The sequence below is a fragment of the Brachyistius frenatus genome, unplaced genomic scaffold (genome assembly GCF_029030835.1).
Source record: "Brachyistius frenatus isolate BFR_SWC_R1_liver_20210118 unplaced genomic scaffold, ASM2903083v1 Contig_12, whole genome shotgun sequence".
In the NCBI taxonomy this organism is placed as follows: domain Eukaryota; kingdom Metazoa; phylum Chordata; class Actinopteri; family Embiotocidae; genus Brachyistius; species Brachyistius frenatus.
The window spans coordinates 3270934-3408505 of record NW_027210611.1 but is presented as its reverse complement, the minus strand read 5'-3'; the positions used below and the strand labels follow the sequence as shown (position 1 = coordinate 3408505).

The window sequence follows — 137572 nt, the reverse complement described above, 5'->3', positions numbered from 1 at the left end:
AAGCCCCTCGCTGCCGCTCAATCTCATCGGCAGAAAATGTGACACTCCGCCCAGAGCATCGATTGACATCTCGGCGAAAATCAATCGACTTATTTTTTTTTTTTGTTGCACGGGGGATTTGGTTTTGTCATAATCCTTTGTTGTAATCCTGTTTTCCAGGTTGCAATACATAAAGTTTTATTGTGAGCAATCAAAACGCTCCTGGAAGACACGCAGTGGACTTTTCCACAGATGGACACGAACAGGTCAAACATTTACAACAAAATCTTCTTGTGCTGCTCACAATATGGCCGCAAGTCGATCAGACAGGATTCTGGTTACTTCTTAATCCTTGGTGGCGGGTGAAGCATCTGCAAAGTCAAGAGTAACTATTACTGTCAAATAGCTTAAGTACGCTATTTAGAAATGTACTGCAGTAGAGTAAAAGTACAAAATGTCTTTCAGTGCAGGACTTGTGTGACTTTACTCAGTTACATTGCATCATTTTAAACCGTCACATTTTTGGTAACGTGCGTTGAACCTTATTTTTTAAATTGGAAATTTCCGTTCCTGTTTCTAATTACAGACACTGTGAAGGATACAGTAGGCTAACATTTTTGTAAACTTCAAACAATGCTGTAATTTTCCTTTTTGTGCTTCGACAATTAGTGTTCCATTGCTGAGCTGCAGTCGGAGGGAGAGTCGCACAAAGAGCTCCTAGAGGCGCTCTATCTCTGCAGGACGTCATCTTGATTTATCTAAATCAGTCTCCCGTGGTCTGATATTGAGTTTACAGTATAAGTTTTGTTTTTCACTGCATGGGGACAGTGAAAATTGGCAGGAAAAAACAATTACAGTGATCAGCAAAGTTTTCGGCGTGAGCATTTTATCAAGATAGACCTAAAAATGTTTTTATCCCTGCCTTTAATTGCGACACACTGTTTGAATATATTGTGGATAATTTCGAATACATTTTCAATATCAGCACACAAAAAAAAAAAAATCTCTGTTATTGAGCCTCTCACAGGATGCAACACATGATTCAACATCTTATTCACAGACTGTATGCGAGTGATGACGTGTTTGGCTTTGAGCTCCTGCTGGAAGACAGGAGGGTGCTGCAGGGAGGGAAACATGATTATTGAATTAGTAAGATGAAGCAGCGCTCCAGTCAATAATGCTACCAAGAATTGAGCAATTTGCAGCGTTGTTATAGAAGTGATTGTTTTTGTTGTTGCCACATTTGATTTTTAGAAGAACAAATGCAAAGTGCAGTATTTTAAGGTTGTTAGAATACAGTGAACCCTCGTTTTTCGCGGGGGTTACGTTCCAAATAGAAACCGTGATAGGCGAAATCCGTGAAGTAGTAACCTTTATTTTACAATTGAAATAGATAGAACTGGACATTAAATATATCTACGTTACATATAGTCGTAATGTGATTTCAATGCACGATGCAAATCCGTGAAGCAGCGAGACCGTGAAAGGTGAACCGCGTAATAGCGAGGGTTCACTGTATTTGTATTAAAGGAATTTGCATAGGGTGAAGATTTAATTTTTGTGAAAAAAGCCTCATTAATGGCATTATCTTGATAATGTCAGGCTCGCTATGATCACTTGGTGAGGGCAAAAATAGAAACAAAAGAATGGAAATGAATGAAAACTACTAAGATACCTGATGTCTGAATTTGCGTCTTCAAAGAGGAAACCTTAAAGAAGGTTACTCGTTTAGTACAAAGGAAAAAAAAGAATGTGATTTTGCAAAACAAATACATGAAACAAGGGGATTGTAATCAGGAACAAGTGGATGAGTAAAATATTCTCATACACTGGCATATTTTTAAGAAAAAAAAATGGATTTGGTGACTAAATTCTCTTACAAAAAACAGTGGAAAATGACATTTTGTACTTTACCATAAGGGAACGCAAGATCAACTTGTTTATGCATCTTTACTGGATGTTGTATACACTCCCCTATAATGGAATTTCCTTAACCTGTTTATGCTGTTAGCTTGTATTTCTTCCTATGCTGCCATCTTGCTAAAGAGCCAGCCCCTTGAGAGATTTTAAGATTTTACAGGCAAAAGAAATGCACACGTGAAAAGGAAGAGTGAATTTGCTCATGTTCTGTCTTAATAAAGATCATAAAGTGGTCTGTAGGAGGCACCAGACTATCTACAGCTGAGAGTTTCAACCTTCTATCCCCCTCTTCATGAACTCTATCTGAGCTCCCATCCAGGACTGCTTTTCTATGCTTTTCAGTCTCTACAAACGAGCCAAAATGTGTTCGAGGCTCTGAATAGTCTCACTGTTCTGTATTTATGTATCCCACTCATGGGAGGCATGAGCCTCAAATGTATTTTGAGACCTTCATCGATGATTTTAAACATCTACAAATCTGAATTCAGTGTGTTCTTTCATACAAGGACACCCCCCCCCTCCCCCCCAGAGTACACTAAGAACATTCCCTCCCTAAAGAAATCACACAAACACAATCCCACCTTGATTTTCACTTGAATGAGAGGCCCCGATCTTCCGTTTGCAGCCACAGTCCCACCTAGGACAATTGTTGATCACTTTTCCCATCTTAAATACAGTACAGGACCAGCTTTGAGTGGGTGATGTGGTAAAGCACTCTGTTATCCCCCCCTGCCGAGCTGAACCGTGGAGTCCAGCCTTTTTCACTGGCTTTTTATTTTTATTTTTTAATGTGGAAAAGTAAACAGGCAAGTTGTGAAAGAGCAGAATGTGAAAAGTACTAAGGGACACAGCTACCCTGCACACATGGTGTTTTAGCACTTGATAAACACTTGGGTGTCAGTGGTCACATAATATTTCTGTTTATATTCCTGGCTGGTTATGAGCGGCCCATTCAGTTTCCTTCCCATTCACCACGTAAATTCCTTGACAAACCTGTCTCGGCTTTGATTGTCATAACCACTTAGCCAATCAGGTCAGGCTACACAAAGGTCATACATATTTCATGGCGCATCACACTTATCTGACAACGTTTTTTTTGTGTTTTTTTTCTGTGTGAATTGAATTCACGCCTCATATTTCATTAGACACTCGGAAAGCCTCCAGTCTGTGGTCAGATGGGCCGTATGTTTTATTCATGTCCTCTGAACATCTGCTTGTCCGGGTGTCAAAAATCATCAGACTCCCAGAGGACTCTTGCCTGACTGGTTGTAAATGAACTCCGAAGCTGAGACTCAAAACAACCTGTCAGACCTCTCCACCGCCGCCAGAGGAATCTCTCAATGCAGCGGCCGAGGTGAGCTGCGCATTTATCTCGTGCAGAAAATCTACCGCGGACACACGGGAGGTCGTTCACTTAAATATAATATTTAGACTCTGATTCATCTGGTGTGATGCTGTGAAAAGCTTCTAATACAAGTTGAGTCTTCTTCCCACGGCTTTCGGTGGATTTTGACACTGCTGTTCGCTCTGGCTCCCGGTCGACAAGTGTCCCTGAGTCACTGGAGGCTCTTGCCAGCTGGAGAGAAAGAGCCTGACCACTAACAAGTGCTCACTGACTCATAGCCGCCACAGTATGTCCCGCTGTGTGTGTGTGCGTGTGCGGCTGTGCACGTGTGTTTTTATATGCTATTCAATTATATACTCTTCTATTTATCCCCTCGCACCCATCCCACAGAAAACGTGTTCTTTTTAGAAATGATTGTGTTAGCTCACATGCCAGCTCCCTCGAAAACTGACTGCCCTAACAATAAATAAAATGCAATGGAAATGAAACCAGGAAATACCAAGAGGAAAATAAAGATCACACCTCAAACAATAAAAAAAAAAAACACCAAAAAAACCATGATTTTTTTTGGTTTAAAAGAGAATTTGTGAGTATAATATAATGTTTACAGTATAATGTAGTCTGAGAATGAGGAGTCAATAAAACAGTTAGTGCTCCCATTGGTCCTTAAATGAGGGATGGAGGAAGAAAACATGACTACAGTTAACAAAGGAGTAATTTTAGGGAAATAAATAAAACTGTCAGTATGTTACTGGCTACATACGAGATACAGGACTGGGTAACAATATGGGCATTTTGGTAAAATTGTTGTCTCTTTATGGGTAATTAAAAAAAAAAAAAAAAAAAAAAAATGGGAGACATACCCTATTCTTACTGTATAATTAAACTAAAAGTTAGCAATTTACACATTAAAGCATAATTATGTTGGATTTTTTCCTATATCATCTACATCTTACATTATTACCTGACATTATTGTGTTGTGGTTTCCCTCCTTGGATGACAATTAAAACCCTCCTTACTCCAGACAAAGGTTTGTTTTCTTCTCCAGCCTGCCTGTTATGTGCTGCAGCAGCAGTCATGGACGAATGCTGATGGCAAGTTTTCTAAAGTTGAATTATTCAAATCATACATTTAAATACCATAACATTAAATTGCCAGAGTGAAGGTGTAGTCTCCCATAGGCACGCAGTTTTTGTTTTGTTTTTACCTACAGACTTTAAAAAAGGTTGTAACAAATTAAACTACAGCGTGTTGATGCCATTTCCCCCAGATGTCATTTTTCTGAACATACATTAAGTATTGAAGAATATGAGGAATTGTCTGCCTTAATTTTTGACATCCACTGTTGCAAGTGTAGTTGTCTTCTTTCAAGTGTTGCAATGTTTTCCTCATTAATTTCGACCTCTAAAGTACGTGTCTATAACCTTAAGTATTCATGACTTAACAATTATATTTAAAGTTGGAAGAAACTACAATTACTGCCTCCTGGTACAGTTCAGTCTCATATTTAATGAAGCATTTGGTGGGATTTATTAAAAGATAATAAGTGTATTTTAGGGAAGTCTAAATGAAATTGATTTGACTTCACTTTGTTACTTCTTGTTATTGTCCTGGTACATGTCGTTCGTATTTGTCTGTAAATTCACTGAGAGAATGAAAAAAACCAAAGTCCAATGCCTTTTGTGCGTTCACGTGCTCGGTTAATAAAGCTGACTGACAGTAGACAATGTTTCAAATATAAATTCTGACACATGGATGCTTTGCACACATCTTCAACTCAACAGCACAGAAGATCTCTACGATCAGCACGGTTTCATGGTGGACGATTAGTGTCACCAAGTCAGTATCTGACCAAATGTGAAATATTCTGTTCCTGAGTTATGGTGTTGAATAATAGCCAGAACAGATCTTTTGCAAAACATTAGAATGCCACATTGAAGTTGACCTCTGACATTGATTGATTTAAAATGTCATCACTTCATCATGTTATCCCATTAGACATTGGTGTGAAACGTTGTCATAATTAGTGAATTAATTCTTGAGTTATGGCCACAAATGTGTTTTGTGAGGTCGCAGTGACCTTTGACCTTTGACCACCAAAATCTCGTCAGTTCATCCTTGACTCCAAGTCAGAACAGACTGTGTGTTATACAGATACTTAGGGGTACTAAACAAAGGAATCTAATGTTAATACAAACAACAGGTAGTCAAACAACCACATAACAATCATGACCATGAAATGTTAACCAAATAAAATAACATAAGGTTAGAAAGTCTATTCTTTAACATGCAGTCGTTTCTCTCTTTGTTATGAACACAATTGTTTCGAGGTTAAAAGGTATCGAGTTGTTTAACTTCCCGAGTGTGTCTTGCTGCCTGCGCAGTGCAGAGATACAGTAGGTGTGGTTTATCGTAAGGTAATAAACTAGTGTATTTATGCCTACTCTTATCATGATGGCTCACTGGCAGATAAATACATAAAACACAATGTTTTCACTGAGCAAAACAAGAAAACTACTGATGTAAAACATGATCTCGTTTATTTTCAAGTCAAACGTCGAGCATTTTGGTGTGAGTGAAGTTGTTTTATCAACCAGTCTGATTCTTTATTTCAGGCTGATGCCAATATTTCATTTTAAAGCCTTTATTGGCCATTGTGCATCCCTATAACAAAACATGGTGAGAAGTCAGATGAGATCTAAAGCACTAAAGCAAATACACGTTGCATGAACACCTTTCAGCATTTCATCCCCAACAGAATAAGACTTTAAGTATTTGTAAAGGAATGCAACTCATTATTTGTTCATTTTTACAGCTTTAAACTACAACTTTTTAACAGTGTCAATGCTTTTTCAGACACTTTTTGAGATCATAACCCCACAAACAAAGTTTGCATTTGTGACTTTAATCAAATTTAATTTGATGCAATTGAAGCCTCACTCCTCCCAAACAAACAGGAGTATGTGTGGGGTTTTTCTTCCTGTGTGATCCATCTCTCCACCCGGCAGTAAGGTGCCATCGACAGTGACATCCTCTGCATTCATGAGCGCAGCATCATCTGCCCTCCTCACCAGGAATTAGCCCTTCATCGCTCAAATCTCCCAAAAACCCTCAGAACTGAAGTTTGATCTTCGCAGGATATTTTAATTGATGCCACTGTTTGGATCATTTTATTTAGGCTTCAGATTTTTTTTTTTTTTTTTTAACAAACAGCTCCCGATGGTGAATTCCCTTTGGTAATAATTAAGTGATTTCACCCTATTTTGCCTCTAAATGCCTCAGCATTCGTTTCATCTGTGTATCTGTGTGAAGTCATCCTTCACTGCCAGCTCCTAGTGACTCCCCTTTTCCTTTCAGTGGCTATATAGATTTTCTCCAAATGATAAATTGGCCACGGGGAGCCACTGAGGTGTGACCAGGTGCCAAAGAAGTATAGCTTTTTGTCTTCAATTGGCCTAATTATGCTCAAGACCTTTAGAGCTGTTTGGATAAGCACTAATAACATGTTGTGGGGTGTAACTTAATCACTAAGAAAAGTAATACAGCATTAAACCTTTTTAAGAAAGTAGCTCCACAAACAAAAACATCAAATAAAATAATCACGTACGTTTCAAAGCTTCAAAGTTGCATCAGTGTTTGTCTGTTGTTCACTTTCTCTCTTTTGATTGAAGAAACGCATGGATTGTATCCCATCCATCCATCACCTCCACCCCTCCCCTCACTCTCCAAACCCAGACACAAGGAACGGTTAATCTCGAGCCCATTCTCTTCCGTGGCACCGTGGTGGGCAGAAACTTATTTTGTGCTGCATGACTACATAACGAAGACTGTTGTTGTTCCTAGATCATTTCCTTTAGTTGTTGTTGTTGTTGTTTTTTGCGGTGAGAAAGTGAAGATGAACCGGTTGGACGGATTCTGCGACGCATAAAAAGTTGTGGATGATTACTTTTGCGCGTAAACATCTGAGGGACTATTCCATCGCCAAAAGTTGCAGTGCAATACGAGAGCGGATCAAATTCTTCCCTCTGCAAAAATATCGCCCGCAAGCAGGCTGGAAGACCATCCACTCGGGAGATCACCGCGAATCCGCAGAGCGCAGATGATCGCAACTGGTGTTTGTGGCGTCGCGCTGGTGCTGGTGCTGGTGGTTCTGATTCCGGTCGTGGTGAACTCCGCCGGAACTCCTGCCCGCTACGAGATGCTCGGGTCCTGTCAAATGGTGTGTGACTCCCACGGGACCGCAGCCACGGCCACAGCCAAGGCAACCAACCCGATCAAAGACAACCGCCTGGTTCAGTCGCTCCCCACGCTCATCCAGGGTCCCCAAGGGGAGCCGGGGCGCGCCGGGAGGATGGGTCCGAGGGGTCCGGTTGGCGAGCCCGGGCCACCTGGACCTGCTGGTTCGCCCGGGGAGAGAGGTGTGCCCGGTTCTCCGGGTCCCCCCGGGGCACCAGGAGCAAACGGGCCAACTGGTGCCATTAGTGCAGCCACTTACAACACCGTGCCAAAGATAGCGTTTTATGCAGGACTGAAGAAGCAGCACGAGGGATATGAAGTGTTGAAATTTGACGACGTTGTCACAAATCTTGGCAACCACTATGATCCCTCTACCGGGAAATTCACCTGTTCGATACCGGGGATTTACTTCTTTGTTTACCATGTGCTGATGCGAGGCGGGGATGGGACAAGTATGTGGGCTGACCTCTGTAAAAACAACCAGGTAGGTTGAATTATATCACCATAAAACAATCTTTTGATTATTTTTGGTTTTATACTTTAGACTTCAATTATAAAACACAATAAAAAAAAAAAAAAAAAAAAGACGTCAAATTGGTACTTTTTGCATTTTTACGCACAAGTTGTACCAAGATAGTCACTTCTTGGTCATTTTAAAACAACCAGTGGAGATTCAAGTGAAGTTGTCTGAGAGTTTAGGGGTAAAAAAAAAAAAAAAAATAACGTGCTGTCATTGATGGAGCTGTCCGTGGTCCTGGTTTCAAAAGCAAAGACACGTTTCACCACCAGAAATGTCTGATCTGCCTTCCAGGTGAGAGCCAGTGCCATCGCCCAAGACGCCGACCAGAACTACGACTACGCCAGCAACAGTGTCGTTCTTCATCTGGAGCCCGGGGACGAGATCTACATCAAGCTGGACGGCGGAAAGGCGCACGGGGGCAACAACAACAAGTACAGCACCTTCACCGGCTTCATGCTGTACGCTGATTGAAACGCGGAGGAGACCTACTGAGGAGGGGGGTGAGGTGGGGGGGGGGGGAAAGAAGAGCTGCTCTGCATATAGCTTGCTTCACTGCTCGTGCTCAGTTCAATGTCAGCTGGATTATTAGAGACAAGAGCTCAGCGTTTCTGTAATTGAAAAGAATCGAGAGAGATGTGGAGGATGTCATGCCAAAACAAACTGTACTTTTCAATAGCGAAGAGCTGACAGTGTTGTAATTACGAGGTAACTGTTTAATTTGTACAGCACTGAGTTGTACCCGTGTCACATTGATTAGTGTCGCTAGTGCGCCCTGAATGAACCTGTTAGGCTTTACAAATTAAGTTTGCTCATATGTCAAACAAACTGTAGCTGCTGTGGTAACATATACTGAGTGACTGTAGAGTGAAAGCTCAATGTACCGACTATTAGCACTCAATTATAGCTGCTAATATTATACACACATAATCACTACTGTTTACAGTGTTAATTCATTTGTGTGCTTTATTTTTCACCAAAAAAAAAAAAAATGTCATTGTTGTTGCATTTTGTGTGAAAATGTAAATAGCCAAAAGTAGTTATGCATGTATATAAACATTTTAAACACTGTGGAGCAAAAACAGACTTTAATGAGGAACATAAAATCTGTAAAAGGGCGATTCTGATGTTCATATTGAAGCACTATCACAAAACGATCATTGCAACTCATTTTTCTTGCTTGTCAACATGACATCTGGACGGGGCGACAGGGTGGTCTGGTGGTTAGTCACCGCCTCAAAGCAGGACACTCACACTGACAGATCTGATTACTCGAGCTCGACAACATTCATCAATCTGTTCACTGATTATTTAGCTCCTCCAGAGAAGACTGTCAATTAAAATGTAAAATATAATGTTAAATGAAACTCCCTTTGCAATCCTTTCAGAAGTGTCATCAAAGTTATATAGTTGTTCGTGGTGCACAGTCAGCTGAGGCGATCAAGCCATTGATCATGTGGTGAAGTCACCCTGTGAGGCCACCTGTTCCCAGACGAGAGGAGTCCTTCATGTCCTTCATCTGGGCCTGCCAGCCAGCCAGCCAGCCTCCCATAGACACAGACACCCACTGAGGGGCAACAGGACAACTCATCTAACACAGCCGCATTGTGTCAAGAGCAGACTAGCATACTGATTACTAACACGCTCATTATTTCCCCCTCCATTAAAATGTGTTTGCAGAAATGGCACTTACAAATATAAACAAAGCAGTGAAGACACTGACATTGAAATTAAAAAATCAATTAGCACCAAATCTGTGAGCACCTCTGCAGAGAACACCTCCGCAGAATGGAAATGTTTATCCTGGCTTGTAATCAAGCAAAAGATATTGTTTTGTGGCATAAATGGAGTTTAAACAAACCCACTACTGAGAGGCACTGTGATCCCGCAAGGCTCCTTTACGTAATTTGCTTACAAAGTGAATAATGTACAATCACAAATATAAAATTAGTTTTTAATTATAATTTTTAATTATAAAATTGCTTTCAGCTGAATGAAACAACAGCCTGTAATTATTTTGCATTGAAAAGTTATAAAACTTTGTTCAAAATGTGACATTTAAATGAAAGAAACATTTATACTCTAACCCTGTAAGCTCATTGTTTGAAGGCTCCAAAAGCAATAAATGGATTTGGATTGTGATTATTGCAAAGATCTCATGGTATTCATTGTGGAAGGGGGAGGGAGGGGTGGGGTGGGGAAATGGGGGTGGGGTGGGGGGCTACTTCACATCGCCTTCATCGTGTCTTCTTTTTTGGGACTTATTTGAAAGTTAACCAGCGTTTAGGATTGCCGATGAGGATCTTGTCCACCTGGTGCTGGGTGATGCCCCTCATCAGCATCTTGGGCACAATGTTCTTCAGGATGTGAGAGTAGCCGTGGCCGCCATACTTGGTCAGACGGTTCTTGGTGTGGATGTCGTGTGCGACCACGACCTTGTCCTCATAGCCCTCCTTCACCAGCAATGCCAAGCTGAAGACGAGAAAGGAAACGTGAAAAACGAGGGACCATAAACTCAACATAAACGACAAGGTAATTACCAGCCTCTCTTTAAGTCTGTCTTGTATGTAGACGTACATTTGGCCAAAATATTGCAGGCCACACAACTCATTGAGCGTTCAAATTGTTGACACGCTCCGCTCTTAACTGTGATGGAAGATCAGTGTCTCTGTTAGTCTTTAAGACTAATAACAGCAAGTTATTACCACCTGATGTGGAGTAAAGCTCCACTTACATTAGAAAACAAACTATATTCACGGGTTCTCTCAAAGATAAACAAAGATGGATCTGATCTCAGGTTTAAGATTTAAGAGTGGACACATAAACAATGGTGGCACTTTTGTTCAGAAACAGCTCATTTAAAGACAGTTTTAGTCCTGACTGGTGTTACTCACGCTTTCACTCTCTGGCTGTCACTGGGCATGTCCACGTCCAGGTTATACGGATAGTTCAGCATCTCCGTTCCAAACAGATCGTACTCCAGGTAACTCCCCAACTCGGCAAACTCGAGCAGCTCACCGTCATCGAATATAGTCCTGCAGGATAGCAACGGAATGCTGCCAGAGTTGAGGTGCTGTGTGTGCTTTTTAACTTCTTATAGGGTAAAACTGGCAAATTAAAGAAACGACGGCTCAAACAATGTAATTACACATCAACTTTCTTTGCGTCCTCTCAGGTAAAGTTTTGAGAGATGATGGTATCATCAGCAAGTGCACTGATAAAACAAAGTATTCAGGAAGTGGTTTCAACCTCAAATTAAATGCATATTGTAAACTTTTTGACAAAGTATTCACGCATGCATCTATTAGGCTCATAAAATACTCCATACAATACCAAGACATTTTTTAAAAGGATGCAATAAATTCAAAATAATTATTACCCATGCTTTATTTTCCAAATGAACCCTGATCTCCTGTGCAAAGTCCTTCTGCAATGAGGTGAGCTCAGAAAATGTTTTTTTGTCAGAGTGCAAATGAGTTTTTCAGTAAATACTCTCTCTTTTAATAAATGAAGAAAAACTATTAAAGGTTTTACTCCAAGTTATATTTTTTTCTAAATATAATTTGAATATTAAAATAGCATCGATGTATTTCCCCAAAAATTCTGAAAAGATCAAATTGAAAATAATGATGTTTTTGTCCAAGATGTCTGTCGTTCAGGTTTGATATCACGGAGGTGTGTTTAAAATAGGTTGTATTTCTGTCTAAAATGCAGGAAATGCATTCACATTTCAGCTCTTAGTGTGACTATACAACACAATAATTGTAAAACAGTTCTATGCTTATAGTAAACAGCATCATGATCGGTGAGAAAATCTTCAGCCTCCTCATTGCATTTCACACTTGTCTGACCAAACAAGGAAGAACATCTTGCACAACGAAATGAATGGATCATCATTTGGCATTTAGTTTAAGTAAGAGGAAATGTCAGGAAGGGAATGCGGGACAGGGAAGAGTGAGACTTCTAAGAAAGGTTGCATTCATTTTTAACGGATGGACTTCTCACCTGTCCAGGTGAGACATGACGGTTTTGCCGATGTCACCACCGGCCTCCTGGAGAATCCGAACGACTTCAGCCGGGGCGGTGGGGTTCCTGCCTGGATGGATGATGACCGGGCAGCCCAGCTGAGCCTGAGCGTGAGCCGTCGCCCTCAGCACCTTCGTCTCGCTCTCCGTGATGGGCCAGCCGGTGCCGATCTCGCCGATCACACCGCAGCGGATATCCGTGCCGTCGGCGCCGTGAAGCACCTCGCTGACGATGATGTCGGTGAGCTGATGGAGCAGAGAAGAGGAGTTCAAAGGAGGACAGCTGACATGTTAAGTGTATTCGAATGACATTCTCAGATTTTTCTGTTCCCTTTAAAAGACTTCATGCACATGAGCAGAGCACTTCTTAAGTTTGAACATCTAAATATCCACGAAGAGTACTCGCACGTTCTCAGTGCGTCACTAAAAAAAAAAAAAGATGAGACAGGGGAGGCAGAAATCCATTCAAATCAATCAAAAGATACAGAAGAAATCCTCACACATCAACACAGCTCTTGTTGAGAGAATACGTGATGGATGCAGCTGTCAGCACAACAAATATATGCTGTACATTCTCTCAATCTTATGACTGAGCCAGAAAGTACCGGTGGCTATTTGCAGACACACACGCTGAAAAAGTTCACACCATTCAGGTTAAACTGCTTCACACTTTCTGAACACTGGAGCACAGACTGGGCCACACCTTCTCCACACTCATTTTCTTGGTGGCCTCGGTGTGGGTGCAGTCCACATAGTACCCTGCTCCTGCGATGATGTGGACCCCGGTGTCCTTGGCCATCTGCCGGAGCATGGGCAGGTCTCGGTCGATGCCCGTGGTGGTGTTCTCCACAATCGTGCCCCCGCCGGCTTTCCTGTAGGCCACCAGCTCGTCCCGGACTGCGCCGGTCTCCTGCTGCAGCAGCAGGTTCTCGTGGCAGCTGTAGGGGTTCTGTCTCAGCCAGTGCATGTGCTGCATCTGGAACGGGTTCTCACTCACGGCCTCATCCCCTGCAGGAGGAGTGAAGTAGCAGCACTCGAAGCACATGGTCAGGTGCTCGTGGGTCATGGTGCGACCCAGCTGGTCTGGATCCACCAGCCCCAGGACAGTCTGGACCTTCCCGCTCGGCGCTGACATGATGCTCTGACTCAGGGTTTCCTGAAAGGACACAAAGCATTGATTTATTCACAACTGAGAGAAATGTCTGAACAAATACAGTGTCTGCAGTCTTGTGCAACATTATGACAGATCAGACAGGAGTGTGTGCATAAAAAAAAACAAAAAAAACAACGACGTCTGACAACCCATTGACCCGGCTGCTTTAACAGCGCATGCACGAGGGACCTTTGGACTGCAAACTACAAGCCCCCTTATCAAAAATGAGCCAGTCTAAAAGCTACATTATTTTCAAAAAGCCCTTGCTAAATGCTGTATTTCGCAACAACAACCACCAACTAACCACCTGCAATTGTAACTATGCTAAGACAACGTGAAACTCGTTAAAAACACCCGAAAACAAAGTGCAATAAGGTCAGAGCTGCAGCATTAGATGTAGGGGAGGCTTAAAGTTTCATCAAGTTAAATCCTGACATGTATAGAAACTGTCGAAGAACAGTTTGCTGACCTTGTTTCTGCGTACCGTGGTCCAATTCCACCACCAACCGAGCACAGACAGCTGCTCCTTTGGATTAGCTCAACAACACGTCCCGAGGAGTCAGCTATCGCGAGAGATCACGCGACTACAGTTCTGAAAGCAGAGCCTGACGTTAGCTGAGGATGAAATACAGTGGGCATTTTTCAATACTTGTCTCTGCAAAATAAAAATAAAAGAGAGAGAAAAAAGTTGTAATTTACTTTTAGAAGGGACCCATTGTAAAGCGCTTTTAAAGTTTTAACTTGTGGCTTTAAGCATTACTGAAAAGAAATGAATCATTAAAAAAAAAAAATTAATAAAAGGACACATATTTTATAAACCAAAAGCAAAATTTATAGATTCAACTGTATATATAAGCTAAATATTTCATTAATTAAGTCTTTTTTTTTTTTTTTTACCTTGTACAATAGCCCATCAATATATATTGTGGTTGTTTTTGATCCAGAGGCTCCGTGGCTCTTTCACAGAAGTTCGGAGGTCCACTTTCCAAGCTGGAGGAGAGTGAGCAGCAGCTACAACCTGGCAACCTTTAAAGTCAAATGATCTAAAGCATCATCAACTCATAAAGTAAATTTACAATTTATAAACCCCATGTAACAAGCTATGTGTCATTGTGGTATTCAGTTATTCAACTTGAAAGCACTAATGATTTATTAGATATATTCACATAATAGCTACAATAAGAGGCAGAACATGATGCAGGCTTCAGGAAACAGACTGCGACTCTTTCTGTTGGCTCTTTGCTCAGCAGATGGTCTCCACAGCAGCATTTGGTCTGCTGTTGCAGGGAACTGCCCTGTGAACACCCACCATAGCACTGACCATCCCTGCAAATGGCTGAGTAAATCCTCATATACAGCAGGGCCTATTTGTGAGCAAGATGACTATCATATAGAACAGAACAATAAACACACGGGATTGTTGTTCATTTTGCATGTTCAAAATGGATAAATGTTCTTCGTCTTTATCGTTTTACTGATTGTGTCTCAAAGATGTCAAAAACTATTCATGCTTTTATCCTATCTGGATTGCTGTAACTACCCTCGCACTTGTTTTATAAAGACATTTCAGAATTATTTATAGGTTATTCAGAACGCTGATGAAAAGCTATTGATAAGATCTCAAGGATAATTTTGAAGTCCAAGTGCTCCTGCTTTGAACTTAAGATCTGCAGACACCTCAAGGCCCGCTTTCTTTTATCAAGTTATATTTACATATATCTTCATATTGCATCCTTACTTTATGTCTTGGTTTTGCCTTTAATCTCTTTGACATCTGATTTACACATGTGCTAAATGAATAAATGCTAGTTTATTGTGCTGTGTTTGATTTTATTGAACACTATAGAAATATGTACAGTTTTATATAAAAAGGTTAAACATATACAACTCTGTAATTTTGTACAAAGCAGACCCTCAAAATTAGAAATGACAATACACAGGTCACAAAGATCTTTGAAATAAATCCGAAAGGAAAATACCGCCAACATATTAACAAGCAACATGACAGTCGGTGAGCTGAAAAACAAAATCAATACAGTCAGCCACTCTGACAGCGAGAAATTGAAGAGATAAAAAAACAAACAGGCACGGTAACAGAGATGCAAAATAAATGCACAGACTAAAAAAATTACACCGAGCTTTGGAGTGCTGTTACTGATACGGCCGGAGCACCATCCCACTCTGGGGTTCCTCATTAATGACAAGAGAAGATGTCACCATAATTCATCCACATGGCTGACATGTTGCAGATGGACACAACCATGGGGAGATTCTCAAAGAGAAGGATGACTAAAACCACCACTCCCATGTGGACAGACTTCCTGAGACACAGCTCAGTCGTTAATGAGAATGTCATAGTTTGATTTAGTGGCAATAATCAAGTGTTCAGTCCTGGTGTGAGAACCATTCGATCTAAAAGGGAAATATTTTGAAGCATGACCTATATTCTCTGAACTCATTGTTGAACAGCCTTAAACACCACATTGTATTTGTTCCTTTCCTATGTTGTATTTCACTGTAATTGATCTGTTTGCAACTAAATTAAAAAAAAAAAAAAAAAGTCTTAATATTTCTGTGACTGTTAGTTTGTGAGTGTTAGTTTGGTGCCCTCTGCAGACAGAAAGGAGGCACATAATCACCAGTTTTATGTGGTGATAAAACATCCATTTCTTTCAAATAACTCTCTGTTGCCCACCAATATAGTCAAAAGTAGAAAAGTACACCTGGTATTCTTGTCTGAGGAGAACAGTGGTGCTTTCAATCAGTTTAAAGGGCATGAATCACAATAAAAGCCAGTGGTTTACTGTGGTGTTCTGCTTGTTGTCTCTGGTCTTTATCTCATTTTCAGGTTGGCTGTCCAGAGCCGCAGGCCGTGAGAATCAATAGGCAAGTTTGTTTCAAGGAACAACGGAGAATTATGAGAACAATGAGCCGTAATCTATAGCAAACCTCGCTCTTAAATAACTTCAGTGTTTAAACAGGGGCACATGCTTCATGATAATGCACAAAAAAACTTGATTAACACAATGCTTCATTTCAAGAGTGGGTGGGAGCATCTAGAGCATCTTTTCTTCCCCGTGTCCTCTTTTTCTGGGACTCTGCTTTAAAATATGGAATCAGAAATACAGAAAATCACTTAAAGTACCTAAAAATATATATATTTACTGTACAATTATACAATTATACCGTAAAACAAAAATCTGGATAAGCAGAAAAAAATCAGCTACAATTAGGGAGGAATCTGCTTTCACTTACAGAGCAAACGTGAACACCCTTGAACACCTCCTTTCAAAGCCATGTGCATGAATAAACATGAAATATACAGTTTCCACTTCTTAAGAAGGCTTTCCACAAAATGTGGAAACCTGTCTGGGGATTTGCTTCAATTAAACCACAGAGAGAACGGCAGCGTCCATGCTGTCCGTGTGCAGGCTGTAATTTTACTTCTCTGACCCCTCTGTTTATAGCATGGCCCCCCTGAAGGTTAATGGACACTGAACTTCATCCAGCTCAATGTGCAGCCTCACTGCGTCTGCCCCGGTTACTAGAGTAGAGTCTGGGCTCTTGTTCTGCTTAGATTAAAGACCTCAGCTTGGACTATTGACACAACACTTATCAGAGGCTTCTATCTATAAACCTTGGAGGCACATGTGTTCAGATTCACACACAAAGTCACACACACAGTCACACAGTCATGCTGTTTACTCTTAGTTATTCAACTGATCTTTCTGGCCAAATTCTAACGGCTTTGAGCTCAAAATAAAGTGAACAGCCGAGTTGGTGTTTTATATGGTACACCAACCAAACTATCAGAGGAACAGACTGCATGGAGACAGAACATCATTATTGATTCTCTGGAAATAGAGATTTACATAAAATAAACTTTAAGGATAAGTAAACAGAGCTGACCTTCCAAATGACACACAAGGGAGGTGCATGTATTTACAGAAAGGCCAAGACAGACTGTGTGAGGGTATTTGCTCAAATAATAATACAGCTAATTACTATCCTTAACATAATTGCAAAGAACAGAATAAAATTCTAAAAGAAGATGTTGCACCAGTGTCTCCTTTCTCTCTTTCCAATGTTGGCCTCGTCCACTTCCTGTTTTCCAGTTTAAGGGGCAACCTTTCCCACCAATCAGGTTCCTTTGACTGTGAGGCGCTTGACGAGATAACAAAAAGGTAATTATTATTTCAAATTAAAGAAACACAAGACAGAATGTTAACTAAAATGTGTGTGACCAAATTAGAAAACAAACTGTCCTTAGTAAAGTATGTGATATAAGAAAACAAAATATTGTGTGGTGTTGCTTATTTGGAAATGTTTGTGAGTGTACTTATACCAAAAAAATACTGTAACTGATCGATAGCAGCTGGTGGGGCCGACACAAATTATAACGCATCTGTACACACAACGGCACCTCAGCATGTTGGCCAGGTTCCATAATATTAATAATTAGTTTGATAATTTGAAGTCCTTGCTTTGCCTATGAATACTAACTATGTTAGTGATCGATGCTCTTATCATCATAATATTTTGTAAATTTGTTTTGTGTGTACTTTGTGTTTGCTTGTTATCAGATCATGGCCTGCAGTAGTCACTTTTTATCATCACTTTTATCAACAATTATCGAGTAAATTTGGCTTTCCTAAGTGCCAGTGCCCAGCTGCAGGTATGAGTGTGTTTTTTTGAACGTTATTCCTTTCATAAATTGGTTTGTTCATCAAAGTTTACAACTTATTTTTTAAGGGCCAAAATCATGTACGCAAGAAGGGATGCACAACAATGTAAATCATGCAGCATACATGTTTAACAGGTCTAAAAGATGCACAATCTTAAGAAATCTTTATTCACCTGGAGAATAATGACAGAAAAAAAACAACCAAAAATAACAACAGAAAATATGTATGTTTTTAATAACCGCATGGTTTGGTGGTCATACATTTTATAAAGTGTAAAAATCCATTGTTTTCCTTCAGTCACACTCTACTGGTGTGAAAGATGCCATGCAGGTCTTGTGAAGTGTTACACAAATCACTTCACCGCGGCGCCACATGACAAGCCAACGGCCTCTCGGCAGCACCTCTTCCTGTAGTGTTGTATATAAACCCCATCTGTCCAACACGTTGACTCAGTTCTGCCTCTGGAACAAGAAACAAACTTCATCATGGCTCTGAGGACTTCGGTTGTGGCATGCGCTCTCGTCTTGGGAATGTGCATCATCACGAGTGGTGCACAAGATAAACCAATGCATGCCTTCTGCAAGATTGTGCATTGTACTTCGCTGTGGTCTGCTGGGGGAGCAGCATTGGGGCTGGCGTCACCAACAGACTTAACAAACTGGTTAAGAAGGCCGGCTCCATCATCGGCTGCAATCTGGACAGCCTGGAAAAGGTGGTGGAGAGGAGGACGCTGAGGAAACTATTATCCATATTGGATAATCCTGACCACCCTCTCCACCACCTGCTGCAGGGACAGAGGAGCACTTTCTCCAAAAGACTCATCCAGCTCCGCTGTCACAAGGACCGATACAGGAGATCATTCCTGCCCACTGCAATAAGACTGTACAATAACTCACCTCTGGCAAAATCCATCACACAACAACAACAACAACACCGTTGTCTGTTTTTCTTGTTTGTTTAAATATAAAACAAAACAAAACAAAAAAAACTTTGCACTATTGTTCAGTTAGTTTTAATTTAATTGGTGAAGATCACAAAAAATAACTGGTGCGGTCTTAATGACCATTCAAACTGTGGTTAATTTTTTTTTTTTTTTTTAAATACACACATAAAGAGAGCACGTTTACAGCTTTTTATTTGATTTATTATTTTTTTTATTAATAATTTCCCTGGGGAAACTGTGTTTCAAACTAAAGTAAAACAAATACATGCCATTATTTGATAGCAATGAAAACCCGTTATTACTACATGTTGTGAAGATCGGAGGAGGAGAGTGACAGTCTATTCTACTGGGAAAAAAAGACACCTAGACAGAAAATTGAGAAATTGCAACTTATAATTTGTCATTTTTCTCAGTTTATATGCTAGAAGTTATTCTATTAAATCTAATTCATGGTTTCCAATCAAACAATTTCCGTTCTGAATCTTGTTATGCTTTACAGGTGGCCAGGCCGAATCCCAGGCAGGCCCATTCGTTGGTCATCTCCATGAAGTCTGGTGTGGAGGTGAGTCCACTCGCTAGAATCAAAACAATGAGAGACAAAATTAGGTCATTCCACATTGATGCCTTATAAATAAATGGTGTATGTTTATTCTGGCTTGTTCTCTCACCTTTGACCAGGTTGTAGAGGTTGCAGTAATTGAGGCCATTATCAAGAAGCCTGGTGAATCCAAGAGAAGTGGACTGTCCCTGGGAAGTAAGTCAAGAAGTAAGTCAATAAGGAAGTCAGTAATTTTTGGTCTTTAATTTAGTCTATTAGCTGAAGGAAAAGAAAAGGTAGGTTGAACTACTATAAAGCAACAATACATATGAAAGTAAAAGGACATTTCTGAGGTTTTTTGGACAGAGATTAAAAGCCAACAATATATATAGATTTTGGCAATAAAAATATCTTATATTTTTTTCCAAACTGGTTTTTATCAAACACAACTGTATATGAACAATGTCTCTGTTAAAAGCAGAGCATTATTGACACTTACAGTGACACGGCAGCCTCCGATCAGAAGGGTGAGGCTCAATGTGAGGGTGATGTTCTCGGCCTGAAGGCCATCGAGGGAAGTGTGGTTGGCTGTGATAGTTGCAGCCGACACAAGCTGTAACAGAAACCATTACGTTACATTACGCTAAATATATGACCTTATTTACACTGATATTAGATTCAATTACTTTTCTGTTCTTCCCTTCATTGAAAAGAGTGTCTCTTACCATATACTGAGGACTGAAGGCTTGAATCTGTTGCACCATTGCGGTGCTGACTTCAGCACAAGGTGTTGCAAAGAGCCTGCGAACAAGAGGAGAGCTCAGTTTGGACTCATTCGTGGATAAAAGAAGAAAACGTGTTTCAGTATTAATGACATACAGTGTAATAACAAGTCAAATTCAAATCTTGTGAAACAGTGAAAAAAACAGCTCTTACTCACCAGAGTGTTCTGCAGAAGGCATGGTAAGGGACAGGGACAGGAACAGAGGCAGCAGCTACAGATGAAAACAGTCCTGCAAAAGAGAGCAGAGGTCAGCAGCAGAGTCGTCATGGTGAAGTGAAGCAGATTTCTTCTTCCTGTGGTGTAGTAACAGTGGTGAGAGCTGTTTTCTCTCAGTGGACTGTGAGTGAGAAACGACTACAAGTCAATTTATACACAATGTCAGGCCTGTCATGAGGCCCTGTAAATGTGCATGAAATTGATTGGTGTGACTTCTGTCTTGTGGTTATTGTCTGACTTGATGATGGTCTCGTGCTGTTCACACACACAATAATCGCCAACGTTCGGTGAGTGACCATCAGGCACTGTGATGTTCATTAACACATAAATATTTTCATGCACATCATTTGTCATTCATGTGGTTACTTTGGACAAAGAGCACTTGGATATATTGCAAACAGAGGTCCTCTGATCTGTGAATGAGTGACCATGGCCACTCAAATACCTACTGACAGAAACGGCAACATCATGAGCAGCGTAAATGATACTCGGACAACTTTCAAGTTTATGTAAATTTAAAAAAGTGCTCTAATTGATGTCTAAATCATCATGAAAGTATTTAGTAAAAAATAGAATTAACTTTTATAAAAGGGTTTGTAAGAAAGGGAAACCACGTTTATATTTTCAACTTTGATCACAGCCAAATTTACTGTAATGTACGGTGTTTTACAACTGGGGAACATGTCAAGATGATGCACGACTGTTGCCTGACAAGTAGAAGGTGAAGTCACTTCCACACGCACTGACTAATTGGATTTGTCTTTTAATTTGAAAAGGTGCCTCACTGATAAAAACAATGAACCTGCTTGAAAGGTCTGTGGAACAAAGTAACACCACCTGTACTCAGGCCTATTGTGTTTAAAAGTTTATAGGTGATTCTTCATGCTATATTTTATTCTTTCTGGATTAACCAGATGCTCTAAAATGCCTCAGTCCAGATGTGAGAGTAAACTTCTTTCAACTATAGTCTCTTCTGCTGTGAACACTTTTGAAAAGCATCTGAAGACCCAGGTGTATAGACTTACCTCTGTTAGTTGTATTTATTTATATCTCTACACCACTTTCTACTGACCTTCAGCTGGTGCTCAACCACCCTGACATTATCCCTTAAAATAGCTTTATAAATTTGAGAACTAGTTTTCCCTCAACGATGGCAGCAAAAAAACAAACAAATGCTGCTCTGTCAACTGTGTTTCACCTCAAGATGTAAAACCCAAACTTGATGTTGCTTGTTCTTGTCAAACAATTCAACCAAAGTGTCATTAATGAACAAAATACTTTCTCAGTGGCATTGCCTCTTTGTGCTTCTGGCATCATGTAGAGGAGGAAACCTGTCACTTGTTGTGATCTGGTGCCCCCTGCAGACGGAGAAGAGGGACATATTTGTATTGCCCATCATTACTTTCCACTACTTAAAAGTAGAAAAAAACGGTTCACACAGTGTTATCCTTACCTGGGTGGGGTCGGGGAGCTTTCAGTCAACTTAAATGCCAGTAATGCCAGTTAGCTGTGGTGTTCTGCTTGTTTCTGGTCTATCCTTCATTTTCAGGCTGGTTAGATATGGAGCCTCGGGCTTTGAAAATCAATGGGCAAGTTTGTGTCAAGAAATAACAGCGAGATAATGAATTATGGGAACAATGAACCGTGATGAATTGCCCAAAACTAACTTCAGCGTTTCAACAGAGGCGTGTGTTTTAATGCTGAGACACAGGAAATGTGATTAACTCTGAGCTTTAGTTCAAGTTTAATTTCTTCAGCGAGTGGGACCATTTAAAGTGATACTATTGTAGCTTCCTCAATACACTTTCTCAATATATATTACACTCATGTATGATTGTTTAATACCTCTTTTCAAAATCACAGCCATTAATAATCTGCTAACAGTCCTCAACTCTTCTGGAAAAGCTCCCCAGAAGATGTGGCTGCAGGAATTTACTTCCATTCAGTCACAAGGACTTCAGTAAGGTCAGCCTGATGTGGCCTGGCTCATTATTTGACAAACCATGTAGCATGTGTGTGTCAGGGTTGTCCACAATTCGACAACATCATACATATCAAGCTACGGTTTGCTGTTTAAGTACAGGGAGGTAAAAGCTTTGAAGGAAACGGATATTAATGTGTGATGTAAAACATTTGTTTTGGTTTGGAGGCAATGAATTAAAATGTCAAAAAAAGTAAAACTGCATACAGCAAAGCTGTTTGATTGAGATGTGCTAACCAACAGTTTGAGAGACATATGCGTGGAGCATCTTGTATTTTGTTCCTATTAAAGTATTCTTAAAATGTAGGAAAAAAAAAGAAGCTGCCTAGACTTCAATTCTTACTCTCGATTAAAAACTGACTAGAGGTGAAACCTGTGGTTGATTCATCAATTAGTCAGTCACACAGAAATTAAAACAACTGCACATCAGTACACCGATAACAAATTTGATCAATATGATCTGGTTTCAGTATTTCAAATAGTTGCGGGTTTATTATTCCTCTTTGTTAGTATGGCGAATATCTTTGAGTTTTGGACTGTTCAGTAAAAAACATCAAAATATCTATGAAAACATCACCTTGGGTATAAGATGCCCTTCAATCTGAGCAACCATATAAATAATTTTGTAGCTCTGAATAAGACTTATAGGACCTTGGTCTGCAGTGAAAATGTGATAATTTTTCTGTGTTTTGCAACATTATTTAGCCACAAAAAGGAATTGATTATTCAATAAAAAAAAATAAAAAAAATCACCAGATTATCCATTGAGTAAGAGTTATTTGTCACAATAAAGTAACAACAATAGCACTTTTTAATTGTCATCATCTATTAGTGGCAGAGGCAGCAATAATAGCTGTAATATGTTTAAAAGTTCAAACAGATTACAAAATGTCAACCCAGTGAGAAAACAATTACACTAAACAAATGAATAACAAAATAAAAACGTGTTCCGTTGTCATATTTTTTTTTTTTTTTAAAGGAAAGGAATAAATCGTTTTGCTTCTTAATCGCGGAGACCTCTGCTGAGTCCACACAGTAGAATCTGACCCGGCTTGGTATGAAAGATACTAGGCAGTTCACACCAAGTGTCACACAAATCATTTTATCACGGCTCCACATGACAGGCCAGTGGTCCTCATGTTGCTGCCTTTCACAAAGTGTTCAATATAAACTCCGACTGAAGAAAACATTCACCCAGACCTGCTTCAGGAGCAAGACACAAACTTCATCATGGCTCTGAGGACTGTGGCTGTGGCATGCGCTCTCTTTTCGGGAATGTGTATCATCACAAGCGGCCAACCAACTGAACCAACACACGCCTTCTGCAGGATTATCTGGTAAGAGTTGACTCATATTTTGAAACCTGTATATAATAATAGATAGATCCATTTCACTCTTTCTGTTCCCAGGTCTATTGGAGTCCCATGTGACCAAGTTACTGTGGCCATTGTGAGTCAGATTAAAGCCATGGGCTCGTACAAGGTTGGAAAAGTTGTTATGCTGACATATATTTACTTTAGTTGCTCAAAAGGACTACCATGTCGTTAAAACTGATTTACAAACTGCTTTTCTGCATTTCCACGGTAGCTCAACTCAGTGTCTCCAACTCAAATTCAAGCCAACCACACTTCTGCAGTTGGGCAGGTCGAGAGCGTTAACTTCACCATGATCCCCACAACTATGAGCCTGGGCTGCCACGTAGAAGTAAGAGATGCTGCATGTTTCTCCAACTAATCAATACATTTCAGAAGAAATAGAGAGGATGGTTAAAAGATGAGCCTTTATTTAAATTTCAGCACAAAATGTAATTAACATTTTATTTGGTTGATGTTCAGGGTTCATCTGTTTCTGCATTCTGGTTCAGCCTGTTTGATAACGGCACTAACTACTGTAACCTCCACAATGTAATACAAGGTAAGATTTCGCACAGTTTATTTTGAATTTCATATAACTTAATTTGAGGAATATGGGATTTTATTTTTTTACAAACAAGAAAAAGCTTGAAATCTGAGTCAGATCCAATTGTAATATTTATAAATGATCTTCCTCGCGGTCTTCATCCTCACCTTTTTGTTTCCTGTGTGTACAGGAAGTGGACTGAGCAAAGCTCCAGGCTTCATTGAGTTCACTAATGAGTGGCTCTGCCTTGGAGTCGGACTTTCTGCCTGCAAGTGATTGTTAAATCTGAAACGTGTCTTTTCAAAGTTGAAATTTCTCTCCTGTCATACAATAACAAAAATTGATGAACTAAATAATAGCTGTTTGTGATGGAAAAGTTGTTAAAACTGTGTTTTTCCTTCAGTGCAGGAACCTCTTTTTTGAATCGTCTGTTTGCTTTTGGGACACATGACATAAACTTGTGCAGCTGTCTTATTCTCTGCAAGTGGCTGTGAGACACGATTGAATGTAATTACAGTAAAATTGTTTGTAGCACTGACAAAAACAGCTGATTTCACTTCAAAACTATTAACTCAACTCATAACTCAGGTTCAATTCAGCGCACAGTCTGAGGTTGTAACTGAGGAAGTGGATGCATTTCCTTGAAAACTGGGATCTAAAAGGCTTGTCACAAGCCAGTGTGGCAAATTGAAGTGGCTCACATCAAGAATGAGCTCCTGATATTGTAGCAATTCACCTTGACTGATGCCTTAAGTCATAGCATTATAGGTTACTGCTCACTTGTGTTTGTTTTTTATGTGTTACACTCTATAGTAGGTCAAGATATACTGTAAGACATACATGTAACAGGGCAGGAAGTATAGGACTCAAAAGCACAACTCGGAAACAGTTCAGAAAAACCACAGACGACCGTGTCCAGGGAAGAATCCAAAAGGCAGAGTCAACATTAATCACAGAAGGTGAGAAAACACGAGGGGCCGGAAATGAAGTGACTTGAAATGACGCAAGAGGTAAGAAATAAAATAGGAAATAGAACCAGAAAATTGCAAAATAAGAGAGAAAATACTTAACAGACAAGATGATATGTGACAATAAAGACACCATGACTCTGAGATCTTGCGCTGACAAAAGCTTAATGTTGTTGTACCACCATTAAAGCTCTTAAAAGTTGGTTTTAAATAGGGGTGTGACATATTATATCATGTACAATAATACAGTAATCACCACTAATACAAAGAAAAAAAAAATCATATGGTGATAATGGCGTGTTGACGCAGTGTAACGGTATGACGTCATTACATGCTCATCTTAATGCACAGTAACGACAAGCATGGCTGAAAGGGTTTTACACAACATCTGAATCTCACTCTGAGTTACTGTTGTTGTTTGCAAATAAAAAACTGGGAGATCATTTTTGTTTAGTTTTTACTGAATATTTAATGACAAACTTTTGCATTTATGCTGTCATATAAAAATATAACACTTATTCCGTTTGCAATTCTATGTTCTTGAAATTAATATTAAAATATTTTGCAGTGTTTTGTCATATCATCAAGAATATTGTAAGTGCAGAAATACCCTGAAATATCATATTATTTTAGGGCTACATCGCCCACCCCTAGTTTCAAACCTTTTCTCAAACAATAAACTTTATTTTTTATAGCAGTTTTCAAAGGACAGTTACAGAATGCTTTACAGAGCATGATAAAATAGCATGCACAATCCAGATAAAAACAATAAAAACATAAATAATGTATAACACAGGACCTAGCTAAAAAAAAGTAAAGTACAAGGTGTTAGCATCATTAAAAGGTCATGAATGTCACATCTCTTTTGTCACATTTCACATGACTTGTCTGTTCATGGTGTTGGGTCAATTCATTATCTGTGCTTCATGACTTCACGAGTCTTGTGATGAGCCCATTGTTGTCAAACTAGCCATCGGCCATCCTCATCATGCTCCTCACAATCAACTTGCCGCATCTCAAAATCACAAGAAAATACAAAGTAGAGTTTTCTATGAGGCAAATCACTGGTTGTAATCTCAGAGTGCAACGCAAAAACATATTTCAGTAGTAACCAGAAAGGGTTTGCACAAACTAGTGTATAACCAAATACAGCTGGTACTGTATATGTCATATATTCATTATACATAAATGTAAATGTCCTGGCCGTTCTCATCCCACAGTGTCAAATACTGCTATTTATCACATCCTGCTGGCGTCTCAGAGATACACAGACGGTGCCTTTAGTTTATGCACCAGAAACCACATGGTAAGGTTAGGTTTAGGAACCAAAATGACTTGGTTATCGGTATTTAGGTTTGGGCTACAATAAAGTGATTTTATGGTTACATATTGCTCCAGATTAATTTACACAATTTATTAACTTGAGCTCAAGTGATATATATTAATTTGGAACTATTTGATGATGCGTTTCAGGAGTCTTTGCCCACGGAAAATGTTGTTAGGTATGTCTTGTTCATGTATGAATGAATTTGTATTTCCTAACCACCTAATTCCTGTATAAATTCCATTGCATCATGAAGTTTTCCTCTGTGTTGTTTGTACACATTGTTGTAAACCAGGGTGATTATGCTTTCATTTTCTAAGGAGCACAGTTTTATAAAACTATGGCGTTGACACAGTTATATAAGAAAGGAAGCTTTGAAGGTCCTCTGTATCATATTAGCATTAACTATTCACTGTTGCATTTCAGAGCAAAATTAAAGAAGAAACACAGCAGGTTAGTTTGCCGACATGGCTGAAAATGTAAGATGCGTAAATTTTTTTTTGATATTGTCAACATGTATATGTTTGTAATTCATTAAAAAAAAAATCTCATATTCATCCCCAGTTTTGTAGGACTGATTTCATTGCTGTGCAACTCAACAGTTATCAATGATTCTACACAACTTTCAGAACCGTGCTGCTAAGTGACTCTATCATGGATGTATTGAGAAAAAACAGATAACAAAAAGATACCTCATGCATTTGAAAGAAAGTTGCTCAACAACACATAGGCCAAAACTTTGCAAAATAGCAGCTGCATTAGTGTTTTAGTGTTCCTAAAACTCTTCATGCAGTCAGCAAGATTAAATATAGTGACTAAAATGAAAATGCTGCAAAAACCTGCAGCCCTACTCAACCTTCTGTGGCTCAGGAAAGGACACAAGTGACAGTCTTGATTGCCTGTCTTAAATCTGACTTTTGTTTCTGTACTTGTCAAACTTCTCAAACATCACTTCTCCTGTTCAGCTATTTGGAGCAGTCCATAGAGACAAAGTTGCTGCTTGGGAAAAGAAGAGGAGGAAGTCACGGGGAAAGAAATGCATGGGAAATATGCGAGAGGCCTATCTAGGTCCAAAGAAGAAACACACATGGAGCGTGATAAAATTGCAACCTTTTATTAGTTCAGTAGATATAAGAGTTGAAATCGTTAGGGACTGCTCGGCTTCAGGAGAAAAACCTTTTCCAACTAAAATTTATAAACATTGTGTCATGATTTGGTCATTTCCACATTGAAGCTTGTTGGACTTCACATGTGGCAACACTATAGCACACACAAGCTGATTTATTGGTCCCCATGAAGCCCAGTGCTGAGGTGAGTCTGTGTGGAAATGAGATATTTACACGCTGATGTGTAATTTTTACATAAAAATAATAATATAGTAATATATTTCATTGTATGAGGACCATCATCATTCAACCTCATAAGAAGCAGCGGCCCACCAGTGAACATCAAAAATGTTTTAAATTCAGTGCAGAAGTTTCCAAAGATACCACATACATCAGACTGAAGTAAACTTGATCTAAAATGATGCACAAGACATGCAGAAGATATCAATTTGATGACAAGTTCATAAAATATACAGAATCTTTGGTTTGAATTAATCATCATACAGATTTAATGAAGCGTCAGAACAAGTTGATACTGTCAGTCAGAGAAGATTAGGATCGTTTAAACAACCTTAGAGCCACTTGAGGGAAAACAAGAGGGGAAAACTGTACGGTACGGAATTAAAATAGTGCCAGACTTGCCAATCACATCACAGAGCAGCATAAATGTAAAATTTATTTGAGTTCTTATTTTTTTTTAAAAGACGATGCTGACTCCTGAACTCACCAGGCAGCATGTTGTAGGTTATGTCCAGCATCCAAAAGCCTGATGAATCCCAGAGATGTGGACTGGGCCTATAAATAACCAAACAAGAAAGAAATCAGGGTTAATAAAAATTAAATTATATTAGGTCTTAGACACTAGTCTGTTACTAAAGACTTTACCAGTATTTTACCTGTAAATTTGTTTGTCAAGGTTTGAATGTATTAAATGTTTATTTATATGTAAAAGTACTGCAGTGTAGCTTTAGTGTAAATAATTGTTAGAAATGGGAATCATTGCTACTTACAGACACACTGCAGACACTTGTCACTGAGGGACTGAAGGTGAAGCTCATGTTCTTACAGCCTGAAGGTCTTCAGGGGAAGTGGGGTTTGCTTTGATCGATTGAAGTGGTTGATTCAAGCCAGAACATAATTTAGTTCATCTTTACACCGTATGTATGTTTTTACATTGATCTTATGTTGGTAGAATTTTTTTTTTTTTTTTTTTTTTTAACCTGATATCTAAAACTTCTATCCGTCTAAATACTACTAAAAAAAAAAATAGATGAGAGGATCTTAGCATAAACAAACATTCATCCCAGCCCGGCGGAGGGTGTAAGGCTTGAAACTGTGGCCCTTTTTAAATTATGCAACTTAATTTCTTTATTCTCTGAAGGAAGCTTTCATGGAAATCATCAATCTCATTTGTTGAAGGAAATGAAAGAGTTACTGATACAAACTGATAAATCTGTGTGATGTATAAATAAATTAAACATGCGGATCACAGCCAGGAGTCAAAAAACAAACCAGAAGTGTCTTTTCTCACTGCTGGATCACAAGATGTAGAGCTGATAAAAAGCTTTGATTTGTGCGTGACTACTGTCCTACCAGCCGTGACCGCGCACACACGCACACACACACACACACACACACACACACACACACACACACACACACACACACACACACACACACACACACACACACACACGCGCACACACACACACACACGCACACACACACACACACACACACACACACACACACACACACACACACACACACACACACACACACACACACACACACACCTCATTATAACACCAAGAAATGTGAAACCAGGTCATGTTTGTACATCCTATTTTCAGGAGTTACACAAGCAGCGCTGACATCAGATCCTCAAACACAGACGAGCCCAAATTTAATAAAACCCTGAGAGATTCTGCATCTTATTGATTGACTTGAGGGCTGTTTGTTTCACAAGGTGTTGACATGTTTACTTGCTCCACAGCTGTCTTTCTGAGTTTGAGGGATTTTTGTGTCCTCGTAGTGTCCCACCAGTCCACTAATAGATCCAGGAGGGCTAATTAACTGGCTTGCAGTGGCAACTGGGTCACAATCTGGGAGACGAGCTCAAAGGTGAGCTGCTCTTCGATCGGGAACTCGTTTTGGTGGAACATTTGAATGTGGGGCGAGCCCTGGCGTTGAAATGGCCAAAGACAGAAAAGAACAAAGTGGGCCTTCCTTATTTCATGATCCAAATCTTTGTCAAAACTTGCCTTTTTAAGTCTGTACGTTTTTGTTTGTCGTTTCCTGTTGCAAGAAGGGTTTTTAAAATGGTAGCACACAGCGAGCGGAAGGGGAGGAGAAAGTTGACTTCAGTAGTCTGCCAATGGCAGGTTTATACCAAATTTAAACATACAAATTTAACTTTTCACATCTTTAAGATTCTTTTGTATTTTTTGGTGAATTCCTGGAAGTGGTAAAGACACAATCTTGAAAATGTTTGTAGCTTATGAAACTTTTTGGGTTGTTTTTGTTGTTAAGAAAATCTTCACAAAAATAATGTTGCGTGTGCCATGTGGTGTTTTTGTTGTTTATTGTTCTTTTTTCCTTTGGATGAAGGAGTTCCCTACATACAGTCCATGGAAATGAAGCACACATCCGCTAAAACTGTCAAAATGAATTGAGTTCAACCCTCCGGCAGCACATTTCTTTTAGGGTTTGGGTAAGTCACCTCTTTTTACTGCATAAATAAATGTGATATTTTCTGTCTTCCTAAAATTAAGGCTTTCAAAAAACTTTATAGGTTGTGCTGCTTGCTGTGTGCAGTGATTCCTTTTGTGGCTTTGAACACTAAACTTTAACATACTATATTCTTCATTATTTGTTATTTACTTTGTTTAGTGCCAGTAGTGTGAAATATATCTTGTGACGTGACAATGAACTATAAAACTTTTCACCTGCGTGACTGGAATGTTTGTGTTGGAGCAGGATACAAGGACACACTCATAATGCACTTGTTTTATTTACAACACACAGCATTTTTCCTTATCCATGGAATGGATGGATTAACAAAAAGGTCCAAAGCAGACAGTATACAGTCTGACTTATATATATACACATTATGCAATATGTTTACTTCGCACACACTGTGCCTCTGAGTATATGCTGCATGAATCTGTGTAAAACATCTAGACCGCAGTGATTGCAAAATGCTCATCGTCTCTTCTGTACCCTTCCCTCTCTGGTGCATTGACTAATGTCTAATCAGCCCCATCTACTTCCTTTAATGACACTCCAAATTTGCCCAAATGCTGAGCAGCCTGTGTCAAGGCGCACACAAAAAAAGAGACAACCAGGGACGTGTCAAAGCACTAAGACCTCCTGTTTTTCAAAGATCGAAAATATGATATTTGAAGTGGTTTAAGTGTGAAACGGACTGTTGAAAGTGTGTGTAACCTTTAAATGTTCGATTTACCTCTCAGAGATAAAAAAAAAAAAAAAAAAAAAAAAGAATATTTGCACAAAAATGGATTGTTCTTTGCTGCTGCAGGAGCAGAGGGAGGACAATTACTTGGTAGCTGTGAGACTAGAAAAAAAAATTGCATTTCAAACCCACTTTATTGACAGCTTCTTGCCCTCAGTACAATGCAATGCAAGATTTGAGGTGCTGAGCACACAGGAATAAATACGGCAATAAATACAGTACCGACTTGCCTCACTGGCCATGTTTAATTCATACTCGCTGGAGCCATCAGACCCTCACCACAAACACACAAACTGATAGGACACCACACACGACACTGAGCCATAGGCTTTTTGCTTCCACCTTAAATTACAGTGATCATGGATCAGCATGGACCGATATGCACGGCAATTCAGCACTGCTTTAGGACAGCAAAGATGTTCCTTTCATTACATTTTCTCTCATAGTTTTGACAATCGAGTGAAGACTGGAACAGCAAGGACAGACTGGAAGCTAGTAATTTTTAATGGATCATAAAGCATGACAGTTTGGAGTCTGTCAATGGACCCGGCATAAACCTGCGATGCTGATCAGTCACTTCATTTAACCATAAAGGGAAAGACTGGTACAAGAGTGATCCATGGTCAACAGCTATGAAAGAATAACATCTTAGTTTTAACACCGGCATGCATTGCCCTTATGTAAGTTTTTATCTGTTACAAATGATGATGAATAAAGGTCCAACCCATCAATCATAGATCAATCAATTTACCCTCGCTGGAGTTCATTCAAAGAGAAGAACATTTTAAATCTCAAATTAATTCCTCCTCTGATATGTTAGAAAACAGCTTTGCCTCGATATCGATGGAAGATTATGTCAGATATCCTGTACAGCTGATGTTGATGACCATTTCAAGTAAAAGAGTAACAAAAACAAGGAGCACGAATATAGAAAAACAATCACATGATGAATGCTCACAGATAGATCATCTGGCAAACTCTGAGAAATGCTACACCACATTGTCACGTGTATGGCAGACCAAAGGCAAATACATATTTCATTAGGATCCAGGCGGTGTATTGCATTAAAAAAAAAAACCTTGTGGTGATAGAAAAAGCTCCTGCTCAGTTTAGCTCCATCTCACTAGAGAGAGTCTTTTGTCTTTTTATGGGTTTTATTTTCCATATTTTACTGATTATACTCTGAAACATTATAAGATTTATGTATTATATTGTAAATGAAACATCATATATCACAAAATAGATGTTAATTATTTTATAATCAGACTTAATTTAGCTGGTTTTGTTTTTCCTGTTAATTCCAATAATGATTGATTAGTTCTATAAACATTTATTAGTAATGTGTTAATGTAACATTAGTACAGACTTTGTAATTAAAGGTTAATTATAGTTAGAGTGCATAAAACAGCCTGATTCTGTTATTGAACACGCAGGCGAAACTATGTTCAGCTTTTGTTTCTAATATCCAAAATTCAGACAACAGTAAGTTTCTTTATTTCTGTTGATTAGTTCCTGTTAATGGTTAGAAATGTTTTCTTCTTTACAGAGTTGCTATTCATTAAAAACTTAGTGAGAAGATGGAGCCATCTGGGCAACAGCGCTGGCCACTGATGCAAGGTTGATGAGCTTGTGGTAAATATAAATGTAGAGAGATGATTTTATTTTGTTCAGAAATATGTCTTAGATTTGTTTCCCCTCTTTTCTCACCTCCTTCTCCGTTTCCTGTTCCATGTGAAATATTATGTAAACTTACAAACCTTGTACAAAAGTTGAAAGAAAAAAATATGGATCAGTGAAGCCTGTTTAAAATGTACGGACGACGAACATTGTTTGGAGTATTGGTATCCAAACCTGGCGGGGAAACAAGGGAAGCAGGATGTTAACTGTTCAATAACTGACACTACAGTACAGTACAGCACATATATAATGTAGGTAATTACTCTCTGTCACACACACACACACACACACACACACACACACACACACACACACACACACACACACACACACACACACACACACACACACACACACACACACACACACACACACACCTAACTAACCTTCCCTTTCTCTCTCCTACCCTCCGGTGAGGCACCGAATGAAAGCTGATAGTCGACTTGCCATCAGGTATTTAGCACAGGTTAGCACATTTTCAAGAACGATGAACCTGTTGTGGATCAAACTGTCCTTAATTACTGGTTGTAAGTTGCATTATGGGTAGCCTTCTGTTTATATTCCTACTGTGTCACTCAGTATCCAGTGTCCAGACCAGAGAAATAGAGAGAGAAAGAGAAGGGACTTGAAGCGATCTGTGATTAAGGCAGTCTCATAAATATTGCAGAGAGGTTTTTGGCCCCTGTTTTGGAAATCGACTGCCACAACAGTCTTCAGTTCCTAGCTCTGACTAACGGCTGCGTCCCATCCCAACAGATTACAGAGCAGACGGGTGGATATGAATAGAAATGGCGAAAAGAAAATCAAGAATATGATCCACAAATGTTTGATCCATGGAGGAGAAATATCCCATCAAAAACAACATCGAGCGGTAATCCTCTTTGGAAGAAAAAGGTCATATTTGGTTTGTGTGTCAGTCCTCCACACAATGAGTAATCTTTTACAGGGACCCTAAATTAAAAAAAAATAAAATAAAAAAAAGCACAGCTCAGGGCAATTTAATTAAGAAATAAAAGTAAAGTAGAAGCCTATGTCTAATTTGTCCACTGAAGTTACTGCTAGGGGCTTTTCAAGCGGCGTGCAGAGATGGGGATAGACAAAGGTCCCACTTACAGTAGCTTAACTCTGTCTCACTTAATTGAGTTCATTCCAAGATACAGAAAAAAGTCAAAGCAGATACATACATATTAGTTGGACATAGGAGATGTGGCTCCGTCACTGTCTTCACTCGAGTTCTGCTGAACGTTTCACTTCCCTTGCAGCTTGCACATTATGAGTTCGAGCAGTTTTTCAAATCTGCCAACATGGCAAACCTCAAGTACTATACCCTTTACAGTGCTTCCAATTACTGTACCGAGGGCTTCAAGCAATAACTAGACCTTTATCAGAGCTTCACACCCCTCTCTATACAGTGCAGTCCCTCAGACCCACTCCTGCATGGAGCGCTTGCAGTACAGTATGTGGCGCTGCGTGCTCTTCCTCCTGAACTGGAACACCGTGTAGAGGAGGACCATCATGCACAGCGCCAGAACACACGGGATCGCTATGGCCACCGCTTTCTCCGTACCCCCCGCGCTGTCCAGTTTGATGACGACGTCCACGTCGCCGTTGTCATAGTGGCGTTCCTCTGCCACCGGAGGGCTCCAGTCCCAGTCGGGGTCTGCAGGGAGGCCGTCACAGCCCATGAAGTCCCTCAGAATGGACCTCGGATAGCCGGGCTCCACGCGAAGCAGCTGGTTGTTGAACTTCCAGTACTCCTTTCCCTTGTAAAAGTAGGTAAAGCCTGGATAGAGAATGGGGGAGGAGAAAGGGGAGGAGGAGGAGGGGGAGGAGAGGGGGGGGGTTAGGGACACAATAATTTGATTATTTTAAGATTTATTTTTGCCATTTTGTGTTTGTGTAACAGTATAAAGACAGATGGGACACAAGAGGAGAGAGGGAGACATGCAACAGAAGACCCCAGCTGGAATCAATCTGAGGATGCTGCAGCAAAAAGGTATGAGTCTTATTCAACTCCAGAGACAACAAACACAAAACACATTTACTTACTCTCTTGTATTTTTCATGTATTATATGTACTATTATTATAGTAAAGAGTAGTCAAATAAACTGCACCTTGCTACAAAGCAACATAGATTTTACTCTTGTCAACTTCTAGTTTTCCTCTCTTTTATGACACTACACCTCTATTTCAATAGTAAAGAGATGCTAGTATGTGAAATTACTTATCTACAATCAGGTATTACGGTCAGTAAAGTGGGCATACCGTTGGCTTTATCCACAAAAGCCCCCTGTGGCGAGTCAGGGATGCCCTTCCAGATGGTGATGGGTTTTGGATAACCCGGGTCCATGGTCCTCATGTCCTCATTGTACCTCCAGTATCTACAACAGCACAGGCAGAAATACCAAAACAGTCTATACAGAGGTCATCTGACACCTGATCTTGTAAAAAAAAAAAAAAAAGGATTATACAGATCTGGGTCGATCAGAAGAGGGGGGAAATCACACATTCTTGCAGGCATGTACAAAAAAAAAAATGCAAATACACATACGCAGAGAAATCTGCAGTTTGAGAAGAGTTTCGTAAGATCAAGTAGATTCAAAGCACAAAATACATTTGTCATTTTAACATCCCGGGGACATCTGAAAAACTCGTGTTTGGTTTGGAGATTCCTTTAATGTGTTTACTTTTCATCACCAACCAACTATTAAATTAAAAGAGGTCAAAATGCAAAGGGGCAAAAATGTGAAAACTCAACTTGGCAACGCTTAAAACACACACTGTGTTTTACTTATAACAACCTGACAAAGAGCCCGTGCTGCAGCATATCGGTTAAATAAAGAATACTCCTTCAGTACATAAACTAGTGCTGCTAAGTTGTATTTTTTTTACAAAAGAAAACTCTTAATCAGGGCCTTTGATTCAGGCTGGGTGACAGTGATTCATCAAATGTTGCTGCCCAATGCCTCAGTAATGACAGCTGATGTTTGAGTCAGTTATGTGAAATGATGGCAGCTGATGTTTTGAAACACTGCCTACACAGACTTAGAGGACTGAGTAAAACACTTTTTTTTGTTCATTATACTCTGCTAGAAAAGTCTTTTAAGTATAGAAGATGTATTGTTTTGTCATTGTGATTTAGCTTTCAAAAACAATATAAAAACTTGATATCATGACAGACAAAATCTTACACTGGATCTCTGTTTATCATTTTCATAGTGACAGTCTGCTGTCTATAACTTGATGTCACATGTCATTTTCAGTCTGACCATTTAATGATCAGCGACTGACTTATTTCACATGACCAGAAAAGCGGCCAATCGATCATCCATACTGTGCTTATCTGCCTCACAGATTTGTTTCAGAAGACGCTGTGATTGATGTCCTCCTCATCTTCTGCCACTCACAGACATACATCTTTGAATTAGAGCGAGATAACAGAAACAGAATGTCCTGTTTTGTCAGGATGGGACATCATGTGGTCCAGGATGACAGTATCATGACAAAGCATTTTGTCAGCTCCCACCACAAAGGTCCCATGACCTCTTTGGATATGATTTATCATGACAGCTGAACATGTGAGTCACACTGGCATGCTCTCAAAATGTATGACCCTTTCGATGCACATAGATTCACAACAGATTCTCTCATCTGGTTGTTTTGGAAAAACTCCCTGCACAATCTGGATAAATCCATACATTTAAACAGGATAGTATGCTGTATAAACTTAACAGAAAAGGGCCTAAACTACTGAAGTAACCATTAGGAAATACTGCTGATGCATCGCTATAGATGTTGCGAGGAAAACACCTAATTATCACAGCTACTTGTCTGCATCAGGACACCTTCATGCCTGCATGATAGCTCTGTCTTTGCACTAACCTTGGAAGAAAACACATTTCTTTTCTCAGGTCTTTAGGATTCCTTTTCTCTACCACTCTGTGCACAATGTGATTCTCTGACTCTAAGTAATATCCATTTCATACATATAAGATCCAGTGTTGTTTACATCCACATCACAGTTTCCTGTGCTCTAACATTGGATCATAATGGCCTGAAAAGCCACCAAACATCTGATCACTTACAGAGCTTCAATGATCTATAATAATAATAATAATAATAATAATATGAAAGATGTATGATCAAAAACCTGCAAAAATGTGCAATATCTTGATGGAAACAGTCTAACATTTTTTTTTCCCAAAATAGACTAACATTGCAACAATAAAAAAAGAACCAAAGGGAAGGCAATAACAAATACTTTATATTGTTTTTCTCTTCTCTGTAGGATCCACTCAACAACATAAAACATAAATTATATGTGTAATAAATACAATATAGCACAGTCATTTTATTGGAAGACAAGTCTTTAAATATACATGATATAGCTAAAACCTTAATAGAGATTTCAGCCATCATTTGTCCTTGTACTACTTTACTCCAGAGTTCTGTCCGAATGCTAAACTTTGCAGCAGAAGTGCAGTAATAATCCACACAGACCTGTCTCCTTTGAAGAAGTAGGTTTTGGCGACATCCTCCCACCAGACAGCTGTCTCGATACTCTGTGTGGGCATACCGCTCCCGAACAACGAGATGTCCTGAGGGTACGATGGCTGGAGAGTTGTGTCCTTGAAGACCCAGAAACGATTTCCTAAAATACACACACAGACAAAGTTAGACTGCACTGGGACAAAGACATTATCATAAATATGACCTCAAAAATCACACCAGACAAAACACTGTGGGCTCTCAGCTCATTCAAACTGTATCTGTGGATTTTTACCCGCAAGTCTATTTATTTCTGTTCACATGATTTCAAAGGTCAAACGAATCACCTTTAAAGACTATCTCCACAGCAGAACAGCTATGCAGTCTTATCTGGGATACAATAAACAGCAAGATGATGCTCTGAAGGCAACTCCACTGAGACTTGTTGTTTTGAGTTTTATTGAAGCTATTGTTGCATTTAATTCAGTTTGATCATAAGTGCCTCGGGCAGCCCGAGGAGAATTGTGGTGGTGGCGTGCTCGCAGTAAGTAGCTACACACTCATGTACACACACCCACGTACATACACACACACACACACACAGTTAAGTCCCTCTGAGTGAATAAATCAAGCATGAGGCACTCTGATCCCACTGGGTGACAGATGTCATGTTAATCTGCCTGATGGGCGGATGGCTCTTCCGGATCTGCACCCGTTCTCCCACCATGCAGGATGCAAAAGAACCTCCCAGTCACCCAATCTATTCCACTATGATAGAAGATTAGTGTATGTTAGAGAGCTTAGTGTGAGTTCTCACGTGCACTTGTAGTGATGGAATGCAATATTACATTTATCAAATTGTTTACTCTCATATTTGCAAACCTGCATTTCTTTAAGACACATTATTACAGTTTTGGCTGCACTGATGCCAACGAGCAATCATTTTGGCAAACAGTGTGAAACTAGCTCGAAGAAATGTGCATCATTTCACCCACTGGCTCTCGTGTATCCATGACCAACAAAAAAACATAACAATATCACTCCACAGCACCACTAGTGGTTAAAAGCACCACTGGGTGTCTGTAATAATAATTAAAAAAAAATACAATTATGGAAATAATTCATCTATTTCTTTATTTACCTTTGAAAAAGACAAACTTTCCTTCGCTGTTTTCGTACACAGCATCGATTTTAGGAGGCAGGCCTTTCCAGAAGTAGTTGATCTGCATGGGGTAGCCAGGGACGACTGAGTTGTCCCGCACCCTCCAGAACCACTGGTCCTATAGAGATGGACAGTGAATCACCATCATCATCATCATTCAGAACTGCTTTGAAACCAGCAGCCATGTTTACTCTGATGATGTGCTTTACCTTGAACACAAAAAGCTCCTGTCGGAGGATGGCCAGGGTGTTGAAGCCTCCGTCACAGATGTTAGGTTTGGAGTTGGGGTTGGAGGGCTTGGCCCCCTGCGGAGGGCGATGGGGTCTGGCATGCCGGTCGTGCTTGCGTGGGTCTGAGGGAGGGTGGAAGCGAGGGGGAGGGACTGTTGGTGGGGGCCTGGTCGGTTGTGGAGCTCTATCTGGTGGACCTAAAAACACAAAAACACAAACTATTTCATCTCCCTTCATTACTTCGTAAATACTTTTCTTCTGTATGTTTAAGATGAAGCTATTTTCAAGATTGTTCCCATTGAGATATATTTTGACCAATGCACTTGTTATTTTGGCACAGATTATTTAGCCTCTTTGGCGTTTTGTTAGTTGACTCATGTTGCTTTGAAAATATTGCTTGGCTGCCCTCTTTAACAGCTGACAAATGCTGCTTACTGGCATTCAACCCAGTATGACGGATGCAGTAGCATTTGCAAATGTGACTAAGTTACTTCACAGATTCAGTTTTTTATAATATTTTGTATGTAGCTTGTTGAGATTATATAACACATAAGCCTTCTTTCTGTATGAAGTGCTGTTTAGACTTTCTAAAAATCTCACCATCTAATAAGAGATTCCATGGTGGAAAGTTACCATAGATTTTCTGGATGCCCTGCAGGTCATCATGAGGTAGTTTGAAGTTCTCTGTATCCATGTACTGGTAGAAAGGAGCCATGATAGCGGTGGGGTCGTTAGAGTGCTCCAGACCAAGGGCATGGCCCAGCTCGTGAACCGCAACCAGGAACAGGTCGTTCCCTGGAGAGGGCGAGAGGAAAACTGCACTGAGATAACGAACATGCTCCATCACATGTGGAACATCCAGTACATACAGTGGGTGGAGAAGGATGGATGTAACTGTATGCATTGTGATAAAACATAAACAGCTGCACAGACATACTTATTAATACAAGAGGCCGAAAGTGAAAAGCACATGCAAACAATGAAAACTACATTTAGAAAATTATACAGTTTTACCATTAGCAGGCATCTGCAGAGCTACTGAATAGCCAACTCTATACAGTATTGCTTTTTTACACAAGTAGCTTTTGTACCATATACTACACTGAAGCCACTGAAGCTGAGTTGATCCCTGAAATGTGTGATAGACACAGTCCAAATGGTGGGCAAATTCAATTTAACCTCATCTCAGGTTTTATAGTAATTACTTGATTAATCAATCACCAGAAAACAAATCAGCATACATTTTGATAATCAGTTAACCATTTATCAAGCAAAAAATGCCCAATATGTCCTAATTACAGGGTCTGAAGTGAGAATTTTGTTCTCCTCTTTGTTTTGTCATTGTAAAATGACCAGTTTTGGGTTTTGGCTTCAGTTTTCTTCACTGTTGTTATAATCTGGAAAACCTGTTCGCATTAATGCTCGTCCAGCCACTCTGAAGGGCGGACCAAAAAGCGACTAGTGTCGTTGGGTCAGTTCGTTTAATGATGTTGAAATGTAGTTGCAGCAGTGGTAGAGTATACGCACATGCTGATTGGTTAAAGCTGCTCCAGTCATTTTAAAAATTAACACAAGGACTGCGCCCAGTAGTATGCAACGACTGCAAACGATGCCCTTCGGAGCGTACAGATCCATATACTCATTCAGAGCATTTGGGTCTGGGTACACCAGGCTAGTTACATATAACAATTTTAAGACCTTACTTTGCACTCTCTGGGATAGTTTTAGTTATTTTGCATCATAAGGCAGATGTGAGCCAGAGATCACATAGAGCGGAGGAACAGTCACGTTGCTGCCCAGGACATCCGAAAACAATGAAAATACAAGTGCACGTTCATATAATGCACTTGAAAACATGTTGGCCTCTATTTTATACTACATTTTAACACACACACAAATGGAAAAAAAAATGTCAGAGTCGGTGTATATGGTCAGCATTCAGCTCATAGTGTCAACCTGATTTAAGTAGAAATACACCATTTACGTACAGCTTGTGACCGAAGTTGTCCCCCAGGAGATTGTTGCCCTTTACAACATGATATCCACTATTGCCAACAGTGCTGCACACAACAGCTACTGACCCTCAGCCAGCAGCTAAAAGGTTACACCTCCCCTTCCCCCATTTATCTCACACAACCAGCCTCTTCCACCTAACCAAAAACGTCCCAAAAGGACTCCCAGGAGCCAGACCGGAGCTACCATTAGCGCACATGTCAACATGCAACATTTACAATTGCACTGCTGTGAGAGCCCATTAAAGGTTGCACAGCTTTCCAGACACATAAACTGAGACAGGAGCTTTTCAAAATCAGCCTCAGCACTCCAAATGGATACCCATGGGACACTGCACAAGGGTGAACTTGATTTTGACTTGGGAGTCTGAGACAATTACCATTAGAGTATGAGAACAAAAGGGAGAGAGGAGAGGAGCTGATGGGTGGCGAGCAGTTTCCGAGAACAAACACAATGTGGGCTGCAACTCTCCTCCCCCACTAATGGGAGGATAGAGTGTAAGCGTATGGTACAAAGATATTAATGAAGCAGTGGTGCTCTGACAAGCCAGGCGCGCTGTAGGTAGAGTAATTAAAGTGTGTTTGGTTGCACGGCTAAGAATGGTATCTTGTTGCTCTGCCAGGATTTCTGGTGTGATGGCTCCTGACATGATGTGACGTCCATTTATATATATAGTCTATTGTCACGATAGACTATATATACAAATTAATGTGGCTTCCGGGTCTGAAAAATTAGACCAATGCAGAAGTGCCTTAAACTGCAATACCACCGAGGGACGCTACGAGTTGGCTTAGAAAAGCCTCTGTCTCCATTGACTCTCATTCAACTTCTCTCATGAAATACGACGTCAATACATTTTCACCACTGGTCAATATGGTGTCATTTGCATAAATCAATCCTTCTAATTCGTTTTCTGGTGGTCCATCTGAAAATAATCCCATCATTAATTAGATATTAGGCCTCAAAAAGCGGTATGTTTGGGGGCGTGTCTGTTTGATTGACAGGCCTGTGGTGCAGTCAGGTCTCTGCTAAATGTGGGCAGGGCATAGTTTCCTTTGGGTTCCAATGAGATCGAGTCAGATACACCGCTCGCAACTACCCAGCTTGTCCAAATATGGTCACTTCTGGCTCAAAAATAGTCCATGGACAAAATACCAAACTCGAGGCTTCAGAATGGCATTTCACAAACCAATGATGTCGACCTCGGACAACCCCCCGGGCAGAAAAATATAGCCAATGTCTTGATGTCATGAACTGCAGTTTCTCGACTGGCCACTAGAGACTGGCTCCAAATGTGAGTCAATCCCCATAGACCCACATGTAAAAATGGCCAATTTTACAGCAATAATAAACACGTTCACAGCCTCGTACATGTAACGGTTTTAGTCTCTATAGCTAATTTTCCCATTCATGCCAACTGTACCGGGTTGAATTCTTATATAACTCACCCATTTAAATTGTATTAAGTCTTAAAGTTATGCATAATTAAGGATGTGGTAGCTCTGAGTGACAGGTGGGTGCTGATGGGAAGCTGTATGCAAGTTTCAGTAACCAGGCGCCATGCGGCCTGCCTCAGCTCAATTCACACACCACCTCTCTGGGTAATTTTTGGATGAGCTGGGAGTGAGGCTGCCAAGATGGCGACGGCCAGATCCACTCAGAACTGAGCCTCAAAACTGCTCTTCAGAAAACCTACGAGGGATTTTAAGAAGGCTTCGTACATTTTTTTATGCACAGTTTATAGATGTGACGTGACCTAACATAAAATCTGTAATGGCATGAATATGTAGCATATCTATTACTTTTACATAGACCTCTTTGGAAGCTTACCACAGAGATAAATCAAATTCAATAGAACTGAATAACCATAATCATGTGCCAGCAACCAATGTCTTAAAATAGCAGGGCTTTCTATCCTGTCGTCTGAAGAGCTTATTACACATGAAAAAAAACACCAAAATCCTGACAGATGGGGTGATTCGTCTTTACAGAGCACAGCCGGATCAAAGACATCTCTGCATTCTTTGTTTTTGGTTAAGCATCCCTCATACGCTGCCCTGCGATACCATCTCTGTCATATTGCCCTCCTGCCCAACCATCTGTATTTCCATGATCTGCTTTTCATCAGTCCCTTATCTGTCTCTCCTGTTGAGTGCTCTTTTTTTCCTGCATGCTTTTCTCACTTCTCCCACACTCATTACTTGTTTACCTTCCTGTCAAAATTTAGCATTTAATAAGCTCAATTTCTCTACTTTGTTTTTATTTATCTTTTAATAGGTTCCCCTCCTCCTCCCTGCTGTAGCTTCTCCTTTGTTCGCTCCATTATTGGTGGGTCTTTGCCACCTTGTCTTACTCATTACATTTTACGCCTACTTTCTCTTCCACTCACCATCATGGTTGGGGTTCCCCAAGGTCCAAGGCTCATCTGAGTCAAAGTGTGTGTCCCCTCCAATGCCCGGGCCTGGAAAATAGGCGTGGGCGAGAAATCCTCCCTCCCCATCGAAGGGCGAGCTGTCACCGTGAAAACCTGAAGCGAAGATGATGGTGATGTCCACGTCACGCCTGCCAGTCTCCAGGGCGCTGTATGGAACAGCCTCAAAGCGTAGGGGAGTCACGCCCTGCCACACGTCAAACGCCCGCCGGATGGCATCATGAGTCTCCCGGGCGCCCACCTTTGGCGTGACATTTTTTATGCTGTAGAAAAAAAACAAGAACACCTATTGAAAAGGTTGCTGCGAGATGGAGTCCGTCTGGCTAAAAATGTAAGTTGTAGTTTACATAAAAGAGTTTGCAAAAGTAAAATAATTTGAAACTTAGGGGAACAAAATATTCAGGATAAGTGGAAATTAAAAAAAAGCTCTCCGCGTCCACCCCTTTCCTTGTTATCCCATTAATTTTAAGTGAACAGTTTCCCTTTTCAGAATGAGAAGACACGAAAAAAAAAAGTTGCACTTGACACAACTATTTCAAGCCCAGCAGCTTTCACTGAACTTTTAACACAGCAGTCGTTATCAGTGTCTAGCAGGCAGAGAGGAATGGGAAATCTTCTCCCTCTCTCTCCACTCGTTTCCACGAATAAAGTGCAGTCAGCAGCAGCACTGGCTCAGCACTGATTGACATTCCATTAGGAGAGGTGGCTCATCAATTCAAATTCAGGGAGGAAGGAAGGATTTGAATAAATTGACAGTGTTATCGTCTATTACTGCAGTAACCTGTCAATTTGCAGTTGTGCCAGAGACGCGTTTATCGGTTCTCCTCAGAACCTATTAAAAGCGTGGGCTTAATCAGGCCAGATAAAATGAGAGTTTGAATATTTCTGCTGAGATTATGGATAATTTACACTCTGGATTTTCAAACAATTTTGGATGAGGGAGAGAAAAGCCCTCAATCTTCCTGCTACTCTGCGAAAAATTGTTTTGTTTTATGAAAAGGGAAGAATAAATGGAAGACAGCCTGATCCCATTTTTCATTTTGCCAGCAAGCTATTTATACATTAGAGAGCAAACATACTCACACTATGTGTTAATCTATGTGTTTTTGAATGTGCGATTGTCACTATATTTTTGTGTGCGAGCCCCCACATATGTGACATATTTGTTCAGTCTCTATGACAACATGCAGCATGTGATCCCAGGTGGTGAAAGAGGAAGAGATGAGAGACAGAAGAGAGCGGAGAAAATTGACACCAGCATATTTTAATGTGAGCCCCACAATGAGAACTGCTAAACTGAATGGTCTCTATGACAACTGCCTTCACTGTCTCTCACCTGTAGGTTATGTGCGTACGCTGCCACTTCTGTCCTGTCAGTGCGTATCGCCGCCTCCGTGACCTTGAAGCACTTTTGAATTTGTCCGGAACACCGCAGCGTGGTTTTTGCATCCAACTTAAAAAGTGATGAGGGAGAAGGAGACGAAGAAGAGAAGAGAAGAGAAGAGAAGAGAAGAGAAGAGAAGAGAAGAGAAGAGAAGAGAAGAGAAGAGAAGAGAAGAGAAGAGAAGAGAAGAGAAGAGAAGAGAAGGTGACTTTAGTTTGCGAACTACAAGTTGGATTCATTGTTTGCATCACAAGACAACATAAAGCAGTGAAGTGAACGCAGCAGTTCTCTTCCTGACAGGTGCCAAAGAATCACAGTAGCAAAAAATAAGGGATGCAAAGTGCTGCTAAACTTCTCCAAACTACAGTCCTTCTCATTCATACCACATCAGATGTCATCACTACTACAAAAACAAACACGATACATACTGTAGGCAAAACATGAATTCTCACCTCAGGGTGATATCACTGCACCATCATGCAAAATGAGAAGAGGGGAAAGCATTAAACACGTCACCTGAGGTTGTTTCAGGTGAGGTGATTGGCGGTGAAACAAACATCTCTGTCTGTCCCTCACTGATTCATTGAAATATTGATAGCCCTGCCTTCTGCATTTTAAATGAAATGAGTGGAGCATGTGCATTAACGTGACATCATTGGCCTAATGAAAGTTCACGTGCCCCTCGGCTTGTGTTTGTATGAGCACGTGTGTGTGTACTCACTCCTTGGTTTTCTCATCCAGTGTCCCTGTGACATTGAGACCATAGACACGCTGCATGGCAGCGATGGCTGAGTGCATGGTTTGGGCCGAGCGCAGGACAGACATTCCCGGTTCTGTGCGGGGAAGGTAGCCATACCTCTGTAGCCATCCCTGCAAAGGGGGAAGAAGCAGAAAGATTTGGGACTTCATATCATGGTTATTTTAAGACTTGCTGCAGACTCTTTATTTGAAAACTAAGATTTAAGAGAAGGTCTGTTGACCAGGATGTTGCACATTTTGCAAGTTTGTTCAGATAATAAATGAGTTCATAATTTTTTCAATTTACATGTATTTAAGAAGCTGTTGCAATGTGTGCAATACATCAAAAGTGAAAGATTTTTAAAGAGTCACTTCTCTTCATGCATTCCCATTAACTGCCACAATGAACTTGATTCTCCTTCACTGTGTTTGATTAGATCTGCTCCCACGTGTACCTATTTCAATAACATTCATATTTCAAACAATTCTGGGAGGTTTTCGCGTACATACACGGACCACAGACTCACGTCCACCACAGCAGTTGGTTTATATTGCACAGAGGCACCACAACCAGAGCTTTTAATAAGGCTAAAAGTACTGTTTCTTTGTGTTTCCCTGCAAGTGGTGCAATGAACTTGTTGGGAAAAAGTGGGCAGAGAAATGGCAAGATTCCAGCTGCAAACCTGCTTCTTTTAATCTCCAGTCTGCTGCCAATCACATAGTAAAAAAAAAAAAATCAACATAAAATATGAAGGTGCATCATTTATTCTGCATCTCAAAAGATGCTGTGACCAACCACTGGTAGCACAAAACTCCTTCACTATCAAGACAACAAAGAACGAGCTGCTGTGGTTGTATTTCACATCACAGTGTTCCTGAAATGTTAAGAAGCTTTTTATTGATGTTGGTACAATTTACAACAACACACAAAACACAATGGTCTTTTGTTTGCTTAAATAGTGTATGCAGCAGTGGTTTAGGTTTAAATCTGTTTGTGCAGAGGCTCTGTGGACAGCCGTGCAAATGCAAACAGCATCTGAATCCCTTCTGGTGACCTTAGTCAGTGTTTGTGTCTTGCGGCTTCCGGTCAGCGTACATGTGCAGGAGTGCGGCCCTGCCTCCTCTTGCCCTACAAAGCCGGAGTGATACAGAGACGGGAGGTGAGCCCTCTGAGCATCATCCAGGGGTCACTGCCAAACCCAATCCTGAAACCGAGGGCCACGAGGTGCCCGAGCTATCCACAGCTGTCCACATGCCAACCAGCTGCCTCCCTATCACCACACGGCCATGAGATATGTTCCAGCTAGCTAATCTGACTAGCTGTCTCCTCTGTCCATCCCTCCCCCTTCTGCCTCTATCCCTCTTTCTGCTTAGCTAAACGCCTTGTTTATCCTCCCCCTCTCTCTCTCTCCTGTGGGTGTGTTTCCTGTGCAAGTAGTTTTGTTTCAAAGGCACAGATTTCACTGAGATATCGGCAAATTTCAGTGAGCCATAAAATTGAATAATGGTGTGTGTTTGTTACTGCGAGCCTAAGCATTTAATTTCTTCAGAGTGGTAGGAGTGGAGCATGTGGTGAGGGTGGAAATGACATAAATTAATCAGGTACAAAAAAGCAAATCCTATTATGCAACTTGTGTCTGTGAATGTTTCATCTCCTCCAACACTATAATGCTGCCAAAGCATATCTGACTTCATGATGACCTGTCGGAAAAAAAAAAAAGAAAAAAAAAGAAAGTATATCAAGCAAAATACAATGCTGGAGGGCATCTGTGATAAAAAACAGAACCGCTCTGAGTGCGATCATATTTGGAATCAGTGGGCTGGATCAGTTCAGTTCATGGACCGCAATGTAATAACCTCAAATGAGCATCCTTCTGTTTCATTGCACCCTACAAATGAGGAATGCGCGATGTTTTCTCCGTTCAGCGCGTGAGCTGTCCTGATAGGCTCACAATGTCTCCATGTTATGCGTTATGGTGATTGTGGCGGCCGATAGCGTGGGGGGGGAGCGGACATATATGTTTTCCACGCAGAGGCAGATGATGTGGAGGAGAGAGCACGGTCATTTATGATAATCGGGGAGGGGAGGCCATTTATCTTACCTCAACGCTGAACTGATGATCCTCCTCTCCGGACACGGCAGACGAAATCCAAAGCAAAAAATGCAAACAGAATGCTGCCGCGTAAAAGCAATCCGATGGTTTTCTTTTACTGGAGGATACTAAGGTCATAATGACCTGTTTTTCCCGAGTGTTTATTAGGAGAAGCCGCCCGTCTGCTTTGGCTCTTGTGTCAAATGAAAACCATCGGGCGAACTGTCAAGACAGATTCAGATGCAAACGAGAAAAAGGACTCCGTGTTTTATAAAATCCCCGATGGTGGCATAAAAATGTTCCGATGTCAAGCAGAGGTAACTCGGCACGTTAGACCCGCTGCCCTCGCCATTCTTATTTACATCAGGGGCTACATCTATCCAGCAGCATCAATGGCCATGTACAGTACCCAGTCTGCGCAAGATAGGCTCCCTCCCGACTTGACGCCTGCGCTTTGATTTCTCACAGCGCAGCGCTGCTTGGCAGCATCATGAGAGCTGCCCTACAGAGTGCATAAGAGATGAAATACCACACATCAGAGCTGCCCGTGCATCTGACTTTTACACTGCAAAGGCCACGGCTGCGTGCAATTTCAGGCTCACATGTGCAGTCACATAGTTTGATCTTAAATTCCTGAGGCTAAACAAAGGCCCAGGTCCAGATTAGGAACTGATGCCTGCATTTCTCTGTGGATGCTTTGGTAAAACCAAAAGGTTATCTACCTTTGTACACTGACTAAACTGAGCTATAGTAGTATAATATATATATAGATAGATAGATATAGATATATAGATAGATAGATATATAAAATATAGCTTGAACCATGACAATAATTACTGTTAATATATAATCTTCTTCATAATAATCAAGCTCAGTTAGGCTCCATCAGGACACACACTGGCCTGATAACTCATCATGAAATATTTGTCGTACAGTTAACTACATTGATCTCTGGCCTGACGACCCAGAACAGAAGACCTAACAGATTCCCAACACATTTATATCTCCTCCAGCACTTTACAGTATTGATGGTCCACTACCAAACAACAACCTGCCTCCAGCAACACGAGCCACCAGATGGCAGTGTTTCTCTGAGGAACGTATACACCAGCTAACTGCTGACCGTCTGCCAGGACACTGAAGACACAACGACAAACTGGAACCTGAATCCACCCCAAACGTCAACTAATGAGCCGAGAAATTGATCTGACATTGATTTGATATGACAGGCAGAAAGGGCGTATGGACAAGAGTGAAGAAGAAAAAGCTCATGAGAAAATCGTAATCTTAGTAAAGACTGTTTAATGTTTATGGACAATCAGGAGAAAATGCTTCTGCAATTTTTTATTGGTGATTTATTTGGGGCACTAATGTAATAAAAAAAATAGGAATTAAAAGATTGCATTGGGCACCCATCTTTCCATTGTCAGAACTATTCAACAGTTCATGATGTGGAGGCATCAATGGAAACTGAGATGCCTAACGAACATAAAGGTGTGTCAGGTTTATCCTGCAACTCTTCTGTCAATGGACCAATCATTTTAAAAGGAAACCCTAAGAACCGTCTCCTCTAGAGACACAGTCCACATCTGATGTTCATGTTCATGACACTTGGAATGAAACTCATCTGCCAAGCTGACATATTTGTGGCTTCACAGTCCGCTGCAAAATAGGCATTGCTGCAGCTAGTTTACTAACGGTCAAATATTTTAATCTCTTTTTATTCACACTCAGAGATTCCTGCAGTTTGGTGCAATCTCTAATCACTGGTTTGAATGGATTTGATGGAAGACAGCTTCAGGAATGGAGACCCTCGAACCAACTGTGCCAGAGCTATCAAAACACTTCAGTGCACAGTGTAATGATCAAAGATTACACCTTAATGAGGTTCCTTTCAGAAGAGTTTGTCTAAGATTTTTTTCCGAAAATAATATACAGGGATAATAACTATTACAAAGTACATTTATATTATTAGTCCACCATGTTTTTCTTGCTATTTGATTAATTATTTACTTGATTTTTGTTTTTTAAAGACTTCACTGATTTTAAAAAGTCAATAATACTGTTAAAAGTTACCAATATTGTCACTGAAGGGTGTTAGTATAACAATCATGTTTTTTCTTTCTTTTCTTTTTTCTTTCTCTCTCCATTTTTCATTTAGCCATTCTGTATCCTTATGTTCACTCCTTTATCTATTTTACACTGTATGTCTGTATCGTAAATTTGACTTGTTTATGTTTTTGTTATCCACGGTACTTTAATTATTACTATTTATTGTTAGTTTTACCTTATTTCTCTACCAATTTCTGTAAAATGTCTAAAAATAATAACAATTTCTCAAAATATACTGTCACTGTGTGCTTGGTGTGACACACACATTACAGCTTTACAGCCCCATAACCGAATCACAGTTGGGGCCTGAACACACAGATCCTTCAGGAGATTATTCCCATCACTCGTAACTGTGAAGAAGGTGTACCATGTTTTGAAACAGGATGTGACTGGTTGAGAAGTTGAGAAAGGGATTCCTATTGAATTAAAACAGGTTCATTCATTTACTTTGAGGTGTTTACTGTGTAACCTGTTAGGATGCCATGGAGACCACATGCTCTGGCAAGTTAACATGGCTCAGAGCCAAAGAACAGGGGCCTTGTCAGGAAAGGTAAATCACAGCGACGCAGTCACATGTTTTATCATTCAGTGTGTGTGTGTGTGTGTGTGTGTGTGTGTGTGTGTGTGTGTGTGTGTGTGTGTGTGTGTGTGTGTGTGTGTGTGTGTGTGTGTGTGTGTGTGTGTGTGTGTCATCACAAAACAAATCGTTCCTCCATTCAAATATTTGCCTATACTATTTTATTTACTAAGTTTAGCTGATGGAGAATTGCCTTGAGGGAGGCAGATGGTGAGATACAAGGTAATCGCAGAGGCTTCTCTAATTAAACCTAATTAATTGGTACTTGACAGTTTGTTCTGAATGCCCGAGGTTTTTTAACCATACCACTGAAAACAGGATTTAGGATGCTATTATTAAAGCTTTTACGGATTCAATCACATCTAATCCAAGTCTTATCTCACATGTCAGAGATATGGCAGACATCACAAGCGACCAAAATAGTGCAGAGATTCACAAAAAGGATAGCAAAATATGAAATAGTAAAGTCAATTTCTAAACAGATAAATCTGCCTTATGACGATGTTTCAAATATGTTTGATCTTGGGCCATCATTTGTTAAATATTTTTGCTCATTATCCTCCAGGAGAATTATATAATGTATAATTCTGCTTGCTGAATAAAAGCTAATCATGAGCTTTCATATTAAACGCTTCCTTTTTGACTCAGCTCTAGTTATTATTGTAGCTCAAATGTATTTGAAACAAGATCTCTCACATCTAAAACACTAAACACTCCGATTCAACTGATTAAGTCACCCTTAAGTGACGGAAATCTAAAAACATGGTGAAAATATTCCTTTAGAATTCACCTCAACCTGATTCAAATAGCTTGTTTTTCTATCATATATAATGTGGAAGTAAGCGGTGCTGGTGGTGTTTGGGGTTGTGGTGGGGGAGTTGTTACTTTCCTGTGCATGTTTTCAAAAGCATAGAGATGTTGTTGGTCCATCTGGGCCCCGTCATGCAGATCAGACATCGGACCTTCAGGATAACAAATCATCTCCCCCGACAACGTGGTCACATTACTCTTCTGCCTCACTGGACCACTTAATAAGACTCTCTGCATAAACATCAGTTCAACAAATGTGCTTTGTACTGTTTGTGCTTAAAAGAGCTCAACCTGCAAATAAAGTGCATTAATTAACTCGTACTGCTGATCAATAATGTTCCGTCAGGCACTAAATACCAGTACAGAGTAGCTTTTCAAACATAAGCAATGGAAAATGAAAGAATATTGAAAGGTGGGATCTCTCACTCCCCAATTTTCTGGACATTATTCTGCTTTAGTTTAATGTTTCCGCTTATTTCAGCCCTGTAAAGCACATTGAGCTTCTGAATAAGCATAGGATGGCAAAATTAGACACCATAATCACTGTAACTGCCTTCTTTCTTACTGTGAAACATTTCATAATTGAGAAGTTGGCCAGTGGTGTAGAAATTGGCCTTTGAGTAAGAAACCAAGGTGATTTCTTCCTCCATTTCCTTAATCTCTCCCTCCCCCCTTTAATGAGCGTCTACTGTGGCTTAATATGAGGCAAACCTTGGTTTCAAAACATTTTACACAAAACTCTGAGTCTTATTCAAATATACGACCCTGAAGTAAAGCTGAAATTACATTTTCATTAAAAGTATGACGGCGATATTTGACCTTTCCTGATCTTCTTTATGCAACTTGGATCATTTTAAATCTCGTGTCTTAATAGGGTTTCCTTCAGTCAACCTTTCTTTCCTCCGTTAACGAACTGACAAAGGCTGTGGACTTTTTTAATTCCTGTTTAGCAACAAACAGTCAAACTGACAGTTGCATCACATTCAGAAAACAGCACACTGTGCTTTCTCACGTGAAACGTTAGCCTCGCTTTACGTAATTTCTCATCCAGGAGAACAGTCATGATTTCAGCCAACACAATAACCCCCTCCAACAGCACAACACAAGACAATTTGCTGAGCCATTAGGCTGCGGTAATGAAATAAACACCGGTATGAGAAATGATTTCTATCACTCCTGTCCCCACAGAGTCTGACACGTGTACAACAACAAACACATTTGAGCAGCTTGAACTACACTCGGCTCCTATAAGACAGGGACTCTGACATGTTGTCCATCCAACCCCTGCTTCACACTGATGCTGATGAGTGTCTTTCATACACACAGAAATTAATTAATGGTTAAATTGCAACAGGATGTCAGACCTTACTGTATGTGTTGTTTTTATGGGCTGAATTCAATGAAGCCTCTAGAAGCTATTTGACATCCTGTCATCAGCATCCTGACCTACTTTTACCTTGCTGTTCGCCTAATATATCTCCAGGGACATCAGCGTTCATGCAGGTCAACTATAAAGTGAAAAAAATCCTTCGGAACGTAGACATTTGTTTGTAAAAATTACCCTGAACACTCTACAGTCTGCCTGCAGTCTTTGATATCACTCAGCATTAGTGTCTTTTATAAAACTGATTTTTTTTTCCCCTCCTATGAAAAATCAAAATATCAGGTATGAAAAGGATCTGTTATACTCCTGTTAAAATTAATTAAACATATTTTCATTGATCTTTTTATAGACATGCTAAAGAGACAAAATCACATCAAAGGCCCATAGAAATAGATTCAATCATCAGGTAATGACTGAGCCCTTATGAGAATGAAAACCAGTAAATGTTCAACTATATTGTATCATCCCTCTTAATAACTGCAGAAAAAGTAATGTTTTCAAGTGAATGTTCATGTTTTGAGTGCACTCAAAAGTTGAGCACCAACTTACTGTAAGTAAATAGACGCAGACCAATAAATCAGTCTGGTGTCAGAGAGGATGAACTTTTCACACCTTCTGGTATCATTTTATAAACCAAGTGCAAAAATGTCAAATACCAACTAATTTAGTAAATTTCTTTGTCATAAATTATCAAAACATTTTAGGGATCACCATCAAAAATGATCATGCATTCATCTAAGAAAACATTTAATATAATGTTTAGTAAGTAAGCTCGTATAAGTAAATGTTATCAGTCTGTTCTGGTTATCTTCGTTGGTCATCTCGTGCTTCACCAAATTGAGGAAATAGGCCATAAAAGCACGCCTGCCTGCTACTATTATTGTTTTCTGTTTACTGAAGGATGTTTATTTAGCTTCTCATTTATTACTGTGACGCTGGGAGCAAGTGGTCTAACAGCAACTGAAATAAGAAAATGTTTTTTTACATGTTGAAGCTCTTTTAATGCAAATCATGTATATTTCTCCATGCTGCAGGCTAGTTTTAGGGAATATAATGTCCTATACAAAAGTAAACACAAGGTTTGTGTGTGTGTGTGTGTGTGTGTGTGTGTGTGTGTGTGTGTGTGTGTGTGTGTGTGTGTGTGTGTGTGTGTGTGTGTGTGTGTGTGTGTGTGTGTGTGTGTGTGTGTGTGTGTGTGTGTGTGTGCGCGCGCGCGTGTGTTTTTATATCCTGCTGGGTACTTAAACCTGACTACCATACTGGATTGGTTGTGATGAATGATTCTGGTCCACTCGCTCAGGTGCAACAGGAGGAGAAAAGGCTGTTCGCTGTCCAAGACTTCCATTATCCACCATGAAATTTGAAATCGAGCAAAATTTTAATATCAGCGAAAATAAATGAAATTCAATGAAATATTGAATAAATAGAAAAGATAATTGAATTGAACAGTATTAAAACAATATTATAAATAGGATGAAAATATTAACATAACGAATATAAGTGCTATGTATAAGTGATACAAAAAAAAAAAAATCATTTTAAAGCATTACAGTCAGGGTTAGTTGTGATGGTTAGGTTGGGGCTAGGGAAAGCATTTCGTCACATATGTCAGTGTGTGTGTGTGTGTGTGTGTGTGTGTGTGTGTGTGTGTGTGTGTGTGTGTGTGTGTGTGTGTGTGTGTGTGTGTGTGTGTGTGTGTTGCCTACCTGAGCACCGAGAGGCGCATCTGTCCTCCTTCCTGCTGACGTCAGAGCAGCCGGTCCGTCCTCGCTGCCTGGGCTCGGACTGCTGAAGATATCTGCGAGGAGGAGGAGCTGTCAAAGTTTGAGTTTCCCGGAGAAGGAAAAAGTGTTTTAGTTGTCGAGAAATAAAAAAAAAAAGACGTGTTTTCTAAAGTGTCGACAAAGCGGAATATCGCGCGTTGTTGGTATGGAATGACATTTTCTCACCAGGGGCTTCAAAAACAACGATGGCAACCCGTTTTCTTTCCAAGTGGATCCGTCTCACCTCTCTGCTGTGGTTGGGCTCCTGTGTTCTGGCGGAAAAAAAAGGTATGTTAGGTTGCTGGGTTGTAATGGCAAGCCAGGCTTTCACTTTTCTCTCTGCTTGTCCGGCGTTTTCATAAATCACAGGGAAATCACAGGCTGGTCACGAAGCCGCAGAGAAACTTGATCCAGCGGGGGAGAAAAGTTTCTCACAGTCTCGCTGCTCAGTCTGTGACCTGGTTAAAAGCTACACAGAGAGGCTCCAATAAAGTTTAGCCTTAAGTTTCAGTATGGGATAGATAGAGATAATGAATACAGTTCGCGCTTGTACAGTGGAAACGTCATGATTAATTGGCCAATTAGTTGGATGTGCATATGCGCACAAATGCGATAACTTGGCACAACTTGCCAAAAATAACAAAGAAACCAAGTACGAACTTTTGCACCACATTGATGATGCAGTGAGGGAATGTGGATTGTGCAATTTACAGGCGTATTTTTCCCAGGCGTCTTTGGGAGTCTTTTTAAAAAATAAAAAAAAAAAACAGTTTTTAATCTCTTGTTTATAAAAACATTATCAATTTGTGAGCACAGTGTGTTTGCTTTTCATTTTCTGTTAAAAGTGTCTGACCGAGTTTGGCAGGCAAAACTAAAACTGGGACATGCTGTCACCTTGAAACTTGCACTAAAAGTAGGCTACACTTTCTTACTTGTCCTCCCTGATTTGAGATTTCTTTTTGTGTCCCACTCAGCTGTTCACATTCATTTTTACATGTATTTTTGAGCATCCTCTTACAAATAAATGAAAAACTGGTGCTCGTGCCCAACTTGCATCTCGTCCTCAGGGTAAAATTAGAGCAAAACCTGAAGACAAGTCACTTCATCTTACTCGCACAGTTGAAATAAAGCAGAGTCTGTCAGTGTGAGGCCGGTGCATGAAAACACATGCTGTTTCTTATTTTTTTCTTGCTCTGCTTGATCAAATGCTTCTCTGTTTTGGCAATGAAGTAGAGGTCACATAAATCTCATTTTTCTTTAATGACATGACAGCTAGTGTTTTGACTGTTGTTTCATAGTTTTTCTTTCATTCAAATGTAGTTACAGCTGAAATTTCTGAAATTTGATATATATAAAAAATTAAACCCACCACTGACCCTGCATCTAAGTGGTTAATTAAATGTTAGCATGAGAATAAAAACGATGAAACTATGAGAACTAGTCAAATATTCACTCGACATTTGTTTGAGTGACTCACTGTCAGGAAAGAAAGTGACCAGAACTATTCCTTCACTCCATGATGATTTGAACTTCCTATTCTAATGAATCATCATTGCCCACGCTCATTGAAATGTTCTTCCTCCCTGTAAGCAGATAAGCGTGTGCGTTCAGTGCCAGCAGCGCACGTGTAAGCTGCATCTTTCCGACCACTGCTGGTTTTCAGACAACCATAACAAATCAAAAGTGTTTGGGAGCCAAAAAGAGAGTCCCTAAATATTTCTGGGCTAGACTGTGCACATTTCATGCCGCAGCAAGTCTCCCACAGTAAATAAAGATTTTGGAATTTGATTAAGACCACAGAAGATTAGTGATGTGCAGCTGTAATGATAGATATGCAGGACTATTTGGTTTAATTACTGCTCTTTTTTTTTTTTTTTCTTACCCAATAGCCATTTCTAGGGAAATATGAGCTCCACCATATGGTTTGACAGTTTTACTTGTTGTTGTTTTTTGTTTTTGGCTGAGGGCTAAGACAGATGTTTGGATGTGGCACGCTGTGTTTTCCAAGCACATTGCGTCCATAATTGTCAAACTTGATTCGAACAAGATGTCAGAGTCCCTCTGACATTCCTTTGGCATCTAAACTCCAAACACAAAAAGCCAAAAAAACAACAGGTTGTCAGACCGAACAACAAAGTGATGACGTCTGAATGTTTTCAGCGCCCCAACATGTCCTCACACCTAAATGACAGAATACCCACAATGTGTACCAGACCCATGTCGTCATGGAAACAATACACATGGTTAACATTGTGAAATTGTCAAAGTTTGGTTCAATTCAGGAAAAAGTAGATTACTGATGCAAGTCATGACGTACGTTAGTTAGAAAGTTAAACTACATTACACATATTGAATTATGTTACATGTTTAAGTTGAAATAAATCCTTTGTCGCTCTTCACTCTGGAGGGTACCATGATGTGTTCTCAGGGTTCAGCCATCCAGTTTACAGTAGATATTAATTAACTCAAACTAAGACCAAATATAGCAGAGTTTATTTCTTAATTACACTGCGACTATTTTGGATCCGTAGCTGTAAAAAAACCACAACACTCTGTCAGTGTATTAAGACTGGATTTAGACATTATTGCACATACAGGCATCAGACGGATATTATTTTGAAAATCCAAGGTTCTTTTTCTTTATAATAGAATATTACAGATGCTGACTCAACTTGCCGTTATGCTGTCAACAGCCTGTCTTCCTAAATCTTGTTTTTTTTTTTTTTAACTTTCTTAGTTATTAAAATGGTACTATACATGAGTACATGAGGTACTATAAAATACAATAAACAAAAAAAACAAGTATTTCCAAAATGTCAATATAAAAAAATGGTCTTGTTCTAATCTTGGTAACAATGCATTTCTAAATTAATCCAAAGGGGTTTGAAAGGGTTTTATGAGCCTTAAGAAGAAGAAGGATCATTTTCTCAACCTAGGAGGAGCATGTAATCCTGTGATTTATTTTAATATCACCAAACCATTTTTCAGGGATGGTCGACTATTCAGTCTAATTTGGTCGTGTCTGTTTGACCCATTGAGGACGTTTGTTTTGGTCACTGGTTAACACTTTGAAATGGCAAAAAATGTCTCGATATTTAATGAGGTCATTGATAAAACATTACACTTTTTGAGAGTTGGTATGTTTTCTTATGGCATCCTGAAAAATAGCAACACTGACATTTGGGTGTGGCATTTGTTGTACTTCATTTCTGTTGCATCACAGTTAGAATAGTTGCAGCTGAGAGTTTTAGAACAGGTTGAATAACATCACTTTTTATATCAATTACAAAAAAAAAAAATTATAGAATACTGGAATACATTTTTTACATTATATATTTGCTATTCAAGAACTAATGGGGGCCCGGCTCAGCAGACAATCACTTTTTTTATGCATCTTGTGTGTGTTTTTTGAAGTACCAGTTGAAAGTGTAGACTTCACTGCATGAAATTAAATGAAAACTAATGCGCTTTCTCCAAAAAAAAAAAATGTTTTCCCAAGTCATTTAAAAAAATAATCACATCTACTTACATTTTGCTCCACCACTCAGTCCCTCTGTAGTTGCAGGTCTGTTATGGACAAGACATTAAGGCCTTCTGGAGGTGAATTTGAGATTTGATAATGCACATGGCAGTGAGCAGCCTCCCACAGGAAGCCCACCTGTCAGTCCTGTGCACCGCGTCAGCCTGCCAGGGTTTGACGGCTTCTGTGGGAGTCTGACAAGACTTGCTGAATAATAGAAAAGCTCTTCGTCCCGCGCATAGGCATGCTCAGTTTATTAACTGTCATCTGTTGGGAGGTGGCAGATAATGCCCACAGCTTCACCCAGCAGCCAACCGCAAGTAATAACTGTGATGATTTATTTCCCAGATGAAATGCTAAATGGTTTTGGAATGAGTTGGACTTCTCTTTGTGACTGCAGCTGTTCTAGTGAGGTGATGGTTACATTTTTTATTATACAGTTAAATATTTCTCAGCACTTTTACCTCTGTAGATATGTAGTGAACCTGCATGACAGCCCCTCTAACTGGCCTATGGGTAACCTGTGAAAGATCAAACTAATCTTAGGAGCATGTCAACACCTAAATCCTTAATCCCTAATGTGAGGCGTACTGGCTTGCTTTGGGTATAAGATAACCCGCTTATATCAATATGCTTTTTCAGAGTTAATGGGTCATTCAAGTCCTTGACAGAAGGAGATTGAAAGATAATATACTGCATGTAGGGGAAATCAAACTCCCTGCATTTATATTTGCCTGCACACCTGCAAAAGTTGAGCTGAATCATGACAAAATTTCAGTCCTGCAGTGCATTTCAGCATTCTGAGTAAGTGCTTTTCCCCCTGCGTGTGTGAGTTGGGATCTAACAAGCTAGCTTCCCTCATCAGTCATCTGTTTTTCCCAATCCCTTTCAGAAAACCTTTTCTTTTCATTAGAGCCCACTCTCTGGGATGGGATACATGTCGGTTGTGAAATATATGTTATGATCCGGTGTAATCCTAGACCTCGAGTCTGCGTTTCGAGTGGTCCTACTACTACTGCTGCTGCTGCTGCTACACCGAGCCGGTCCTCTGACGACCTTCCCAGACGTACATCTGCTGCAGCCATTGTCGGAAATAAGGCTTTTTGGGTGCCGGCCATGGGAGCTGGAGTGTAATTTCTTGCCGCCCTCTCTACTTGGCTTTGATAAACGGCACCATGTCTGAGTGGTGGAGATTTTGCTGGCAAGGTGCAGGATTCTGGTTTCACCCAGGGACAATAGTGCCTCTGTAGAGGGCAGGTTATCTGACAGCACTGATACTTCTGTAGAGATCTGTACCGTGCAGCAGATGCACCTGAGGCTAGATATGCATGTCATCAAGAGGGAACCCAGAATTGAAGCAGATTGGTTCTTCTTTTTTATGGTGAAGACTCGTCTGAATACAGTAAATCTATTGTGTAGCTCTGAAACCAAGTTGTACTTCACTTCTGTTAATTACATGTCCGGTTTCACTGCTGTAGTTTTCTATACATCTAGTAAAAATCCAGCATGGAATAAGTGAGTGATCGTGTAGTTACTCATTGAACGGATTTGTGTCCTTTTGTTTGTACGTGGTAACAAAGTCATCCGCAGCATTTATGGCCTTTCCATGATCCGCTTGTGGTGCATGGAGTATCCAGTGGAAAGAGACCCAGAAATTCAGGCTGGAAAAACAGCCTACTGCTATCTTCCATCTCATCAGGCTCAGTGTCGTGTTAAAAGGGAAAAAAAGGCCACAGCTCCATTTGAGTTATTGTGCCTGCATTTGTATGTCTCTGTCTTCAAGAATATCTTACAGAGGGGGTGTTGACGAGAGGTCATACTTTTGTCTGATTTGATTCTTTTGCCTTTTGGGGTAAAGTTTTAAGGTTAAAAAAAATGGCCGTATTTTTGGTAAATACAGCTCACCAATGAATCTCATTTTCTCAGGAATGCACAGTGTATTGAGAGATCATCAATGCCTTTGTAGTGTCTCTTATTGTAAATAAACCCAACACAGATATTTTCATTTTTGAGGATTTGCTGGGTTTTTTTAGGTCCTCCTTTATACATATATATTAATTTAAATATCTTTGGACTTTTGATGATCTTTTGAATAAAACTCAATTTGAGGACATTACCTCCTGCTTTAGGAAATATTAACAGGTATTTTTCACTATTTCCTGACTTTTTTTTAGACCCTGCAACTAATTGTAAATTAGGAAAATAATCAGAAGGTCAATCAAGAGTGGAAATAGCTGCACCCAAATACCATTTGAGTTTAGAGAGGCATGTCTGAAAATATCAACCTCATGATGTACCTGCATTTGTATCAAGAATGTAACAAAAAATATGGTTTTAAAAAGAAAACATTTCTTACCAATTAATCTTTATGCTTTGATGTGTTCAAAGCATTCTTGAATGTGTCTTGTTTCACTGAAACTGCTAAGAGAGCTGTAGTAGTGCAGATAAAGATGGAAAGTGGGCACTGCACATGTTTCCATTCTGGAGGCTTTCAGCTTGGATAAAAACCATGGCTCGAACACGCTGAATGTTTGGCTCGAGACAATTCTGCCGCTCAGTTTAGATCTGAAACGCAGCAAGCAGACCTAGTTTGAGATCTTTTATTTCCTACAAATAAATAAACTGGTGTGTTTGCATTCAGTAGGGAGCCCTGTGGCTCGTCATGTCACTATGCAAATGTAAGAGATGTCAATGAGATGGACAGGGGTGGTGCACGGATCAAAAGAAGAATCAGAGCAACGGAGAAAAACGGGAAATGTGGCGATGCACAAACAAACATCAGAAAGACGGGGTGAGATCTTTGACTTTGGAATTCGTGCCCTCGCTTAATTGTTCATCGAAGAGGCCTCAATCTGCTCTCTCTAGTTGCTTCACTTAGCATCCAAATTGCAGATAAGAGTCTCTCACCTTTACTCTGCAGACCTCCTGAAGGTGGATCTATTCCTCTGATAACCTGCAGGTCATTGTTAGGAATAATGCTTCACAAAGTGCTCGCCCAAAAAAGGAATCCCCCACAGGGAGGAGAATAATAGCTCCACAAACAAATATCCATCTCAGAATATTTCAGAAGAAAGCATTGTTTGAGGGGTGGTGGCTGATCTCTGAAACTCGCTTCCCTCGTAGCATTTAGCCTCTTCCTGTGTGGTCTGTTGGCCTAGTAAACTAAATGGTGCGTTTTAAGCTGTGACTCACTGTTAGTGGTTTGTACCTTGTGGTGCATTGTGGTTAATTTGTCCAATTTTTGTATATCAATCCCTGCATTTGTCAAAAACAATTGGAACAAAGGTCGAGCATATTTGATTTGTAATTCCCCTTTGTAGTGTGAAGAGGGGGGCTTTCCTGCGTCACATCCTCATTAAGATGTTGAAGTTCTTTAACAGCTTCAACCTGAAGCATTAGGCTTTTTTTTTTTCCAATTAGTTTGTATTGGCTCTGTATTGCCTTAAGGTTTCACATGACATTGTAAGACAGACATTGACGTAAAATTGTTCTGCTTGACTTAACTTGAATTCATGCAACTGGCTGTGTTAAAGATTAAACATCAAATCAAACTGTATCTGCTTATTTGATTTAAAAACATAATATTTTATTCCTTTCAAAGGAATCCTGATCAGGCTTGTCTGGTTGCCAGTTTTCAACACTCAACTACCTATGAAAAGGACTGTTTTCTTTGCCAATGTTATTAAGGTATTACAAGCCTCACTTTAAGGGTGTAGTAGAGCATCAGTCAAGACTACTGTCCGTACAGTCCATAACTCTCCAGTATTTACTGAAAGGTTTGTAGTGGTGAGTAATAACTACTTAAACATTCGAAAGAAAAGGGTTTACTTTGTTTTGTCTTTGACAATTGTGACATGTGTCCCCTGTAAGGAAATACAAAAAAGCTTCAGTGATGTTATGACCTTTTGTCTTGCATTCTGCTGCACTTGGAGACCAGAATTAGGAAAAAGTGGCTAATTAACTTCATGAATTCAATTTGTGCTGCAAGTATACAAATGAGAATGGAAAAGACTTCTCACATACGGATATGCTGAATTACTTGTGAACTGCTAACCTGTATTGCCTCGAGGTTTTTTCTCACCTAAATTTTTTCAATATAATGAGACAAATTATACAAAGGAATGCAGAAACCCCAAGTCTCTCTGGACAAAAGGTTCTTTATTCAGAACTTTGTAGTCTTCTTTGACACAGGCTTATCTGTCTTCCATGACCTTAACTTGCCATGTAGACATGACTTTACGTCCCTCTGTCAACAGAGAGGAGAAAGGCGTCTCTGTTGGTTAAAAGTTACAAGGCTGTGATGGTAACAGAACCCATTTCGCTGATATTGAATCAGAGCATGCAGTCCTACTCAGAAATATCTGCAGAGAAACTTTTTTTTTTGCCTTAAAATACTGACAACACTTGGGTTGGGTACTGAACTTCAATATTTTTACGGCACTGACTAAATTGTTTCAATAGTATCTAGTATCAAAACATACGTTCTCATTCGGTACCAAATTTAGGCTTCAAATTTAGGCTCTGATGAAATTTCTCGATTTTTACCTGAGGTAAATATTACATTGGAACACCTTATTTCACCCTTTTCAAACAATTTTTTGGCAACACACCTTTCTGAGTTGTGTGTGAGCTGCAGTAACTGGAGGCTTCCTTGTACACAGCTGGCTGGCTAGCATCTACCAAAAACCTGCATGTAAGATGTTTCAGGGACACCTCTAGGTTGTAGCAACAGAAAATTACCTAGGTTACACTCTCCCTCTCTAAGCTGCATGAAAACTAAACATTTGTACCATAATGTGATTTTCTTGTTTAAAATCCATTTGATAAAATCATTGTTAGAAAAATATTGCTCATGAACCTGTATTGAAGGCAAGGTATCTACTGTGGTACTAATATTAAAAAATGTTGGACAATACCCAACCCTAAAAAAGACTAAAAATGCTGTTGGCAACATTAATGCAGTTTCAATAACAACATTAATGTTTAGCTGGTTTAATGTTTACTGTCTTCATCTAAGTTGCTAAACATGCTAACATTTGCTAATTACTTGTAGTCTAGTCAGTTTGAAGATGTTAGATTAAATGTTAAGGGAGCCATAAAATCATTACAGTTCATCCTGAGGGGGACATGATTGGCTGCACCAAAATGTATGGCAGCCAATAGCTTTAGAGGCATTTCACTTAACACCACAAATGTCAACTTCATGATGGCAGCAGAAGAAAATTCAGGGAATCACCAAAATTATTAGTATTCACCTGCTGTGAGGATTGTAAGAAATTTGCTCCAGTCCAAATAGTAAATTATAATGCTTAAAAGTCCTCCTCTGGGTATCATGAATATCTATGCCAAATCTGTTCCAATCAATTCAATAGACTAAATGACCACTGTGGTTGAAACGACAGACAAATTAAGCAATTTACACGACACTGCTGTTGTTGAACTGCATCGCTATTGAGGCTAAAATAGTCATTAAATGTTTAATGAGGTAGTTTTGTATATGCCTGAAGGATTATCTTCAAAACTACAAGAACTCTGTAGCAAAACAAACACCAACACATCATCTCCTTGCAGTTAAGTATAATTCTGGCAAGTAAATAACAAGTGTTTCTCCTCATGTTAAACCTCTGCGAATTAGGACAACATTGGCAATAGGGCTACCGGCGATGCATCATGGCAGAGTGTGTTCAAGGAGGAAAAGAAGATGTCAGCTCTTCTCTCGCTTTGGTTCCAGCATTTTACAAGCCAGCATCGCCTCTCAGGGATTTCATCAGCATTATAAAACGTATTTGATCATGGCCATTTATATATGAGCTGACAGCATTGTTCATAATATTGCAGCAGTGGCAAGGTGCGGCTGCAGAGGTGATCTGTGATTTGTTTAACTCCTACAGCACTAAAACATAATATGGCCCACACCCTTTGTGCAGTACCTTTTCTAATTGCCTAGTAAGCTTCAGCAACACCAATGTTGCGTTGAACTCAGACTTAATTTCCTGGTGTGACTTTGAGCGGAACATCTTCATTACCACATGTTTTCATAATTGAAGGCAGAAGCTTGTAAAAAAAAAAAAAAAAAAAGAAGGAATTCTGCTCACTTCACTTGCAGCGTTTCCTTCCATAAAAATGTTAAACTGACCCTGTTAAAGCAAGATAGGCCACCAAACTATTAGTGAAGGCCACATGTTTTGAGTATATATATCCATGTACTGCATCATATTACAGCCCCAAGGCACTTGAAGCATCACTGATAAATGATCAATATCTACTACTCTCCTTTCATTTTCCTAACAAACCACTTCAGCTCGATGGCTGTGTGGCGAGATGGAGAATGGGAGTGTACAAATACCCTGGAGTGCATAGTTGGATGAGAGCCAGGAAGTAAGGATTAGCCCTGTGGACCTGCAGTATATCCACTACACCAACAACCTCTTCCTGAGCTGATTAGACAGTAGGCTGACATTTTTTAATATGAATCCACTTGTTTGGTTTTTATCTGAGTATTATTGCAATAATCACGCGCTAAGAAGATTTACAAAAGATTCAAAATACTCAAAACCTAATTGGGTTTCCAGGTCAAAGGACATGTAAACAACCAACTGAATTTTATTTCTTTTAATAGTCAAGCTGGAATTTGGAACAGTATGTATGTTATACTGCAATCAGAGACTACATTTTCTATTTTATTATTATTTTGCTGGCTTGGTGTGCAACATTTTGGATACTTCCTGTCTGCTGATGTTTTGTGCTTCCAAAAAAATAAAGTGATCTGACCAGTCCAAGATTCATCCTGGGTTATAAATGGTTGGCACCTGTTGGTCGCTTGAAAAACATCCGAAATGGGATCCAGGTTTTAGAGCTGGAAACATCATTACATCTGCTGGGCTGTTTAAATCATGTTCGTAATGGACAAAACTATCTCACCATTCAGGAGCTTTTGATCATATAACACCATCATATTTTTAAGAAGTTGTTTATTATTGAATGGTAGATCTTCAGATTTCTCTTGTCCACGCTGGTTTAAACGTTAAAACTGAAAGCTCATTGTTGATTGAGATAGTGGTTAAAAAAAAAACAGTCTCAACCCAAGGTCCATTTAGTAGCAGCTCTGGAGCTTTCAGTCACATTGAATGATCTTTCTCTGGAGGTATATTTTTTCACTTTTTAGGGGGGAATGTGAAGGACTTCTCATTCATTCATTTTGGCTCCAAAGGTGACCATTATTCTTGACTTTGGAAACAACAGTTGAGGAAACAATCTCACCGCAAAGAGAGGAAGTTTGACTAATGTGATTGAAAGGTCCAACTTTTAACTGGAGCTTGTAATGAGATATTTCTTTTGCCAACTACCGTAGCTGAATAATGAACTGCAATTTCAAAATATTCCTAATGGCAATATGTAATATAAACAATTTATTTTACACCGTTATTAACATGATGAATTGCGTTTAAGGTAGTTACATTTTCTTTCCACAATTCAATAAGTTTTGAGGAGAAGGAAACCAAGTATTTTTTTTCCTGGGGCTGGATATCAGATTGCTTTCATGTTGGAAAGGTTTCGTATCCTGGCTTGTACACTGATTGTCCACCCTCTGGAGTAGTCATGAGATTTCGTAGTGTGCGTTTCATACACACTGCTTTCTGAGCCAGGGTCCTTGTGTTCAGTCATGTAGCTGATGGCGAGAAAACGGTCTAGTCTGCCAAGACTCATGCCTTCGATGACTGACGCAAAGCAGCCAGGCCTTAGGTTGTGCAAAAGCCTCTTCTGTGTCTCTGTTGTGAGGGGGTAGCCTTGAAACAACCACCCTGCTCAGTCATAATCATCTTAAGCAAGCTGTGGACATTGTGTTAGAGCTGTGTTAAGCATGTGTGATGTGCTTTTTTTTGTCGGGAACAGGATAACGCCCCTCACGCCAACAATGGATGAAATCACAGCTGTGGGCTTTGGGGAGAGGTGTTTGATGAAAAACCAGCTCCATCTTTTGTCAGTCCTTGCTATTCACACTACAATCGTGAAGCTAGAATTGTTTTGAAAATACTCTGAAGATTTTAACCGAGCGCTCCTGGGCCCCAAGTACTTGGCAGCGGTAGCTTGTGGCATTTCAAACATTTCAGTTTGATGGGTCATCAAGAAGACGTAGCTAAATTCCTCCATGCTATCCTGTGCAAATGAAATTGGTCAAGCTTTTGGCGAGTACAACTACAACAAGTAACACAATACCCTTTCAGAGCGTGACAAATTATGAGAGCTCCTCGGCTGTACCAACTTATTCCCTGAGCTCCATTTGCCCCTGACTCTTGCCCTCTACCAGTGAGGATGAGGAAGAAACTACTCATCAGTGGATTTAAGAGCCTGCTGATGTGTAAAGCTGAGGTTGAAATGGTGAGTAAGGGCTGAGCAATGGACTAAATGCAAACCCCGGGGCTTTTGTAAGAATATTCCTTTTATGGGGTCACTCTCTGCGAAGACTCCAGTGGGGAAGAGTTGCTAGAGACGTGACTAAGGCAGCAACAGAGTTGTTGGCAGGCAACTCTGTTCAAATAGTGGTTGGACCTACACAGAAATGAGCCTGTCAGCAATCGGGCTAAAAATAAGAAGTCCTTAAACAGAAAGGCTGCCTCAAAGTGGTCTATCTCCTCTGTTTAGAAGAACTTAGGATCCAATCAGCGATAGTTAACTGTCCTCAAGTGTTGAGGTGCTCCAACCTGGGCCTGCTGCTTTGAGCTGGGAATGCTTAAAACCAACAGGGGATTCCCAAATCACAGCTGCTTTCTCTTGTTGGAATGATGTGTGAAATGTGTGGGTTTCTTCGATTGTGGTTGTTGTTTTTCTTTCTCTCTCTCTGCCTCTTTTGCTCTGCTCTTCTTTTCCAGGCATGGTCATTGATGGTTTGTGGAAGAGGGGAGAGTTAAAAGGGGGTGGGGGGGGGGGGGCATTGAGCAGTGAGTTAGCAGCAGTGTGCTCACCGCCCACTCCCTCTCCCGTCTTCCTCTCAGGCTTCCTGTGGGATTGAAGAGGAGTATGGTTTTAACAGGGAAGGAGAAGGCACACAAAAAAGAGGGGAGGTGGTGCTGCTGCTGGTGGCGGTGGGAGGGGGGGGGGGGTTGTCTTGGCTAGGATGGGCCTCAATAGGAAGAATGTCTGGACATTAAAGAGGAAGTGGGTTTGAATGTTGGAATAGTTTAGGGGAATGGTGGGTGCATTATTGGAATTTAAATGGGGCTGGAGTTGTGTGAGTTTTGAGTAACAGGAGTGGGATTGTTTGGTGACTTTACAGAGCACTAATGGACTTTCCAACCAGGCATAAGGGAGAATTGCTTGATCATTTGGGCCATTATTTTGGGCCCATCATATGTTCGTGTCAGCTCGAGAGAGAGAGAGAAAGGAGCACAGCTGTGTTTAAGTCTACTTGGTGCCCAGTAATTTATGCCTTTTTTTTCAATGCGTCGTCTATCATATGTGGTTTATTTATCTCTCCTGCCATGGCTATAGCTATTGAGTAATGAATACATCATTGACTATGGAGATAAATATGCAGTATGTTGATTATTCACAGTGTTAGCTCAAACGATAACTAGAATGAATGCAATGAAAGATCCTCTTGCAATTCAGTAACTACATAATGAATATTCTTCTAAAATCAGAGTCGGAAATTCCAAAAAAAAAACATACTTTCTTTCTTACTTCTAGCAAAAAAAAAGTAAAAACAAGCTTTAAACTCTAAACTGACATATTTTCACTTTATACATTATCTGTGTGTGCAGCCAGGTGGACATTAGTGTTTATTTGAAGTTTTGTTTCAGGTAAATTGAATTCTAATGCTTCTTCCACACCAACAGGCCAACCAAGAATTATACCCACGCTCATATTGTGTTTGAAAGGGTCAACCTGTGTTCCTTGATTCAGCTTGGTGACCCACATTTTGAGATAGGTCAGATAAGGATCACTTTCAATGTGAATGGCACCACCCAGTTTGCCAGGTTGTTCTCCCCCACCTATTTCCAGCCTGTGAGTTAATTGTTTTGACCCAGGTCCTGTCTGAATTACTATGATCAGGGATTGACCCGTGTTAACTGAATTGGTTTGGATTGACAAAAGAAGGATTGAGCGTTGATTAAACGCTGCTCATTGCTTTGAAAGAGGTATAATATTCGCTCTCTTTTAAAGCTCTGTTTCAATCTCACTTATATTGTCATTTTACTCTGTAACAGCTAAATGCTATGTTATGTTCATCTGTTTCATGCTAACGCTTTCTGTGCAATTTTTGTTGCTCGGCAGGTAGTGTACAAAGACCTTATTATAGCTTGTTTTCTGAGAATAATAATCATAAGTTGTGAGAGTGTTTCAAAACAGCAACGTTGTGGGCCAACAAAAAAAAAAAAACAATGAGCTGAAAGACACCAGAGCTGTTGGGAACTGCTCAGTTGGGTGATATTTCACCCCTTTTACAACATACTTTGTGATCTGACCTATTGTTCATATAAAAAAAATGGATTATCTCAACTTTAAAATAGTAAAAAAAAACAGGTTTTTTTCAAACTGCTTTCCATTGAAGATCAGTGACACACATGTATCAACACAGACAAATCTACATTATATTAAGCTGTCAGTTTTCTTAAGCCCATCAGACCGAAGACCGAAGATTCATGACAAGATGATCTAAAACCTGCAGCTACTCGCACTTCTCGGGCCTGCATCATTCTGAAACCTGCCAGTTTACACCAAAGCAACGAGACGAGACGGTGTAGCATCTCCATAGCAATGTCTCTCCGTACTTCAGTTTTAACAGCCAGCTTTTCAAGCACTGGACGTAATTTGTAGCATCCTAAAGGATGAATGAGGATAGTGACAGTTGCATTTCTAGTAGTGATTAAACGGCAAAACCATAAAGAAAAGGCTGCTTCAACAGAATACCCAGAGCGCTTATACAAATTTATGCCGGTAACTAGAGACTGGAGATCTCCTCTGTTTAGTCACAGTCTCCTATCTTTTTCTGGAGCAGTTTTATCCTTTAGAGGAGTTTATGTCTCCTTTAATAGGCAGAATAACACAACACAAAGCTGAGTCGCAACTGGGCCTTAAGATGAAAACTGATCCTGGTTCTTAAATGAGGTATTATCATGGACTGCCTTAAGGTCTCAGAAATGCTGATCACAGTATGCAGGACTGTGAGTATACATACTTTTTTCCTGTGTTTGTGCAGAACCTAAATCCTCGGTTTCCTCAAGCTGAGGTGGAGAGTAAACATTATGATGGGCCCAGCCGCAGGTATCTGGAGTGCCTCGGGTAACTAGTAGAGAGCACTCATCAGCAGCGGAGAGTAAACATCAGCCTTTTTGGTCTTTATTTGGTCACTTTGCTGAGCTTTTAACAGACTAAACTCCACTGACTGGGCTCAAATTTAGGCAGGGTCGGCAAGTCTCGTCACTGGGACCGAACTGTTTAGAGGACGTGTTCAGCTGGATGCTTAATTTTCTTGTGGTCTACAGCTGACTACTCCCATGTCTTGTCCCCGTTGTTAGCCTTCAGGGAAAGGTCATCCATGTTCATACATCAAGTGTAAAGCTGTACACCCTCTTTTCCACAGTTTGACCCCACAGCCTGCTGCCGATGTCCCACATCTACATCCCGGTTAGGAAAACCACAAACCACTCCTGACTCTCTTTTTTTTTTTTTTTCTTTTCTTTTTGGTTTCCTTTCCATCGGTTCTCCTTCTCAAATAGTACATTAAGTTTGATTTAAACCCTCCTCATGTCCTCCTCCCATGGAGATGACAATCCTCTACCATCTGGTTCAGCATTACTGGGTAGCCATCTGAGCTGACCCTGTGCAGAGATTTAACTTCCTGAGATGTCAGAGGGGCTTGTGTTGTTGCAGTCACTGGGGATAGGGAGGAAAAGAGTGTGTATGTGTTGGGATGGGGTGGTGTTTTTGTGGGGGGGTATCCTCCGGTCCTTTACTGGCCCCTTTTTCTTTTTCTGAGGCCCCAAGATGTTTTCTCTAAGGGATTGATGCATCTCCCACGCAAAGGAAGATTGCGTTTCCCCTGAACAGAGAGCAGGATATCAGGAATTTTTAAGCCTTTAACTACAAAGCATGTTTATACGAGCGCAGCACACCACCACAGAATGCACATATAACTATTCGTACTGCTGGTTTGGTCTTTATATGGCATCTGATCCCTCACGTCCTGCTGAATCTCAGCCAGTCAGAAAATATAAGAGGAGGAAGTATTAGCTGAATGCACTGAAAGAATCAAGGAAGTGGCCTTTTTTTCCCCCATTCATTCACTGATAATGGGGCTTTGGGAGATTTATGCATCCCTGAAATCTGAAGGTTTGGAAACTCGAGTCACTGCAACCCCGAGGAATCCAGACTTTAAACGTATTGTGTGTTTATTTTACCCCCTTTGTACCATTATTTTCTTCCCATGCACTGGCATACATATATGAGGGGGTTAACAATAATTTTATCTCTAAATGAGGGGATTAATCTTGGCATCGATTTGTTATCAGCAGAGGAACACTGCTCATTGAGTTATGTAAGAGACATTGCTGTAACACTGTTGACATGGGAGAGAGAAATAAACAAGTCCTGTCAGTAAGCATCACCGTTTCCCTTTCATCATGTATAAGTGTCAGAAAATGTAATTATCCGACTCTGGATGCAGCGTAATTGAATCACAGGTAGTGAATGAGAGGAAGAGAAAGCAGCTGTTGTGCGCAGAAAGGTATAAAGCATTATGATTTAAATGTATAGCAGATGGCTCACTGTGCCAAAGGAAACCATTAAATGGGTTTCAGAGTTTTTTGCCGCGTCCCAGGACAGTTCGGTTTGCATTTGTGGACACTCAGTATTTCCTCAAAAGGGGAAAAAATTGAAAGGTTTCATCCAAACATGTAAATGAGACCTTAAAATGTGAATTTATGGCAGACTTAGTTTTTTTTTTTTTTTTTTCCTCCTTTGGATGGTTCTGATACTTGACATTGTACACTTGAACTTGCCATGTTTAGTTAATATGTCTCAATTGTTTACTGTAAATTGTTCACTGACTTTTTGCTGTACAAGTTTCTCATCTTCAAAGTTGAAAAAAAAAGTTTTCATTTCATGGTTTGGTGCCAATGCTGCTTTTATAATGAAGTAGAAATACATACTAACACAAACATTAGCAGAAATGCAATCCAGAACAACAGTCCCTTCAGTAAATGCTGTAAATTTGGAGAGGTTTTTATAAGGAAAAGTTTTCAACTTTGCAAAATTGCTGTCTATTATGTTTAAAATCAAAAATGTTAAACTACTCCTTTAATTAAATTTGTTGAGAGACACTGTCAGAGAAGTTTCAATAAAAATGCCACAAATAGTAATTTTTTAGATTTTAGGTTGTGGCGTATTTTATTGAACGGCAGCATATTAAGAGGTTTTCCTGTCATTTTGCACTTTAAAAAGACAATGAAAGTAAAATTGAAGCTTATATATAGCTATATAGTTATAGAGCAAAATCTTGAGTTATTAGCCTCAATTTCCAACTCTTGCCTTGACTCTAAGAATCGAATGTGAATACTAAGCATGAGTGCAACATTTCTTTGGAAGACTGAGAGGAGTGCATCTCTTATTGTCCAGTATGTACTCTCTTTGGAGGAATACACTTATGTTGGAATTGAACAATGAGCTAATTATTTCGCATAATAAGCTTAGGCAGGTTTTTTTTTTCTGTCGTTGCACAGATCCCGTAGCCTCAAGAAACAAATATCTACCCACACACCCTTGACTTCCAGCACTAGTCCCCAAGTAAACATCAAAAGAATGATATGCAACCAGCTTAGATGACTAATGTTTGGGTTTATCGAGTCTTTTGTCTCCATCTGACTTGGTGCTGATCAACGCAGCTCAATCCAGAGAGTGTTTTGTGTTGCTCGCAGTGCTGCATGCTTACACACATGCCAGAGCACACACCCTCACACGCACGCACGCACGCACGCACGCACGCACACACACACACAGACACACACACACACACACACACACACACGCACGCACACGCACAGTCCTGAGGCAGAGATATACCAGCCCAGCCACTCCTTGCTCCTCCAGTTACCTCCTGGACATTGGGTGACGACAATACAGCTGGAGTAAGTGAAGCAATCTGTAATTAGTCTTTGTCACAGTATCAGCTACGTCACTGGAAGCCCCACCCCTTGTTCTTGCATTTTAGCAGACTACAGCAGACAGTAAGTTGCATTCAAGAATGTTTGAAACTGAAAGATGAGTCAAGTCCTATGGAAAAAAAAAAAAAAAAAAAGGTTTCCCAGTAATTTCCAGTCCCCAGGTACTGTGACTGCTGTTTTGCTCAGTAAAAGTTGTGCAATCTTTAATGTCACATCATTTTCATTTGGAGATTGTTTTGTTGAAGAATAAGCTAATAATTTAGGTCCAATCATGGGGCCATTTTTTTTAAATTTAACTTCTATGTTTCTCTAGCCTGACCTTGTTACTCTCTTGTGGTTTGCAGCCTGATGAGGAAGTCAGTTTATGGTCGTGGAATATCAGGTCATTTACCACCTGCAGCAGAGTTATGAAATCAACAACTGGACAAGGAGTGTGTTTACTGTGGCTATGCGCCTGCTTCCTTGAGCAATCAACAGTTTTTTCTGAGCTTCAGTTGGAGGAAGTTTGTTGAACCTTTAGTCACCTGCCTTGCTCTGGCTTTACTGCTTATCATAACTATTAACAGAGTAAAACAGGAAGCAGACTGTATGTCTGCAGCTGGAAGGTATACATATATGTAATGAACATGAGAAAATTAATGAAATTAACTATGAGCAAACTGTCATTCGGGATGTTCAAATCGACTTTATTAATATTCACAGCTGCAAAATCATGACAACCTTTTGTTTATTACAGTTTGGTTTCGCAGTCTTGAGTAATAATTAGGAGGCTAATTACATCTCACATGGCTCCTCTAATTAAAACAGTCAGTTTGCTTTTGCTCATCTGCCTCAGTTGCTCGGGCGGCTGGACTGCAGGGTTCGTGTCAGGGAGATCCCTCAGGGACAAAGTAATCAGGAGGAAGAAGAGGTAGGGCGGTACACAGCTGTTTGTGCCTAATTCTCACTGATTAGCTTCTTCTTGCTGTTGGTGTGTGTGTGTGTGCGTGTGGGTGTGTGTGCGTGCATGCGTGTGTGTGTGTGTGTGTGTGTGTGTGTGTGTGTGTGTGTGTGTGTGTGTGTGTGTGTGTGTGTGTGTGTGTGTGTGTGTGTGTGTGTGTGTGTGTGTGTGTGTGTGTGTGTGTGTGTGTGTGTGTGTGTGAAATCAACACAACAACACAAGTAAAATTCTCAGTGGAATTAAAGAAAAACAATATTTGAGGTGACGGATGATAGGTCTCTCTTCTCAATTTGGCCAATCAGATATGCCTCAGTCAGTACAGTTATGTTTGTCGTGAGGTGTGTCTCTATTTAGAAGTGGTGATGGTTCCTTCTCTGTCAAGAACAGACATGTTGTGGAATGTGACTCGGGCATTACACCAGCACTGTAATTTCTAACACATACGAGGAAGAAGTTTTTGTTTTTTTCTGACGTTTTGCTTGAATTAACTCCTGAAACTCTTTAAACTTTAAAGAAAAATATGAATTACTTGCTTATTAAGTGTACTTGCGGAGTGTTTGCGTGTGTATATGGCTGTGTGTAGGATGGGTGTCGGGGTGTTTAAAACAGCTAACTCCCTATTTTATTGCCAGTCAGAACCTGTCTGACTAGCTCGGGATGACTGAACACGCTCCCGGGAAGATGAGCTCTTCTCTCAAGACACATTCATTCAGAAAAAGCCTCTTGTATCTTCTCTTATCAGTATTGCTGCCTTTCTTAAGCAATTGATAGAGCGCCCCTGATAATGTTGTCTGTATTAGACAACATTATCAGGGGCGCTCTATCAATTGCTTTGTTGTTTATGGAACTACAAACTCAAAAGTACATTGATCAGTATTAGCTTTAAGTCCCACCTTCTTATTTAGTCGAATCAAATTTAGATATGCTTAAACTAGGCTGAAGTTATTGTGGCTGTTATTCATTATGAGATTTAGAGATCTGAGTTCCCCCCAAGAAAAACACTCCACTCTTCTCCTGGAAACTGTGTCGCACCAGATCTTTTCTCTGAACTACAACAACAGTGTTAGAGATTCTGGTCACTCGGGTTGTTTGGAAGATTGAGGCCTTTTGCCACTATAAATACAGCCAGCTCACTTTGACTCAGGAGCCAGAACTTACTTCGTCACTGAGATTTCATTTCCGCTGGAGATGCAACTTAACTTGGATCGGTTATTTTCACATGAAATCCGGCCAAGTTATGACTGAAATCACAAAGATACACACACACACACACACACACACACACACACACACACACACACACACACACACACACACACACACACACACACACACACACACACACACACACACACACAGAGTAAAATATGAACCAGTGTGTTACATAATTAGTGGATGTCTTGGCTGATAGCACTGTGGGCCTTGGATAAATGCTTTAGTGACACAGCAACTTCAGATGATTTACAGTTTCTATCTCGTGTTTGAAGTTACATTTAAATAAATTATATTTTCGAATATTTTTTTTTTGTCTTCCCTGCAGTATGCCAAGGCATCACCAACCGTTTAAACCTTCTGGGTTCTAAAGAGGACCACTACCTGAACATGGTGAAGACCTACAGTAACTGCACCGTGGTCCTGGAGAACCTGGAGATCACCTACATGGAGCATCACCGGGACCTGTCCTTCCTTAGGGTAAAAACTCTGCACTCTGTTAGCTGCTGAAGTTAAGCAGGCACACAACAGACTGGAGACGGTTTCTGTTATTTCTGAGTTGTCTCTTTGGTGGTCTGAGGTCAGATTTGCAAGCAGTCTGATCTGGATCTCTCGCTTCGGTTCAGATAATGAGAATCAGAGACGAGTGAGTGCGTATGACGGTTCCGTGCTTTTATGTTTATGTTTCTCTGGTTGGAGCTTTGCTTAAACCCCAGATGTAACAACAAATTTGTGAAAACTGGGCAGATGTGATGAAAGACCACACACATACATGCAGGCTTGCACACAAACACAGAATAGCATACAGTCGGCAGGTGGGATGCAGCAGTTCCAAGGGTTTAGTTTCCTCTCAATATGAGGCGACGTGTCTTATAGGACTTATCACTTCTTAAAATCACCTTCACTGTTCTCTCTAAGCAGTGACATCTGTCCAGGTGTTATCATCCAGATGAGAGAAGCTCTGAGTTATGCCAATATGCTAATTAAATGCTTTTTGTGTTTTTATATATATATATATATATATGTACTGTATATATATTTTCTTTTTATTATTTTTTTTGGGGGGGGTCGGATTCAATCTATAGATTTAGATTTACAGGTGATACTGTAGAATCAAAATACATTTCTAAAATGATTTTTTTTTTTTTTTTTCCCTCATTTTATCAGTCAAAAGATGAGGCTACTGTATGGGATAAAATCAGCAACATATCAGAACCAGCTGATCATTAATGTGAATATTAACTTTACACATATCTATCAATGAAACTAAATATGAATTGAAGTACGGCCAGTGCTAACAGTCACAGTCTGTGGAGGCCCAATTTCACCATATTGTCTTACAAGGTTGATATAAATGTATATCCACACATATATCAGTTTTATTTCAGTTTTATATTATTGTTGTGGTTAAAAACCCTCTGACTCTGTGCACATTGGCTACTTCCATTTGTAATATATGTTTTCCTTTTTTTCCCCTCCCCAGTCTATTGAAGAAGTGGGCGGCTACGTCCTGATCGCCCTCAACACAGCACCCAGGATTCCTCTGGAGAACCTGCGCATCATTCGAGGTCATTCCCTCTATGAGGGAGGGTTTGCACTTGCTGTGCTCGCCAATTATGACAAATCTACGGGTCAGCGCACCAATGAGCTCCTTCTGACCAGCCTGACAGGTAGATTCAACCCTAAACCCTAGACTATTGTAACTCCCTCCTGGCAGGTCTACCTGTTAGCGCCATCTGACCTCTGCAGCTCATCCAGAATGCCGCAGCTCGACTGGTCTTTAACCTCCCGAAATTCACTCCCACTACTCCGCTCCTCCGCTCCCTTCACTGGTTACCAATAGCTGCCCGCATCCGTTTCAAAACATTGGTCCTTGCGTACCGTTCTACGAACAGATCGGGTCCAGTGTACATCCAGGACATGGTCAAACCTTACATCCCAGCCCGGTCCCTCCGCTCTTCACCTACCAATTGGCTTGTCGCTCCCTCAGTGCGAGCTAAACACTCAACAAAATCACAACTGTTTGCTGTCTTGGCTCCTAAATGGTGGAATGAGCTCCCCAATGACATCAGGACAGATGAAACTCTGTACACCTTCCGCCGCAAACTAAAAACACACCTCTTCCAACTTTACCTTGAATAGTAGAACTTTAGTAGCGCTTAAAATGACACTTACTTTTAGCACTTTGTAGTTTGGCTTTCTTGAAGAAATTGTATTTTCTTGATTCTTGTTGTTCTGGGTTTTGTACCCTCATGGTTGAAATGCACTTCTTGTAAGTCGCTTTGGATAAAAGCGTCAGCTAAATGAAATGTAATGTAATAAAATGATCAAGTTTTCTATGACAGAATGGCACTGAAAATGTCAGTATTATTTTAAAAACTATAAATGTTTTAACAACAGCAAAATCATTTATTTTGCAGAAATTCTTAAAGGAGGTGTCAAGTTTGGGAACAACCAGCTCTGCAATGTGGAAACAATACAGTGGTATGATATTGTCAATGGTGACAGCAAACCCAGCATGGAGCTCCCAATGGCGAGCAACAACCCACTTTGTAAGTACTATATTACTACATTTCTCAGCTGAGGCCAAAGAATGCAGTAGTTAATTTATCTGTTGTTTGTGTGTTTAAAGTGAAGTAAAAAATTTTGCATCTTTACAGGTGGAAAATGTCACTCAAGCTGCTTCAATGGTTCATGTTGGGCACTTGGTCCTCAAAACTGTCAGACGTGTAAGCTGGGATTTATGTTTTAACTTTTTATAAGTGGAACAATAAAAAAAACAAGAAAAGATCTAAACTCTAAACACTAAAAACTGTAATTTTTTTCATATAGTTTCTATACTCTTCAATTGAGAAACAACGGATTTCTTTTGCACTATATTACATATTCACTGCATACAAAGCCAGGTTAAACAAATTTGCACACATGCTGCATCATTTTTGCTATAATCTGAGCATGTTATGAAGTACAGTTTTAGTTTGGCTTCAAAATCACAAACTGAAAAATTGCTTACTGCTACTGGTCACTCCACTGAGTTTGTGCTGTTCTCTTCTGCAGTAACAAAGCTGAACTGTGCACAGCAGTGCTCAAAGAGATGCAAAGGACCTTCACCGAGCGACTGTTGCAATGAGCATTGTGCTGCAGGCTGCACAGGACCCAGACCCACAGACTGTCTGGTGAGGACACCTTCATGTCCTGGACAGGACTAATGAGTAAAGGAGCTTAAAAAACAAATTACACTGAATATTTAACTCCACTCCATTAAATCTGGATGAGCACCCTCCAACAAAACAAAGCCGTCACTCAGCAGCATCTGTTTTTATGATCAGAAGTATTGTTATTAGTTTCAGTACAAATGAGACATGTAACTGCAGATTAAATCTTTCGTTTGGCAGTGCTTCGAGTGGAAGCGTCTGCTCTGCCTCTCTGTGCTGCTCTGAGGATTAAACCAAGGCTGTGATCGAGGAATGCAGTGTTATCATTAGTGTGAGGCTCTGTTTTGGTCGCAGGGTACGAGATGACTGTTGTTTGTGCTGCAGGCCTGTCGGGACTTCCAGGATGACAGGACGTGTAAGGACGCCTGCCCGGGCCTCATGCGTTACGACCCCAACCTGCACCAGCTGGTTCCCAACCCACATGGAAAGTACAACTTCGGGGCCACCTGTGTCAAGAGCTGCCCACGTAAGAACGGCTATAAACAGAGAAATAAGTTCAGACTGTTATTCTTTTATTGAACTTTTAGTCCTCTTAGACAGATATATTCATCACCCTACATAAAAGCATGCACTGTCGCTGTTGTCTCGACAGTCAGGATAAATAAAATAAAAGTAGCTTCACTTGCCATTGTAAAAAACATAAATTTATTCCACATTGTGGTATGTTGAACAAGTGCCCAGGGTGTCCTTCATGGTTGTTAGACACTCAGTGGTTACAGTTTGTCCAAGTTTAATTATAAACTGTATAACGAGGAAAGAAAATGATTGAGTTTCAGGGTGTGTTAATGCAACAACTGTTCTTTATAAGTTTAACTTGCAAAGGTCTGCCCCTGTATTACTCAGTCTGTATGGCATGACCTACATCATGTACCTGTGGTCATACTGTTGGATTAATTAATACAATCTGTTTCTGATAAAAGCTCAATTTAGATTTTTATGTCTGATGTTTTTATTTTTTGTTGTTTTTGTTTCCAAATGATTTGTAATATTTAACCTGTACATGATTACTATGACATCTAACATATAACAGCTTGTTTTTTTTTTTTTTCAGATAATTATGTTGTGACTGATCACGGAGCGTGTGTGCGGACGTGCAGCGGTAACACGTACGAAGTGGACGAGGGGGGAATCAGGAAGTGTGCCAAGTGCGATGGACTGTGTCCAAAAGGTAGGAGGTTAAGCTGTTGCTGTGCAGAAGATGTAAAGAACATAAAGCAATCTTTAAAGGTGCAGTTCGGGGGACTTTGTTACTTTTGGACAGATCAACCCATTTCCTGTCTTACTATCAAAGCTAAGCTTTATGCTAGGCTAAGCCGCTATCTACAATCTTTCCAGCTCTTGGCCAGAAAGCTAAAATAAAAGTACTTTACAAAGTGCCAAACTGTCTCTAACTTACAATTCGTATCCTCATGTTATATAAATATGATGTATTATATTATAGTGTGTAGTTAGCTGATGTGATTAGCTCCACCTTGAGCAACTACATGTTGATGCTGATGGGAACGTACTGCAGGCATAATGGGCTCATTTACTTTTGATGCTTTAAGTGCATTTTGCTAATAATAGTCACTACTTTACTCACATCATGGCTTCTTTTACTTGAGTTAAGCATCTGAATACAACTTTGAAATGTCTTCTCAATGGTTTACAGTGTGTAACGGACTTGGAGCGGGAGACCTGACTCACACTCTGTCCATCAATGCCACCAACATTGACTCCTTTAAAAACTGCACCAAAATCAGCGGTAACATCGCCATCATCCACACATCGATAAATGGGTAAGTCAAGGATGTCAATTGTTTTACAGTCTTCCTGCCAGTCTGCAGTAATAAATTGCTGGGAATCTTCACCAAAAGCCAATTAAATGTATTTTCTGAATTGTAGGGATAGCTATACCAAAACACCAAAGATGGAGCTGGCCCAGCTTGATGTGTTTAAGACGGTTAAAGAAATTACTGGTAAGACTACGCAAGACCTGAGTAATGCATGACAACCTGAATGCACACTAAAAGGGTTTCACAATTAACAAACCATTCGTTGCTTCAGGATACCTGTGGATTCAAACGTGGCATCCGAGCCTGAACTCACTCAGTCCTTTCGAAAATCTGGAGATCATTCGAGGAAGAACTAAACGGTAGGTTCTTCGTAAAGACCCCCCGTGGATTCACAACCGCTGGATCACGAGGAAGAAATTTGTAGTGTTATTCAAGGCTGTCGTAAAATCGTTCCTTTTTTTGCTCCTCTCATCATCCTTGTTCCACCTTTCTTTGGGACAGCGGTAGCCGCAGTGTGGTTATGACTCAGCTCGGCATCAACTTCCTGGGCCTTCGGTCCCTCAAAGAAATCAGTGACGGAGACGTGGTCATTATGAAGAACCAGAACCTCTGCTACACCAACAAACACCACTGGAAGAGATTCTTCAAATCAGAGAGCCAAAGTGCTACTATAGAGGGAAACGCTGACGCTGCCACGTGTGGTAAATTCACCAAATTCAGGGAGATAGTTGTACTATCTCCAATTTAAAAACTGGATAGTTATGCAGGAAAGATCCCTTCTTGAGATTGTATGTTTGGTTTTAGCTCAGAGGAACGACACTTGTGACAGGAAGTGCACCGCAGACGGCTGCTGGGGTCCGGGCGCGGACATGTGTTTTGCCTGCCGTGATTACAGCCGTGATGGGAGCTGTGTTGATTCCTGTAATATCCTGGAGGGGTAAGAGGAGGATTGACTGCCTTTTTATCTCTGAAATGCAGCGATCCTTATTTCAAACAAACAAACAGTCTAAACATCAGATCTGTGGGCTCTCCGGTTCACTCCTTCAAAGTCTATTTTCATACCCCAAAGCATTTCCAGACTTTGACATCAGATGAATTTGGGGGGATTATTAAAAGAAATGCAAAGACCAAATACAATCCAAGGTTTCTGAAGTTAAGTCACCAGTAGATACAAGACAAAACTTGTAGCAGCAATTTCACATTCACTCACTTTGTGTTTGTCTTTGGAGATCTCTCTCAAAAATTGAATTTGAACAAGCTTAAAATTTAACTTCTGTCCTCAAAAAAAAGGATCGAGAATTTCACTTCACATGTAACTGTGAGGGTCTGTGAGCATTGTTATTGTTTTTGCAGAGAGCCACAGGAGGCGGTCATGAATAAAACCTGCATGGAGTGTCACCCCGAGTGTCATCGCATGAATGGGACTGTGACCTGCAGTGCGCCTGTATGTGTCACCAACAACTAAACTAACACATTGTTTATGAAATGTATTTTTGTGACAGAATCGAAGAGCACCACAAGTTAAGATTTACGCAGCGTGAAATCCGTTACACAAGTGTTGGTGTTACTGATTTCCTCATCAACAGCAGCCTTAATACCATAATGCAGCACAGACACAAGACATGTTGTATTTAGAAAAATAACTCTTGTATATGCTCATAAATTCCATCTATAAATGAAAACAAGTTCAGGCCCACTTTTTTGGAGGGGGGGGGGGGGGGGCAAATCAAGATATATTATCAAAAATAGAAGTATGGTTTGAGGGGTATTTCGGGAAAGTATTAACCCTCGTGTTGTCCTTGGGTCAAAATGACCAGCAGCTGTGTTCAATCAAGTTCTATTTTATTTCTATATTTTCATATTTTTTTGGGATCATTGGTGACAAGGATGCTGTGAGGGTTTCTTTAAACCAAAAAAAAAAATCCCAAAAAATATAGAAATAAAATAAAACTTGGTTGAACACCGCTGTGGGTCATTTTGACCCAAGGACAACACGAGGGTTAAATTCCAGCTCTTGTATGCAAAAGGTGCATCAGAGAACTGATTTGTTCCTGCCTTTTCTGTGATCTTAACTAAAAAGCATGTAACATGACTGAGTGGATTGTCATTGCCAAACATTTGCTTCTTAATGTGGAAGATGTCTGCAGCTTGCTTTGAGAAATTATTACTATGAGACAGTGTGGTTTACATAATATTTACAGCTACTGTCAATTGAGTTGTAAACATGATAAGTCTTTGTTTTTTTACTTTCAGGGTTCAGGAAACTGTACAAAGTGTGCCAACTTCCAAGATGGACTGTTCTGTGTGTCCCGCTGTCCTCAAGGCGTGCCGGGGGAGGACGACACGCTGGTGTGGAAATATGCAGATGACATGAAAGTGTGCCAGCTATGCCACAAAAACTGCACTCAGGGGTAAAAAGCACTGTTCTGCACCACATTTCTCTGCGTTGGAAACATGTGTCTGTCGTAACACTGATGCAGAAATGCATCCGAGCCTGACGGGGTCAGCTGTGGTTCTGTTGGCACAGATTAGAGAGAAAAAGTTGGCTTTCAAAGTCACGCAATTCTTGCTGAGATAATTGAAATCTGACAATTTAGGAAAGATCGAAAGACCATACTAGTGTCATTCTTATTTTCCCATTTACATCAAATAAAATATGCTATGATTTATTCTTATTTTGAAAATTATACTATATTTTTCCCATATATCTGAATGCTTTTTTGTATCTTTGCATGGAAACCATTGGTTTCCATTTATTCCAGTATTTAATGTTAGAGGTCTGCGCTACATTATAGAACAAAACAGAACTGAAAGCGGACCTATTTTTCACAGTGATATACAAACAACATTCAGCCAGGGTGGTATACTCCTGAGTAACTAGGGTAGTGGTTTTGGGACTTTACACCACTAAAAGCTGTTGTGTTGACAGGCCTCTGTGTCTGTCTTGTGCAACTCTTTATGAAGAAAAATATTATACGTATTTCCCCGCGCTTTCAGAAGATTTGTGTTTCGTTAATGCATCACTGGACTACATGGAAATAAACAGTCCCCAGTTGACCCCAGTCATTGATGCATCAACAGTATTTAGTCTTGTAGACGTGTAACAAATTACAGAGAACTTGGATGCTTTTACTGGCAGAAAAGAAATCAAATATGCTGGGAAACACAGACGTGCGGTAATGGTGGTTGGTTTGACTTGCTTAGTCAGACCTATCTGCACCGTAGTGTGCCAGAATGATCTGGCTGTATAATGGACTGTGTAAAAATGGACGTAGTCTCCGGGTCTGAAAAAAGAAGCCAATGCACAAGTTCCTTAAAGTGCAATACCACTGAGGGCCACTAGGGGCTGGTTCAAAAAAACACAAAAAAAACCTCTGGCTCCAATAGACATACAAGATACAAGAATCATCAACTTTTTGCATGAAATTTAAAGTCAGTAAATTTTTCTCACACGCCATTGTGATATCATTCACTAAATTCAATCCTGCTGATCAGTGTTCTGGTGGTTCTTCTGAAAACAATTGCATATTTAATTAGATATTGGGCCTCAAAGAGAGGTATGTTTGGGTTTGGGTTGGTTTCATTGACATGCCTTGGGTACAGAAAGATTTCTGGTTGAGGTGAGTGAGCGTAGTGTCCTCAGGTTCTTAATCAGATCCATCCCTCGCTCCTCCCCAGATCGTCCACATATGGTCACTAGTGGCTTTAAAAAAAAAAAAAAAAAAAGATAGTGATAGACAAAATGCCAGATTGAAGGCTTCAAATGAACAGTTCACAAACCAATTAGTGGTGTCATGGTGGGTTGCACCCATATATTATTCTGGTATCGGAGGAAGAAAAACTCTCTGGCAGATCTTGTTGCCACAGGGATTTTGAAAAAAGTATGACACACATAGCAAAAGATGAGGAGGATGTCACCTGAAATAGTCAACCAAAGGCCAGACTAGGTTTGTGATGGACACTGACTGTAAAGCATTTGTTTATCTCCATAAGAAAACAATGTCTCCATGTTTAGTTGCAGAGTGAAAGAACACTGACAACACAGTAACATTAGATTATTTGTATTGATTTGTTTACAGGTGCGTTAGACCTGGTCTCGAAGGCTGCCACATTAAAAGGTGAGTAAATACATTAATGTGTGACACCGATCTTCATTGCTTAAGGATACGCCGACTTTGCCCAAGTTATTTGGGCTAATCAAATTTCCCCTCGTTGATTAAATTCACGAATGTGCTGCTTTCTATATGCGTTCTTAAATCAGCTCGCTGTCTTTCAGCCCCCCTGGTCTCTCAATGGTTGCGGCTGGTGTAGTCAGTGGGCTGCTGGCTGTTCTTATCGCAGGCCTGTCTGTCTTTGTGTTGCTACGCCGACGCCACATCAAGAGGAAGAGGACCATGCGCAGACTGCTCCAAGAGAGAGAGGTAAGATGAGAGAACTGAGTCAACACACTTGCATGGTTACAATAAGATGTAGAGAGAAAGCGAGACAACAGGTTTTCATTTCCTATTCTACAATATTCTATTTTTTGGTATAACATATCGAGCATTGATCTGCTACAGTGACTTTTTAGAGCAGTTTGTGAGATAGCATTTGAGCCCTTCGTTCCTTCTTTGCAGTTGGTTGAACCTCTCACTCCAAGCGGAGAGGCACCGAACCAGGCTCTGCTGCGGATCCTGAAGGAGCCTGAGTTTAAGAAAATCAAAGTGCTGGGATCTGGAGCTTTTGGTACAGTTTACAAGGTAATATAACAAGCCTCAGGTTTGTGTCTCCAAATACCTTATTGTCAAAATTATACTCCAGTGCTGAGGCTGTACTGAAGCTGGAGCTCTGTAACACTCTATGTGCCAAATCCACAGAGCCAACACCCGTCAGCGTCTCACTCATCTACATGTGTTGTCAATTTTTCAATTAAAATGTTTAAGTTGCCAGGTCACGCATGAGTGACTTCACTCTCACTTTTGATGCTGTTGTATTAATCACACCGGGAACGTGTTTATGCAGTGACATTGTTGGAACTCATCTTTCAAGCAGGGACAGGAAGCTGGTCTCCTCAAGGTTAACAGCTTATTTTAGGCTTGGTTTTAGGTTGGGGGAAACCTCCAGAGAGAGAATGTAAGTCAGTGTGCTGCTCTTCTCTACAAAAGCAAGTGTGCATGTGTCCTCATGGATTCCTGCCTTTGTGAGGACCAATTTCAGTTTTAGACCTTGACAGTGAGGACATTTTTGTAAAGTATAGACTACAAATAGAACACAAATTCATTGTATGCTGTATGTTTGAGGGTTTTACATGCACATCAGTTTTTGTAATTGTACTGTATAGGCCAACATTTGTATGTATGCTTGTGTGTTCACTTGATGTTTCAGGTGTTATTGCAGCCTGTAAAATAAATTTTAAAAACTTGTGTCCCTACAGGGTCTGTGGGTTCCAGAGGGAGAGGATGTGAAGATCCCAGTGGCCATCAAGGTTCTAAGAGAGGCCACATCACCCAAAGCAAACAAAGAAATCTTAGACGTAGGTTTACTGACTGATGTGGTAAACTCTGAAACTTACTGTAATACTGAGTCAGAATGTCTTTCTGACTCCTTCAGTTAAGTATGTGCTGGTTGGAAATGAAAGTGGAAATCTAAAAATGTTACACTCATTTTTTTGTAATTGCCACTATATTTTGACATGATTGAAAAGGCCCAGAAGTACCTCGGTGTGTTCCACAAACACAGACAGTTAAACATTAATGTATCCTGTAATTTATAGCACATTAGTTTGAAACTAATGGCTACTGTTTTCCTTGTAATGGAGAGCATTTCATGTTACCTGGTGACCGTCTTATGGGGTATAGGAAACATGATTGATTCTTTGGAGGGCAGTGTTTGGGCGTCGGTGTGTAATCCAAGGCTGAGGTGTTCTGGAAAGGAATGCAGTCCCGACACCGCACTGAGAAAGCCACCTGCTTTATATGCACGATGCAAACAGACGAACGTGCATGCCAGATCCTGTGATTTTGTGGTGGTGCTGCTCAGTCACTGTACACGAAAAACGTCTTTTTCAACCGACTGTCAGAATTACAGAGCTTCTAGCTTAGAAGTGGCTATTTACCGAACAATGATGATACTGTAATAGGCATGTAGAAAATATCTGGGATGCAGTTAATGCACTCATGACAGGAAACTTACTAAATAAAGCTCAGTTTGAAGTGTATGTCTTCTGGCAGGAAGCCGTTTTTACTGGCCAGTGCCAATTATCCCCATGGCTTTTTTTTTTAATTTATTTTTTTCTTATTGAAGTTGACTTTCTGTTATGATGACAGAGTTTCCGACCTCAGGCAACAAAATAGAGTTGGCTGTGTATGACTGCTGCCAAGAAACTTATCACCTAACACTGTGAATTTCCACAAATGTTACGTTTCTCAAGCTGCCACTATAAATGTGGACCAACATTTATGTAAGGGAAGATGGAAATAGCTGTAAAACTTTGAATAAATACACTTATTTTATGGTTATTTGTGTCACATGAAAATAACTGAAGAACAATGGCGCAAAAAAGAAAGAGGAAAAACTTGTGTATGTCTGTATGCACATTACAGGAAGCGTATGTGATGGCCAGCGTGGAACACCCCCATGTCTGTCGTCTGCTGGGCATCTGCCTGACCTCCACGGTGCAGCTCATCACCCAGCTGATGCCTTACGGTTGCCTGCTGGACTATGTCAAAGAGAACAAAGACAACATTGGCTCCCAGCACCTGCTCAACTGGTGTGTGCAGATAGCCAAGGTAAGAGAGACGGCTCAGGGAGATATCGATTTACATAGCGTGGTCTGTTGAGTATATTAGACCTGTATGGGGCTTTAGTGGTTATTCTACACCCCTAGGCCAGATATTAGGCTATAAAAGTACTGTATAAATCCAATGTTGTTTATTTTCAATATCAGTACAGTTTATCCAATGTCTTTGTGGGTTTTTAAATCATTCAGGGAATTTAATTTAATATATGTGTGTGTATGTGTGTGTGTGTATATATATATATATATATATATATATATATATATATATATATATATATATATATATACTGTACTGTATATACTGTATATACTGTGCATTTTATATTTAATATTTTTTCCTGTTATTTTATTGCTTTTTATTGCTTTCCTGTATGCTGCTGTAGCGGAAAAAAAAAAATTCCCCTTTGGGATTAATAAAGTAGCTACCTAACCTAACCTAATATCTGCTGTCAAGAAAAGTACACAAGAAATTTAGTTGATTATATGACTAATCAGTTGATGTGACAAGCCAGTCGTGACAGATTTCAGCACTTTCAGATCTTGTCTGTGGCGAGTGAAAGCATTGCTCTTATGTAACAGCCTCCACTTTATCATTTGTTTGACAAAAGGGTATGAACTACCTGGAGGAGCGCCACTTGGTGCATCGTGACTTGGCAGCCAGAAACGTCCTGGTGAAAACTCCTCAGCACGTAAAGATCACCGACTTTGGTCTGGCAAAACTCCTCAACTCTGACGAGAAAGAGTACCACGCAGATGGAGGAAAGGTTGGTTGGAGATTTAAAGTAGTCAAAGGTGTTTTTCTGTTACCAAGAATTTTCTTTGAGCAAAATATTAAGACACGGGTTGTGATCTCTACCTTAAATGTTTTTTAGATTTATAGTCATCAGTTGTTGATGTTGCACAAAAATAGGCCCAAATATCAACAACATTATTTGTGCATGTACAGCCTGTTACTAAGAGGGTGCTTGTTTGACAGATGACTTCCTGTAGATAAATCAGCTCCGTTCCATAAAAGATGTAATTTTTGCACTTAGTTGTGCTCTAGATTGAATCTCATGTAAGGGGTGCACTATATAAATAGTTCCTGTCAGTGAGCTGACTTCTAAGAGAAATGATGAATGAGTTAAGTTTCTTTTTTTTATTGTTGTTTCTTTGTGCCACTGGACTATTTTTGCTTACAGAAAAACACACAGTGAATGTATTTGCCTGTAACTACAGGGTGACCTGTGCACTTTGTCTCTGTAGAATCCCCTTACTGTGATGATTTACAAATATTCTCTTTGTTTGTTGGCTTATAAAGTCCCTGAAGTAACCAACTTATAGATCTATACTGATGTATTACCTTATTATATTGTCAGAACTCAATTACATGTGTTTTTTTAAGCAACAGATAATAAGATAATTTGGACCAATAAAACATTTGGTTTTAGTCCAGATATCTACATTGTCAATACCAGAAGGACAGATGTGAATAGTGTCCACTTCTTTGAAATATATCCTGACAAAGTTGTACTCATTTACCGAAACCCACCACTGCTGAGATTTCCTTCATTCACTGTGGTCAAGATGCACGGCCATAGAGAAACATGCTGTTAATTAAAGATTACAGGACAGGGTTGAAGTCTGACTTTTGGTCGTGCAAAAAAAAAAGAGTAGCTATTAATTGTAAAACATCTATAGTTTTGGAGCAGACTTGATTATTATGCATGAAACTATTTGAAACGTTGTGACTCTCTTTGATGACATCCTTCTGCTTCTCATCTACTGTAAACTGCAAACTGGAACAAAAACCTTGAAATCAATAGTAAATGTTTGCATTTTCAGTAACTTCATAGTAACATTTTTATTTTTGAATATGTTATCATTGCAATTCTCCACCAATAGGTGACACTAAAGTTGTATTATACACTGAGGATGGTGATGAATGTGATTTTAGTAAAAATGCCAAATTTGATAAATTAAGTTATTACTCCTTTTACCATCCCCTTACAGATATTGCTGTTAAAGGTCTAATATTGTATTAATTCAAAATTCCATCACATCTTTGATTATAAAGCAGATCTAGGCACTGTATAAACACTGTGGAGGTGTCAAAATACTCAGTCCACAAATAAATGCAAACGGCCTGTATTCAGCAAATTTGCAGTTTGGATGTCCAAAAGTTTGTGATGCCACAAACTCCACCCTAAAGACGGCCCACTGTTCAGTCTTTTAAGAAAACAGAGCAGTCATTCTGTCGCAGAGCTAGTGGGCTACAAAACTGAAGAAATGGTTGTCCTTGGCGTGCATCACTCAGAAGAACGTCATTGATATCAATATGCTTTATAGACACAGACAGCCTGTTCTTGGCAGACCTCCAAAGAGAAGCTTCAGAGACATGAAAAACTATATCAAGACTGTGATTCAAAACACAGAAAAAGTGTAAAATGTGGGACCTTTAAGAGGATCAATCCTGTCAAAGCTGCTGTCTCAAAGAGCTATTAGACTTCTCATCGTATGTATTTGAAACCACCGCTCGAAACACAGGCATCTACAATTACAAAAATCATCTGATAAAATGTATGATGTAAAGTAGTGCATGGAAAGACTGTAATTTTAAAGGAAAATATATTTTGTGTTAGGCGTTCAGCCCAGGAAACATACTCAGGGAAACATTATATATACACTATACATTAAAAAAAAAAAAAAAAAAAAAAAACCTTTTGAATGCTAATGTTTTATCATGTTTGGTGCAAATATGTTTTGCATTTTTTAATTATGCAGATTAGTATTGTACTAAAATGCTAATTTTTGTTCCACAGGTACCGATCAAGTGGATGGCTCTTGAATCCATCTTGAACAGAACTTACACACACCAGAGTGATGTATGGAGTTATGGTAGGTCACCATCATAATGTGGTGAATACATGCTCTACCTCTGACCCAGTAAGGCAGAACCTTGCATGCAAGGTCCCAGATCTAGCTCAAATCCTTGTGTAACGTCAGATATGTAAAACAGCTGGGCCCCTGTACTCGTGAGTATTGGTGACACTCTCACTGGAGAAATATTTATTCATTGCTAAGTAAAGTGCTTTAACAGCAAGCGAGGCAGAAAGAGGACAGTTATTTTCAAGCTGCAGATAGGATGTTGTTTTTGGAATTAATAAAGCTTGTCAACATCTTAAAATACAACATGAAAAGGAAAGAACATCTTGCAAGCATCTGCGGTTTTAAGGACACAGGTAGCGCACACCTACACTAGCAGTCTCAGAAGGACAATTTCACATCAGAGTAGATTGTTGCTTCAACCCACATAAGCTGTTCTTCCAGCTCAGGAGCACACATGCACAGATGCCTACACACAGAGAAACCAAACACAGTGCAGTTTTTTTTGTTTTTTTTTAATGGGCCAGCTTCCAGATCTTCTTTTCCCGAGGGTTTGATCATGCCTTCCGCTCAATATGGCAAAAGCATCAACAGCCCCTGGCAGGAGCGATGGGCTTCCTTTCCTCCTTTTCCCTTCTTCAGTTCCTCCAACACAGAGATGCATCCTGCTCCTCACTCCCACTCCTGCAGGCACAGCCAATTTGTCAACATGGCTATTTTGAAACTGTGTGATATTTGAGATGTGTACATCCTGTCACTCATTTCTTCTTGTTTATTGGGAGCAAAAACAAACTGAGTGACAGCTCGTCGGACTGACGTTTACCAACTGTTCTTCTTTCTGCACTGTAGGTGTGACAGTCTGGGAGCTGATGACATTCGGGACCAAACCATATGATGGGATACCAGCCAGTGAAATAGCTGGTGTACTGGAGAAAGGGGAGCGCCTGCCTCAACCACCAATCTGTACCATAGATGTCTACATGATCATGGTGAAATGTAAGCTCATTAGTGTGGATATGATTTACATAACCCAGACACATTTAGTACTTTATATCAGAGGCGCAACATTAAGTACATTCATTAATGGACCGAAAATTAAATGCCCAAATTTGAGGGTTCCTTCTAAAATGTGAGAATTTGTTCTGTTTCTTTGTCTTGTATTACAGAAAAATGTGTATGTTTGTTTTTGTGACTGTTGGTCAGGAAAAAAAAAGAAATGAAATGACCCCACCTTGGGCTCTGTGATACTGTGATTGGATTTGTTTTGTAACTGTTTCTAATGTTTTGTTTTGTATGTTGCAGCCCTACCTTAAGCATTTGCTTTGATTGCTTTAATCAGACAAGCTGTTTTCTAATTGAGCTTCCTGCTAAAATCTCTTATCATTTCTGCCAATATCTTCAAAAAAAAAAAAAAAAAATAAAAATTACTTGACTTATCTTTATGATCTCTGCTGATGTTTCTGTACAGGTTGGATGATTGATGCAGACAGCCGGCCTCGTTTCCGAGAACTTATCGCAGAGTTTACAAAGATGGCTCGGGATCCCTCCCGTTATCTCGTCATTCAGGTATAATTTTACTCCAGTTCTGACTGCTTCAATCTGAAGTCTATTTGATGATGAGTTGCAATGAGAGATCCACAAAGCTGAGGAAAGCATTTCTATTTCAGGGCGATGACCGAATGCACCTACCGAGTCCTACAGACACCAAGTTCTACCGCAGCCTGATCAGCGGGGAGGACATGGAGGATGCCGTGGATGCAGACGAATACCTGGTGCCACAACATGGCTTCTTCAGTAGCCCGAGCACCTCGCACACCCCACTTCTTTACTCCACAGTAAGCTCCTTCATATCAACAAACACAATCAAATGTCTTTGATCAGGTCTGTCAGTCCTTCTGAAGGTGACTTTTGTGTTGCCACGGCTCAGATTCAGGCAAAAGCTGAGAAACTAAGCATCCTGACACAAGAAAAGAAAATAATTCATCAATAATTCAAATTTGTATTGCAATACTACTGCTGATATTTCAGAAAAACTTGGAAGAGTGACTAATTTCTCCAGATTGTTTCATAGTTAGCCAGTTAACTCAGTTTAAAACTGAGACAACAGCATGTGTTTCAAGCCTGCTTTTCAATCAATGCATTCCACCTCCACAGTACTTAACACAAGACTGTTACAAAAATGTGTTACCAATGTCACCATATTTTAGGCTGAGTGTCTTGCTCCTCATGAATCAACTTATTTGGGGATGAAAGTACATGAAATGATACCTCACCTCCACAAACACACACACCAGATTCACTCACAGTCACCTTCTTCGTCCAGAAACGTAAAGAATAAAACCAGCTGTTTTGGAGGCAGTGAGCAATTCCCCAGAAGAAGCAGCATTAATTGAGGGAGGAAAAGAAGTTGCACCACATGCTCCAGCACTGCACACATTACCGACATGCAGCCAACTGTTTGAAAATTTAATTGTGCTATTTTAACCGTGTTTTGGGAAATGGGATTTCTGCATAAATCATTACCCCGCGAGTCAGAACGGAAATAAACAGTCATTTTTGGAGCTTGTTGAAAACAATCAGCTTTCACTTCAGTCAGCAGAGACAGAGCAGCAGCTGCTAAACTGAACCTGGCTGATCGCGCGGTGTTGAAGTCTTACCTGGCCTGAACCCTTCTGACCCCCAGCAGCCCTCATTCTGTTTAACTGTCCCGTCTTGACCCCGCCCCCTCATCATCCTCCATTAGCCCCTCTCCCACGTTTCCTCCTGGTCGCCCTGTGATTGATGAGAGCTGAATGAGGAGAACTCTTCCACCTCGGGTTCAATGAAGGCCATGTGTAGGTCTGGTTCTTCTACCTGGGATCGTTGCCGGCCACTGACAGCCTGGTTAGCCCATATGAGTTTTCAAGTTTGATTACCTTTACAGGCACCCAGGCGCACTTTTGAAAATCTTTGTCCAATAAAAACTCAGAAGAGGCCTGCTTTTGTAATACCACTGATACGGCATGGCCCACTGAGGGCAATATATAAAAATATATATATATTTATTTTACAGATGGTTGCTGCTTCAGCGTGTTTAATTTCCTTTTCTTGTTGAAAGTAATTGCACTGCCACAGCTGTCACTCGGCTCTCTGTATTTGCTCGGTTTGTATGGTTTCACGCAGTTCATAGTGCTTTGACTCGAGAGTCTGACAGACATAACAAAGCTTGTCAGATTGCCTGAATGAATATGAATCTGCTTGGTGGACATTTATTTCGATCCCCATCAGCTTGTACTGAAAATGGCAGCTCTAACTTCTTCACGAGCACCATAAAAACACATTACTATCACAATTCAAAGGGAACTGACTGTCCCCTGAGAGGCTTTAAAATAAATCACATTGGCCCAAAGAAACACACACACTTAAGAAAAAACTATAAATAAAAAAGTAAATCAGAATTCAATAAAATCCAAACTGAAATATAGCAAAACATGTTTTTTTTCTGAATTGAGCACTGCAGATTTACTTTATAGTAGGCATTGCCTGCTTTATGGTTATGAGAGGAATATTTAATTGTTCACGGCTCTATTTCCTGTATTTGTTGTGTTGACATTATTAGACTTTAACTAAAGTTTATGTTACGCACTTTCCAGAGCTTCAACAGCAGCATCGGAACATGCCACAGCAGAAACGGCTTATTGGTGAGAGAAAATTAAACCTTTCATAAACACTTGGAGAGGAGTACCCTCTTTGTGTTGAGCTTTTGGTATCATTTCAAACCTCTGCCCTTTGTTACAGAACGGATTCCCGAGCAGAGATGGAAGCGTGGTCCTCCGATATATTCCCGACCCCACAGATAAAACTTGGGAAGACGCCTTCCAGCCCGCTCCAGGCAAGTGTCCTTCATCTTTAAAACCCCTCAGTGATTTTACATTTTAATGTCTTTCAAGAGAAGCCTCAGTAGAGCTCGGATCCTCTGTTTGATTCAGTGATGAAGGTTGACATCTAGTGGTCAAGCATCATGCTGCTGTATTTACTGCAATGCTGTCCCAGCTTAAGAACATACTGTACTGTAGTCATTTACTATTTGATTGAGTCTTTCTTCCAAAGGTTTTACAGTCCCATTAGTGCATAAATCGTAAGACTCTAGTTGGGGATTTAAAATGATAACGGTTTAGCATTAGGGCTGGGCTCATGACATATCACATATGTATTATTACCATCTGTATATCGCCAACCGCCTTCTATGACACTTTTTCAGTGTGTGTTTATGGTTATGTAACTTCACTGGAAATCTGCAGCTTCTGACCACCGACCTCCACACACCACACACCTGCAGAAGCAATTTGTCCTTTTCACAACTTACAATAGACCAGAAGACAATTTCATTATCCACCAAACTGGAAAATTGTCTTTTAGCACATAATAACACAATAAGAGTTTAAATACTTAAAAGTAATTTAATTAAATAGACTAATTTAAGGAGGTTATGAAGAATATACTGAATATTTTTTAACTTTCAGACAGACAAATCCAAAGGTCAAAGCATTTTTGAATGTCCCTGCTCACAACTGCATACAAAATGATGGATGTAACTTTAATTAAAAAGAAATGGAGCACACAATATGTTCACTACATTGGTTTTCTGTCTGTAACCTTTGACTTTAAATACATTTTTATCACATGATGCTCTCAAACATTTAAAAAAAAGATTTCCTGCAATGTTGGAAATCAATCTGCAGACTTGGGGTTGTAGGAAAAGATCAGCTGTAATGTTTCTGGGCTATATGTGCAAAACCAGGGTCGCCTTGGTGGCCTAGGATTTAAGGTATAGACCATGAGCCACAACATCTCCAAGCTGTATCAAGCCAGGTGGCCCGTCCCTCTCCCCTCAAATACTTTCATCTATATACAGTCAGCTAAATAATTAAATGCAAAAAATGACCCCAAATGTAATCAGAAACAAGCAAAACTTGAATCATGGTGTATTAAGCTGTTATAGACTTAATGGGAATTAATGTAATTGGCTTTCTTACAGACTACATGAATCAGAGCGGCGTCTCAGACATGGTCAATCCTATCTACCAGCATCCTGGTCCCCCTCGCACCCTCCTTCCCACAATCTCTTCAGACGATACAGAGACGGAGTACCTGAACTGCTTTAAGAACGAGGTCAACGGACCCGAATACCTCAATGAAGTCCCATCCCCCGCCATCCTCCCGCTCACCTCCAATGGCACAGTCCACAACATTCAGAAATACCAGCCCCAGAACAGCATAGACAACCCTGATTACCAGCAGGACTTCACTCCCACCTTCAAGACCCACACCAACGGACACATACCGGCAGCAGAGAACGCAGAGTACCTGGGCCCAGACTGACAACTGAGTGGAATAAGAAACTGTTTTCTTCTCTATTAAGAAAGATGCTGTTATCTTGGCTGGAAAAGCAGAGATAAGTGGTACCATCAACAATCATATGTCGTACTCTGTCCTTATGGAGTTAGGCAGCACTTTGTGCAGCTTCCTGCATTGTTTGCATCCCTTCACATTAAACCAGTCTCATCCCAAAGAGTTTTTGTCTGAACACCAAACGACAAACTGACTTTTTCTTCATGAAAGCAGGACGAAAGCTGAGTTGCACTTGACTCGGTTGACCTTAGAGTTGCTGGACCAGCTACACTCCACCCTAATGATGTAAGGAGGTGGAAATGTCTCCTGAAAATCTCTGAATATTATGCACAAAATACTACGTGATCCAAATGTGTCGGTGGAGGAACGCTATTAAAAGGATGCGAACGCCTCCTTTTTTTTAAGGAGGCAGAAGCTCTGTTGCAAAGAACAGAAACTGGCAGCTCAACCCAAAACACAAGTTGTAGACTCGCTGGTTATAGACTCTGTGAAGTCAAGAAGAGTAAAGAGAGGGTTTTTTTTGAGGGAGTTTTAGATTCCTGAGGCCTGACGACGCTCCTCCGGAAGGATGAGTCATCAAGGAAGCAACATTTTGCAATGTATAGAATGTATAGCCAGTGTAAAGGGGAGTACTGGTGAATTATATCATTTTAACATGTTACCTTTATCTTCGGAAACAGTTAGCCTGAGACTAGAGAGGAGAGTTCCTTGTTTGATATGCGTCATATCACACGAACTATTTAGAGAATGTGATGGCAAATACAGCCAATGCGATTGTAGTCATGTTCGCACACTGCTGTTTTGCAGCACTTTTGTAAAATGAAGCATATTTGTGGAGCTACACAAAGTTAGCTGAACTCAGAATTTGTTCGATTAGTGTGGCATACTAGTCTGCATATACAGGAGACTCTATTTCGGCCCTGCGACTCATTACTGCCCATTAGCTTTCCGACAAGCTATTTCTCCTCCGCTCATTGACCTAACAGACAATAACTTAATCAGGAAAGACAAAAGTTAGAAAACAAATCTGTGGCCCCAGTTATGTTCCCATGTTTCTATTTGTCATTTTATATCTTGTTTTAAAATGCTGGTTGAACTGTTAGGCCATGTGACTAATTTTGTAGCGTTTCCCTGTGATGTATTTAAGAGACCATTTGAATGGCCAGAAACTAAGAATGTGTCCGATGTCTGTGGTTTATTATTATCACCAGGATACTTTGTTCTTTTGTTTTGTTTCGCACAGGCTGTTGACGCCATTTCTATGAATTTGTTCCTAGCTTTAAAGTCCTTTGGTCTTCCAAGAGCATTAACTTTGCAATTATTATTATTCCTAGTTTTAAAGGAATATACTGTTGTAGCGGCCTATGAGCCCACTTTTGCAGATTTTACACAGGTACGTGTACAGACAACAGTGATTATGATGTAATATACCCCAAAATAGTCACGTATAATTTATACTCAGTACACATTTTTTTGTCATATCATATGTGAATATGCACTTATTCATGAATTGTGATTATTTCCTTCAAAATTTAACATGAATAAATCTTTTTTTTTATGGAACTACACCTTTGGGGTTTTTTTCTACAGCTTTACGGAGTGAGATACAGGGAGAAGGGCAGGGAGTCTAACGATTCACTCATCTACTCAGTCTGTGTCTCAGCACTTCAACCAACAGTCTGATAAAAGGCCCCAGAAACAGATCAAAGGCAAGCTTGTTGCTTATGCTTCTTTGTCTCTGCTTAGAAAGCTGATTATATTGTTTAACTCCGAACACAAGAGTACAAGTGACCTTGTTCTAAACTAGGAAAGTGTGGAGAAACTGAGTCATACAATTAAATAAACAAAAGGTTTCTTTAACACCAGGACAATATATGTTAATGGATGCTGTGTTCAAGGCAGAAAAAAAAACTTAAAAATAAAATGTTGACCCAAGGGAAAGGATTTGTATAACAAACACCCCAGTTATAATGAGCTGCGAGCACAGAAAATCATAAATATCCAGCAGATTTGAAATCATTAGAAACCTTGATTGAGTTTAATAAAATTATCACATTTATGTAACGGGTTAGGATGTCGAAGGTTAAATGTTATAGATTGGAGTTGCATTCAGCTAAATGTTGTAGAAATGAGTTTCAGTAACAAATGCTTCTATTTTACTATAAGGATTTAAAGCGCTTGTTTGGACCCAAGATGAGAGATTTAGGTAAAATACTTCTGGTGAATCGGGTGAAGATTTTAGCAAATAAAGATTACCATGGAATCACCAGTTGATTAACTATATCAAGTGAATTATTTTTCTTTCATGAGTTTTCTGAAATTTCATGTTTAAATATTGTATGATCTAATTAAATATGTGTTCATTTACATACATTTACAGCACAGATGTTTCAATGTTGGATAAAGTTGAAGGTTTTTACAAAATGAATTATCTCTTTTTATCACTCCATGAATCCATGAGGAAATACTGTCAACAAATTGACCAGTACAGAAAAACAAAAAACAATGTTTTTGTCTGCTATGACTCAGCTTAAGATTCCAAAAAAGTTACAGAGAAAATATATTTATTTCTTTAAAATATAAATATTTGTGATTAAAGCAACAATTTAAATCAGGCAAAAAAAAACTACCATTCAGTAAGATACTTTAACACTCAGCTACCTGATCCATCTGGACTGTCTGAGAGTGTTTGGATAAAGTTACATAGATAGTTTCCCCAAACTCTATTTAAAGAAACAAATCATTAACAATAACAATGACCAGGAAGATGTCTTTGCATGAAAACATTAAAAATGTAAAAAGCAAAACCTAAACTTGAGTCTTTATACATTCAAGCCAAAATTGAGCAAAGCTTCCTCTCTGTTTGCGTGAGCAATACCTCCTGTTGTTAATGTTCTGTTGAAACCAGAGACGTTGAAAGTTGAAACACAAGTTGAAACATTTTGCTAAAGGGATACAGATATAAGGTTTCACCGCTGAATGTCAAATTTCACAGTAATGCCACAGAGAGGCCTTACACACAAGCAGCCAGCAACACATACAGGTGTGTGCACACGCCTCAGACTCAGAGATCACAGACTCACAAAGACAGTTACCAACACCTGAACTAATCCATCAATTGTAATCCATCCATAGACCTGATGTTACCTGAATAAGTATTGCAATGAGTATCGCAGAAGTTGTGCCTCAACCAGCAAATGCATCACATTGATCAAAGGCCACAGAGGAATACAAATCATGCACTTAACATTAGATGTCTTCATAAACAATGCAATCGTTGTTGTGGTTGAGTGTGAACGCATCAGTGGCTTTTTGGCTCATCCAAAAGTGCTGGTTACTGCTTCAAGAGTCCAGTTTCCAGATCTTGATTGTGTCTCCACATGTGAACGTTTATAGAGTGATATCACAATCCATAATACAACCACTTAGCTCACCAAAAAACTGCACTCTTGCTAACAGGAAGTGGAAATTAGGTCAAAAGTAAATTTTGTGCTGCGCCTGTTGGACAAATTGGGTCACCTGTTTGGCTTTTTTTTTTTTTTTTGTTGTCTAAAAGTAGTCAGTTTGCTTTATCACTGTATTCACTCATTTTTCAAATCATAAATGAAAGCGTTCACATATTAAATATGAATGAATTAATATAATTTATGGAGGGTGCAGGAGAAGACAAGCCTCCTATGATGTTTATGCTCCCATCTGGAACAAACTCCCAGAAACCTGCAGGTCTGTTGAGACCCTCAGCTCCTTTAAATCAATATTGAAGACTTTTCTGTTTGCTGCTGCCTTTCATTGACCCAGATGTAAGGATGTTGATTAATTTCTTGCATTTCTGCATTTTACTACTGTGTTTTATTTCTTAAACGGCACTGTAACTTTTATCCCATTTTTAGCTTGTTTAATGTTTCAATGGCTGTTTTTAATGGTTTAATCAACGTTCTTACTTGTTTTGAAATGTCCTTTTCGTTTGCCTTATGTTTTGATGCTTGAAATGGTTTTGTGTGAAGCACTTTGAATTGCTTTGCTGTTGAAATGTGCTATACAAATATACTGGCCTTGCCTTGCCTCCTTAATCTGCATTTAGATCGCTGATTATACTGTTTAACTCAGGAACTTGCGTTTTTATTTAACGTCCAATTTGTAACCTAGAAAAGTGGAGGTAAACTGATCCATTGAATTATATAAACAAGGGTTCTCTTTCAACTACAGATCTTTTGGCGTGACCAATAAGTGAAAATAAATTTGTTTATATAATATGATATAATAATAATTATTTGGAATGTGTCCTTGCCTTTTACCAATGTTGACAATAAGCCAAACTAACTAAAAAAAAAAAAAAAAAAAAAAGATTCCGTCAATCTTATTAAATAGCTGAGAGATTTAAAATAAATAAATAAATATATATAAAAAAAAAAAAGGCCTATGAGAAATTACAGTTCCCTGGTGTTTGGTACGGGGTGCAGTGTACGATCAGCATCGCGTGGTGGCAGCACTGAGGAAACCCCCCCCTGTCTCCGCCCCAAACAAATACTCCGAGGAAGAAGATATCATCAACAAGATATGCGAAACTTTACCTGGACTGTCACTTCGACTCGATCTTTTCAGTGAGAGGGATGGGACTCTTCGCAGGGAGAGGCATTTTATTTGTACTTTTCTTCATTATAATCTTCTCGGAGGGATATTTTCGATGGGTGAGTAACGTCAGTGTTCTCGTGACTTGTTACATGACTCAGCTCAGGCTGCAGCTAGCGACGCTTGGATTCACGTCAGTGTTGCTGTTAACACCATCATCTCTTTATTCCCGAGCAAAGACAGCCTGAGACAGTAATTGGCTTTGTGCTGTCCTAAACATGTCACCGTAAGCGTTATCGCTACTGCAGCAGCCTCGCAACGTGTTTGAAAACCGTGAACGGATAGTACAAGACGTTAGTTAGCTCGTTCTCCAGAGACCGGTAGAGCTGGTACAGTGTGTATCCTGGACTCAAAGCTGTTTCGACGCAACTTTCTTGGCATGCAAGAAGAAAGTTACCACACTAGTTTGCAAAATAAAGTTCAGCTAAATGTGTCCCGGGTTATAGTTTAATCCCCCAAGCCACGACTTTTCGCCTATTTTAGCTAGAAAACAAAAAAAACAAAAAACATATTGTCTGTCAAATCTGCAACGTTTGCAAGTTACTCATAAAGCAGAGTGTTTGTATTTTTTTTTACAGAGATGGGTAAATTCATTTCGGAGCCGTGGTGAACATTTGGTGCCATTTAAAAAAAAAAAAAATTTGGGGTGGCGCGTGAAATCCCCTTATTTGTTTGGGTTTACCAAGACAGTGTACTTATAATTGCCAGTGGTGGAAAATAACTAATTACGTTTACTTAAGTACAACTTTGAGGTACTTGCACTATACTTGAGTATTTCCATGTGATGGTACGTTCTGCTTTCAGTCCTCTAGATCTCAAAGGGACATATTGTACTTTCTACTCCACTACACTTAGTTAAAAGAATTAGTTACTTTTCAGATGAAGATTTGACAGAACGGATCAAATATCAAGCTTAGAAAACACAATTTATTGTTTGCTGTTTAAGGCCTTTCAAAAATCAGCGTGTATTAGGGGTCACATTTCAGATGTTTGTGAGTTGTTAACAGCTCTCCTAAATATGGATTATTCCATCTAAACCTCTCCCTTGGTTTCAACTCAGAAACAGATTTGTGTTTTAGAGCATTGTTGTTTTTTTCTCCTTTTCTCTCCTAGTATTCATCTGACGACTGAATAATTTAACTACGTGTCTCTGCTAATACGTTAAATTGCTGTATTGGTACTTTTAGTTAAGTAAAGGATCTGAATACTTCTTTCAACATTGATTGTTGGGGCAAAATGTGAAAACCTTGCCTGACATTTTCTTCTTCTTTTTTTTTTTTACAACCGCATTGAAGAATCAGGGCAACTAAATGAGTGAATAAGAAATAGTACAAAGTAAGAATTTAGAGATAGAGACTACGAAATCCTTGGGATTTTCCCTGTGGGTAATGAAGACGACACAAAAGATTAAAATTAAATAATTAATGGGCAAAAATGTACAATATACAAGTTCCACGTTTCCCATAAACCTTTCCTAAGTAGGTGTTTTGTAATATTTGTAACAGGAGCAATAGGTCAAATAGGGACATCTATCAATACCATTTGATTTATCAATACACTGCACAGTTAGGCTTCTGATATTTTGGAGCCATAGAAAGATTCTAACTTGCACAAACTGCAGTCAGATAAAGGATCAATGAGTCAGGCAGACTAAACTTACATATTCAACTTAACAACCCCTCTTCTCTTGCACTCTGTCTGCGACCAGGTTCAGTGGGAGAAGGCAGAAAGCAGGTTAACGAGTGGGATGGGATCCCTTTTCTCAGATCCTTTACAGCTGATGTTATTTTTGCCATCACAAAGATGTCATGAATGATGTCTGTCCAATCACTCAGGGTGGGGGTTTGCAATACAAGGCGGGCCACATTGGTCCTTGCTGTGCCATTCATTTGCTTTGACTTAATCAGATGTGGATAAAACTCTCCTGTCATCAGTAGCCTCTGACTTCGTGACTGCATTTTTTTGCACACATTTTCACTATGTGACGAGGTCAGTCCTCTGCAATGCACAGAACTACTTTGAGACTTTGCAAAAAACATCTGAAACGGATTAATCATTACTGATTCAAGATAAGATATCAGCATATGCGTAAAAACAGCAAGAATGTCAGAATCTGTAAAAATATTGATTCTTTGGAGGCTGCTGTGGGTCAGCAGAGACACAAACTTGTGAATGTACCTGTGTAGTGTATTCGGTTTGTGGTTTACGGTGTATTTCTGTTCAATTCAAGGACCATTTTAAAACAAACCCTGCAGGCTTCGGTTGTTTCCTGAGATAAACAAATCCCAGTTAAATACACAGTTCGGTTACTATCCTAAGTCTGCAGCTTCATAAAACTCCATCTGAATGCTCTCTTTGAACTCACATCCACAAGACACAAGTAGTACAAAGTATCACACTAGGATTTCTCATAAAACAGTAGTCAGTGAATTGACTTCCTTAAGTCACCCCTCGCAACGAAGATCACGTGAGAGCATTGATGCTGAATTGACTGATAAAAGCACCTTTTTTTCTTCTTCTTTTTTTTACTTCTATAAACCAGAACCACTTTAAAGATGATTGTAGTTTCTTTATTGTATTTCAAATAGATATATTTTTTTTAAATATATCTTAATATGACTAAACTCAAGGCTTTTCTGTCTGCTTTACTAATCTTAATATTCAAATGCCAGATTAGAAAGAAACAGTTTTGCAGAAGTGAAAGTTTTATTTTCAGGCACACAAAGCACAAGGGACTAGAACCACAGGAAATGAAACGCGAGCAGACGTTTAATCTGGTGAAAAAGATAACCACATTTTTAGGATCAGAATCATGAAATCGTTTTAAACGGCTCAAACCAAGTCACATGGTCCACTGTAGCCTTCAGAAGAACTCACTACGTTTGGGTTAACTCTTTGATTAGTTGGCCTTGTCCTTGTCCTCGCTGTAAAAATAGAAGTGGGCTTTTTATGAGTAAAAAGCCTCTTCTGATTCACCAGATTCTACTGGAAAAAATAAATGTGCTGTATGCAAACCAGCAGTAGTGAGATCCAAAGGTCAAAAGAACTTGCTCTGTGAACACGATGCACACGTGATCAATGTGTTTTTCTTGTTTTCCCATCAGGTTGAGGCCGAGCACTGCGTGTGGTTCGGTGAGTGTGGGGAGTCTGAAAAGGTGCCCGGAAAAAAGTACAACTGCCATTACACTGGTCCCCCTGTCCCGCTGAAACAAGAGGGCTACGAGCTTCTCACGGTGCGTGCAGTATCTCAATGTTTTTCCCCTGCTACTTCTGACATGTGACACTCTTCTGTGACATGCTGTGCTTTATTTTGCACTGTGGAAAAATCTCCAACAGTGTATCAAAGTGACGTTGTGCCCCTTTGTGTTCATATACAGGAGCTTTGTCCAGGATACGACTATGAGAACCGAAGTCTCTGCTGTAATGTTGACCAGTTGCGCACTCTGAAAGGGAGTCTCCAGCTGCCCCTTCAGTTCCTGTCTCGGTATGCAGAGCAGTTATGACATTAACTCATGGAGCACATGACGTGCTTGGAAGGGCATTACCATTGACCTTTTGAATTTCTGAACACAAAGAGTTGGCTATCTGCCCTTTTAAGTCTGTCAATGTTCTGTATGTTCAGCTGAAATGGTCTGCAGTATGTTGTTGTGGTTCAGAGATGGAGTAGCTTAAAGGCCAAATTCAAATAATTTGCCAGGGTTGGCATGTTTCACATGTTTGTAGATGTGATCACCTTTTGTTATTGCTTAGTTGTTTTTTTTCCATTGCAACTTTTACACACTTGTAACTTGTTTTTATTATTCTCTTAGTTATACAATGATACCTCTCTGTTTTTGTTCTTAATTCTGGCTCTGCTGATACTCTCGACATCTGCATGAAGGTGTCCCGCCTGCTTCTTCAACCTGATGAACCTTTTCTGTGAGCTGACCTGCAGCCCCCACCAGAGTCAGTTTGTGAATGCCACCAAGTTCAATGGCTCCAATGTGGAGGAAGTGCAGTATTATATTGGACAAACATTCGCTCATGGTGAGTTCATTTATTTCATGGGACTCTGTCGTGCAAAGTGTGCAGAAAATCGTGCCAAGTACTATAATAACAAGACATATCTATCTTGCATATGAAATCTGCTGAGCAAACTATATCAGTTCCCTACTTAAACATGACGTCATGCTTTCAGTTGTGTAATTCTGTGGGTGACTGATGGTCATAACTGTTCAATTTTGAGTCGAATGAAAAAGGGAGCGACCAGTTTGACTAAATGAAATCTTGAGTTTGCCCTAAAACTATCTAAACGGACTCCTTGCAGCCATGTACAACGCCTGTAAGGATGTCCAGGCACCGTCGAGCAATGTGAAGGCCTTATCGCTGCTGTGTGGCAAGGACGCAAAGGAGTGCAATGCTACTAACTGGATCCAGTACATGTTCAATATTAACAATGGACAGACACCCTTTCCGATCCTCCCCATATTTTCAGGTAAAACTTGTAGTACTTTTTACAGTAGTAATAGTACAATTAGCACTTGCTCTATTTGTTAGTCTTTGTATGGTTAATCGGTCGTCCTGTGTTCTGTTTTCTCTTTACTCTAGATGTCCCGGTGTCGGGTTACACTCCCATGAACAACGAGACATATGGCTGCACCGAGGGCCTGGAGGACGGTTCAGGTCCCTGCTCCTGTCAGGACTGCGCGGACGCCTGTGGCTCCCCACCTGTACCTCCTCCTCTCCCTCTTCCCTGGACCATCCTGGGCATGGATGCCATGACTTTCATCATGTGGGTCTCTTACGTAGCCTTCCTGCTTATCTTTATCGGAGCTGTAGTGGGAGCTTGGTGCTACAGGTAATGGACTTTTGATCTTGTTGCTTATGCTGCTGGCGCCTGTATACATACAGTACATTCTGTATCTGCAATAATCATACAGTAATATTCTGGGCCTTGTGTTTTTATTCGATATCTAATTGACTTGTGTGGTTCCTTCTGTTTGCAGGAAAAGGACTGTCATGTCTGAGTATGCCCCCATTTTGGACAGCAATAACCCGCTGTCTCTCAACAGTGATAATCTTAACCAAGGTACAGCCACGCATGTGACACTAGTGACTGCATTGCCCTTTAATTGTAAGAAGTAGAAGTCATAACAATCGTCTGTTATTGCCACACGAATCAAACAAACCTCCGGTGTTTTTCTCCTCTCAGTAAATGCATCATGCAGTGAAACGCTGGGTGAACGCTTTGAGAATGCCCTGCGAATCCTCTTCAGCTCCTGGGGTTCCTTCTGTGTGCGGCGTCCGTCTGTGGTCATACTGGGCAGCTTCATCCTCGTGGTGGCCTCCTCTGGTGGCCTGGTCTACATGCGCATCACCACCAACCCCGTCGATCTGTGGTCGTCCCCCACCAGCCAGGCCCGGCAGGAGAAGGACTACTTTGACAGCCACTTCGGACCCTTCTTTAGAACGGCACAGCTCATTATAACCTCTCCACTCAATGACACTTTCATCTACTCTCCATATTTCGGAGGATCCAATGTCCCATTTGGAGCCATTCTGGGCAAAGACATCCTGCACCAGGTAGGTTAGAAGGACAAGTCAATTCAGAAAATCATAAGTAATGCTGATTCGTTTACTGTCATTAGTGCCACACTGAGTTTTGTACAAAGAAGCGTTGTTTCTTTTACCAGATGAAATGGAAAGTTTGCATGTGAAGAGCAGCTGCATCTCTAAAACTGTGTTTTAAAGGTTCTCCTTTCTTTTTCGAATCTCATTTTTTTTTCCAAACCTCAATCTACCAGGTGCTCGATCTGCAGCTTGGCATCGAAAGCCTTGTAGCCACATACGAGGGCCAAAACGTCACCCTGAAGGACATCTGCTTGGCGCCGCTGGCCCCGTACAACGACAACTGTACCATCTTGAGTGTCCTCAACTACTTCCAGAACAGCCACGCTGTGCTCGATCACAGCATCGGAGACGATTTCTATGTCTATGCTGACTTTCACAGCCACTTCCTCTACTGTGTCAGGTGAATTTTTTTCTAAAGTTGGTTCAGGTTCCATTTTTTTTTGTGCCTACCAATAAGCTGCCACCCACCAGGTCTTCTGCCACGTCTTGTAAACTGGTCTTAATTGCTGGCACAAATCTGTTAGAGATCTAAGAAACTTTGTTCCGCTGGCATCTGCGTTTTCAAAGAACTGTTGTGGAAAGTGTGCTCTTAAAATAGCACACATAAACTTCCTCATTAGCTTGTCATGTGTCAAGTGCATGTTTATCTGTTCTTCTTACCTCTACTATGACAAATTACGGCAAAACCCAAACTCACAACTGGTTTGTTCTTAAGCAGGCTTTAAACTCAGCTCCTCTTTTCCCTCTGCAGTGCACCAGCGTCGCTCAACGACACCACTCTCCTCCATGACCCATGTTTAGGCACCTATGGGGGCCCCATCTTCCCTTGGCTGGCTCTTGGGGGTTATGATGGTGAGTTTTGAAGTTTGTGTGTTCAACATTGCTCATCTTGAGTGTGACAATAAGGCTTGTATGTACACAACTTAGTAAATCAGGAGTAGAACTCCTCTAGATTTGTTAGAGAGAGAGAGAAAGAGAAGAGGAAGATAAAGAGAGAGAAAGAAAGAGAGAGAAAGAAAGAGAAAGAGAAAGAGGAAGATAAAGAGAGAGAAAGAAAGAGAAAGAGAGAGAGAAAGAAAGAGAAGGAGAGAAAAAGAGAAAGAGAGCATTTTGAGCTGGAAAAAAACTATATTGGACACAAATCTGTAGAGTCAAAGTATTATTATTGGTCCCAAAAGTAATTGCACCTGAACAGTAGTTTTTCATTTGCTGTAGAAACATAATTGGTTTACTGCTTCTCTTTTTATGTTTGTATTGCACAACAAAACCCTGCTTTGTTCCTCTGCTCTTTCACCATCCAGCCATTAAACTTGAATGTGTGTCAGTGTTCATCCGAATTTGTATCGGTAAAACCTGATTTTTGCCATCACCCGTAAGAGCAATACAGACCTCAATAACGTATTATATTTGCTTTTATGCATCAGTTACTGTCACACGTGTGCTGTTTGAAATGTTTTCTGTAAATAGAATAAAATAGGAACAATCGCCTACTTCTCCATCTAGTTACTATAACAACCAACCACAACAGAGAGGCAGTTAAATCTTTCCATGGGGATTTTTTTTATCTATGCTTTAAAAAATGAATACTTAGTTATAACTGCAGATTCAATGATGACTGTTTAAGGGATTTCTTCACACGAATTATTACTTTTATTTATTTTTTTCACACCACAGACACAAACTACAACAATGCCACTGCTCTTGTGATCACCTTCCCACTCAACAACTACCTGAATGACACCGTCAGAACTGGCAAAGCAATGGCGTGGGAAAAAGAGTGAGACGACACTCAGTCAACAAGCTATCCTCCGCTAAAGTCACCGTTTGTGTTGTCGTATTTGTCTGTGGGTCTGAACTCTGTTGTTTGTTGTGTGCATTTCAGATTCATCAACTTCATGAAGAACTTCAATAACTCCAACCTAACCCTAGCATTCACTGCAGAGAGGAGTATTGAAGATGAAATCAACCGAGAGAGCAACGGTGACGTCAGCACCATCGTAATCAGCTACGCCATCATGTTCATCTACATCTCTCTGGCCCTCGGTCACATCCACAGCCTCCGGAGAGTCATGGTAATAGATGAAGCCTGTAACTCAATGTCGTTAACATGTTTATTCCATATGTCTGCGCAATGTTTTTCATGCATTTGCTCATAAGTGTCGATCCATGCCTGAAATAGTTTAAACATTACGTAAGCGTAAATCCTCTTTCATGCTTGTGTGACAAGAACTTGTGAAGTTACTTTTGACTTTTTCAACATGTCTGACAACTTTAACGCATAAAACATAGCAGATAAGAGACGATGATGATTTTTTTTTTTTTTTTTTGCCCGTACAGGTGGACTCTAAGATTTCTCTTGGTATAGCAGGCATCCTGATTGTTTTGAGCTCTGTGGCCTCGTCACTGGGGATCTTCAGCTACGCTGGTATCCCGCTCACACTCATTGTGATTGAGGTCATTCCCTTCCTTGTGCTGGCTGTTGGAGTGGACAACATCTTTATTATAGTACAGACATACGAGGTAACCCATTTCACCATTAAACTCGTGCGTAAGCACTCACTCGTTCGTCATGTTATTTAGTGCTTAAATAAACCTATATTATTAGTTTTTCATTATTATTATTTGCTGTAAGAAACTGTGCTTGTCTTCTTGTGTGACAGTCACTCTTCAAAGGATATTTTGTGATATTTTAGTGAGCTCTTTTTTTATATTTTTGCCAGTTACCAGTTAAACCTGCTGACTTTGTGTCCATTTGCACTTTTAAATAGAGGGATGAGCGGATGCCACAGGAAGAACTTCACCAGCAGATTGGTCGCATTCTTGGAGAAATCGCACCCAGCCTGTTTCTCTCCTCCTTCTCGGAGACGGTGGCCTTCTTCCTTGGTAAAGCAGATCACTTATTCAATGCACACCATATGTAAACAGACATTGTAGATTAAACTGTCAAATATGCATTCCTGATGATGTTTCACCTTTTAAATTTAGGGCATTTTCACACTGAAAAATCCGTGGGAATCAAAATGCGCCACTAGAAACCAGTTGAATGTTCACTTTGGTCATTGGTCAGATGTGTTTTGGGCAGAAGTGACACAGTAAATAGAGGAACAATGTTCTATATTCTAAACTTGTGTATATTTCTGAGAGAAACGTTGATATGCCATTTAACATGGAGAAACAGCAGAGTTGGTATTGGCTCATAACCGTGGTGGCAGAATGACTGAATCTAGAGACATCTAGAAAATACTACACTGGCTCACACTTTGCAAAGAAGATTTTCAGCCTTCAAGAGAGCTAATATTGAGCATGTACATTTAACATGCTTACTGTTTAGTAGCTGTTTAGCTGAAACGTGCGGAGTTTGGTCGGACCATGTTCCCACCACAAATGAACAAGAGATTGTTTGGGCCTGTACCGAGACCACCTCGTCTCCAGGGTCTCCGTCTCAGTGTGGCCGTTTTGTTTGACACCTGAGTGCGACTGCTGTGCTCACACCTGCCAAAATAAACCAGAGTCTGATTTTAATAACTCGGGTGTGAAAGCCTGCTGAGAAAATTGTCTTCTTTGTGGACACAATTGACACGGTAGCCACAAAAAGTGCCACCACTTCCTGTTGACTCACATGCTGATAAGATTGTTGGTTTTTTTTTCTTTTTCTAGGAGCGCTGTCCAACATGCCCGCTGTGAGGACTTTCTCTCTGTTTGCTGGCCTGGCTGTTTTTATTGATTTCCTGTTGCAGATCAGTTGCTTTGTCAGCTTGCTCGGCTTGGACGCTAGAAGACAGGAGGTGAGACTGAGGGAAATGGTGGTTACGCATGGTCAGGGGCTGTAGGGGTTACGAGAAGAGTATTTCCTTCCGATTTAATGGCTGCAAGTTTGAATCACTGCACTGTCTAATTTAATATTACCCAATCAAATTTCCCCGTTCAGCAATTGTTTGGAATGAAAACCTACTGTTTAGCTGTAATGGACGTGGTTAAGTACATGTTCTAAATGATTTAACCTTCAACTTATTTTCAGCCGTAGCACTTTTCAAATGCTGTGTCCTGTGCTGTGTTAAAAGGGGAATCGATTTGACATTGTCTGCTGTGTGAAACTGCCAGAAGGTCAGGAAACCAAGACAGACGGTTTCCTCTTCCGTTTTTTCAAGAAAGTCTATGCTCCGTTCATCCTCAAAGAGTGGGTGCGACCGATCATAGTAAGTACCTCAGTGACACTCGTGCACATTTACCTCTCGATAATGTGCTCACAAGCAGAATATTGTTTTTCGTCAGTATATGACGATCATGTTGTGTTTTGTTTTTTAATAGGTGGCAGTGTTTGTGGGCATTCTGTCCTTCAGTATTGCTGTGGTGAATAAAGTAGAGATTGGACTGGACCAGAAATTATCCATGCCTGATGTAAGTTTGGTTGTTTCAATCGTGGATTGTTTGCCTATATCTGTTGAAAAGGTTAACAAAGTAGAGTAGTTATACTTTGAATACTTGTGGTAACGCATCCGTGTTCAGTGATGTCATTGATTATGAAGGGCATTTAACTGCCCCATCAGTCAACCAGGAAACTAAATCAATTGCATTCCATGTGGCATGCTTATTGAATTCCCATTTAATTGTTGCAGCACTCTTGATGTACACCATGCCGCTTGCTTTCTTCTTTCTGGGGCAGTTCTGACTGTTTCTCTCTCCATCCAGGACTCGTATGTGCTGGAGTACTTCAAGAACATGAGCGAGTATCTGCACACCGGAGCTCCAGTTTACTTTGTGGTGGAGGATGGTATCAAGTACAACAGCTCAGAGGGCCAGAATGCTGTGTGCGGCGGGGTGGGCTGTAACAACAACTCTCTGGTCCAGCAGATCTACACCGCCTCACTTATCAGCAACTAGTAAGTCTGGGCCATGAATTAGGAATGAGCCGGAGAATGAGTCCCATTCAGATCAAACTGAGAACCTGTATGTCACATCCTGAAAACCTGAGATACGGCAAAAGTCATGAAAGGATGAAAATCGATCAAATCTGATGATGTGATTGTATAATCTATTTTTTTATTTATTTTATTTTTTTACTCCTAGCACAACCATTGCCTACACGCCGTCCTCCTGGCTGGACGACTACTTTGACTGGGTGAAGCCTCAGTCAACCTGCTGTCGGTACAACAATATATCTGGGGCCTTCTGCAATGCCTCAGGTAAATTGTTATCTGATGGAAATGCACAGAATACTTGTCTCATGAGCCCAGTCTCAAAGTCTCAGAGTCTAAAAAGGTGTCTTACATGGTTCAGAACTAAAATTCAGGTACAAAAATGTATATGCATTGTAATGATTATATGAGGGATTGATGCAAAGTAATTCAAGTTTAACAGGAATACATTATTCTGGCATTAATCAACCCATGAAGAAAACATACTGTATGTTAATAACTAATATGTTGCATCAGCATTTAATAAAGACTTTAAAAAAAACAACAACTTCATAATAAAAACCAAACCTTGTACTGCAACTTTAATGTTATTCATAAGTTTTCAATTCTTGGTTTTGCCTCTGGTCAAATATACTGTGTGTATTTCTCAAATCCTATTGATAAGATAAATGAATATATTCCTGATGGTTGTTTTCCAGTGGTAAACTCGTCCTGCGTGTCCTGTCGGCCCATGACTCCCAGTGGAAAGCAGAGGCCTGTAGGAGAAAACTTCATGCGGTTTCTACCCATGTTTCTGTCAGACAATCCCAACATCAAATGTGGAAAAGGGTAATTTTATAGCTCTGTCGTTTTTTTTTTAATTTTTTTATTGAAAATACATAACATTCCAGTGCATCCTTTTACTTGAAATTCTGTGTGACCAAACATATCCCATCACTGCGTACTAGTTTGGTTTTGGTTTGTAACGTTTTCCTTCTCTTTTCTCTCTCTCTCTCTCAAAATGTTCCTCCAGGGGTCACGCAGCCTACGCCTCAGCAGTAGACCTGTATCCCAACAACACAGGGGTCGGAGCCACTTACTTCATGACTTACCACACCATCCTAAAGGAGTCCCCTGACTTTATAGACGCTTTGAAAATGGCTCGAATCCTTGCCAACAATATCAGTCAGTCCATGGACCACAAAGTTTTTGCCTACAGGTAAGTCCTCTTCTACCTTTCCCTTTGCTTTATAGTCTGTGTAAACAATTTTATAGTCGTATAACAGAGCTAGTTTATTGTGTTTTCAGTTTCAACCACTGCTTTATTACTTGGAAATGAAGTTTTAAACTGAAGGTTCAAAGGTATCGGTGGGGAAAAGTAGGTCACTGATAAGCACAGAGCAAAGAAAACATAATAAATGGCAGTGCGGCTGTGGTTCGACCTTCAGTACTGATTTAATGTTCCTGTCCCCTGCTGCCTACAGAAAACCTAAAGTTTATGACACCACTGATGTTGATCACAACTTCAGATACTAAGGTGGAAACCGGTATTCAGCAAAAAAAAAAAAAGTGGTTTGTGTATACAAAATTACATTTGCTGTTTATTCAGTGAATAAAATGACTCTTAAGTCTCCAATGAAATGCACGAGAGGACAAAGTATCAGATAAACTGGCTCTGATTGAAAACAACATAAACATTGGCTACTAATGAAAATAAAGTCATGACTGCATATAGTATAGATTAACCATATCCTGCTCTGTCCATTTGAAAACGACTACTGGACAACGATTTTCTTCATGGCTGTTCTCCAATAAAAAATTGTCTCCTTCACAGCGTCTTCTACGTGTTTTACGAGCAGTACCTCACCATCGCGTACGACACGGCTCTGAACCTCGGCGTCTCACTGGCAGCTGTATTTGTGGTGACGACGGTGCTGCTGGGCTTCGAGCTGTGGTCGGCCATGATGGTCAGCATCACCATCGGCATGATCCTGGTCAACATGTTCGGCGTCATGTGGCTGTGGAACATCAGCCTCAATGCAGTTTCCCTTGTGAACCTGGTCATGGTGAGAGATGCATGAAACGGTGACCTGCGTCAGGGTTTGGGGTTAGAGGAGATGTTTAACTTGCTGTAATTTCTATCACGTATGACAACATTTCAGTTGCCAATTTGGGCTGAGAGTGTGGCAGCGTCACTACAACCGAGACCACGAAAGCAAAACCATTTGACACATCAATAAGTATGATGTTTTACCAAAATGAATTATTTGAAAGTTAGTCATTTGTTTAATTCAAACACTCCCTGAAATACAGTGGGGGGAAAAAAAAAAATCCCACAACTACCCGGATGACTTTGACACGAAAAAAAATGCCAGTTTTTATTGCCCATTGACATTTGTCCTGGTTCAACTTCAATGTTTGTTTTTAAACTTTTAAACTGCGGCTGCGTCTCGTTGTCTGACCGCTCGCTCGAGGGACTTTCCAGTAGTAATGTCACTGTCCTTGGATGTCAGCAGTTATTTTGGCAAGAAATATGTTGTCATAATGACCAGCAAGAAACTACTAGTTCATTAATACAATTTCTTTCTAATCTCACCTTTTTAAAAAAAAATATATTTTTTTTAAATTTGCATGACGATGCAAATTTCAGATTTGTTTTGTCTCTTCTGTCCTGAATTTCAGTTTTTCTGGTTCTGAGATGTTTACTGTCCTCTGTTGCAGTGTGTTGGTATCTCGGTGGAGTTCTGCAGCCATATTGTGCGAGCCTTTTCCATCAGTGTGAGGAAGAACAGAGTGGAGCGGGCCGAGGAGGCCCTGGCTCACATGGGCAGCTCCGTAAGTCACGCTTTACCTCTTACCAAATTCATGATAGGAGGAAACACTAAATAAAGACCTATTTTGGTAATGTGGATTTCAGCGTAAACAAGATATCAGGGCAGAACAAAGCAATGTTCTTTGAGGAAAAAAAAAAAAAGTTTTATCTGCAATTAACACTTTTGATTTTTAAAATCTATCATGCATTCAGTCTAATTTTAGTCCGATACAATTTTTTGACATTGTTTCCTTCCCGCAGGTATTCAGCGGGATCACATTGACAAAGTTCGGCGGCATCTTAATCCTGGCACTTTCCAAGTCGCAGATCTTCCAGGTCTTCTACTTCAGGATGTACTTGGCCATCGTGCTGCTGGGAGCGACGCACGGCCTCATCTTCCTCCCTGTGCTGCTCAGCTATATAGGTCAGCGCAGGAAAGAGAAAGCACTGCTAACAAGATATAAGCGCAGACTAGTTTGTACTAACTGTAATGTGTTTTGACTTGTAGGTCCGTCGGTGAACAAAGCAAAGGTGTTTGCAGCTAACAAGCGCTACGCTGGTACAGAAAGGGAGCGTCTCCTCAACTATTAGCAGGCTGTTTGGGCCAGCGAACAATGAACTGACTGTTTGTCTGGGAGGGACTGTGTGGGTGTGAGCGCAAGCCAACGTCTCTGTGATCACAGACACACTCGTCGTCATTGCCAATACTATGCATGGATTGAACTCAGGAATATTCTTGGCAATAGGAGAGCCGGGGGGGGGCCCTCATCCAACTGCATACTTACCGATGTTCCTCAGAAGACTTTGGACCCCCCCCTCTACCCCCCAACCCCCACCAGACCGCCTCTTCTTCCTCACACTACAGGACAGGCATTACTTCAGTGTTTGAAGCATGAGCAACATACCAAGAGGCACTTTGACAGTGTGGAAGTGGGACAGACGTCACCCCCAACTTCAGCTCACAGACAAACCTCCAGCCACTTCCTCGTGCTATGAGCTGTTTGGATTTCGGAGAACTCAAAAGGGTTAAAACTGGTCCGTTTTTATATAGATAAATATGTAATTTGTTTTTATTTAATTTTTTAAATAATGTTGACTCATGTGAGACTTTTATATAGCTATTGGATATTTTATTAGGGCATGTTTGTCCACGTCCATGTCACCAGAGGGAGCCCACTCTCCCTTTTCAGAGATAAACATGCAAAGACTCCAATCTCTGCATGGATGTGGACATGAACTCCCATCAGTCTTTGTTTTACTTCAAAATAAGTATACCAGTGCACAAAGCCAAACCAAAACTTGTTCAAATATTTGCAATCTGCACTGTGTAGTTTGCTGCTTCCCACCTTTTCTAAATTCATTTATGCCCACATTAGTAGCTGTTATCCAGTGCCACATTTCATTTTAAAGCTAATTGATTTATCTTAAGTGCCCTTCCGAAGTGTTTTTGCAGGACTGGATTGTGAGGTCATCGTAACCTGGTCTGACATGAGTCGCGACAGGTGTAAAAGGTGCCCTGCTGCTAATAATGGTTTTACTTTGAAGTGTAAATGAGACATTAAGCTACTGAGCGGAAACGTTTGTTACATCAAGAGGTGGGAAAACAAAACTTTGCATTTTAATGAAAGAAGCTCACACAGGACTAACTCACCATCCAGAGTGTGTTGCTACGGAATACTGGAGAATTGATTTCATAACGGTACAGTTCTGAAGTTTTCATTCCTTCCCCTTTTTAATTTATTTTTATTTTGTTAACTATTAACATTGTGTAAGGACACATTGCTATCTTAATTCCCTGACTAGTGTCCTTTCAAAAGTTTACCATTGGTGGATATGAAGAGTCACTAACGCGTTGTCAAGGTGGTAGTGTGCCCCCAATAGTTTATATTAAATAGGGTTGTGTCATCACTGGTGTGAACATTTTATCCAAGGTTTATTCTTCCATTACCATTCCTTGTTTTTAAATTAATGTTGTTGTTTTGTTTTTGTTTTTTTGTTTTTTTTTTCACACAAAGCAGTCATTTTTTCTGAAGGTGGTGTCAAAGACTAGTTTTGAACCTGGATGTGTAAATGCATACAGAGCTTTTTAACTGTGCTGTGCACTGACATTGACAAATCATATCCGACACCGAGACTATCGTTGTGGAAACAGACTGAACAAAGCTTTGAGATATTTTAGTTTTTAACAAATTTAACACATTAAATTGTACTTTTAAAAACAACGCACAGCCTTCTTCCCCTTGTTATTTCTCAAACAATACACCTCTGAATTCATTTTTTGTTTGCGGATGGTTATTTAACATTATGTTGTACCTTGACTGGTTTATTAGTTGGAGCTTCTTTAAAAGTCGGGACTCCTTTTTCTTTTAGTTACCCTGTAGCAAAATCGTTTGGAATCGTGTCGATTTACGAAAACACACTATATGATAAATGTAACGGGTACTAATGCAAACACATTACATACTGTGCTGTATATCGTAGCTGAGATGATTCAGACTGACCACAGTGTGGCGCCTGCATCCACTGGCAGAGCTCAGTCTGCATCCTTCTCTCTGTTATGTAGTGGGAGTGACCTAATTTTCATGACTTCAGGAGCAACCTTGCCATGCTTTTACTTTGACAGTGAATTCCATTTTCAGTGCAGTGCCAGTATTTAAAATCCAAAGTCAACAGAGCAGAGTGACTAAAACATATAAATGAAGCTGGTTGTTCATCGACTAATTTGGCGGCTCGATTATATTTGCAGCAAAACTTCAGAGGCCATCAGTCAGTCACTTCCAGCATCCAAAATCTCTGCCAAACCCAGTGCTATCTGCTTCCTCCCAGTATGTGTTGTTGTGACTGTCTGTTCAGCCCTGTTCTCACACAAACCTCCAGCTCATGACTTATTTATCCGCTGCCCTGTGAGAGCGGGGCCCGTTCTTTGAATCTGGCTGAGAGATTAAAATATTAATTTCCTCTGCAGGTCAGCTGTGCTGTCTAGAGGGGAGAATATATACAGGTCGTCAGGGCGCTGTTATGCAAGATGTGCAAGGCTCGGCTCTCACTAGACTCTGACCTCTCCCCATCTTTCATTATGACACAGACACAGTGCACCACAAGGGTATTGTGTTCAGGGCAAGAAAAACATTTAGAGAGCAGAAAACTGAAATAACCTCAAATGAAATTGTCGTCTTTGCTGATGATTATAACACAATTTGGCCTAAAACCAATTCACGTAAAACTCAAAAAATGAATGGCTCTGCTTATACAAGTACTGTGATGATTGAAAAGCCTTTTTATGCTATTGTAAATATCAGATTGGCAGTAATTCTACAATAGAAAATGATTTATAGCTATTGCAGAGACTTGAGCTAAAGTTAATGTAAATCCTGGTTTAGAAGTTAAACTGAAGCCATAAAATAAATCTGAAAGTCAAAGTAATTTATATTGGTAGAGATGAAGATATCATCCTGAAACAAAGGACAATCTGAGAGAAATTCTAGATTATTAAATTATTTGTTTCGTTACCATATAGTTTATTGTTGATGCTCAATTTAACTACAGACTTGTGACAACTCGCCTAATAGCATATGCACTAAAAAATAGGTTTCATTTATGTAAAAAGGATACAGTATATTGTGTAATCTCCTGTTTACAAAACCATCCGGGACAATTTTATTATGAAAGAACTTTTCATTGTACAATTTGTACCTCCCTCCCACTGAGCGCCCGCTGTCTGAATAACGGTGACCCTGGATTAATAATCCCTCAAATTTAATTTGTATTTTGTTTTTAGATAACAGGATTAATCCAGAAAATAATCTGCTGACTAATAAAGCTCAGGATTTAACAAATACAAACTGTTAAATGAAAGAACAGAAATAACAGTGATAGAAAAGTTGACTTTCAGAGAAGTTAGTTTCTGTGGCATAACCTTGTAAAACTAGTGATTTTGTCTAGTAATGGAACTTTTTTTTTTTACACAACCCAAAATAAAACATCCTCTAATGATGTTTGTTACATGATTATTAGGAGTAAAAGAAACAGTGATGCCTCCTAATACTTTTTCAAATGTCCCACATGCATCAACACGTCTGTTTCTAAAACTGACTTGTTAAAGTATATACAAATACACTCTGATCAAACGTAAGCCTTATCCTTCAGTTCACATTGGTGCTTCCCTAACACTCAAAACGTTGATCTGTGTGTTTTTTAAAGATCCATCAATTAATAAGTGTAAGAAGTGTTTAATGTCCTGCTTTGCGTCACTGGTTTTCTATTACCGTGGGTTCAGTTGTCTCTGAAATAGACTCGTGGGGTGGAACAAAAAGGATTAGGTAGCCTGGTCAAACACGAAGAGAGGATCAGATTTTCAGGTCCGCCTGCTGTGCTTTCCCCTCCTGACCACCGAGCAGCGTTAGAAGGAACACAACATTACTCTTACTGAAGAGCCAGGTTTGTGGATTTGAACATATAGACTCCGTAAATTGAGCACATGCAGTAAAGTCAGTCATTTTAGCAGTTAAAACACCACGATCATGAGCGTTCAGTACTTCCATATTTACAAACTGTAAATGGTGGAAAATCCCTGAGTCACAGTATCATGACAGGAAAGGGGCAAAATGCAGTTTCAGCCAAATGTTGTTATTTTAAAGGGAAGGGTGACTGTAGCTTGCCCCAAACGATGGTACACATATTTTCACAATGAGGGTCACTTATGTGTGAGCAGGGCTCAGGAAGGGTTGTCAATAGGCCCCTTTATGAGATGGTGAGGGGGGAATTAGGCCTTCAATGGAGGGGACTAAGCCATGTATGCCATGTGCCCACACTCGGGCCTGACCTGTTTGTTTTGATGGCAGCACGAGACTGGCGTGACTGCGGGCCTTGTTTACGTTGGATATGTGTCAAGCAGAGGACAGTTCCCGTTTGATGAGAAACTGACCTCTCGCATTGCATCAGAGAGACAGGTGCAGTCATTTCCAGTCGAAGCTCCCTGGAGTCCATCCCGGTTTGATGGACTGAAGTGATGAGTCCTGGCAGTTTGAAAACCTGAGTTATGCACTTGCAAGCCAGAGGGATGTTTCATAAATGTGGATCAGAGAAGCAAGGCATGTTGTGAAGTGATTGTCTTGACTAAGTCATGTCAAGTTTAAAAACTGCTGGTTCATTCATGAAAGCAGTTTTCATGAATGTAAAACTAAAGACGTCAATCTCAAATCACATCATCTGACAATAAAGAAAACTACATTTTAAGGACAAAATTGTGACCGTCAAAGAGACAGAGCAGCACATGTCATAATTTGTAACATCACAAATAAGTAAGAAAACAAAGACAAACAAATCCACTGCCATTTCAGAGCGGAGAAGACTGGCAGCTTGTTTGTAGAGCATCAGTGAGCTCAGATTGTGACACAACTAGAGACAAACTCAGCCCCACTGAACTCATTTGTTTGCTTGTTCTTTCTTTGCTGTTGAGCTCTGAGTCCCGTGTTTCTTCGTACAGTATCATATGTACCGGAAATACATTTTAGGGTCATCGTCAGAAAAAAACGATTTAAATGTGAAATGAGGTTGTTGTGTTTTATAGCAATACAAGAAAAAAAAAAAAAACACCTTGTGCTTCCTAGCTAAAGTTCTGTACTAGTTTGGTGTTGCTTCTTGGGTTTTTCCAAATGAAATATCAGAATCCTCGAGGAGGAAAGACAGTCTGCCTTTCCTGTATTTTAACACGATTTCAGGTTTAAGTACACTACAAGCAGCTCATGTCAAAATATGGTAAGTGTGACCCGTATGCAGACCGACATATTCATATTCGCTGTGCAACAGGGAGAAAAGAAAAGAAAAAAAATCTTCAGGGAGGGAGTTTGGGGGGAAAACACAGCAGATGGGTCGTTCACACCGGTTCAACCTGAAGTGAAGCTTCACTAGGCCTGAAAAGTAGCCCGACCAGGTCCCGGTTTGTCAAGTTTGTCTGAGGGAACAAGCTTCCGCTGTGAGTGAGGCGAGACTTAACTCATCCACAAACAAAAGCAAGGTGTCTGCCGGCAGCCCCGTGGAGGCGGTGCTGCTTAGAAACAGAGGGGCAGCTGCTGTCAGCTAAATGCTATCCTTTGGCGTTTTACTATGATCACAATGGCAATGCTGACGTGCTAATTGCTAAGTAGTTCTAAAGTTAATTGCGGTCCCGTTCTCAGTTTGCATGGCGTCATTTGGCCCGTCGACTCTGCAGACACGTTGAAGCCGAGGTTGTTGGGAATACGTTTTACAGCTATTTGATCACAAACCAAAGTACCTGACGGATTTAGACACGAGGTCTAAAAAACATAAGGGCTCTTTAAAAGTCAAAAGTCGTTTTCTCGGCCTCCTTCCCCGGAAAGGTATTAATATTGAACATGTAAAGAATGTGCGAGTATAATTAAATAAACTTCCACAACCCCTCCAGAAACTAGTCCCTGCTGAGTGGTAGCATTTCCTATACTTGCAAGACATAATACAAACTAGATTCAGGTGAAGCAGAAAAAAGAAAATCTTGAGTCTTTTTTTTTTTTTTTTTTTTGATTGAACAAGCAAAGCAATTTATTTACAAACATACACAGGTGATAAGTGTCGCCCATGAGTCTTTCCTCACAGAGTATTTAGAGTGCATTTTACAGCGAAATCTTTGGGCTTGCCAACAGAAATAAGCTCAGTATTTTTTTGTTCCACCTTCGACTAATAATTGACACAATCCATGCTTTTCTCATAACAATTTGATCCAGTCATTTCAACTCAGTCACCATCAATACTTGGAACAGCATTAAATACTCTTTTCAAGTAAGCCTACGGTACGTTTCTCATTTGGTGGCCTTTCAATACTCTGTGGTAGTAGAGACAAAAATAAAAAATCTGTAAAAATAAAAAAAAAATCAAGTCGAGATAGATGCCAAATAAACGGAATACGTTGTTTTCAAGTGGTCACATTGCTAACGTTAATTTTCAATATTTCTTTAAACATTTGAAATCAACAAATGCTAATTCAAGTTAGATGCAAATATTTGATCCATCATTGATCCCCATTGGGATTTCGATTAGATTTTGCCCAAAGGAAGTGTCCTTCAAACCTGCATGGACTCAGTGTCTTGCTCAAGGACACTACAGCCGGAAGGATAATTACTGGCACAAGGTCTCAACCCACATCCTCCAGGCGAAAGACATTTTCTTTCAACACTAGTGCGCCCTGCTGCGACTCCCGATGTCGATCCTGATCACTGGAGAGTGGCATTTTTGCACTTGTGAACAACTCTTCAGAACAAACCCTCTTGACCCCGTTAAAGCACTGTAAATGTGCTAGCAATACACTCTAACATAGAGCACAGGAAATTCGACACTGATAAAAGTGGGTCTGGTCTCCAGGAGTCCATAGCAAGCAATTGACAGGTAGAAAAATGAATGGAATACTTCAGTGAAAATAGAAAGTCTTTTCTGCAAGTACCTGTGTACAAACAATCGTTTCATTTCATGCGGATAGTTGCAGCTAGAAAATTGTGAAGAAAAACCATACGAGAGAAAAACAAATCAAAGGTCCATTCAAATGACTCGTGTGTGTGGTGCTTATGAAGACAGCTTATTTTTCAGGGTTAGTTCCCACGCTCATTAAAAGTCTGAAAAAAAAGTCCCCTCAACCCCAGGTCTTGCAATTTTTTCAAAAAGTGCACTTTTAAAACGATGACTTACAAAAAGATGAGTCACGCTGAGGAATAACAGTCCAGCCAAAACCAGCCCCTTAAAAGGCTTTTGTTAAAATTTTATGCAGGTCACGAGGCAACCAATCATACCAAAGCTTTACAAGAAGGAGACAGGATATAAATGTTACAATCACTGGTTGTTTTAACCGAGAAACAAGTCCACCATCAAATTGAAATGAAAAAGCTCTCTTAATCAACAAGAGAGGACTAAAATATACAAAGTGATGAAGATGAGGAGATGCGAGACATGCAAACTGGGAAAACAACTAAGTTTGCAGTCAGTTGAACACTTTCTTTCAGAAGTCCGTGCAGTGATGATGAATGTAGAAGTCAAACAATGGAGGAAAGTTTGTTTAAAAAATGTGTGTCCCTTTGGCTGATTTCAGCTCCGTGAGAGGAAGCAGAGTGTTGTTGGTACCTTGAAGTCGTCTAGCGGAGACGAGGAGAGAGGTTGGAGGATGGATACCGTAGGAAGCTGCGGATCAGGAGGAGAACCTGGTGGTCCTCGTCCTGATGGGTCACTAATGCTAGGAGGTCTGCAGCAAGCGTCTGTAGTGGGGCATGATCTCGTGCTCTGGCAGGTGCAGGTTGAACTCCAGCGCAACCAGGACGGGAAACTCAAAGGCTATCAGCTCTCTGCGGTTCACTCTGAACCTCTCCTCCAGTTTCTGCCAGATAATAGACAATAGGTGTTTCTCAGTGACTCCTAAACCACACCCACTTACTGCACTTTTAACCTGCATGCCATGAGAGTTGGCTCTGCTCTGCTCACTGCACGCTTGTGTAAGAAAAGTGTTTCCTATTAATGCAGTAATAAAAGTCATAAAAAGCAGCGAACTCATTTTAACAATTCGTATCACTTTAATTCCCCTCTCAACAATTCAGTTGGTAAAGCATGGAAGAGACGAGAGGTGTTAGACCCTGTGAGTGCAAAAAAACCATGACATTTGGAAACTATTGAACTGGCAACATAAGGCTGTGTTTTTAGGTAAATAGTCAGTCTGGCTCTTTAGATCGGCTGCCGTGGCAATAAAATATTATGTCAACACTTCTTTCTCTTACAGCTGTTTTTATTTCACACTGTGACTACAAAACTCTTTGCTGCCATCCTTCCATTTTCTTAATATCCTTCTATATCAGGGTTTTTTTTTAGATCAGAAAGCAATGTGACAAAAATTCTAAATTTTGACCCCGAGACCTGTTACTACCTAAATGATCAGTTTACTCAAATCATCACAAACTTAGTTTTATAGTATCTAAAAATGCAAATTGCTTTTGTTTTAGCTTCGATGTTTTGACTGATATGACCGCAACCCCGGTACTGAAGAATGACTTCTTTTTTTTTTATTATCTCTCTAGAAGAAGAAACTTCACTGTGGTTAGTTTTTTTTTTTTAGATGCCCAACTTTAATTTGAGTGAATTGACCTTTGAATTGGTGCACTGGGAGTCCTTGTTAAAAGTTTCATTGCCACAAAACCTTGAATTTTGGATGTGTGCATGAGGAAACTTACGTCTATGAGATGCTTAACTTCATGTTTCTTGAGGTCACCGCCGATCTTTGCCGCCAGAAGGACACAAGCTCCAGCGCAGAGTTTACGATTCTGCTTGTTTAGTTTGCCTTGAAGAACAAGTTTTTCGAAGTAGACGAAAGCCATGGCTACGGTTGGTTCCTCATACCCGCACTCATCCTGGGCCAGCTTTCTTATCTCCCTTTTCAAGCTGCACAGGAAAAAAAAACCAGATTAAGTGCATGTAGTCGGTGGGGTAAGCAGTAAAACAGCTCATGTTAAGGTTAAACTGTATTTTATAATTTGTTAAAAAATAATTTGTTTTACTTTGTGTGTTTTACCTCCTTATCTTGCTGAGTGTGAGCCGTATGTGGGGGAATTTCTCTTTGAAGGTTTCGTTCATGTCCTTCTTGAGGTCAGAGGGTTTGACGTATTCAATGACCGTCGTCTGCGAAGGAAAACCAGAGCTGGTTTCAAAATGACCACATTTTAAGCACTGAGTAAAGTGACTGGATCCTCACACCCTAGTGTTGGATTCCACCGTCTCACAATGAGTCTTACTGAGTGATGGTGTTAACAGTGTCACTGGATAAGTGGTGATATTCAATATTTTACAACGAATCCCATGAAAAAAACAAAATAATGAATTGATCCTGATAACTAAAAGTGTATATAGCCAAAGTCAAAGATATCACATATTTGTTCGTACCACAAAAAATAAATGTTAAAAACAGGGTGAAATCTTCCTTCATTATGATAAACATAGACTATGTCGTTTATTTTCAGTCAATCCCACATGCAAATACTAAAATAGCACAGCATACATGTATCGTTTTCAAAAATAAAAGTGTGATTTACTTATAAAACTTTACGCCTTTAGTGTCACAGACAGTGTTTCAAAGTATCAGGAGATAAACTAAAACATATTTTGCTTTTCATAAGATTTGGTGATGATTAAAAAAAAACAGGTTGTCAATTTTTTATTTTAAAACCCCCGGATGACGTAAAATGTGCGTGATTGCTAACCAAGAATTATGTGCTTTAATTAGGCCTCTATTAAACAACCCTGAGAGCTTGTTGTAGCGTGTTTTGAGCGTGTTCCAGGTGGGTGAGTCACATTAGGACAGTATGACAAGCAGTTGAGAGTTTGATTTTAGAGTTAGATCCCTGTAGAGTCCCGTCTCTTAATCTGGAGATTAACAGATAATATAATAAGTAAATACCTGCTAAACGATGCCAAATGTGCAAAAAAAAATAAGACCTTTGTTAAAATGAATTATAAAGTGTCCTCTTAGTATAAGCCACTGAGTAAAGACACACAATGCAAGAGCTGCTCAATATGCATGCACAGCATTGCCCGCCACTGCATGCCATGTGAATAATGGCATCCACCATGAAAACCATGCTGCTGCGGGTTAGGGTTAAACATAAAAAAAAAAAAAGGCAACACTGACTCGGGTTACATCCACACTAATACATTTTCATCTTAAAATTGCAAAACTGAAAATGATCTCCTACCGCACTCCTGATTTAAGTGAAGTTTTCCCTGCTTGATATTTCTATTCTAGGTCATACGAGTTTCCTGGATGGCGGTAAAACACAGCTAATATTATCCCCTGCTCGAACTTAAAAGTTCAGTTAGAAAGTTGTGTCATCCAGGAAGTCTGTGTTCAACTCCCGAACTGTGGAGAATTTACTGTTTCCATTCCTGTAGTAAACACAGTGGCTATTGGTGTCAGATGCTGGATTCGTAATTGGAGGAAGAGATAGCAATAAACAACACACACAAAAAAAAACAAAAAAAACAGCGTGGCCTTGACTGACATTTCAACCATGTCGATCCTTGTTGTGTATTCTCCCCGTCTCTGTAGCAAAAACAGAGCCCAGGAAAAAATTAGGTGGGAGTCTAGTTGTTGTATTTTTTTCATTGATTCTTTTCCGTAAAAGTGTGAGAATGATTTGTGCCTCAGTACAATCACTTGGCTGTTGTGCTGGTGGAGTTGCTTTTTAATAGCTACTGTCCACTGCACAGGAATGAAGTATGTGTATTCATTCATGCCCAGAAAGGTGGGAGACAGACTGGTCCAATGACCTTGCTGATTAAAACTAACATCCTGCTGGCTCTTTTTCAAAAAGAGCTGATGAAATTCAGGAGGATATTTTAGACCAAAAAAACTGCAGACCTTTATTATTGTTCTTGTTTTGGAGGGAAAATTGAGTACAAAAGGTCCATGATGATGAAAAAAAAAGAGAAAATGAATAGTGCGATGTAGCAGGACATTTCAACATAACATGTTGAAACAAATCTTTTCCAGCAAATTTAGACCTGGACAAAAAAAAACATTTCCATTCTGCTCTCAAGAGGACAAGGCTGCAGTTTCTGTTGTTGTTTCCACTGGTGGTGGTGGTGAGTTAGAGACAGTCCGAGTATTTTCTCACCATGTAAGAGGGGAAGATGAGCACTCTCTTGTGTTTTCCACAAGGCCACTGCGGGTCATCCAGCAGATTGGGGTCATACTCGCGAAAGTCCCCCAAATCATTCCCTGCCACGAGCACAAACACAACAACAAAGATTGAGCCAGAGTTTGCATTCAAATTGGGTCCTTTACCAATAAAAAAAAAAGATATACTTGACAATGAAAGAGGATTAAAAACATTCATAATGAACTAACCTGTGTCTAAGCTGCTCTGGTTGCTGTTGGCCCGGCCCAAACTGAGGCTGCGGTGGCTTGCATTACGAGACTGAGAGAAGGATGATGTGGAGTCGATTGTGTTTCTTCGACCACCGAGCGCATTTGTGGGATACAGGAACTGGGTGTACGACACAGTCTGCAAACACAAGTGTAGTTATAATGTCTGTTTCACAAAAGCCTCACAAAAGTTGGTCTTACATTCTACTTATTATTATCAATAGGTCTTTTTCACAGCAGTTCACAGTGTTTTCCTCTTCTCCTATTAAACACACAAGCCTTTTACTTTAATTTACTGATCTCGGAAAAAATACCCAGTATGTCTGAGTGGTAAACAGTTTAGTATTTAAAGAAGTTTGTTTGATGCGCTCGTGCAACTAGTGCCTCGCGCTAGATAGCACACAAGGGGAACCTGAAAAAAGATGTTCCCCAGCTCTGCATTCGCATAATTTGTGGGTTGGATTAAGTTGGAACTGGGGAACATAAGAACACTGGGAACATAGGACAGTGGGAACATAGGACACTGAGAACATAGGGACATGGGAACATAGGCACACTGGGAACATAGGGACATGGGAACATAGGCACACTGGGAACATAGGACCCTTTGCCATTTGGGTAAAATGTGGATGCTTTCTTATTATATACATGTATTTGTTTTTCTACTTTCCTCTCATTGGTACCCTTTGTGTAACTTGGCTTTTTCTGGCTCATGGATTTTCATTACACATCATCATGTATTAAATTCACGTTAGACATGAAAGTGACAAGGATGATGACTCACAACACACAACATTTTTGCTGGGTTCTCACCTTTCCATCAGCTCCTAACTCCACTCCCTCAAGCCCAATTACCATCTCCTTGGCACTTACACCTCCTGACGGGTGCCGCTGACGCCCTCCTTCCAGCTTCACCTCCCTAATAAGCACAAGACTTTTAGAGATTTCACCATACAAATTGTGCTGCAGCTTACCATAACAGTCCTGCTGCAGCCTGCCTCTCACTGCCTCTCTCTCTCTCTCACTGCCTCTCTCTCTCTCTTTCTCTCTCTCTCTCTCTCTCTCACTCACTCACTCTCTCACTCTCTCTCTCTCTCTCTCTCTCTCTCTCTCACTCTCACTCTCACTCAAAAAAAAGACCCCGTATCGATCTGCGCTCATCAGCTGGCCTTGTTTCTGTAATTGCTCCTGTCTTTGGGTGCATCTCAGGGCAATTAGAAATAAAATGCGCCCTTGGGAGTAAAGATGGAGGACAGAACCGTTTTGTTGCAGCAGAGCAGTCTGTTCAACCTCAGCTGCTGCCTCACCAGTGCCTGAAATGCCTTACTGCTGTGGGAGATTTGAAGGAGGTCAAATGTTCTCCTGAAGCAGAAAATAGACGACTGGACAGAAAAGTGTGTCAGTGGAACAAGCAGCGAGCTGCTCTCGACTCTGCACGTTTTGCATGGGCCAAATATTTCCGTACACACTGGGGTTAGCACATGCTAAATTAAACCGTGTGCTCATAAAGTCATGTTTAATTGGTATTTTCATGTTTGGGTAAGTAGATAAACCTACAATATCAACCACCGCAGTAGCAGTACATATATATTATCAAACAGTAAAATACTGCATACACTAATTAAAGTAAACCTAAGTTACTGCACTGATTTAACTTCACTTGATGGTTTTAGGTCAGTGTCAGTAAAGGCTAATTTAGAGTGTGTACACTGACAGAGAAGATTACACGCCTGCAGTCCATTTTATTCACAGTCTGCCATAATGAATAATAACTGATAGCGAAGATGTAACGGCAAGCAGATGACTGAGTCTTTCCAGCAATTTAAAGTTTGTGATCAAAGATCGCTGGAAAATCAATGTCATCAAACCAAAGGCACAATTAATATTCATATTTCCAAACTAATAACGGAGAAATTGGTTGGCCCTATTTTTGTATGTGCTGAAACATTTAATCGTGAAATGGGGTCAGCTTGCTGACAAAGATATTTGAATATCCACCTGTGTTTGTGTCAGCCGTATCTCAGTAATTTGTACTGCAGTGAAATTATAGAATGACAGCAGATGGTAGGTTAAACTGGCACTGTCTTGTTTTTTTTTTTAATCTTCCCCGGCTCAGTCTTGCTTTCGGTTTGAAATTGTGTTCAGATACATCGAAAAATGTTCACAGTGAGTCCTTGATGACATGAGGGGCCAATCTGTTATAATAATAACAGTGTTATCTGGCAGTCAGGCATGTCAGGACACAATGTTTACAGATGCATCATAAACATGGAGATCCCCAGGCAGCGGACTGCTTACAGAACAATGAAAATGAAATAAAAAATAGAAGGGAAACAGAAGAGACGGAAAGCTTTCCAGGGAGAGAGCTTTTCTATGAAGCCATCCAGAACACAAAAAGGTTCATTCTGCTGGGAATACGCAGAAATGAAAGGAAATGACAGGTAAAGCTGACTTAGTAACATGCATGAATGAGAATCACTGGCTTCAAACGTCTGTATGTTAGTAGTGTTACGATCTATGCAAAGTGCTCATTCTGCCCTGATCAGGCAAAAAAATAACACTCTCCATGACAGAAAGAGTCTTGACCCCTGCTGGTTACTTTACAACCAAATACTTCACAGCTCACATAAACAGTTTAGGATTGGGTTGACTGGCTTGTAATAATATTTCCCCCACAGTCTCATCCAACTCGACCCATTGCGCTCACCCTATGAGCATCATCCAGCTTTATTTTATTAATCCCTGCGAGGAAATTTGTCCTCTGCATTTGACCCATGTGATGTTTTTCCACCTGCGAACCAGCTACACTACCAAACCATGGCGTATAACCTAATCTGCATGTCTTTTGGTGCAAGAAGACGACAAGTATAAGGAGGAAACCCATGCCATCACATGTAAAGTCCACACAGAAAAGCTGCAGTTGAAGGGTTTGAACCAGCACCTCTACAGCTCACTAACTATGTGTTACACTTTGTTTGTTTAAGACATAAAACCACAAACTATTTGACTTTGAACTTTAGAAGTGCTGCTAGGCTGATTTTTTTTTTTGTTGTACCTTTAGACAAAAAGCCAAATTGTCTGTTTCCCTTTGGTTCCACTCTTTATGCTAAACTAAGCTAAACATGTCCTGGCTTTAACAGACATTCTGCATACAAAGTGGTATAATTCTTCACATCTAACTCTAGGCAAGAAAGCAAAAAGCAAGAAGCATTTGTTATATTTGAGAGGAAGCTGTTTGGGACCATATACCGGTCTGCTGTGCACAGTTTGGCAGTTTTTGTATGTGGATCAGTAGTTATTGTAAGAATGAAGGCAGAGACAGAACAGAGCAGGGCACAGAACGAAGAAAAACGACATGCAATCAGCTGTTTGTGCCCCCTTGTCTCATAAAATGCAGTTACAACACTTGACTGAGCCAGACGAAGTCTAACTGTAAACTGTCAATTAGCAGCAATTGCTATTGGATAGCCCCAGGTGGTTTATTAACCCTTGACCTCGCACTGATTGGCTGGTTTAGGAAATTCCACAAACGGACTGAGCCTTTTATGCTCTTCTCTAAAGCCCTGGTGTGGAGCTTTTCTTTCTACGCATTGTATTCTCTGGTGTTTATCGTTCCCCTTTCCCTTTGGCTTCCTCCAAAACACACCCTTTTCATGTGAATGGTGGGGGGGGGGGGGGGGGGTCGTCAGAACCAAGGCCGCACCAGAGCGGTCCCCATGCAAGCCAGATGGGTCCCTTTCACATAGAGCTTTATGTTGCTTTGAAACAGGAAACAAGCATTGTCTACAGATAATGCAGAGATTATTTCTTTTGTAGTGCTAAGAAATGTTAACCCTGGCAAAGAATAAACAAAAATGGTTAATAGCATGCCATGACTGTACACGGGACAGAATCTCCAGTCTGACTGCCAGCAGTGTGGGTAATCAAACCAGTTGACGACACATTCAAATAATTTCAGGGTTTAAATTTCTACATCTAAAAAGAGGGAGTACCCCAAAAGTTAAATGCTAAACAGCGAAGCCAGCAACAGTTGCAACAGACAAAAATGGGTTGATTTGAAAAAAAAAATGAAAAAAAAAGATGAATGCCCAACAGCCACCAGAGCCATTATGGGAAAAGCAATACAAGCAACAAGCATTCGCCCTAGAATGTATAAACAAAATGAAACCTTTAAAGAAGCCCTTTTCAACCCAATCATTAATTATTTATTAACCTATTAAGATAAAAATGCATCCACCAAAACCAAACCTTCAAGGGAGAGCGTGTCCACAGAAAAAGAGGGATGAGAAAACAAAGGGAAAGAGGGAGCACAGGTTGGACGGAGGAACAAAGTTCGGCATGCTGTAGGATACATACCCTGCTTGGCTACAATCTCGATAGGGCAGGACAGAAAATACACTATAGAAGGATCTTCTGCCACTGATAAGGACTATCCTATAAAAACAAAAATGGTAAAAAAAAAAAAGCTAATCAACATCTATCTGATAAGATCCACAGGTTAGATTTGGAGAGAGTAAAAAATGAGAATGAAGAAAATGAACTTAAACTTCAGTGTGAGTTTGTGTTGTTTTGTAGCAGTGTGGCACATACTGTATGTCAGTGTCAGTGGTTGGCGGGCAACAATGATGCATTTTTGTTACAAGATCTTGTTCATAACTTAACGTGGGATAATTGTAAACCTGATTGCAGCATACTTGTGGAAATGGGCCAACGGTGTCCAATCAGACCAGATGTCAACAGTACAGAGGTGCAGGATGACTCTGACTAAAAACAACCATATATTTACTCCTTTTAATATCCCTCACTCACAGACAGATGAGGAATCTTGGTACTCAGCCGATATCAACACATCATGACATGAACAACAGCTGAGTCAGAAAATGCTGCTTGTTTCAGCATCAGGAAATCAAATCTGGATATGAGGAAAAGCAACTTTAACCAAACAACTTAATGTAAGAGGTGAAATCTATCAAGATGGAGTCTAAACAAGAGATGCTGTCTTGTTATACACAATAACTGTCCATATCAACCAAATGCTGAATAATAAACCTAAAAAACATAAATACAGCTACACTTTAAAAGACAAGTCAAAAATGACTCTTCAAAGGAACCAGAACTCGACTCACAAATCACCACAAGAAGAAGAACTGAATTATCTTTCAAATCCAAAGAATGTGACAGTAATAATAATGACAGTCAGCAGATCAGTGTTACTCAGAAACACTTAATAGATCTCTGAACTACGCAAAAAGTATTACTTCAGCATTAACACAACTGTACTTTAATTTGGTTGCTATTCAGGGATTTCTGCATGCTTAAATGGACTGTGACACAATGACGTGTGATTTAACAGTAAGAGTGATTCATGGTGTGATTACAAAATTTAAGATTTTAGTTTGTGTAAATAGACAGGATTACCCAATAACATTTAATCAGAAGTCACAATGACTGTGGCTGTGAGTGGCCCAGGCCGGCTCGCCTGCGATGTGGCTTGTAATGTGAGAAACATCCAAACTGCAGTTCATTGACTGGGGCAGCCGGCCATTATTCAGTGAGTAGTTGTATTGACTAAGGGATGGCGTTGTTTGCCTTCATACCTTCCATTGCGCGTATCATGTTGCCTCATGTTCTTTATGAAGTGGACCTTCTTGAAGCTCTTTGGTCGGGGTGAACCCGATAGGGTTCGGCATCTAAAATGTAAAACAAACATAAAACATCAGGACATAGAAAGAAAGAGAGAAGCAGGTGGGATGCATTACGCCGAGCTGGGTGATTCATTTTCAACACACACATATAGTAGTAGTAGTGTGAACGTAAAGGGTACTTCTGTGCAGTTTATTACCTGCGCAGAGGAGCATTTTCCTCAATGTCCTCTAGAGTTTCAAGTGAAGAGCGCTGTGAGATGAGTCTTCGTCTGGGAGGACAGACAGAGGGGAAATGTGAAGTTAGGGGATGTGAAGAAACACCAAAACCTCTCGGGACAAACTGTCATTTTGCAAAACAGCTTTTAGAAAGAACTCTAGCAAAATAATAATGATCCTTTTCATGATGATTTCATGAAACACATAAACAGCACTGCAAAGCAATTAGATTAAAAGACACAATACTAAATGAGTCAATTCCACAGCAATACCTAAAATGGAAAAAGTAGGAACTGAAATTCCATGAGGTCATTTTGCACATAAATTGAGGTTTGTCTAGCTTTTTGAAAAAACAAAAGACAAAGCCTCAGCATTTAGCAACCGTGCAGGAAATTTCAAACCAAACCTTCATTTACCAACTTAATGCGCAGCATAACATAGTTGAAGCTACAACTGCCCTCACAATACTTTTACACAAACACTGAGAAAATGAACATGTTGGATGATATATGACTAATTTTATAGTGATAAACAATTTGTCTGCAACAGGGCTGGCTATTGTTTCAAAATATACAATAGTTGTGTTGTACAATATTGTATACCTCTTTAGATACCTTAGTTTGAGGACTAGATGGATGCTTTAACCCATTTTTTATTTTTTTTTATTTTAAAAAACAAGTCAAAACATTTTCCCAGACATTTGATTCCAAGGTATATATTTCAGTCGGTGTTTAAAAAGGATTAAGGTTCAATACCTAGCCGTAGAATAAAGTATGTGTGTGGTCACTGAGGGCATGATAACAAAGGTCAAACAATGATGTAAATTCACAACTTGTCCCTACGTGTTCTGTGATTAATTTACAAAACCAAGTTTTGAGCAGTCGAGTTATGACCGCCATCAATCAACACCTCTGTGCGCCTTTGTGGTCAATGATCATTCCTCCATCTTGCGTAGATCAGAGATTTTTCCAGGATCAAATCTGCTAAGAGGATAACGACCTGGCTCTGCAAGCACTTTGTGTAACACATTTTGTCACAGATGGCCTTTATTTCACACTTTGGTTGCTCGACTCAACAGGCTAATTCTGCTGGACCAATTTTAAACCATCAGCTGCCAGCTTCCGAAACAAACCCACGTGATATCTAAATATGCCTGAGCTGTTCCAAGATTAGGTTATAATTGCATGTTTAGCACCACAAAAACGACATAATCCAAGTCATTAGTCAGCCTTAGAAAGTGGCCACATTTAGAATAGAGGAAATTAACACATTAGTGGTCAAATAACAAAAAGCTGACGCATTCTCCCGATAGGTCTCTCTTTCATCAATGTGACAGTCCATATCATGCATACTGTATATAATCATCTAATAACAAATTAAAATGTAATGCTATAGGATCTGCATTAAGAAAAGCTGGTACCCTAACCTGACTTCTCTGAATATTTCAGCCAAAGACGGAGACAACGGAGTGTAAAGTAAAGGAGCAGGTTAATAAATGGCAAAGCATGAGGACAAATTAACAGAAGATGACTTTGTCCTTGAGGATCTCCCAGAGTTTAAACCAACACAGGCTGAGGCGAACACTGTAAACCGGAGGAGATGGGTTGAGTTAAGTGTTTAAATGAGGAGCCAGACCACTGAAGCAGACAAAAAACCGAGGGCCCTTATGATGGCTAACCTTCTGCGCTGGACATTATGACCCTAATGATCATAAACTGGAGTGAAGACCATCAACCTTTAATGAAAAAAAAAAAAAAAGGCATGAACAGTGAAATTCTTACATCAAATGATTAAAACAGTTGGGAGCTGACATCAACTCTGTCTCCAGTGTGATTTGAAAGGGTCAGAGTGAAGGGGCGGGGCTGGCCTGACCTCTGCCTAAAGGTCAGGCGAGTGGGATCATGTGATTTATGGACAGTCTTGCATCATCCTCCTTCAGAGACAACCCTGGGAGATGGAGTGGCTGGATAAGGCTCCATGGTTGAACAAGGCTTCTCTAGAGTTGTTTTTCTTCTGATGGTGCATTACTTCATTCATTAAACTACTTTTTTCCGTATTTTTGATGTATTTAGAGGTGAAATGGGATGTTGGCAAGGAATATAACAATCTGTGTCAAAAGAAAAAAAAAATTCATAGCTTCTAACTGAAGTCATTACTTAAACCTGTTCTGAATAATATTTTATATAAACGGTGACTAGAATGGCCGTGTGCACCGTTAAAGGTATCTCATATTATAATGAACCCACAGAGAATAATCATCCTGCAATGCAGTTTTCTTCAGCTCTTCAGAGCCCTTTACCTTTTTTCAGCTCTTTGTTTTGGTTTTACGGCCCTCAATCAACTTACCGTTTTAGTTCTCTCACAACACTTTGTTCAGCCTCACTTTGCTGCAGTAGGCAGCATTTAACAACTAAAGAACCACCCTCATGATATTCTTCATGTATACTAGTGTCTGCTGGGTGTTTTTTCTTTTTCTTTTACCTTTTTTTTAACGACACCATAATATGTCTGTGTTGTCTTAAAAACGTGTTGCGCACGCCACTAAGAGGCCAAAAAAGTTAGGTTTATCTCAATATGTTTATATATAACATGGTAATTTGTACATGAAGAGAGTTATTATTTGCTGTAGTCATTCTTGCTGTTCATACTTCTGTGCATGAATAAGGAAAAGAAGACAAAAATCCACAGTTCAAGAATTCCTTGTAAACTGTGAATTCTACAAGTCCAAAATGTGAGACTTCGGCAGATGGCCTATATTTGTGAGTCTTTTTTGAACAAATATCCCTCTTTATGTTTGCACACAGTGTTTCCTTGTGGAGCTGCAATGGGGGAATAGACACACAAAGATCAGACTGCTGCTCACACACGCTTCAGCTAAATGTCTTCACAAAACAAGGACTGTAGATTTTGTTGAGGCATTATCTCTTTTCAGTCACTGTGGAAAGGATCAATTATGGACAGTTACAGTGACCAGTAACGTAATTTACATACTGGACTGCTGTGACAGACGTGAAAAAGAAAAAAACAAACCTTAAAATCTGCGAGTGTTACACTGTTACACCCAATCTATACCAAAGCGGAAATAAACTCTATTGTTGCCATCTGTCTCCATTCTGTGTGACATTTGGTCATTTTTCCAGTCCAAATCTCAGTGAATTGTAATTTTTATTCAACAGTTAGCTGAACGGCATGTTTCCAGTTCAGAGGGATACAAGTGAACTGTGCTTGTGAGGACTTTGATCCAGCCTCTGTGAATAAAACAGCAGGAGCAGGACGTGCTTTTAACGCAAAAGATGTTTTCCAGGCCGGTACAAACACTGGAAACAATAACATGAGCCAGGCCACTCATTCACTTCAGACATAGCTCTACAAGCTGTAGCGAGAACGGCCAGTTTCTGTCCAGTTTGACATTAACTAGGCCCAATCAGAAGCTTTAAAGAAGCCTCAGTCTAAAGCAACAGCAACAACAAGCATCCCTCAGTGTCTTTGAAACAAGTCCTGCTATTGTTGATTTGAATGATTTTGTTTAAGCACATTTCAGAAATGCAGTATTGAGCTATTTTTCTATTACAAATGCAACGCCATCCCCTTGCAATAAAAATGTTTCAAAAAGCCATTGATAATCCTACCCAGTGGTGCCATGCAATGAAGCCATAAAACTCAAGTGGAGTATTTAGATGTGGAGATTAAACTGTTTTACACGTACGACCTTGGCAGCTTGCCACAGGACATGGTCTTCCACTTTGCTGCAAAGCTACGGAGTGAAAATAAATGTAATGTTCTGGGAGTCTTCACACAAATACAGCCCAGGCAGACGGAAATGTGATTATTCTGACCAAAAAAAAAATTAAAAAAATCCATTCAGAGCAGTTCAGCCTCTCTGATCCTCAAAGGCTCAAAGGCACAGGGGTACAAAGGGGATCAATTTAAAAAATAAATGGGCAAAAAGCAAGAATAATAAACATTAACCCTAGTAAAAACAGTCTTGTGTGTGTGTAACAGCAATATATGGCATTGTTGGCTGTTCGGAGTGAGAAGCACAACAAGTGATAAGGCAGAAATGTAAATCTGGGCTCAAATTTCAAACTGGATACAGTGAGACACATGCTAGCCCTTGTTACTCTGCCTCAAGCTCGCAGAAGACCTTTTTTTTTCAGTCAAATCTTGCAGGCTTTTCTGAACATTTCTTGACAGCTCAGACACCGAAAGACTGCAAAGGAAAATAGAGCCTCCTTATATAATCCGGTGATTATGCCAACCATGACCTCAGCGAACAACAATCAACCTCATAACCAGAAGTATGTGACCCAGTCACACAAAACTCCACAGCCCCATTATGATGCCTTGTGCTGCTTGTTTTCCAACCAGTTTTTTGCTGCCTTGTGCTAAAAAGAACCTTGTTAAAATACTGTAAAGTACATGTTTCTGGGCGGCCTATTTGAGATGGGAGCAGAACTAACAGAGGACATGAGACTCTCTATGTTTTAGGGGGAAAAGGATAGAATGAAAATTGCTCTACACCTCAGGCAGACAAGACCAGATGGTAATAGGTATGCTATATTTAAAGCAGAGCTCTTGGCGTGCTGATTCATGATGGATGAACGCTGAGGAGTGGAAGGAGAGCTGAATATGAAATTATCCATCATTTCCATGCATTAGATTCCGATGAGGATGTGGTCTAAAGCAGCTTTGGCCTCAGAAAGTCTGTTTTGGCGGCACATCAGAGGCTCTGCAACTTCCTGAATGAGAGCAGTACTGAAGGCCAAAAAGTCTGAGGGGAGAGCGTGTCTCTGATGCCCCAGGGAGAGGAAGTGGAGGACAGAAAATACAGAGCGGAGAGCCAGGTCTGCTTCTCAGAAAGCCTGGGCATCCTGCCTCTCCCAGCCAGGGACCTCTGGACACGTTTCCACCAGCTGCCCTCAGAAAACAAACCGGGCACTGTGCGGAGCGCTCGTCTGTCTGCATGCCGGTGGAACATGGCCGCTCTCCATCGACAGGTTGCTTATTTCTCAACATTAGGATTCATTTTATGTGGACGTCCTCCAAGCACATACCGAAAGCAGGGTACAGTCAGGGTTTAACAACGTCATTCTGTATTTGCTGACTGAACAGCAGAACAGCTGAGGAGAAATGGGATACCTTACTTTTAACACTGTGACTGAATTCTGAACCTCTATAGTATTTTGATATCAACTGAAATATTTACTTGGCACAAAATATTTAAAACTGTATTGTGATCCAAGTTATAACTATTCCAGTTTTAACTGTATTTTATTCAGTCAAACTTCTTTCATGGCTGCTTGTGTTTAGCATTTGAAAGGTTTGGCTTCTAATGTTCCCTTTATTTTGAGGCTGTGTACTTGTGTTTTTTTGTTTGGTGCTACAGCTGTAGTCAGTGGTGTCCTAGTGTGTCCCACTTCTTTGCAAGGTTTTTTTTTCCTTGCTCTTTTTCAGAATAACTGCAGAGAACAAAATGATTAATAGTATCTTGAGTGTTATGCAACTTTTTTTATGCACTTTTTTCACTATAAAAAAGCACAAATTAAGATTTTCAGAACCTGTTAGCTTGGCGGTGCAATTGCCATGAGGTCAAGAAGGGAAACTAAATGCTTAATGAGTGTTTCACTATGAAGCAGAGCCTCCTGAGAAGCCTGGCAGAGGACCAGAGGGAGGATAGGAGCTCTGAATGGAAAGCAGAGAAGAGAGGATTTGACAGCAGGTTCTGACAGTGAGAGAACCATGAGATGACTGTTACTGACAGCCGTCCCGCTGTGAGGCGAGACACTCCAAACTCTCCTCGTGGCTCCAGTGTGGACAAAGTGGACAAATAAAAAGACATCCACGTGAAACAACAAGCCCCTGTTGCATATGGAGTTTGAACAGCAGTGTAGAGTTACAGGATGCTTACGTCACACAGAGGAGAAGCAGACAGCCAGCAGGCGTGTGCCAAGCTTTGGAATGACAGCCACTAAAAATAATTTGGAGGTGTAGTAAAGTTGACAAAGATCCAGAGAACATTTATGTTAGAAAGAAAGTAACACAACAGAAAATAAATGTGTCAGGTGTGGCGCTGAGGTCCCTCTCAGGGGGAGCTAGATCACAGCTCCACAACTGTTGGACCTGTGATCATATGTATCTGTCCCAGCGCAGAACAGTGAGTCATGAGGTTACCACCACCTGCGTGGAGCAAATATACAAACCGCTGAACTTTCTCCTCCTGCTGTGTATTGTTGTGTCCAAGCAGACTGCGTTGCTTAGAACCGAAAGTGGCTTTTCAAAACAGCTGACTGTAAAAGACCTTCAAGAAAATTGCTCATCTGGGTTCATTCATTTAGGCTGACCAAGAAACAAAACAAAAACCATCTTCCCATTCAAAGTTCCAAATACAAGTTATTCTTTAAGTTTGTTACCTTAATTTAATGTCTGAATTCTGCTTGTCCACTAAAATCTAACAAAGAAACCATAATGTGGCTGCTCCTACTCTGGTGGTTATTTGTGATGTAAACCCACTTAATATACAAATGTAATTTTTGGGTTTGTCAGTGGCACCTTATGGTAAGATATAATGGGGTTTGCACATACAGAAAACTTTTGAAATCTGTCTACAGGACTACAAACATGCAAGAGGACTGACTGGTCCTGTACATACATGCAGTGGCACATTTTTGTGATTTCAGGGATTGGAGGGAGGGGGGGTAAAAGTTTGTTTGTATGCAATGATATTATCAAAGTACAGTTTAATGACCCGATAGACTTGAACCTTTAACCATCGTTTCACGTCTCATATTATGGGCTACTGCATGCCTCCAACATCAGACAGTGAAGTGAAACAATTTTGCACACAGTTACCTTGACCTCTGCAGCTCTATCTGTACGCCTTCCTGGCAGTAGTTCTGGGAGGATTGCCTGGAGTAAGGGGCAGGTGGGATTCCCTGAGTGTACGTCTGCAGCCTCCCTCTAGTCGAGGCTGGGACCGCGGAGAAAGGCGAGCTGAACGTCGGGGGCACGAAAGCGTCGCCGTCTGTGTCTGCACCCGCCGGGCCAGCTGTGGGACCCGTCCCAAAGCTGGCCCGACTGCTGGAGAGGAGAGCCTGGTTTGCAAAAGCGAGCGCCTGGGCGGCCGTGGTCGCCGCCGCCGCAGCCGCAGCAGCGGCTCCAGCGGCGCCAGCAGCCCCGTACGCCGAGCGCTCCGGGGAAACCAGGCTCTGTCTAGTCCTAGCTTCAAGCGAGTTATCCTCGTCGTTTTGATTGTCTGCATCGTCTTGCACGGGTCGTCCATCCAAAGAAATGTTGCTGAGAAAAGACAGCGCCGCTTGCCTCCTCCTTGGGTCTATGCGTTTCCGCGTATGCTCAATGCTGGAGTGCTTTATCTGTAGCGTGGATGTGTTGCTGCTCGTGGCAGCCGCCATGGTCCACGTCCAGTGATCCGAGTCCCTGCAGCAGCGATCTTACCTCGTTGGCATTAATATTGCGCTAATCGTGCTTGTATGGGTGAATGGTGGTGCCTGTCTTTTAAGTGCATGCGTTTAACTGGGTGAAAACAGGGGGGTCACGTGTTTGCAGTATTGTGGCTGCACAGGGAAAATTTGGACCAATGAGCTGTCAGGAATACGTGTTTTTTTTTTTCTCCCTTTTCCTGACTGCTGAAGCATCCACTCGCTTCTGTGACAGTGCATGCCAAAATTACATAAACTAGGCACGGTATCTCCAAAACAGTCTAATCTGCATAATTATAATCTGGAATCAATTTTTTTTCTTTCTTCTCCATCATTTTGTTGGACACACTCCCACAAGAAATGTTTAGCATCGTGGCGTGAAGACTTTCAGCTCAACTTTCTGTATTACAAAACCCACTCAGGCGTGGCGAAATACCTGCTTGCTGCTTTCTCGATGTGCCAAGCGTGCAGATGTGTGCACGATGATCAGTGGGTGCTGACAGACTGGGGCCCTGACTCTTGTTTGTTTTCAGAAAATAGATCATTTACTGAACAGTACGAGTCAGCATCTCTGAAGCAATTGCGCCATCTGTCTGCTTGACATGCAC

At 40.3% G+C, this 137572-nt stretch overlaps 6 protein-coding genes across 12 annotated transcripts; 3 read left to right on the top strand and 3 right to left on the bottom strand.

Moving 5' to 3' along the window:
• The first annotated feature begins 6969 nt into the window (after window positions 1–6969).
• On the top strand, window positions 6970–10140 carry c1ql3b (complement component 1, q subcomponent-like 3b). The gene is made up of 2 exons (XM_069692244.1): window positions 6970–7965; window positions 8293–10140. Exons 1-2 carry the CDS (start codon window positions 7345–7347, stop codon window positions 8470–8472), a joined length of 801 nt encoding a protein of 266 aa, XP_069548345.1. The 5' UTR covers window positions 6970–7344; the 3' UTR covers window positions 8473–10140.
• On the bottom strand, window positions 9070–13729 carry pter (phosphotriesterase related). Its single transcript, XM_069692243.1, has 5 exons — window positions 13646–13729; window positions 12727–13179; window positions 12004–12269; window positions 10893–11033; window positions 9070–10470 (listed from the first exon to the last, which is right to left on the bottom strand). Exons 2-5 carry the CDS (start codon window positions 13156–13158, stop codon window positions 10260–10262), a joined length of 1050 nt encoding a protein of 349 aa, XP_069548344.1. The 5' UTR covers window positions 13159–13179; window positions 13646–13729; the 3' UTR covers window positions 9070–10259.
• A 16885-nt stretch (window positions 13730–30614) lies between these two features.
• mmp16b (matrix metallopeptidase 16b (membrane-inserted)) lies at window positions 30615–47767 on the bottom strand. Of its 4 annotated transcripts, none has more exons than XM_069692239.1 (11): window positions 47322–47767; window positions 45203–45351; window positions 44934–44948; window positions 44434–44550; window positions 43056–43360; window positions 39254–39448; window positions 38633–38850; window positions 38403–38541; window positions 37274–37424; window positions 35039–35154; window positions 30615–34555 (listed from the first exon to the last, which is right to left on the bottom strand). In XM_069692239.1, exons 1-11 carry the CDS (start codon window positions 47448–47450, stop codon window positions 34194–34196), a joined length of 1896 nt encoding a protein of 631 aa, XP_069548340.1. In that variant the 5' UTR covers window positions 47451–47767; the 3' UTR covers window positions 30615–34193. The 4 variants fall into 4 exon arrangements, with proteins under 4 accessions (XP_069548340.1, XP_069548342.1, XP_069548341.1 ...); XM_069692241.1 differs by having other exon boundaries at window positions 39287–39448; XM_069692240.1 differs by lacking the exon at window positions 44934–44948.
• A 6215-nt stretch (window positions 47768–53982) lies between these two features.
• On the top strand, window positions 53983–95981 carry egfra (epidermal growth factor receptor a (erythroblastic leukemia viral (v-erb-b) oncogene homolog, avian)). Of its 2 annotated transcripts, none has more exons than XM_069692258.1 (28): window positions 53983–54246; window positions 74121–74272; window positions 75276–75462; window positions 76213–76344; window positions 76453–76521; window positions 76850–76968; window positions 77332–77473; window positions 78059–78175; window positions 78659–78785; window positions 78892–78965; window positions 79054–79141; window positions 79284–79483; window positions 79587–79719; window positions 80136–80226; window positions 81036–81193; window positions 82862–82900; window positions 83059–83203; window positions 83399–83521; window positions 84196–84294; window positions 85364–85549; window positions 86169–86324; window positions 88362–88437; window positions 89275–89421; window positions 89894–89991; window positions 90093–90197; window positions 92058–92105; window positions 92203–92296; window positions 93443–95981. In XM_069692258.1, exons 1-28 carry the CDS (start codon window positions 54165–54167, stop codon window positions 93784–93786), a joined length of 3531 nt encoding a protein of 1176 aa, XP_069548359.1. In that variant the 5' UTR covers window positions 53983–54164; the 3' UTR covers window positions 93787–95981. The 2 variants fall into 2 exon arrangements, with proteins under 2 accessions (XP_069548359.1, XP_069548358.1); XM_069692257.1 differs by having other exon boundaries at window positions 90093–90260.
• Window positions 95982–98296: 2315 nt separating this feature from the next.
• npc1 (Niemann-Pick disease, type C1) lies at window positions 98297–113984 on the top strand. Of its 2 annotated transcripts, none has more exons than XM_069692255.1 (26): window positions 98297–98504; window positions 101550–101678; window positions 101823–101929; window positions 102326–102471; window positions 102752–102919; window positions 103033–103282; window positions 103431–103513; window positions 103637–104007; window positions 104229–104455; window positions 104807–104907; window positions 105730–105832; window positions 105938–106127; window positions 106393–106575; window positions 106824–106938; window positions 107713–107840; window positions 108117–108251; window positions 108364–108453; window positions 108745–108935; window positions 109123–109238; window positions 109670–109799; window positions 109984–110169; window positions 110785–111016; window positions 111672–111785; window positions 112024–112186; window positions 112271–113738; window positions 113778–113984. In XM_069692255.1, the coding sequence occupies exons 1-25, from the start codon at window positions 98427–98429 to the stop codon at window positions 112351–112353; spliced, it is 3819 nt and encodes a 1272-aa protein (XP_069548356.1). In that variant the 5' UTR covers window positions 98297–98426; the 3' UTR covers window positions 112354–113738; window positions 113778–113984. The 2 variants fall into 2 exon arrangements, with proteins under 2 accessions (XP_069548356.1, XP_069548357.1); XM_069692256.1 differs by having other exon boundaries at window positions 112271–113743; window positions 113781–113984.
• Window positions 113985–118299: 4315 nt separating this feature from the next.
• Window positions 118300–137073, bottom strand: cables1 (Cdk5 and Abl enzyme substrate 1). 2 transcript variants are annotated; one of them, XM_069692266.1, is made up of 10 exons: window positions 136378–137073; window positions 129510–129581; window positions 129265–129357; window positions 128024–128101; window positions 124481–124586; window positions 123650–123806; window positions 123417–123520; window positions 121319–121425; window positions 120981–121188; window positions 118300–120136 (listed from the first exon to the last, which is right to left on the bottom strand). In XM_069692266.1, exons 1-10 carry the CDS (start codon window positions 136935–136937, stop codon window positions 119996–119998), a joined length of 1626 nt encoding a protein of 541 aa, XP_069548367.1. In that variant the 5' UTR covers window positions 136938–137073; the 3' UTR covers window positions 118300–119995. The 2 variants fall into 2 exon arrangements, with proteins under 2 accessions (XP_069548367.1, XP_069548368.1); XM_069692267.1 differs by lacking the exon at window positions 128024–128101.
• Between the last annotated feature and the right edge of the window lie 499 nt (window positions 137074–137572).

Excerpts from the sequence above, each read along its gene's own strand:
- npc1 (XM_069692255.1), top strand. The coding sequence starts at position 98,427 with ATGGGACTCTTCGCAGGGAGAGGCATTTTATTTGTACTTTTCTTCATT. Across the intron at positions 101,930-102,325 it reads CCCCTTCAGTTCCTGTCTCG|GTGTCCCGCCTGCTTCTTCA; the intron begins GTATGCAGAGCA and ends ATCTGCATGAAG. Across the intron at positions 111,017-111,671 it reads CCCTTGTGAACCTGGTCATG|TGTGTTGGTATCTCGGTGGA; the intron begins GTGAGAGATGCA and ends CCTCTGTTGCAG.
- pter (XM_069692243.1), bottom strand. The coding sequence starts at position 13,158 with ATGTCAGCGCCGAGCGGGAAGGTCCAGACTGTCCTGGGGCTGGTGGAT. Across the intron at positions 12,270-12,726 it reads AGAAAATGAGTGTGGAGAAG|CTCACCGACATCATCGTCAG; the intron begins GTGTGGCCCAGT and ends CTGCTCCATCAG. Across the intron at positions 11,034-12,003 it reads GTCATGTCTCACCTGGACAG|GACTATATTCGATGACGGTG; the intron begins GTGAGAAGTCCA and ends GCTATCCTGCAG.
- mmp16b (XM_069692239.1), bottom strand. The coding sequence starts at position 47,450 with ATGACCTTAGTATCCTCCAGTAAAAGAAAACCATCGGATTGCTTTTAC. Across the intron at positions 45,352-47,321 it reads ATCATCAGTTCAGCGTTGAG|GGATGGCTACAGAGGTATGG; the intron begins GTAAGATAAATG and ends CCCCCTTTGCAG. Across the intron at positions 38,542-38,632 it reads AGGAGCTTTTTGTGTTCAAG|GACCAGTGGTTCTGGAGGGT; the intron begins GTAAAGCACATC and ends CCATCTCTATAG.
- c1ql3b (XM_069692244.1), top strand. The coding sequence starts at position 7,345 with ATGATCGCAACTGGTGTTTGTGGCGTCGCGCTGGTGCTGGTGCTGGTG. Across the intron at positions 7,966-8,292 it reads ACCTCTGTAAAAACAACCAG|GTGAGAGCCAGTGCCATCGC; the intron begins GTAGGTTGAATT and ends TCTGCCTTCCAG.
- egfra (XM_069692257.1), top strand. The coding sequence starts at position 54,165 with ATGGCAACCCGTTTTCTTTCCAAGTGGATCCGTCTCACCTCTCTGCTG. Across the intron at positions 74,273-75,275 it reads GGGACCTGTCCTTCCTTAGG|TCTATTGAAGAAGTGGGCGG; the intron begins GTAAAAACTCTG and ends TCCCCTCCCCAG. Across the intron at positions 88,438-89,274 it reads GAGTGATGTATGGAGTTATG|GTGTGACAGTCTGGGAGCTG; the intron begins GTAGGTCACCAT and ends TCTGCACTGTAG.
- cables1 (XM_069692266.1), bottom strand. The coding sequence starts at position 136,937 with ATGGCGGCTGCCACGAGCAGCAACACATCCACGCTACAGATAAAGCAC. Across the intron at positions 129,358-129,509 it reads GAAAATGCTCCTCTGCGCAG|ATGCCGAACCCTATCGGGTT; the intron begins GTAATAAACTGC and ends TTTACATTTTAG. Across the intron at positions 123,521-123,649 it reads CCAGAGCAGCTTAGACACAG|GGAATGATTTGGGGGACTTT; the intron begins GTTAGTTCATTA and ends TGCTCGTGGCAG.